The sequence below is a fragment of the Chiloscyllium plagiosum genome, unplaced genomic scaffold (genome assembly GCF_037043375.1).
Source record: "Chiloscyllium plagiosum isolate Xiang-an unplaced genomic scaffold, Cpla_swu_hap1 HiC_scaffold_18, whole genome shotgun sequence".
NCBI lineage: Eukaryota > Metazoa > Chordata > Chondrichthyes > Orectolobiformes > Hemiscylliidae > Chiloscyllium > Chiloscyllium plagiosum.
Window position 1 is genome coordinate 92,476,390 of NW_028270156.1, and position 144,179 is coordinate 92,620,568.

The window sequence follows — 144,179 nt, forward strand, 5'->3', positions numbered from 1 at the left end:
CTTCTCACAGTCTTTATAATGTCCACATCGTGGATCACCAAATGCTAAAATGGCACCTCAAAAACAGGTATAAGTCATATAGTGGTCGCTATCCCCTTTCTGACATTATTTTGAGCACAGCCAGAACATTGCGATAATATGTAATCCACTGAAGCCTGAAAGTACAGTGACCAAAAGCCATCGCTCCTTTATCTTCCTCAGCACTTTACGTCCAGCGCAGTGATCTAACCCATGTGTCTCTGAGAAAAGGACAGTCAACAACGGCGTAGGCGCCAACACAAACCTTCGTCTGTGTACCGCAGGCCTTCCTGATTGCACCTGGCTCACCTTTGTTTCCAGAAGAGCTGCTCAGATAAGGTCGACTAAACTTGCATTGCAATGCTGTCGGCTATGGTAGATTCCGGATCGAAACACACGGCTGAAATGCGGCCAGATGCCAGACTAACCGCTTCATCAGCTGCCTGACGACCCATAACCACCGAATCACTACCTTACTCGTGTTCCTGATATTTTATAATAGCTACCGCTTTAGGCTTATCAATGCTCTCTTCAACTCTACAATCTGCTGACAATGATGCATGGGATACCCATTGATCTCCCAGACGCCCCTTTGCTTCCAGACCATCCCAAATAAATGAAAGACCCCATGAGCATAGGAATAATCAATACAAATATCCGCCTTCTTAAATTCCAACAATTTACTGTCTGCTCTGACGGATTTGAGCTCAACAAGCTGTGTCGAACAAGGCTGAGAACAGGCTTACAATATAACTGCTCGTGCGGCACAGTGGTTCAGTGGTTCGCATTGCTGCCTCACAGCGCCAGTGACCTGGGCTCAATTCCTGCCTCGGGTACCTGTCTGTGTGGAGTTTGCACATTCTCCACGTGCCTGCGTGCCTGCACCGGTTTCCTCCCACAGTTCTAAGATGTGCAGGTTAGGTGAATTGGCTGTGCTAAATTGTTAATAGTGTTAGGTATAGGGGAATGAGACTGGGTGGGTTGCTCTTAGGAGGCTCGCTGAGGACTTGTTGGGTCTAAGGGCCTGTTTTCACACTGTAGGGAAACTAATCTAAACTCAGACTCTTTTTGCAAACTCTGCACGATTCCCATCATAGCCGATGTAATATGCAACATCGACAAAAAGTACTGTTTTAACCTCATCAGGCAGAGGTTCAGACTGTAAATCCGTCCTCTATTTAGTTGATGTAGTCACTTCCCTTACACAATCGTGGGTCTCTCCTTCATGAGTTAATGGAATATAATTGGCTACGTTCCTCATCGTACATCTCTGTACAGTAATATCCGGAGATGTCTTTAACATCCGATGTGCTGTTACCCGGGCAGGGATTCATGCAAATTGCTCTTTATCTAACAATGTCGTCAACTTATGATGCATGTATAAGATCACAGTATAGTCCATCATTTCATAAGATGCCTTCTCATGTGCAAAATGAGCCGCCGACATCTCCTGGTCACAAGGTGGATAGTCCTGACGACTTCATCCAATCTGGTGCCATAATAAGCAGTAGGCTGCTTAGCTCTCTCTCCCCCAATCTTTGTTGCAAGTACTACATGTCTATATCCTGCCTGTCTGTTTGATGTTTAAAGGTCGAAATGTTTCTAATGGTTAGGCAGGGCCAACACCGGGTCCGACTGTAATGCCTGCTTAAGAGTTTTGAAAGCTGCTACATCGTCCTTATTCCACTGCAGGGCACTCTCCATCTCGTATGTCCAGCTCCGATATTATTTTCCTCGAAGGATCCATAATTTGGCATACTCCTCAATCCAATCAGAACTAAACCCTGCCATCCCCAAAAATGTCATCACCAGTCCAACTGTGCCAGGCCTTGGAGCTCGGGAAATTGCCTCAATCTGATCAGATGCTATCAAATTCAATCCCTGAGATATCAGCCAATCCAAATACTCAAAATGCTGCTTCCAGCATTGCAGCGTCTGCCGACACACCTTATGACCACCATATGCCAACCTTTCCAGAAGAGATATGGTGTCACGCTCACATTACCTTTGACTCTCAGAACAAATTAACAAATTATCGACATACTGGATGAGTGTACTCTCCAACGGTACACCCCCTCCAGATCCATCGTCAACACCTGATTAAATACAAATGGGGAATGCTTAAACCCTTGCGACATTTGATTATAAGTATACTGCCTTGCACTGTAAAATCAAACACACATTGACAGTTCTGTGCCAGTGGAACACTAATGTCGGCTGAACATGTCAATCATTGAAAATCAATCTACTTCAGGCGATAGATTAGTCAGCAATGTGTGTGGATTTGGTACGACTGCTGTCCAATCCACCACCACCTCATTAACCGCCCTCAAATCATGTACCGGTCTCCGTTTAGACTTTTCCGCTTTTGGAACAGGCAACAATGGAGTAGTCGAATGGCTGCATGGTTCCCTGTGCACTCCTGCTTCCAGCATTCCCTGCATTGTTGGTGCTATCCCATCCTTTGCATCTGGTTTCAAAGGATGTTGTGATCTTCTAGGTAAATGTGCCCCCGGTTTTAATCTTTTTGCCACTAGGTTCGCTGATTTCATGCTGCACACATCCATATCATGTTGTGGCCATAAGCTAACTGGCAATGCATCCAACCAATAATCAAATTGATAGCCATTTTCTGCAGGTATCAATGGCATACTCAGTTGGGATATCACGTCAATATCTTCCTGTTTCCCATCTATACACACCACAATTTAAACACAGTTACTATCGCCAGGTTAACAAACCCCTTGTGTCATCATCCACCAATCACTAATAATTTCAACATACTTCGTCGTTGGTCCCATATCCTTGGACAGATGCCCCTCATTTAACGACAGTTTCACATGGGGCGCGATCCCTGTCATACTACTCCATTTCTCCAGACAATCATTTTGTCTTATCTACAATGCTGCTCACTGTTTTCCTATCAATATAGCTTCACTATGTAAATGCTGCGGGATGAAAACCTCACAGTGACACCGCTCCTCTAATACTTTACTCTGAATCTCGTCAAAACTCACTGTACAATGTATCTCAGACTTGGGTGGCTCAGCCAAAGGCAGTAAAGCTAAAGCATCTTTCCTCCATTTTCCCCAAGTTTCCCAACCATAAACAAATCTGTCTCCTCTCCAATACATATTTGCCTCACTGGAGTCCTGCAACACCAACTGAGAGTTCGTTCCCTCTACTCTAAATCGCTTGGGAATACATTTCAATTCTCATTCGAACTTCAGTAAAGCGTTCCTACCTAGCAAATTAATTGGTGTCTCCATTGAGGCTGATAAAGGCAAAATGACTATTTTACTACCCGTTTATAAACTTACTGGAGAAGTAAACCTTGTCAACTGCGGTCCACCAAGAACTCTTCAATATTAATCAATTTACTTGACATTGGACGGTGGGACGCATATTACGGTTAAACACAACTATAAGTAGCTCCAGTATCCATCATCCAAGGCGTCAACCATCCTTCTATGCTAAAGTGTAAAATAGGTTATTGTTCAGCGTCCCGTGACATCACAGGGTAAAGCGCCTTTACACTTGGGTTCTCTGGGCAGCCCTATCATATCCTGTTCAGACTTACAGGCCCTAACAGGCCTGTGAGGATTTGTGACATGACAGCTGGAAGCCTCTGAATCATAGGTCCACCTTAGGGCCATTAGGACCAGGGACAGTACGGATAATCTCTCCATAAATGGCCTGGTTGATAACACCCTCACACACTATTCTTTTTACTCTCTGAATGTGACTTCGCACCATACCTATTAGTCCTTATTATTGGAGACCCCAGTTCCGTCTCGGCTGTTAAATGATTTCATATTGCCCTTGGCATGATACTTGTGGAAAAGTATCTCCAAAAACAGTTATTATCAGTATGGCGTTCTGTGGCCCTTGTCAGTTGGCATTGGGGGATCTCCCTGGACCAGCATATTATTCATTTCATTGGTGCCAATCAACCCAGTCGTGAAAGGCGGCATTCTTTTGGTTTTCACTCTTTCCGTCAGTTTATGTTCCTCCAGCAGCATTTGTGTGAACTGTCCTTGCAACTACTCCAGCTGTTCAGCCAGCTTCTTTTTATCTTTCCAGTATCTTTCAAAAACATGGACTACATGACATCTGAATTCCTGGCGGGCCATGGCTGTTAGACCAACTACCTCCTCTACCTTAGATTTGACTTGAGGGGAATTGCCTCGACAGTAGCAATCCAGAACATTGCGGTTAACAGTTGACTATCTTCCACAACTCCTTCTGTTTCAAGCCTTTACCTTTTCAACTGGTTTTCCAAGGATGGTGCTGGGTTTCCAGCATCTCCCAAGATATTTCGTTTCAAAGCGTCTGGATCGACCTTAAATTGGTCACAGCATAAGTGCCTGTCAAACCGTTTGTCTTACTCGTTCAAACCGAGCGTCATCAATCATCGGATTGTTCACAACATTCTTCAGACGGCCTCAGTCCATTGTCTTTCTTAATTTCTTAATTCTCACCACCTGTGCCTTCAACTCCCCCATAGCCAACTGTGCTGTAGTTTCGTCGTCAATGACACTAATCCACTTTCCTACACCATTATGCAAACTGGGCAACACAATTCTCAGCTTTTGCAGACATTCGTTTCCCAAATGACAGCATCTTCCCCTGTGGGAGCTTCTTTCCCTTGTTCAAATTGCAACATTGTGCTTCCTAATCAGATTCCAATTCTAACATTACTTGTATCACTTTCCATCTTCCTGCCTGTGTTATTGTCTCCTCTTCTCCCCTCCACTCATCACTCTCTGCCTGTCTCCGCACAACATTCCTGAAATAACTTAGATGTGCCTCAAGTCTCTTTTTTCTCTTAACGTGCACGATGTCTGAATCAAATCTCGCAATCCGTCTTCTTCCAGTTGTAAAGCGTCCAGTTCAGTTTGCCTTCTCGCCTGTCCCGTCTCTCGTTTTATTTTTAACACATTCTGCTCTGGATTTGCTGCATTCCAATCCAAGTCCCCTCTCTCTCTACTGTCCCCCTTATTACAGGATAGAGTATGATATTCTATTCAGCCCAATTGGTTGGGGTGGGAGGTTTTACCAACATCAAAATCTGTGTTTTCTTTTATTTTAGATTCCCTGCAGTGTGATATCATGCCCTTCGGTCCAACAAGTCCACACCGACCCTCCGAAGAGTAACACATCCAGACCCATTTCCCTCTGACTAATGCACCTAACTCTGTGGGCAATTTACCATGGCGAATTCACCTGACCTGCCATCTTTCGACTATGTGAGGAATCCAGAGAAAAACCATGCAGACGCGGTGAGAATGTGCAAACTCCACACAGGCAGTCATCCAAGGTTGCAATCGAACCTGGGATCTTGTTGCTGGGAGATAGCAGTGCTAACCACTGAGCCACTGTGTTTCATAAGGGCCTTCCCTTGCCGAGCCTTCATATCCAAAGGCGTGGAGATTTTCTCTTCCAAAGTCTTTGTTTCCAAAAACTGCTCGTTAAGTTCTCTGCCACCAATATGTCATCCCTCAATCTTCTTCTCTCCAAACAAAACAACCTCAGTTCCCTCAGCCTTCCTTCATAAGAACTTCCCTCCATACCAGGCAACATCCCAACAAATCTCCAGTGAAACTTTTCCAAAGTTTTCACATCCTACCTATATTGTGGTGACCAGAATTGCATGCAATACTTTAGGCGCGGCCTTCCCTGTGTCTTGTACAGCTGAAGCATGAACTTGTGGCTCCGAAACAAATCCCACTACCAATAAATGATCACACCGTAAGCCTTCTAAACAATCCTATCAAGCTGGTTGGAAACTTGCACGGATTTATGCACCTGGACACCGAGACATCAAAGAACTTTACCATTAGCCTAGTACTCTGCATTCCTATTACTTCTTCCGAAGTGAATTACTGGTGGGCGGCACGGTGGCACAGTGGTTAGCACTGCTGCCTCACAGCGCCAGAGACCCGCGTTCAATTCCCGCCTCAGGCGACTGACAGTGTAGAGTTTGCACATTCTCCCCGTGTCTGTGTGGGTTTCCTGCGGGTGCTCCGGTTTCTTCCCACAGTCCAAAGATGTGAATTGGCCATGCTCAATTGCCCGTAGCGTTAGGTAAGTGGTAAAGGTCGGGTTATGGGTGGGTTCCGCTTCGGCGGGGCGGTGTGGACTTGTGGACTGTTTCCACACTGTAAGTAATCTAATCTAAACCTCACACTTTTCTGCATTGAACACCTTTTGTGACTTGTCAGCCCAGCTCTGCCTCTTGTCTATGCCTCTACGTATCCCACTACATCGTTCGACACTGGTCACAAAACTGCCTACTTTAATGTCATTGACAAATTGACTAACCAATCCCTCTCCGCCCTCATCCAGACCTTTTATAAAAATGGCAATCAGCACTGGCCCCCAAACAGATCCTTGCAGCACACCGCCTGTCACTGAGCTCCAGGATGACCATTTCCAATCAACCACGATACTCTGTCTTCTTTCAGCTAGCCAATTTCTGATCCAATTCATTAGATCACTTTCAATCCTGAAACGCCATATTTTGAGTCACAGTTTACCGCGTGGACACTTATTAAACGCCTTACTGAATTCCATATACAGCTCATCAACCACTTTACATTCGTCCACTGGGTTTTTCACCTTCTAGAAGAAATTGATAAGTTAAGTAAGGCACGATCTACCCTTCACAAAACCTTGAGACTGTCTCTCATCAAATTATTCGTTCTTTATGATGATAAAACCTACCTCTAAAATCTTTTCCAATATTTTACCCACAAATGAAGCAAGGCTTAGTGACCTATAATTACTTGGGAGTTCTGACTCCGCTTCTTAAACAAGGGAATACATTTGCTGGCCTTGCAGAAATATGGCACTACTCATGTCGACAATGCTGACATAAAGATCCAAGCGATAGTCTCTGCAATCTCCTCGTTGGCTTCGTAGTGAAGGCTAACGTAAGTCCCATCAGGCCCAGGGGTCTTGTCGATTTGCAAATATTCCAAAATTGCCAAATATTCGCCTTTGTCAACCTCAATCCCATCTAGTCTAGTAGCCTGTATCTCCCTATTCTCACTGACATTGCCCTTTTCCAATATGAGTACTGACGAGAAGCATTTGTTAAGAGTTTCCTCTATGTCCTGAGATTCCACACACAACTTTCCATTACTATCTCAGATTGGAGTTTGTCGTAACATACACAAACTTTTATTCCTGATATACCTTTTTTGAAAGCCTTTGGATTTTCCTTGAATCTGTCCGCCAACAACTTCTTATGTCTCATCCTGGCTCTTTTTCGCCCGCTCTTTAGATCTTTCCTCGCTAACTTATAACTGTCAAGGTCACTAACCGAGCCTTCATGCCTCATGCTCACATAAGCCTACTTTTCCCTCTGAGCAAGAACTTCAAGTTCTTTAGTAAATCATGTCTCCCTCTCTCGATACCTAATTCCTTACGTGATGTGTGTATTCTTATCAAGAATGCGCACTAGCTGTTCCTTGAATAAATTTCACATTTGCAAAGTGTCTATCCTCTGCAGTTTCTCTCCCCATCCAACGCATACATAATCTTACTTAATCGCATTATAGTTGCCTTTTGACCATTTATATCTCTTTCACTGCGGTATGTAAATATCCTGGTAATTTCTAATGCAAACGTAACCGAATGATCATAACTATGGCCAAGTGCTCGCCTACCGCCAAATCTAACACCGAGTCAGGTTCATTCCCAGGAATCAAATTCAATACAGCATCGCCACTTGTTGGCTTGTCTACATACTGTCTGAAAACCCTCCAGCACACTTCGAACAAAAATGGACCCATCTGAACGACTTGAACTACAGTATTCCTAGTCCCCGATTACAACGACATGGTTACTCTTGCTCCTATTGAGAATTGTCTTTACTATTCTTTCTTCCACATACCTGGAAGAATTCGGAAGCCTGCAGAAATCCTCCAATATGGTGACCTCTGCTTTCCGATTTCTAACCTCGGCACAAACTGCCTCAGTGAATGAGTCCTCATATGTTATCTCAGTTGCTGTAATGCGACATTGATTAATAATGGCACTGCCCACACACCCCATCCCCTTTTACCATCATCTCTGCTCTTGCAGTAAAATATAAATCCTGGAATCGACAACAAACATTCTTATCGCTCCTCTAGCTGTGTCAATGAAATTTCTGCAACATTGATATCCCAGGAAAAACCCATACTAAGTTCACTCGCCCAATTTTGGATGCTCCTGGCATTGAAGCATACACATTCCAAACCAATATCTTGATTGGCGATGCCCTCTCGTGACCTTGTAAATCTATACCTGACTTCACGACCCTCAACCACCAGTACGGTGGAACTACAATTCAGGTTTCCATGCCCCTCCCTGCTGCATCAGTTTAAAAACATCAAAGGGCTTTAGCATTTTTCCAATTATCAAGATATTGGTAAACCTCTGTTTCAGGTGAAGACCATACTGTTTGTAGAGGTTCCTGCTTCCCCAGAAACAGCTCTACTTATCCAAGAATCGAAATCCCTCCATCCTGCAACATCCCTTTAGTGAAGTGTTCAGCTCCTCCCTCATTCTGTTCCTAGATTCATTAACAAGTGGACGCGCAACAAACCAGAGATGACAACTTTGTTTGTTTTAGATCTAAGCTTCCACTCAAGTTCACTGAATTCCTGCCTGAGATTCCTTCCTTTCTTCCAAACTATGTCGTTATTGCCTTTGTGGACCACAAATTGGGACTGCTCGCCCTCCAGCTCCATGATCTAAAACCACGATCAGAGGCATCACGAAGCCTAGCAGCTTGGAGGCAACACACGAATCGTGAGTCTCTCTCGTAGCCAAAAAACTTCCTCCCTATCCAACTAAATATGGAGTTCCTAATGACTGAAGCATCGCTCCTCTTCTCCCTTCCCCTCTGAGCAACAGGCACAGACTCTGCAAAAGAGACCTGTGCACCATTGCTTACCCCTGTAAGTCGTTCCCCCGCCCCCAACTGGATCCAAGACGGTATTCTTGTTGTCGGTGGCACTCACCATAGGACATCCCTGCACTGCCTGTCAGTTCCCTTTCCGACCCCGGACGGTAACCCAACTATTTTCTTCACGTGGATGTGAAGTAACCACCTCACTGTACATCATTTTAATAGCCCTCTCCGCCTCCCGATTGATTCAAATTGCACCCAACACCAGCTCCAGCTTCCTTGTAATGTTTCTGAAGGAGCTGGAGTTGGGTTGACTTCCCACAACTGAAGTCAGCAGGGACATTCCACGTAAACCTTATCTCCCACATACTGCAGCAGCAGCATTCAGCTGCCCTAACCTTCGTTTCCACTATTTTAAATTCCCAAATACACCACTGAAAAAAATGAAACAGGAAAGTAAATAAAAAGCCTCTCATCTTACCAACCAACACACAGATTTTGTTTGTTAGAAGGAGACGATTGTGGAAGACTCCACATGCGTAGTGTTTAGGGTGAAGCAACTGCTAAATTTTGAAGTTTGTGACCTCTCTAACTGCATCCAGAAATTGAAGAACCCTGGACCGAAAAAGTATTTGAAACTGTATACTGACGTATCTCGACAGGAACCACTGCTCCCTGCTGATCTTGTGATCTCTCCGAGTGCCTGCAGGTGAAGAACAGACTGTTTCACTCAGTTTGTGGATTCGCATAAATTGATGAATGAGTGAGAAAGTGATGTGTGTGAGGTCAGGATGCTGACAAAGCGCGTTCGGTCAGGACTTCCAATTATGGTGCATGCTGTTACATTCAACAGTGTCAATACAACTAGTGTGTGGTGATTGATGCCAGACAGAATCCACAAATTTGAGTTTATAAAGTGAGTATTAGCTTTCTATTTGCTGCTGTTTGCTTCAGATGCATTTTGCAGAACAGTTCTCCATCTAAACGCAGTCAAAAGCAAGTCAATTGACCCATGTATTAATCTCTCGCTTCCACGCAGAGGCACAAATTTATTTTGACACTGATGAATGTGAAGGAGACTTATACTGGATACGCTTTTCGAAGTTGCACTGTGATCCACAGAGTGCGAAAACAGACTGTTAAATTGTTCGTTTTCTTTTCGTCCTGGGTCTGGTCCAGGGTGCAGGTAATTGGAATCTGGGGCGTATATCAGCTTACATTACCATAAGTGGTTTGCGAGGTACGTTTCTGACAATCCATGTCTACACATTGGCTGCCTGGGTCAGTTTGTGGCTGAAGGTGAACTTGAAAGCCATTTTGGGCTGATCACGTATTGGTTTCTACTTTGGACACCACCTGCACCTACAATGAGACCAGTGTTAGTTTTCCACCTGGCCAAAACGTAATCTAATTGGTTTGTTGTGAAGGAATGTTTGAATGACTGCCCTGACACAGGTTGCAAACTCTGCGCACTGATGTAGTTGCAGGGTCAGTATCATAGTCAGCTGTGAGGTGCAGTGGCAATGTATCTGAATTCAGGTCTTTTGGAAAGCATGTTTAATGTTGGTCATAATTTTAAGGGTTATGTTTCCCGTTTGAACAATAATGCGATATTTATTTTATAATGTGATTTGGACAACAATAAGATGTGAAATCTGAAACTGTTGCTTCACAATGTTTGCATTATCGGAGATCAACTATGTTGTTACTATATTTATGAAAAGAAAATGTAAACTCATGACAACGCTGTATGATAGAAAAGTAAAGACTATACATGTTATTTTATGCCAAGTAGAGAATATGTTGCTTCACTGTTGCGGTGATCACAATTAGATATTCAACCACAGTTTTCAAATGAATGCATTCTCACTCCAAGGCTTCAAAAGTTGTTGTTCACCGAAACATTACACACTCACAGTTTGCAAACGATTGAAGAATCAACTACAATCCGAGTTCTTATGAATTTAAATATAATTAAGCAATTGGATTTCTCACAGACATATACGAGCTTTAGCCATTTACAAATAATTTAGAAATGATAGTAGTTCGATGTGCACTTTGAATAATACATTAATGAATGATTTGCGTTATTAAATTGTGTTTGTTGTGAAACAAAAATACATATGTTCACTTTAAAAATTGAGATGTTTTTCTGAATATTGAAGTTAACTTAAATTTCAGGCTCAGATTGCCAAATGGAAAGTCGAGGAGATGGAATGTTTCAAATTGGATCCACATAACAATTACTTGTTAAATGAATGCCGAAGTTTTAGTTGCTCTTTTGACAACAATTGAAATTTAACCAATTCGTTTAAGTTATGCAAGGATACGAGAACCCAATCGAGTTTGAATTTATTGTTTTGAGAACATTGGGCCAGTGACAGGAATGATGTTGGGGGTGTGAAGAACAAGTGGCATTATGAAAATTGTTCTAATTAACTACCACTGTACAGCAGAACAACTGCTGTATAGCCGGAGAGCTAACTGGCCATCTAATTTTTTTCTCTCAAAGAAATCAGAAAGCATTCTAACAAAAATATACCTTTTCATGGAAAACATGCACGGAGTAAACAGAAAGAAGACGACGCAGGGAGATGGGCAGAGAGGAGGTTGATGACAGCAGAGAAGACAGAGAATATATGGACTTGAGATTAAGTTAATTTAATGGTTAACAAGTGTGTTATTTGAACAGCATGTCAGTAAGATTTGTTCAGTTAGCGGAATGAGTGTTCAAATTGCATATAGCTTGTTTAATGCTTTGCTAGAAAACGAAATTTCCGCTTTTCTTTAAATAGTGGAAATGAGGAGTTCCCTGTCAGTCCCTCACACGTTTAATAGATTACGAGTTGAGACGAGCTTTTCTGGTGTTTCCTTTTAATTAACAGAGTGGTTTGACCTCAGCATTGTTACAGATTGGGGGCTTGTCGGTAAATTGGGCTGGTCGAGCAAATTTGGTGTACAGAAGATCCCAGCAAATCTAAACACTTGGCTATTATTGTCCAATACCTTTAAATAAAATGTCAGTGTGAACATTTGTCTAATTGCGATTATTTGTGGTCGGTTAAGCTAACCGTGAGGGAAAAAGCTCTGAACATTGCAAAAGAGGTTTTGAGGTTTGGAGACGCTTCACAAATTTACCAAGAGAGTTTCGAAAGACAGAGGAAGGATATACTTTTAGAATTAGCAAAGAGGTTAGATTTGGGTTTAACCAGGATCAAAATGAAAACTGAACTTGTCATTGACTTAATTAAGCACATAGACATATCAGTCATACCAACAAGTGCGGTTGAGTTTGAAAAAAACATAAATTGCGAATGAGCCAGATGGAGTTAGAAGACAAAGAAAGGAAGAGACGGATTTTAGCTGAGCAATAAGATAGAGAGACGAAAGATGAGAGAGAGATGCAGAGAGGGAAAGTGAGAGAGAGAGATTGAGAATAAAGAGCGAAGAGGGAGACAGATGGAGAAATGAGAGGTGTTTCTGAGTTGAGCAAAAAGAGAGAAGAAAAAGGAAGAGAAAGGGATAGAGAATTTGAACTCAATCAGGAAAGTCACTTTAACAGGGTGAGTATGAAGTCGGGAGTGTGGTGCTGGAAAAGCACAGTGGGTCAGGTAACATTCGAGGAGAAAAAGAATCGACGTTTTAGGCTTTCCTGATGAAGGTTTTGCCCTAAATGTCGATTTTACTGCTGCACGGATGCTGCATGACTTGCTGTGCTTTTCCAGCACCTTTTTCACGACTCTGATCTCCAGCTCTCACTTTATCTGAGAATGAAAATGGAGATTTATACAAATGTGTTAATACGTTGACACATTCATGATGAAAAAGACGTCGAAGCCGTTCGTAGTACATTTGAAAAATTGTCTTAGCAGATGGAGTGGTCAGAGAACTTGTCAGTATGTTAGTTCAGAATAATCGGTTATGCAGGACTGGTCAGGTATATGCACCACTGTGAGATGAGGGGGTCAAGAGACTATAAATATGCCATACACGTTATATTGAGTGCTTATGAATTGGTGCCACAAGCGTATAAGACAATGATTCAGAAAAGTTTAGAAGGAAACACATCAGAATTTTGCTGAGTTCAAAGAAGTAAACATAGCAAATTTGATTCTAGACCTTAATAATAGATAAGAACTCTGAGGGTAGCGAGTTTTGAAACATTTTGTGGCTGAGGTTGACGTTCTGGATGTAAGTTTGCTAATTGAGCTGGAAAGTGTATATTCAGACATTTCATCCTCATACTCGGTAACATCAACAGGGAGCCTCCGGTTAACAGGCAGCCTATTACACCTTCTCTATGTGGGACCAAGCTGCACTGAATGGCGGCAAATGTTATAGCTGAATAAAGGGCAACGGGGACATTTCCATGGTCGCATGCCCATTCTGTTTAAGAGTGCAATTACCATGCACTGATCATTTCTGCAACAGTAGCACCGAATTGCTTTCTGTGCGAAGGCGGCCTGTTTCACAGCCAAGGGGAAACGTCATTTGCTGGAGTTGCTGCGAACATCAGATTATTGATGTACGCTCTCTTCCATCTGTACCCCAGAGTAGTCTCTCTGTGGTCTCACTGAGAAGTTGTCTACTATTTGTCAAAGTGTGTGAACCGAAAACAGAGTTTCTCAATCATGTTATGGAACAGTTCATATGTTTGAGTTTCTCAGCGCCAGAAATGTTAGCGGCTCATTCAATCAACAACCTGAATGAATGAATTCACAGTCTCAGATTAACCATTTGACACGCCCTATCATACAGTCATGAATATTACCGTGTGCTCTGACATCATATTGGAGATGAACTTGCAGAAATAAAGAACAGGCTGCCCAATGACATTGCATCAATTTTTTTTCCTTCATATCACAGAGGAGTTGGATGGTCTGAACAGGGAGATATAGGAAAGCAAGGCACCTGCAGCTCTGGTGAAACACCTTCGCTCTGATTCAATCAGCAACAAGAGACATGAAGGTGACTCAGACGGGAAAGCTTTTCATATCGACAATAGCAGTCATGTACGTTAGCACGTCTTTGACATCTCGGATTACATTTTACCTTCTGTCAATATGGTTAGAAAATGACGTTTGTACATTTCTAAGTAGCACCATGGGATTTTGCAAGATTTAGTCAGTCGCTTCTCATCGATTCTCATATAGGTTTCCATTTCAGCTGGCAGCCATGTGACAGTTGCTCATATCCAGCTGTGGAAAGCTCTGCTGGAACATGCCCAGTTCCAGAGAAATACAGGGAAAGCAGCAAATTGTACCAGGACGGAGTATCCAACAATCTCGTTATGTGATCTGTTTTTCTGGGATTCTACTGCTCACTCAACTTTTCATGTGGAGGAGTTCGTTTGAGCTGCTCATTCTGCAGAACAGAGGCTGGAACTGTAAGTGTGCTGCAGGGTATCGTGTGCTACACAATCTGATAGCTTTTCATTTTTATCACATCAGGGAGTGTAGCCCAGCGGTCTAAGTCGCTGCATATAGGTGCCAGTCACTATGGAGGCGTGGGTAGGAATCACATGACGGCCACTTGTTCAGACTGTTTGTTATGGTAATGTTTGGAAGTGATGAACTGTGTTGGCGTTGAACGCAACAAAATATAAACATTTTCTCCAAACCGATCCGGGATATGGGACAGCACTTCATCCGGTCAGTGTCCACGCTTCAGGTGCTGTGGTTATTGCATTCGCCTCCCACTCAAAAGGCCCCCAGCATAATACCGGACCCAAGCAAGCTACGCTAGTGTTTCATATTCCAGGCAAATTGCATTGATAATCGTTTCATTTGAAAGTGAATGGCGATTGTAATTTCACGGCTGGTGTACCAAATCCCGCATTGTATTTACTTGCCATGAGGTGTCGTTGTGTCGCAAAGGAGGGCAATTGTCATTTGTTTAATTTCCTTCATTATTGTATTGGTGAGAGAGTGTGGTGATTTGCCTTGTCGATCCAATGGAGACACCAGCGCATTGTTGATCTAGTCTATTAGAGACTGTAATTGATAATCTTCACTTTTCATGTTTCATTGATATTCTGTTGTTCTTGAAATTGCTTGAACACTTTCTCGAAGTGGCGATGCACTAAGACTCTAAAATATTGGAAACACCTTTTGAAATTGCCTCTCTGCCATTTCTCTGAGCGCTTCATTACCCAAGACATTCAAACTGTCTCGCAGACAACATTCACACTTCAATGTGTCTGCAAATGGCTTCTCTTTGCCACTTTTACTTCTGCTTCACGTTAAGAATTGTCAGTTTTGCGGTTCGCTCAATAGCTGAGGGGCGAACACGGTTTGTGATCTATGTTTCCGCATCAAAAATGTTTCACTGAAAACTTGGGAATGTTGCAAAGAGAATTGTCATTGGCAGCAAAAGTCAGGAAAGTCTTCAGCTTTACCTGATTTCGAAATACCAAACTTCTGGTAAATTAGCTGAAAACTCTGAACTATTGTGCCACAGACGCTGAGCCATGCGATGAAGCAAATAACGTGTTTAGTCTGGTGTCCGCAACTCGAGCATCACTGAGGTGAAGCGCACGGAAACAGACCATCCGGTCCAATGCGGCCGTGCTAACCAGATATCCGAAATTATTCTAGCCATGTTAGTTAGCATTTTCTCCTTATCCTCGAAACCCTTCCTATTCATATACAGATCCAGATGCCTTTGAAACGTTGTGAATGTACGAGACACTGCCACTTTCTCTGGCAGTTCTTTCCACACACGCATAAACTTCTTTGTGAAAAAGTCCCTCATATTGCTTTTAAATTTTATCCCCTAACCTTAATCCAAAGCCCTCTGTTATTGCATTCGCGCACCTTCAGAAAAAGGTCCTTGACTATCCACTCTATCCATCGCCCTCACGATTTCATGAGCATATATAAGGTTATCCCTCAGCCCCGATTCTTCACGGAAAATTGTCCCAGCTTACACAGCTTGTGTTACAGTCAAATCCCTGCAAACCTGGCAATATCCTTCTATATGTAAGGTATAGACAGGTTAGATCGAGTGAATACTTACAAGAGTATAAAGGCAGTCGGAGTATACGTAAGAGGGAAATCGGGAGGGCAAAAAAACGGGACATGAAGTAGCTTTGGCAAATAGAGTTAAGGAGAATTCAAAGGGTTTTTACAAAAATATTAAGTACGAAAGGGTAACTAGGGAGACATGGCAGCCTCACGGGTCAACATGGCGGCCTTTGTGTGGAACCGCAGAATATGGGGGGCGGGGGGCAGGGTTACTAAACGAGTATTTTGCATCAGTATTTACTGTGGAAAAAGGATATGGAAGATATAGAAAGTAGTGAAATGAATGGTGGCAGCTTGCAAAATGTCCATTGTACGGGGGGGGGGGGGGGGGGGGGGGGGAGTGCTGGATATCTTGAAAGGAGATAAAGGTGGATAAATCCCCAGGACATGATCAGGTGTATCCTCCAATTCTGTGGGAAGCTAGGTAATTGATTGCTGGGCCTCTAAATAACATATTTGTATCATCGATAGTCACAGATGAGGTGCTGGAAGACTGGAGGTTGGGTAAGGTGGTGCCATTGTTTAAGAACTGTGGTGAGGACAAACCAGGGAACTATAAACCAATGAGCCTGATTATGACGTTGGACAAGTTGTTGGAGGGATTCCTGAGGGACTGGATTTACATGTACTTGGAAAGGCAAGGACTGATTAGTGATTGTCAACATGGCTTTTTGCGTGAGAAATCTTGTCTCACACATGTGATTGAGATGTTCTTTGAAGAATTGATGAGAACAGAGCGGTAGATATGATTTATATGGACTTCAGTAAGGCGTCGTACGGAAGGGCTCCCCATGGGAGTGTGGTTAGCAAGGTTAGATCTCACGGAATACAGGAAAAACTAGCCATTTGTATACATAACTGGCTCAAGCGTAGAAGACAGAGGGTGGTGGTAGAGGATTTTCTTTCAGACTGGACGTCCATGACCAGTGGAATGCCAAAAGGATCGCTGCTGGATCCTCTACATTTTGTCATTTACACAAGAGATTTGGATGTGAGCAGAAGAGGTACAGTTAGTAAGATTTGGAGGTGTAGTGGACAGCGAAGAGGGTTACCTCAGATTACAACAGGATCTGGACCAGATGGGCCAATGGGCTGAGAAGTGGCAGATGGAGTTTAATTCAGATAAATGCGAGGTGCTGCATTTTGGGAAAGCAAATGTTAACAGGACTTATACACTTAATGATAAATCCATCGAGAATATTGTTGGACAAAAGAGACCTTGGAGTGCAGTCTCATAGCTCCTTGAAAGTGGAGTCGCAGGTAGATCGGATAGTGAAGAATGTTTTTTGTATGGTTTCTTTCACTGGTCATGTATTGAGTTGGGGACTTGGGAGGTCATGTTGCGGCTGTACAGGACACTGGTTAGTCCACTGTTTGACTATTGCGTGCAATTGCGGTCTCCTTCCTATCAGAAAGATGTTGTAAAATGTGAACGTGTTCAGAAAAGATTTACAAGGATATTGCCACGGTTGGAGGTTTTGAGCTATAGGGAGAGGCTGACCAGGCTGGGGCTGTTCTCTCTGGAGCGTCGGAAGCTGGGGGGTGACCTTATAGATGGTTAAATAATTATGAGGGGCATGGATAGAATAAATATACAAAGTCTTTCCCTGGGGTGCGGGACTCCAGAACTAGAGGGCATAGGTTTAGGGTAGGAGGGGAGAGATATCAAATGTACTTAAGGGTCAACGTTATCAAGCAGATCGTGGTACGTGTATGGAATGAGCTGCCAGAGGAAGTGGTGGAGGCTTGTACAATTGCAACATTTAAAAGGCATTTTCATGGGTATATGAATAGGAAGGGATTGGAGGGATATGGGCCAGATGGTGGCAGGTGGGACTAGATTGGGTTGGGATATCTGGTCGGCATGGAACGAAGGGTCTGTTTCCATGCTGCACGTCTCTCCAACTCTATGACTAAATATCTCCCAAGCAAATTCACTGCTTTCTCTTTATTTTTCAATAATGCCAATAACGCTGGATGGAATAAATCAACGTGAATCAGAAGGATGATGTGTTGAATGGCTTAAAATATCAGTGCTGTATTAGTTTGAGTATCCAGAGTTGGCGGGGTTCGTTTCCGTGCTGTAGTGGTCGTCAGATTCGCCATGTTCCAAACGGAAATCTTTTCGATTGAAGTGAACAAATATTTCTTGCATCCTGCTCTCATCAGTAAACCTGGCTTTGAATTTGCTCGTCCTTATCTGCTCTAGTGGTGAAAAGAAATGCAATTCAAATTAATTGTTCTGTGAAACTTTGTTATTTTTCTCTCCTCCCTGGTTTTGAACATGGGCCGATGTCTACAGCACCGATGGCCAGCCTGTTTAACGGTGCAGTTACAGTATCATGATCCCTTGTGTTACAGTGGTACTGCATTTGTTTTCCATTCGAATGTGGCCCGGTTAAAAGCCAAGGAGAAACCAAATTTGCTGGTACACCACACATATCCTCTCAGTGAAAGGTAATCAAAAGTAATCTCTGACAGGACTTATCTGGATGCTGTCTACTGTTTGAACGTGCGAGGATCAACACCAGAGGTCCTGCATCATGTTTTGTAGCAGTTCATATATGAGCAGCTCATTCATTCAGTAACAGGAATGAATCAATTTACAGTCTCCGAAGAACCTCTTGATTTGCCACCTCATAGACCCTTGAACATAAACGAGCGCTCTTAAATATAAGACATGTCCGAACTGAAACGGAGGAAACGACAGACAGGCTGCTGCATGACAATTAATCCACTTTCTTTTCTTAATATCAAAGAAGAGCAGAAGCCTAAACGGGCGTTAGTGGGCTATCCTCAGACAACAAATCGAGGCACTTGCAGTTCTTGAGAAACCCTTTCGTTCTGATTCAGTCATCAAGAATAATGGGTCTGGGTGGGATAATCTTCGGAGGGTCGCTTTGGACATGTTGGGCGCAAGGGCCTCTTCCAACTGTGTAGGGATTCTAATTCAATTAAAAAAACCTAAAAGAGACATGACAGCACCTCAGGCTGGAGAGCTTTACACGTCTCGAACAAAAGGGAATTACGTGCAGTTCCCAGAACTTTGTCAACTCGCAGGGCGGATCGCATTTTACCTTTTGTCAATGTCTTTAGAAACTGCGATTTTGCATCTCTCAATAAGCACCTTGGGATTGAGAAAAAAATAACTGAGTCGCTTCTCATCGATTCTCTCATAGCTTTCCAACTCAGCTGGCAGACATGTGGCGGTTGTTCATATCCAGGTGTAGAAAGCTCTATAAGAAAATGCACAGTTCAGGTGAAATTGAAGGAAAATGATAACCTGCACCAGGGTTATTGCCTAAGCCAGACCACCCAAAACACACTTATTCAGGTAGCCCTCGACCTAACTTTGCAATTTGTTTCTATATATGTACAATGAAAATTACCCGGAGTAAGATAGCATCATAAATAGTTTTTAAAACAGACAAAACATTATTCTTAAAATTAAACAATGAAGCACCAAGAACAGAATAAAAAATCCCTTCAGAACTCAACCTGCCCAGCTAGACTAAGTTATGCTCTTTCAAATAAACACAACAGTCCCAATAAGCACCTCCTTTTAATAACCAGTATAAATGGAACACAGGCTTACAGTTTGAAGTTGAAAGTCAGGAAAGAGAGAGTTTGATAAACACAGTTCCCTGCTGAACATCCCAGAGCTGACCATTCCCCTTTCATTATACAGGTCACTTCTAAAGCATGGTCACTTTGGTTGGAAATCTCATCTGTTTACATCTCAACAAACGGCTTCGCAAAATCTGTACGAAACCAGACTGATCGGAGTCTGGCTCGGTTTATTGCCCCTCTGAAAAAAGAAGTCAAAGTACAGAGTCTCCTTGAGACAAGGAATAGCTCTTAGTAAAAAACGATTAGCTTTGTGACACCTGCGCCCTTAAAAAAAGAATCATCAACACCAAAAAAGGCTTCATTTTTAAACGTTCGAAACCTTCGAAGTCAGTCGAGACACTACACTGACTATAAACATGCAAACATGCGCAAACACATGCAAATTCAGGCCACAGCACATCCACAAATGAACACCTCCGTATTTCATTTGAGTCTCGGCAATCATGTTTTCACGACGTGCCACATGCACGATTCTGAGATTGAATGTCTGCAACAAGCTCTATCTAAACAGTCGGACATTTTTGTCATTTTTTTCCACAAATATCAATGGATTGTGATCAGTATATATGATTGTCTCAGATGAATTGCTGGTACTATAAACACTGAAATGTTGTAATGCCCCAACACCAAGTTGAAAGTCTCTTTCTTCATTGTTGAATATTTTTGTTGATGAATGTTCAACTTCCTGGAAAAATATCTGATGGGTTTTTCTCTTTCCTCGTCATCCTCCTACAGGAGCACCGCCCCGATACCCACATCACTGCATCGATGGCTACCTTGAAAGGTTTCATGCAATCCAGTGTGGCTAATACTGGGGCAGTGGTTAACACAGTATTCAGGTTGTCAAAGTTCTTGACAGTCCTCTGTCTACTGAAAGTTCTTGCCCTTTTATAATAGTTCGATGAGTGGAGCAGTGGCACTGCTACGTTTCGGCACAAATGTTTGGCAAAATCCACTCAACACCAGGAACGGTGTTACTGCTTTTATTGTTGACGGTGTGGGGAAATTCGCCAGTTACATTGATTTTCAGCATCTCCCGGGTGCCATTTGTCGATGTCAAATAACATGATCCAAGAAAGGTGACTTGTGGTTTGGAACACTCACTTTTAGCGAGGTTTACCACCAAGCATGTCTTCTGAAGTCGATCGAATAAGTTTGATAAAGGCTGGACGTGTTTCTTCCATGAGTGGCTAACAATCACCAGATCAGCAATGTACCCCATACATTTGGATAATCTGGTAAACACCTTATTTGTCAATCTCTGAAATATGGCTGGGCTTGACCGTTGTTCATACCAAATGGCATGACTTTGAACTGATCTCGTCAATTTGGCGCTACCAAACCTAAAATCACCTTTGCTCTGTCTGAGTATTGTACTTACCTGTCGCCTCTGAGCAAGTCCAACCTCGAAATGTAAGTTGCTTGTTCCACTTTTTAAACACAGTCCTCCAACCGTGGAATTGGCTCCACATCAGTCTTTGTAACAGCGTTGATTTCACCCAAGTCCATACATAAACGTTGGATAACATCTGGCTTTTGCAATGACTATGGGTGAGCTCCAGTCACTCTCATGCATTTTGATTATATCATCTTAAAGCATGCGCTCTATCTCCTTCTGAGCCTTTACCAACTTTAGAGGGTTATTCCTAAAAGGATGTTACTGAATCAGAACAGCATCCCTGATATCTATGTCTTGCACAATTAGATCAGTACTTCACAGTTTATTTCCACATTTCTTTAAAAGTCATAGTAATAGCTCTTTCAGGTCATTTCGATTTTCCTGTGGAAGGTAACTCAGTAGTCTCTCCCAATGTTTGACAAATTCCTCATTGTCCAATTTGGTTTGAGGAATATCCAACTCAGAATCCTCTGAAGTTGGTTCTTCCTTCTGTGCTGTCATCATTAACACCTTCTCCTCTTGCTTTCCTTCCCAATTAAAATATCTTTTAAGCATATCCACACGACACACTCTGTGAGATTTTTTTCCTGCCTGGAGTCGTTATCAAGTAGTTTACCTCACTCAATTTCCTTTTAGTTTGTTATGGTCCACGAACCCTTGCTTTTAAGTGCTCACCTGTTACTGGAAGTAGCACCAACATTCAGAGGCCAATTGCAAAATTGCGAATTTGTGATTTCGTATCTGCTTCTTATTTCGTTATCTGGCATGATACTTTTAAATTCTTTCTAGCCGACTCTCCACCTCAAATTAATCGTTCCCTAAAATTTGACACATTACCTCTGGAAATCGAGCCAATAAATCCATTATTGTAATAATTACTTGTTCCCACTTTTTGTTTGAGGTAGGGTACCGACGCAATCAATCAAGACTCTTGTGAAAGTTTCCTCAAATGCTCGAATAGATATTAAAGCAGCAGGCTTTATTTATGCCTGTGGTTGTCCGATTAGCTGACATATCTGCCACATCTGGAAAAATTCAATTACATCTCTGGGTCGTCCAAGCCAGTAAAAACTGCCTTTGTATATTAGCCTGTGTTTTCCTTACCCGTAAATGACCTCCAAGTGGTAGCTCATGCGCCACTCGCAGTACCTCCTTTCTCTATCACACTGGCAAAACATTTTGATGAACTTCTGCCCATTTCTCATCTTTTTGAATGTGTGATGGTCTCCATTTCCTTATTAAGACATCATTTGTTAAGTGATAACACACGCTTTCTTTCTCAAGAAATGCCTTTTGATATAACTGTTTTAACATATCATCTTTCTGCTGTAATTCAATCAGATTATTAGAGCTAAAATACTGGCATGTTTACGTATTTGCTCCTTCTGTATTTCACTTATCTGATGAAAGGAAGTTTCAGATAACACTACGCTTGCTTCTTTAGCTGGGCCTTTTGATCTATTCTGCTTCAGCTTGTGCCGCTGTGATCTTGTGATCACACATCCAGGGGAAATTCCTGGATAAACATTTTCCATGTCTTCAGTTGCCGGCATCTCCATTGGCTTTTCAACTCGAGTAGGCAGCACGCCTTCCGGTGAATCAGCCATAGAATGTGCAAGGACAAATTGTATTCCGGGAGCTGAGAACTTGTCAAGTACGCCGACTACAAATTATCCACTCTTCTCTGGACTGCCTAGCCTCTCATCACATAATTGAGCGCATTTTGTCTTACCATGAATCCCTGTTACCAGCACCTTTTCCAGCAATCATCTATCAGGAGTGCATATCTCTTCATTCTTCAGCATGACAGACTGGGAGGAACCTTTGTCCTTACATATTGTAACCTTCTTACCTACCACACCGGCCTATGTGAATAAACGTTACCCTTGCATGTATTTTTTGAGGAGATCCGGTATTTCCTCCTTTCCCAACCTCTTATCATCGTGTATACTCTGACGCAGTTGTCTAACTTCCCCTGTGCTTTCTGTTACAATCCAAAAACACTTCCAAGCTTTCCGAAATCTGGGTTATTCCGAACCGACCAACATTGTTCCTTTCCGTGGCCCACTTTATTACCATGAAAACAGCGGAGCCTTTTGACTTTCTTATCACCTTCAAGGGACACTTTTTTACCCCGTGTTAAATTATCCTTATGATCTTCACTGAGATCCACCTTCCCCTTTCCACGTCATGTTATATTTTTGCCCAATTTCGACCCCTCATGGACTGAAGTAGATTCTGTAAGCCAAGCCGTGTTTTCGGGTCCAGCTCATAATCATCAGCTATTGCTGTTTTAGCTGTCTGCTCTTCAAAATATTTTTTCAGTACTTCCGCAATTACTATATCATCAGCCTTTATCTCAAGCCTTTCAAGTTGACTTTCCTTTTCGGTGTCAGTTTTTGAAGTTCAAAAACTCTCTCCTTTTCTTTCTGTTCTGCTTTTAATAGTAACTCAAGCTGTTTCATTTCTTCTGCCCTTTCCTTATCTCTCGCCTGGAATACAAGCTACTTCATTTGTAATTGATAACTTGCCATCTGTTTCGATGCTGATGGTTTCTCCAGCAGGTTTAAATAGTGAGCTACTGCTGTAGTTACTTGTGCTTCCCTCAAAGATGCACATAGTTCCACTTCCAGTTTCTCTGCAAATTCTCGTTACTAGGCCTTTCTCACTTTTTCCACGCCTTCAAAAGTAACCACAACCATATCCAGAAAACGTTTGCCGACTGAAAGTGCCATTACTACCCGAAGCTTTGTCTACCCAACCAAACACACACCCAAAATAAAAGCACTAGCACCTACCACTCGCTGTCTAAAATAACGTAAAGAGCCCCAAACTGTTCTGAACTAGTCCAGACAGCTTCAAACATTCTTAAGAGGCAGTCCTAATACTAACTTTGTAATTTGTTTCATAAGTGCACACTGAATATTACCTGGGGTAAGGTCGTTACGTTGACTGCTGGATTTAAAAGCAGACATAAAATGTTATTCACGAAATTACACAATGAAAAACAATGAACAGAATAAAGAAACCCGACCGAATGCAACCTATCCAGTTAGACTTAATTATGCTGTTCGGAATACACACAACACTCCCAATAATCAAACTCCCTTTAATACCTAGTTTAAGTGGAAGACGTACTTACAGGTTGATGTTGAAGGACAGAAAAGAGAAGAGTTTCCACACAGCTCCCTGTTGAACATCCATGTTCAAACTTAACAAAAACCCCTCAGCCTATCAAACTAAAGAACTGACCACTCCCATTTCTTTATACAGGTCACTCTAAAGCATGAGCACTTTGTGTTGAAGGCCTCTCAATATCCTTTTCATCACTGTACCAAATAAGTCTGATAGGAGTCCGATTTATTGCCCCCCTGAAAAAAAATCAAGGACAGTTCATCCTTGATCCAAAGAACAGCTGTTAGAAAAAGAGAGAACAGCTTTATGACACAGGCACCGACAATCGAACAGCCTCAAAATGTGATCTGTCCTTCTCACATTCGAATGCTAACTCAGCTTTTCAGATGGAGAACCTTCTTTGGGATGCTTATTTTGCAAACCAACCGTGGTAACTGTAATTATGCTACATGGTATGAGCTGGCATACGGCCTGATCAGCTTGTACATTTTGTCGGTGTCTGGTGATTTCCATGTTACATGTAAACGCGAATGGTATTGTGTTTCGAGTAATGGGTGATATCATTTCCCAAATCAATAATCTAAATTCCAGTAATGGAACGCAGCTCATGGTTTTGTTAACAAAACTTTACCGAATATACTTTCTCATGAAGTTCTGAACCCCGGAGGGGGTGCGAGCGGTCTCTCATTTCTGTGATCGGTCAAGAAACACACGCAATCTGTCTTAATCTTAATACTTCACTCTTTGTTTAGAATATTGCCCGGGATAGAACGTTCAGAAACACAGAAGTTATGTACTTCCGTATCCCTCGGAGGAACTGCACATACTGGTTTAATACAGAGGCATTTTTATACTTTTCATAAAGCAGAACATAAGGCATAGTCGCACAGTTTATTCAGACAATTACCTATCAATACATGGTATCACTTCATGATATTTGTTTGATCTAATGATATTAACTGGTAAACAACTTAAATCATAACGATTAGATCGTTCTTATCTTGTGATACAAAGACCTGCGGCTGTGCAGCGTGTTTAGCACTTCACCATTTTATCAGTCTAGTTCTGCTATCGAGTTGCAAATCATTTATGTACCTTTCGAGACTAGCTGCAGTTAGACGTGTATGCGCAGGGAACCACTTTGTCTCGAGCTGCAAGAGTCACATAGGCATAGGTCTGGAGTCTCCATGTTCTAACTCACCCTGTATTCATTTTTCAGACGCTCACTTACACACGCATTACATTTGCAGCTCGATCGAGTCTCAGAAGGTATGTTCAGCTCTGCATTCATTTTTGTGTGGATTGAAGGGACAGCATTACCTGCTGCAAAATTGATATTGTGCTGGGCACATCCAAGCAGCAGTGCGAGCAGGATAGGGATCGTGGAACTCTTCCCCTGTGACTTTGCGTCTGTTGTTTTGAAGGAGTACCAAAGGAACAATACGAAAATGCTTTACCACTGTGGCTGGTAGCGTGGCCGAGCATTTTACAGTGCTGGATTTAGGTTCCAGTCTCTAAGCAGTTTGGGTGCGAGCACCACGGCTGCCATTTGTGCAGGTCATATATCATGCTGCAGCGTGCTGAACCATTGAAGTTCAACACAACAGGTTGGATTTCCTTCTTGGAAACCGACCTGTGTTTTGGGAGAGTGCAGACTCTCCATTTGGTCAGCGTCTGCGCTTCTCGATCACGTTCGCCTTCCACGTGAAAAGTCCCCTGTTTCAGCAGTCCACTGAGGCTTTATATTCCAGACAAGTTATGTGTTCACTGAAAACGAAAGGAGATTGTTACTTCATCGCTGTTGTGCAACAAAATCCTGCAGTGACTCCACTCGTCGTTATTTGGTGCTCTGTTGAATGTGAAAAGAATTCCAATTAATTGCAATGTCATATGTTCTTAAATTTCTGTCCAGGAGACGGATGCTGCTGATACGCTACACGCACTCCCGCATTGTTAATCGGAAGAGAAAGCTCATCAAATCAAGACTGTGATTGGTAAAATTCACTTTTCATAGCCCATTCTTATTGTTCTTTCTTTTATCTCATTTCAGCACTTTCTGGGAATCTGAGGTGCACTAAGCTTCCAGTGTGTTTGGAAAAGCTGTTTGGAATTGCCCTGCTGCCAGGTGTGCGATTAGATTGTGGGTCATTGCCCTCGGACAGTCTCACAGACAGCATTCATAATTTGATTTGACAGAAAACGCATTTAGTTTGTCATTTTTGATAGTGTTACTCTTTATGTGTTGTCTGTTTTCTGACTCATTCAATATATTATGAGGTAACACGGTTTGTGAGGTAACTCCCGGCAGCAAAAATTCTCAACTGAAGATCTGGGATAATTTCAAGGATTATTTCAGGGGGCAAAAGTACAGAAGTCCTTCGGTTCTGCAGTGCGTCACTGAAGTATACAGCATAGAAACAGACTCTTCAGCGTATCTCGTACATGCTGACCACATTGTCTAAATTAATTATGTCCTATTTACCAGGATTGGTCCATATCCCCATAAACCGTTCCTATCCACAGAGTCATCTAAGTGCCTTTGAAATCTTCAGAGAGTACAAGCCTCCGCCACTTCCTCTGGTAGCTCATTCCATACATGCACAACCTTCTGCATGGGAAATGTGCCTCAGGGCCCTTTTAAATTTTACCCCTCTCACTTGAATCCAATGGTATCTAGTTTTCAATTTGCTCCTCCCTGAGAAAAAAACGCTTACATAATCAGTTTATACACATTCCAGAATGTCACGCCTCCGCCCTACGCTGCAGAGAACGTTGTGCCAACTTATTCAGAATCGCACTACAGTGCAAATCTTGTCACGCTAACAACATCCATGTCTATCGTTTGCGAGCAATTCCACGTGATTTTCTTAACCTTTCAATGCTGCCAACTACGTTGGACAACAACGAGCTACTGGAAACAGAGATTGAAGCGTTCAACAACTGCAAATTTCAGTGCTCTGAGTAACAACTGGTAGCGGGGCTTGTTTCTGTAGTGTATTGGGCATTACATTTGCCTCACCCGCGAACGTTCCCTGTTTGAAACGGGCAGCAACAGCCTTTTTTCCGACGGCAGTTGTTTAGATTGATATGAACGGAGTTTTCTTCCTTGTTTCGCTCATCAGCAACCCTCGCTTTGAATTTGCTCGCCCATACCTGCTGTAGAGTTGAAAAGGAATGCAATTCCAATTAATTACTGTGTGAAACATTGTTATCTCCAAACTGGTTCTGAATATGCGCAGATGTGTATACCACCCACAGCCATTCCGTTAAAGAGAGTAGTTACCGTGCTCTGATCCTTCCATAAAAGCTGTACTGCGTTTGCTTACCTTGCACAGGCGGCTGTTTCAATTCAAGGGAGAGGCTGAATTGCTGGTGTCACAGTGCACTGCAGAATCCTAATGTAGACTCTCCCTCAAATCTATCCCGAAGTAGTCTCTGAAAGGTCTCATCTGGATGCTGTCTGCGGCTTTTCAACGTTCGACAATCATCACTGGAAGTCTTGAGTTATGTTTTGGAGTAGTTAGCATGTTAGCGACTTCAATCAGTCAGCAACAGGAATGAAAGGTAGTCAAAATATCAGATGAACCTTTGGCGTGCGCTGTCATGGAGTGACTAATATTAATGCGTACCCTCATACCTCAGCCAGTTTGGAACAGAAGCTGAGGAAATGACAGACAGGCTATTAATGACATTGTATCCAGTCTCTTTCCATTTAGTCACAAAAGAGCAGGAAAATGTAAAAGGCTTCCGGGAGTTGGGAAGCGGAATAACAAAGCGAGACAGATACAGATCTGGTGATACTCCTTCTTTCTGATTCATTCAGCAACAAGTGACGTGAATGTGACACAGCTGCGAGAGCTTTTCACATTGAGACCAAAGAACATTCACTTTTAGTTCGCAAATCTTTGACATCTTGTGTGGGCGGGCTTGGGAGCTTGCCGTTTGCTTTTTATTAATATGTGCAGAAACTGCCTTTTGTGCATCTCTAATAAGTACCATTGAATTTAGTAAAACATACTGAGTCACACTCGCATATGTGTACAGCACCGATGGCCATTCTGTTTAAGAATGTAGCTATCGTGCTCTGATCCTATAGTAAAAGCGTTTGCTTTCCTTGCACAGGTGGCCCGGTTCAAAATTCTTGTCTCCGGATCTTCCTGTGTCTTCTTTACTCCTTGGAGAAAGTGAGGACTGCAGATGCTGGAGATCAGAGTTTAAAATGTGTTGTTGGAAAAGCGCAGCAGGTCAGGCAGCATCAAAGGAACAGGATAATCGACGTTTCGGGCATAAACCCTTCTTCCTGAAGAAGGACTTATGCCCGAAACGTCCATTCTCGTGTTCCTTTGATGCTGCCTGACCTGCTACGGTTTTCCAGCAACACATTTTAAAGCTCTTCTTTACTCTTTGTTAGGAATGTCTGCATCACAGATTACTTATGGAATAGGTCCTTTTAAGAGAGAGCTATTTTCAAGCAGATCTTACATGCTTGGACATGACCTTTTCTCTCAACTGTTCAATTTTCCCTGTTATAATATTCCAGAGCATCGAATTGTGTCATTGACTTTCAAGATTTCCGATATATTCACTTCAAATATTATTCGAGTTTGACATATATCTGGTATAATTTAAACTGCTTGTCCAAATTCGAATTAGTATTATTCTCCAAGCAGCGAACTAATTAAGTAGTTTGCCTCAGTGTTACATTGTTACTCTTTGGGGCACATTTAGTGCTGGAGCCGGTAGTTTTCCTGCTTATAACTCATTTAAATGCATTCACACATCTTCATAATACATCCAACGTTGAGAAAAAAAAAGAAACATCGGAATGAAATGAGGCTTTTCATTTCTTTTCACTTCTATTTTAAACACATTACCCTATCATACAGATAAATTTAACATAAGTCCACCTTAACTTCTTCCAATATACATGTCTATATACACATAAATCAATAAATAAAGACAAATTTCATCTAAACTGTATCAGTTATATCCGCCGTAATTACATTCTTCTGACCCACAACATGTGTATTGTTTTTAAACTAAATGTCTGTAGCATAAAACTACAACGATATAGACTCATATTCTGATCTTGAAAACGTTCCAGGAATGTAAGTGTATTGTGGTCTTCAACATATTGTTCGTGACATTTTCATTGAAATGCTGTGAGGCGATACCAAACTCAATAGTTCCTTTTCGATTGAGGAGTATTTCCACTTTGGCTGTTGATCTTCTTCAAAAAGTTCAATCCCATCCACAGTTTCCTGAAGTGCAGCTCCGACTCCAATGTCAGTAGCATCAGTAGCGACTTTAAAAGGTGTTGAAACGTTTGTGTCGCTAAATCTGGTTGTTGTTTAATTTCGATTTCAAATCGTCGAATGCCTCCTGGCATAGTTCTGTCCACCGAAACGTCGTGTTATTCTCCAGCAAATTGTTTAATGGTGCCACTACATTACTGAATTATGGAAGGAACTTCTGAAAGAATCCGGTGAGTTCTAAGAATCAAATCACCTCTCTGCTCAAGGTTGGTGGTGGGAATTGCTCGATAAACTTCGTCTTTGCATTCGTGGAGTTAACCTTCCATGACCGATGTAATGTCCCAATAACGTCACTTCTGATTTTGCAAATTCCGTTTTATTTTTGTTTCTCACCAGTTTTGCTTCTCAAACTCGTTCAAAGAGCTCTGTCAACTGCATCATGTAATCTTCCTCGGATTAATAAAAATCACTGCTTCGCCCAGACTGACTATTCCGTTTGTAACCGAGTTCTTGTGTATTTGGAGTGTATCGGGCATGATTTTCATTCCAAAGGCATCACCTTAAGCTGATATGGCCTATTTGTGTTACAAATGCAGAACTTTCTTTCGCCATCAATTATACGGGGTCAGCTCTCCTGCTTAATTTAAAACCAGCAACACAGAAAAGATTAGTCCCGTGCAGTAAACTGTAAAAATTCGAGTGGCCAAGAACTATGAAAAGTAAATCATAACAACTTTATTTATTAAAATATAGCAGAGAATAATTACCTCACCACTATCTGCAATTTCGTTCACTAGTCTGTCTTTTACCTTCCCTTCCAAATACTAGTCCGATAAAACTCCCAATTATGATTTACGAAACAACACTTCTTATGTCAAAACCAGGCAGGCGTATGTTCTTGTCTTCGGAACTTGCTATGTCTTCTTTACCACTTGTTAGGAATTTCTGTATCACATGTTACTGATCGAAAATGTACTTTGAAGAGAGACTTTTTTAAACCAGCTCTTTGGCAGGTCTTCTCTCAAGTGTTCAGTTCCATCCCCGTCTTATATCCTAGATGTGGGAAAATATCTTTCACCCTGCCTACCCATACTTGCCCACACAGAGCAGAAAATCAAGCCTGTTCAAACCAGGCAAGAAATACCCAGAATGCTTCAGCATTGAACAAAGCGTCTGACAAGGATAACCAGATATGATCATAGTTGCTCGCAGAGCAGAGAATACACTCCCTTTAACAAAGTAGCAATAAGCTTCCTGGGCCGGATCAACACAGCTGAGCCAGGGCTTGTGCCAACAAGCTGATCCAGCCAGTGGAAACACGGTCAGCGACGGGAAATCTGGCAAGATAGAAGGCGAGATTGCGAATTAAAATTTTGCTTTAATACTGAGAGATCCTCAGCTTGAATTGAAATTGGCAGGGGACCTATCTGTTCACTGTTTTCTATGCTGTGGTTTCTGAGTGTTTGTTTTGTGTGTGTCTGTTTGCTTTGCTGTTACTAAGTGCTTGACTTATGAATTTCAGGTGTCTTGTCCGAATGTGTTCATCCATCCGTAAACTGTTTGTTTACGTTGTGTTCAGTGAGGACATGCTCGATTACCCTTTATTGCTTTACGTGTCAATCACTCGCTGCTTGTGTGTTCAATGAGCCCTCTCTCTGTTCTTTTTTCTTCGACAGCCAAAGAACAACACTTAGCACTCAACCCAGGACGAACCAGTACCTCATGGGGCACAGATATCCACCCTCTGCCGAAGGGTTCAAGCTACTGGAGCTGGGTAACCCCAAACATCTGATGAGACCGGCCTGGTCCGATGCAAAGATGCAAAGAAGGCATGGTAACTGCGTGAATTTCAAGACGAAGGTTGGACTTGCTCTTGTTACACCTGCTTCACCGGTAGACACCGTGCTAAAAGAGACAGGTGACAGCCATTATGTATCCCCTACACAGGAAACCTTTACACCTGGTCCCGAGGGAATTTTCCATGTGGAGGAAGCTTTAAATTGGATACGATTGATTACTGGGCCATTACCAATACGGATGGCTCGGGGAGCCCTCCAGGACACTCTTTACATGCTGCAGTGTCTTGTAATTTTTTGGGAAAATGCCAAACAGCATCAGCCCCCGAAGGAAAAAGACCGCCGCAATATTGGAGATCCCAATATCATTGGACACGGTCCCACGCCGTTTCTCCAAAACGTCCCCTAACAGCTGCACAGCAAGACCGACTGTCAATGAAGTGGGGAGGGACATTTCTCACCGCACATACCCACTAGAAGCTCGCAGCAATTAACAGCAGACGCCACTCGGTCCGAACCATCATAGCTGCCCAGCACGAATGGTAGCCCCAAACTCAGAAGTAGCGTGGAAGCTGCCCAGAAACTCCAGGGCACCGGCTGTCAGTTTCCACGTATCATGATTGGCTGTACTCCCCTCGATTAGACCTGGGCTCATGCAGTGGGGACCCATGCATGCTGCAAGACCCGTTGAAGCACCCATTCCCAGTCTACAATTGTCTATTCCAAATTTGCACCATTGACAACTGTCTGCCCAAAATGTGCAGATCCTATAGCAGCTCACGTAAGGAACCCACTGGACGACAATTCGCCCTGCTATTGAAATTCCGGCACAACCCTGGGACACCACTGCTGACCGGGCGAAATGGCTGGACAGCCCCGTCAAAAAAGATGTAATGAAGGCCAGGGCAAGACAGCAAGCCGACTTTGGTGCTGTAACGACGAGAGCAGACGAGCACTTGCCCGATTTCATTGCCTGCTTTATGGAGGTGTGGAACTCCTTGGCGGGCATTCCATTCACAGAAAATGAAAAGATGGCTGTGCAGATCCTATTGAACTGCGTGCTGCCTACATATGTTCTGCATAATCTCACTTGGCATACCTTGGGCTCTCTTTGACCATACTAAGTAACCTGGACAGTAATGGGCTGTTGGCAATGCCAAACAGACGCAGGCATTCTCCTAAGTGCACAACTGGACTGCCGTAAAGACACCACAAGGCCAGTACAGAGACCTAAGGGATTTCATGAAGGACCGTGCTGGAAATATGGTAATCGGCACACTAAACAAAACACGTCCGTTCAACACACAGGCAAGGGCGCCCAGTCTCCTCCATCCTCCCCCACCCCCTACAGGACGACAGCAGGCCACCACTCCACAGTAGTAACGTTGGCAGACTGCCGAAACCATGAATGATCCCTTCCCCCATGCCCCAGAAACAAATTTGTGCTGCAGCGCGAGGGAGTTTTGCAATGGGTCACAATACTCTTCACCAACTCCCCGTTCAAAAATCCTATGATGGATGTGGAGGTTTGGGGGCATATCATTTCTTTTCTGGTGGACTCTGGGGCCACCAACTGGCCTGAATCTCCCTCTGCAGAATTTTCCCCGAGTTACAAAACTGTACATAACTTAGTGGTTTCTGGAGTGCCCAGAATGGGTCGACTCTCCCAAATCATTTACTTCAGTATTGGACCTTCCACTGTCCCTGATGCTCCCATTAGTTTCATCTCTCGCCCAGCGGTCCTTCTGTGCCGGCCAGACCTTGTATAAATTGATTGCCAGCATCATTTAGGCCTCATTATAATACTTTTACGACAGCGACTCCTTCACTTCACGTCCCTCAGATAGGCCCCCGTTGCCCAGTTAGGGGTTGTACAACTTGGGCAGATTGTGTTTTGTTTGCGCTAAGCTCCTGCAACACTCCAGCCCGATTTTAACACGCATACCCTGGGAGCTACTCTCCTACGAAGACCACTGTTGCTAGCTGATCCTCCCACGTTACTGTAGGCACAGCACCCCCACCATTCAGGCCAGGTGAGTTCCTCCCACGACACCCTGCCACACTCATCAGGGCGCCATCTTGCCGTTTATACGGCAATACCATCTGATGCCAGCAGCAGTAGACGAGATTAAGCCGGTGAGTGACTCCATATTACAACAGGGTGCCCTAGTTGCTACAACAAGTTCCTGTAATGCACCCATCCAGCACATCCAAACCCCAAGTGGCCAGAAAAGTGGGGTTCTGTCCAGGATCTGAGGGCTGTAAATGCAATTGTTCGTCATTTCTCCCCAGTGGTCTTGGACAGTAACGCCATACTCACCAGCACCCCTGCTTCCGCCAACCATTTTTTCTGTAATCGACCTCTACTCATGTTTTTTCTCCATTAAATTGTCCGCGAGAGCCGGTACCGTTTCGCTTTTATATACAATGGCTGTCCCAGTGTTCCACAGAGAGCACCGCAGTCTATGTCATTAAAGTATATCATACCATCTTCACTCGAAACCTGCCGTGCAGCAGCACCCTCCCCGAATATGTGGGCCATTTATTATTGGCCTCCACCTGCGCTGAAACATGCATGCAGGACACTGTAGCGTTGCGCTGCTGTCGAACAAAAGATGGATACAGGGTTTCAATGGAAAAAAAGATGCAACTCTGCCAGTATAAAATACGGTACTTGGGATACCAACTCTTATCTGGCCTCAGGGCACTAACGAGAGCGAGAATCGTAGCCTCTAGTTAGTTTCCCCCAAGAGCCACAAGAACATGGCTGCAGGATTTCCTGGGGATGGCGAATTACTGCAGGCGCTGGATCACTGAAGTTCTTGCCATTGACGATCCACTACAGCAATCAGCGAAACTGCACTAGATGCCTAAGGAGGAACACGCATTCGTCGAAATTAAACAGCGACTACTCTCTGCTCCTGTCCTGCAGGTCCCAAACTACACTGAGCCGTTCTACCTCCAAGTTAATGAGTCCGACGGGTTTGCAACCAGCTTTGTAACGCTGGTTAAATAGATAGAGATCTCCGGCGCCCTGTTGCCTTTAACTCTGGACACGTGCCGCCTGTTCTAAGAGGAATGTTGGCATATTTGAGAGCTATCCCAACAGCCGCTGTAACAATGGAAAAGGCCACCCCTTTTCGTAGTGTAACACCCATGCACTGTTTTGGTTTCCCATTTGGTATCCCTGCTGTTCAATTTAGCAGCAACGCTGCATTTCACTGGCATTCGGAGAACTGGCTATGAGCTCGCTTGAATCTCCAAAGCTTACCTTTCCATACAGGGTATTCTTGCCTTGAACCCGGCCACGCTACTCCCACTCACTCAGAACGCCACTGCGGACGACCATGACTGTTTCGACCCCGTGCAACAGATCGTCACCCCCGCCCTGACCTCTCTGATACAACTTTGGACAATGCTGACCTTATGCCCTTTGCGATGGGTCCTACTTCAGGCACTCGGTCCACCACATACGGGCAGGGTATGCCGCCTGCACCTCTTCCATTATCCTGGAATATGCTGCATTACCAAATGGCACAGCTGCACAGCCTGCAAAGCTGTTCATGCAAACTCGGGCTTGCATCATAGCAAAAGGTCACACAACCAACATTTACACTGATTCTAATTATGCCTGTGATATCCTTCACGACTTTGGCACACTCTTAAACAGAGATGACTAATTACTTCAGCAGGGAGGCCACTGCAACACGCTGCGCTAATCTCCAACCTCCTCGAAACAGTCATGTTAACCTTAGCCCCATCGATTTCAAAATGTGTTGCTTATATCACTGCCACTGTCCCTGTCACCGTCGGGAATGCCTCAGCAGACACAGCAGCCCGGAAAGCTGCACTGCACCCCACCACTTGCGTCCTACAGGGCCCCAGAATAACGAAGACATCTGTATTCCCTGACCCCAAGAAAGCAGTGTGAACTGACGAACAGGCTGCTCAACCGCAAAACCAGGACAGTTGGATCAGAACTGGGGCAGTCTCATTCCCTACAGCTGTTTGTACACCCCGATGACCATATCATTTGTCGAAGAGCCCACCTGCATATACTCGTCCTAGCAGCCCACAGCGCTAGACACGCAGACAAGAGGGGCACGTTACACGCTGTCACACAATCCTGGTATGCACTGGTAATTGCTGCCCCTGCATAAGTCTTGCTGTCACAGTGCCTCGTATGCCTGCACAACAATGCAGAAAAGCCTGTTGCCAGGTGTGACTGCCTGCCAGTTACTTGGGGACTTTTAGCCACTTGTAGATTGACTTTGCTCACATGCTCCCAAAACAGGGTTACAAATACATCTTTGTCATCATCGACATGTTCTCTAAACGGTAGGAAGCGTTTACCACAAGAACGAATGATGCATACACAGTGGTAAAATGCCTCCTGAGGGATGTCCTCCCCAGATTCGCGATCCCCGGTAACATACAACAGCCCAGCCCGCTGGTGATCTGCGGGGACCACCTGGACAAATTTACAAGGTGGTTTTACACGGCCTACAACGTCTCTGATGAATCCCCAGCCCGAAGCATTGCTGACACCACCGAACAGTGGACACCGACAGGATCCATCTATTTATAAAGCACACATCCATCTGGATGGGAGGCTGGCTGGAGTCGGTGCACTCACTCCCTTCCTCTAACTCACTCAGCATGACGATACGCAGCAGAAGGCAGCATAATAAACCAACAGGTCCACAAAAGGATCACCCAGAATACCACCTTCCTCACCATCTGGACAGGATCCAGACACAGAAACTCTGGACCTACAATGGCACCTGTTTTATCCGTGACCACAATGTCTACCTCTGTCTGTCGCTGTCCTGGGGTGGCAGTTGGTATGTCAGGTGCGTGATACCATTCATCTATCACTCCCAGTCCCCTACTTTCCCAAAGCCCCTACCTGTTGCAAACGAGCCCTTGATGCCCTTTGATGCAGCTCTCTCAGTGAAGGCATCTCTCATGCAACCATGCGGTTGCACATGCAAGTCCACAGACTCACCACCATAATAGAGGAGTTGGTGAATTTCATAGCTGATGTGCACACCCAGATGAATGCGGTGGATATTCCCATTCGCACTGTGGCTAGGATGACCTTAGACTCCCTGCTCTCTGCAAAAGGGGGCACATGCGCCCTCATTGTTGCTGACTGCTGCACTTAAATCCCTGATCCCCGCGAGGATATCACAGACCTGGCGCAGCATATCCAGCAGATGCCTTCTCTCTGGCATGAGCAGGAATACCACTGGGAGTTATAGGACTTGGAAGCCACCTGGCTGGACTCATTGGGTACATCCCTGCTACAGGGACTGATTGCCATCCTTGCTATCATTGCCCGGAGTGTAGCACTGACCATGGCCATCCGACTCCGCTGTTCACCCCTGTGTGCCATACTACTGCTCTCTGCCCCCGTCACCAATCAGCTAGTACAGAACAAATGGGGGAATCATCCCTCCCCCAAGAAATATTCTGCTGATTTGTGCTCAGACACCGAGGGTGATGTCTATAATAACGAACAATCCCCTTCCCCACGCGACAATCCCCTGGAACTGGCTACTTTGCCCCCTTCTCATTCTGTCCCATAGAAAAGGGGCACCGTGGCGAAAACGTCTGGTACCCTGCCTACCCACAGCATGGCCACACAGAACCCAGAAAATCAAGCATGTCCCAACCATGATATAAACTCCCGGAATGCCTCAGCATTGATAAAGCAGGCTGACACGGCAAACAGACATGTCCATAGTCACTCTCAGTCCAACAAATACACTTCTGAAGAGAACCTAACAATAATCTTCTTGGAATCCATCACACAGCTGTCCCAAAGCCTTAGGGCAGGCACATAACCCAGTGATACCAAAGCCACACAAATGATAGGTCAGATAGAGAGGCACCAGATCACCTTGCTCACAGGAGAGAAGCAAATAAACACCTTATTGCTTTAAAAGGGATATTTTCCTCTTCCCTCGAATAGCACTGAGATCTCCTGATCCCGTTAAGAACTGATTAATGCTACCAGGATGCTGCATTATATCTATATTCAAGATATTCTGATAACTGTTTTGCGACTACCACTAATTGGATTCCTTGATTATCAAGACCATTGTATTTTCCCTATTTTAATTAGCATCATTGAACAGCATGATTCTCAGCTCGTGGAAGGGTGTTTCGTCTGCATAAACAGACTGTCTGTGCTGTTTCAGCTCAGTTATTCTCTTTTCCACGATATCACTGTGTTAATGAACGGTTTGTTAATTTTTATTTGCTCTGTGTTTTGTGATCTCTGCTTTATTGGGCTAATTTCACCGACAGTTAAGTTTAACTGCCTTCTAAAGTCGATCGAACATGTCTGATAAATGCCGTCGATGCTCCTTCCATAACTGACTAAAAAAACACCAGGTCATCAATATACACCACACAGTTCGGTAATCTGCCAATGAACTTATTAGCCAGTCTCTCAAATGTGGCTGGAGTGTTTCTCATAATAAATTGCATGACTCAACTGAGAAAGCCCATATGGTGTTCCAATAGTCAAAATTTCCTTTGGTCTCTCTGACAAAGATATTTGCCAGTATCCTCTGAGCAAATCCAACTGAGAAATGTAAGTTGCTTGTCACAAGTTTACGATACTACCCTCCTACCATGGAATTAGATAGGCATCAGTCTTTGCAACGATGTTTACTTTGCGATACCTCACACATAACCCTCAGATACCATCTGGCTTTGCTACCATGACGATGTGAGAGCTCAAGTCACTGTAACTCACTTCCACTATGCATCTTGGAGCATGTGCTGTTTCTCCTTCTGAACATGTACCAACTTTAGAGGGTTATGTCGATAAGGATGTTGCTTAATCGTAAAAGCATCCCATACATGCACAACATGCACAATTCGCTTAATACTTCCCAGTTTATTTCTGCGTGTCTGTTCATGTGATAGTAATTACTCTTTCAGGTCATTTCGATCTTCTGTGAAGTTAACGTAATAATTTATCTTCATTTTTGTCAACCTCCTCAATACACAATTTGATTTGCGGAATGCCGAATTCAGTATCCTCTGAACTTGGTTTTTCCTTCTGTGCTGTTGCAATTAACATATTCTCTTCTTGATTTCCTTCCATATCAAAATACCTTTTGAGCATATTCACATGGCACACTATGTGAGGTTTCGTCCTGTCTGGAGTCCTTATCAAGTAATTCACCTCACTTTAATTTCTTCTCGATTTGATAAGTTCCATTAAACCTTGTTTTTAAAGGGTCACCTGTTACTGGAAGGAGCACCAATACCTTATCCCGATATGCAAAATTGCGATTTGTAATTTCATATTCGTTTCTTGTTTCATTCTATGCTGTTATACTTTTAATTGCTATCTATTCGGATCTAGTTAAAAAGTAATTCTTCTGCAGCTGTTTTTGCTGCGATATTGTGTAATGGAATTGCCTCTAGAAATCTAGTCTAAACATCCAATATTGTTAATACATACTTGTTCTCACTTCTTTTTCGAGGTGCAGAACCTACGCAGTCAAACAGGACACTTGTGAAAGATTCCTCTAATGTGGAATTGGTATTAACGGAGCTGGTTTTATTATTGACTTTAGTTTTCCGATTAGCTGACATGTATGACACTTCGAGCAAAAGTCAACGACATCCTTACGTAGTACAGGCCAGTAAAAATATCTTTGTATTTTAGCCTATGTTTTGCACACCCCTAAATGATCACCAAGTGGTAGGTCATGCGTCACTTGCATTTCCTCCGTCTCCATTTCTTCGGTAAGACATCAGTTGTTAAGTAATAACACACAGGAAGCATTCACTCTCGTTCTCTGCATATGCTTTTTAATATAAATGTTGTAACTTTTAATCTTTCTGCTGTGATTCAATCAACTTAGCAGAGCTAAAGTTACTTGTTTTTTATTTACCTATTTGTTCTTTCACTGTCCCACTTGTCTGGTCAAAAATCTCTCGGTAAAGCTATGTCAGCTTCCTTATTTGTGCCCTTTGAAAGCATCTGCTTCAGATTGTGCGTCTGTGATCTTGTAAACACACAATCAATGAAAATTCATGGATAAACATTTTCCATGTCTTCACTTTCCTGCGCCTGCACTGGTTTTGCAACTAGAGTCGGCAGCACGCCTACTGGTGCATCAGTTATATCATTTTGCAAGGACAAATTGTATTCCACTATCTGACAGTATTTCCAATACTGCAACCATAAATTCTTCACACTTCTCTAGAATCTCTAGCCTCAATTTATATAACTGAGCACTTTTTGTCTCACTATGAATTAATGTTACCAGCACATTTTCTGGAAAGAATTACTCAGGAGAACATATCTCCTCATCTTTCAGTATTACAGACTGTGGTACCCTGTATTCCTTAATATTGTAACCTCCTTACCTATGACTCCGAGCCTATGTGAATAAACTTTAAGCTTGCATGTGCATTTAAATGTGGATCTATCATTTCCTCCTTAAACGACCTCTGGTCGTCTTGTACACTCTGAGGCAGTTGTCTAACTTCCCTTGTGCCTCTTGTTGCCAGTCATACAAAACTTCCAGGCTTGTCTGGTTTTCCTACATCAGACTTTCTCCTAGCCCACTAATACTGAGATTTTGTGTGGTCCACTTTATTACAATGAAAACACCGGAGATTTCTAACTTATTTGTCCCCCTCAAGGCATTATTTCTTACCCTGTGGTAAGTAATCATTATAAGTTTCACTGATACCTACCTTACCCTTTCCACGTGATAATGTCTCTTTGCCCCAATTACTATTTTGCATTGGCTGAAGATGTTTCTGTTTGCCAAACCGAGTTTTATGGACCAGTTCATAATCATCAACCTCTTCAGCTGCTAATCTTGATGTTATAAAGTTGTGCTTTTTCCCATGAGTTCGCACTACTTCAGACAGTAAATAATTTCAATTCCTCCAAAAGAATTACCATTCTCAGGGCATCATGGATCTTTAAAACTCTTATCCATCTATCGAAACTACTCTGTTTAATTCTTTCAAACACAATGTATTGTTTGACCTGGGTCCCTACTGAGATTCCTGAAACGTTGCCTACCGGCTTCTGGTACAAACGTATCTGCACTTAAAATGGCTTTTTTTCATCTCTTTATAATCCCCAGATACTGCTTCTAATAGTTCTGCGATTACATCGCTAACCATACATGCAAGTCTCTTTTGGATCAACAATATCCACATTACCACGGCCACTACATTTGTTTAGCCATCTTTTAAATTGAAGTGAAAATGGCGCCCAAGTCATTCTAATCAAATTTAGACCTCGCTTGAACATACCTGAACACTTACTTACGAGGCTTCTGACAACCAGGGGTTTGCTCATTCTCACTCTTTTCCTCAGTAAGCCTACCATTAACCTTAACCTCCAGCCGTTTAAGCTGACTTTCCTTTTAAGTATCAGTTTTTGATGTTCAAAATCTCCGTCTTCTTCTTTCTCTGTTCTCTCTTCTCGCCTCGTTCAGCTGGTCTCTTTTTCTCTCTGTTCTGCTGCTGCTCTCTCTTATTCCCTTCCTTCTGCTTTTAATTGTAACTGAACTTGTTTTCTTTCTACCCCTTTTTCCTTATCTCTCATCTCTCACTCAAACTGTTACATTTACAATTGAATTCTTTCCAAATCTATAGATTCTGTTGGTTGCTCCAGCAAGTTTAATGCTATGGCGCTGTTGTAATTATCTCTCGTTTCTTCATAAAAGCAGGCAGTTTCAATTGCAGCTTCTCTGTTAATTCTTCCAACTCGTTGTTATCACCGCATCCATATACAGAAAAATTCTGGGGACTAAAAGAGCCATTACTATCCCAAGCTCTATCTACCCAACCGAACCAGAACCTGAAATAATAACTGTAGCATCTACCACGCTCAGGGAGGAGCCCTAGCAAGAGTCATGGACTAGTCCAGACCATTCGAAACATTCTTTAGTCGGCAGCCCCAGGCTATTACTTTGCAATTTGTTTCATCAAGTGGACAGTGAAAATTACATTGAGTAAGTCAGCGAGGTTGAAGTATAGATATTAAAATATACAAAATGTATTCCCAAAATTACACAATCAAACACAAAGAACAGAATAAATGACCACATACAGAACTCACTCTACCCAATCTGGACTTAATTATGCTGTTCTGAATATACACAACGGTCCCAAAAAGAAACCTCGATTGCAGGAATTAAGGACGGTAATGATAAGGATAAACTAAACCACAGAAAGGAGGAAGTGAAGGGGTTAATCAAGGAATGGCAGAAGGAATGTAAGATATTACGAGAGTCAGTGGAAAAAAAACATAAACAGAAAGGGAGTAATTGGAAGTAGAACTCAGGCTCCTTCGGACAGTACACGAACACAAACAGTATGAGGAGTATCTCAACAATAAACAGAGTGTTGAAGGGTGTCAGAGGAAAAGTGACCCATGGAAGTGGCAAAATGAAGTAGAGCAGCGTGTTCAGAGGAGGACCATAAGGCGATCAGCAGGAGACTGGTCGGATGAAATGGAGATGGAATCAGGTTCAGGATTCGAAGGGAACTCCCTGGATGAGGATGATAGCAGGGACAAAGAGCTCCCACATGTAATAAGAATGATGCTTTCGTTCATAAGATAGTTGGGAGTGTGTCAGACAATCGCAATATATTTGCTGGGGTCCCACGATCTGGATTGGCTGAGCAATGCATTGCCCAGGATACATAAGGGTGGAGAAAACAGTATTAAAGCTTGTGAAGAACGGAATAAACGTTGGAAAACGTTCTTGTGTGTATGCGAGAGACAGAGAGACAGAAAGACTGACTCACCATTGATTCCCTGCAGTTTAACCCTTTGCGCTCTAGTTAGAATGCACATTTGTTTGTTGGTGATTGAATGTTTGTGATTTATTTACTGGAACTCGAGATTCAGGAGTGTTTTGAATTTAATTTGCACTTTGGGAATTTAAGACAGTATCTTTTTAACGTTTTTTTTCACTAAGCATGGGTGATTATGAAATACAAAATTGGAAGATAAAGTAATATTAATGAAATATTAACCCACCATTTCTTCTTAAAGACCGTTACCGCTGTACTGTTAATTTCTAACTGATCACAGTTTATGTTTACATGAAAGCCAACCTTATTTAAATTTGAATCAGTTCAATGTAGAGGGCGACGACTTTCCGATTAGACACTGGTATGAACCTGCTCTAAAAACCCAATTTGTGTCAAGCGACTGCCAAATTTGAAGTTCACCCAATTTTGATCTCATTGGATTAATCAAAGATTTGACTACATGCAGTAAACGCAGTAACACTGTAAACCCTGGCCTCAGCAGGTGCCTGCTCTTTTTTCATAGATAATAATCCAGAAGTAACATTGAGAAAAATCACCTTAGACTTTAAGATTTGTTCATTGAGTGGAGGAATTACATGAGCGTTATAGAATTTATTTTACTTAAAAAACATGGAGCTGAAAGTATAACGAAGACCTAAAATATCCCAATTGACCAATATTGTTTTCAGAAAATGAGACTGGCAGAATTTTTTGTTTGTTTGTTTCGGACTCGTATGTCTCCACTCAATCTTAAGACTGTTGCATCTCATTCGTGATTATGGAGTGCCATTTGTAGCCTTGTTCTATATCAATTCCTCTCCGTCACTGAGAATTGACGTTTTGTTTGAACATTGTGTTATGTAAATCACTAACAAAACTGAATACCATATTTTTAATATCTCTGTCTTTGGATTCGACCATTATTTGTGCAAGAGAAGTATTTTGTTGCCACGTGAGTGGACAAGACGTCTTTATGCAGCTGCAGTCATTTCATAGCTTTTTAACATTGTAAATGTGCAATGACTGGTCAAAACCGCTTAAGGTGCCTTATCTGGGTTTGAAATTATGGGAACAGAACCAAGTAATTGTAATAGTTTTTATAAATGATTTTCCACTTTTTATTGATCACTTCAGAAATGTATTATTCACTGGCTCAGTTTCCACCTCCGAGTTACACCTAATTATTATTTTAAATACCCAATTGTATTAGCCCTGAATCACAAAACCAGAAATCATTGGCAGGTTGATTGGTTTTATACGTTTTCACATTAGTATTGACCTGTGTCATTGTCTCGGGGTTACCATGAAGCATGGCTGCATTGATTAATTATTAATTTAAAAAAGTGAAAGATAAAGCGGATAGTGTACAAAAAAAAACTTCCTTGCCAGTTCAAGGAATTCAGCATGTGATAGGGTAATAAAGGTTTGTACACCAGATGGAACTCGCCAAAGCTGGGAGAAGTTAAAATCTGAGTGCAAATGGCCAGATGAAAACGAAAGGGAACTGGAGAAACAGTGGAAGGCCACTACAGCTGAGGAATGTGCATAAGCGTGAAAGAAACAACACTTTTAAAAATGAATTCAGATATTCCTCAAAATCCTGAGCCTTTGTCTGGCACACCTATCCTATTTGAGGATGGGGATGACACTGAAGTGGGTTTTATTCCAGGATACCCACTCAGAACCTTAAATTTTCTGATTCTCACCAGCAAACCATTTCATTAGAAACTTTTCCTTATTTTGAAAATGAAACGTCCAGTCTTCAAAGCCATATATTGCGGATGAGTGGCCTGAACCATCCTAAACTAGGGGCCACTCCGCGAATCAGAGTAATGTGAATGAAGCATGCCCGACCACAAGAACAAACTGGCCCAATTTGCTCAATATGTTCAAAGGATGATACAGATGTGCAGACAGCAAAATTCGTTGGGACCTGAACACGAATGGCTTGCGTTATAAATTTGAAATAAGTGACCATCCCTCTGACAGAAATGGTATACAGCCCACGAGTGAAAAGTAATCGAAAAGCTTACTCACTTTTGTTTTATCCTATGTTTTTGCTATGTATTCCTTCTGATTTCACTGACATAATTCAGAAAAAAAGTATGAGGTACGTTCGGAATTTATATTAGCACATGAGGATAACGGTAGTTTCCCATTGAATGGCCAGAATCAGACTGAAACACAATCCAGCTGGCAGGTGAAATCGTACATATCAACGCCTTCGCGATTGCAAACGCTGTGTGCCAGCCCTGGCAAAGTTGATTCGGACCAAGATGCCCCTGGGGGAGGAACCAACCTGGAATTCCCGCTCCCTCCCTCCCTTCCAATGTCACTCATTAGCTCAGTCTCTCCAACCTAGGCCCTCTTGATACTTCGCGGTCTCGCTCACACTCTCCCTCCATCCTTGTTTCACTCGCTCGTTCGCTCTCGCCCACCCAGATTCGAACCCTGCCTCCTGATGTGACTCGTTCGCTCGCTCTCTTCAAACTAATTTCGCTCTCTCCCTTCTGGTCTCGTTTGTTTAGTCATTCTCTCTCATGCAGGCTCGTTCCCTCCCTTCCTCCACATCACACACGCTCGTTCACTCTCTCCCAAACTGGCTCGCACACTCCCTTCATCCTGGTCTGATTTGTTCAATTGGTGACGCCTACCAAGAATCACTTGCTCCCTCCCACACAGCCTCACTGGTTGTCTCTCACCCAGGCTCGCTCGCTCTCTCTCCCTCTTGGTCTCGCCTATTTGCTCGCATTATCCCACACAGGCTCCCTCCCTCCCTCTCTCCCCGTCTCACCCGTTCATTTGCTCTCTCCCAAGCAGGCTTGCACCATCCTCCCTCCTGGTATGACTCGTTTGCATGCTCACAGTCGCCAAGGCACACTCTCTCCCTCCCAGCTGCTCCCACATGTTCGCTTATTCTCTCCCACAGAGGCTTGCTCACTCTCTTCCGATCAGACTCTCCCTTTCGATCGATCCCTCCCTCCTCGTCTCAGTCATTATCTCCCACCCAGGCTCATTCACTCTCTCCCTCCGGTTTTCTTCCAGTTGCTCGCTGCGTACCTCCCAGTCTCAGTCGATTGTTCACTCTCTCCCACCAAGACATGCTTGCTCCCATCGTCCTGATATCTATTGTTCACTCACAGTCTTCCAGTCAGGCTCACTCGCTCACTTTCTCCCCATCCCATTCATTCGCTCACTCTCTCCTAAACAGGTTCAAATGTTATTAACCTCCTGGTCTGATTTGGGCAGTCACTCACTCCAACCCAGTCTTACTTCACTACTCATTCTCTCTCACCAGGCTTTTTTGTTCTCTCCCTTCCGTCTCTCTCATGCAATCCCTCCCTCCCGGTCACACTCATTTGCTCGCTCTCTCTCACCAAGTGTCACTTACTCCCTCCCTCTCGATCTCACTCGATCACTCGTACCCTCCCACTCAGGCTCACTCGCTTCCTCGCTCCCCATCTCACTGGTTCGATCACTCTCTCCGAACAAGGTTCGTTCGTTCCCTCCCTCCGACTCTCCCTTGTATGCTCGGTCTCTCCCACCCAGGCATGTTCACTCCCTGCCTCCCCATTTGAGTCATTAACTCGCTTTCTCCCATACAGGAAAGCTCCCTCCCTCCCTCAAGATCACACTGCTTCGCTCTCTCTCTTCCACCCAGGTTCGCTTCCTCCATCCCTCCTGGTCTTGATGTTTACTTACTCTACACCCCATCTTCGCTCTCTCACTCGGTCCTAATCTCGTTCGTTCGCTCACTATCTTCTACAAAGCCTCGCTTTCTTCCTCCATCATATTCAAGTCCATTCCTTCGCTCTCTCCCACTCAGGCTCTCTTCCTCCCTTCCTTCCAGTCTCACTTATTTGCTCGCTCTGTTCCACCCAGCTTTGCAAGCTTTCTCCCTCTTTTTCTCGCCTGTTCTCTCACGATCCCCCAGACACTGTTGCTTGTTTCTTCCATCGCGGTCTCACTCTTTTGCTGAATTACCCCACACAGGCTCGCTTCCGCCCTTCCTCTTGATTTCATTTGTACGGCCTTTATACCAGCCCCAGACTCGCTGTCTCTCAACCACCCCACGCTCAGTCCCCCCCTGCCAATCCCGCTTGTTCTCTAACTCACTCCAAGTGACACTTGTTCACTCGCTCTCCCCCACCCATTCTTGCTGTCTTCCTTCCTCCTGGGATCACTCATCCACTCGTCCTTTCCAACCCAGTCTCATTCCCTCTCGTTTTCCTGGTCTCATTTTTCACTCGCTCTCTTCCAGCCAGGCTCACTGCCTCCCACTCTCCTGATCTCACTCGTTTGCTCATTTTCTCCCACCCTGTTTCTATACCTATTTCCTTCCTGGTTTAACTCTTCCACCCAGGCTCTCTTACTTCCCTCCCTCCATGTTCGCTCTCTCCCGCCCTCCGGGTCTCACTCGTTCAATCGCTCTCTTCCACACAAGCTCGCTATCTCCCGCCCGCCCCATCTCGCATGCTCTTTTGCTCTTTTCCAGGCAGATTCGATCTCTCTCTCCCTCCCTCCCGATCTCTTGTCTGTTAGCACTCTACAACGCTTTCTTGCTTGGTCCGTCCTTCCTGCTTTACTTGATTGCTCGCTGTCTCACATCCAGGCAGGCTACGTCCTCATTCTGGTCCCGTTGATTCACTCACTGTTTCTCCCACCAGGCTTGCTCGCGCTCGCCCATCCAAGCTCACTCGTTTCCTCACTCTCCACATTGCTCGTTTGCTCACTCTCTCTCGCCCAGGCTTTTTTTGTTCCTCCCTCACCGCCTCACCCGTTTGCTTTCTCTCTCCGAGATAGGCTTGCCCACTCCGTCCCAACCCGGTCTCACGAGTTTGCTCTCTCTATTCCACACAGAGTCGCTTCCTACCTCACTCACGGGAATGATGTTCGCTTGTTTGTTAGCACTCTCAGGCACTATCTCTTTACCCCCTCCATTCCAGCATCACTTGTTTGCTCGCTGTTTCACATCCAGGCTCACTACCGCCCTTCCTCCTCGCCCCGTTCATTCACTCGCACTCTTCCTTCACCTTGTTCGCTATCTCTTTATTACTCGTTCCCTGTGGATCTCTCTCGTTCGATCCCATCCTCCCAACCTCACTCGTTATCTCACTGTTTCTCCAGGTATGGCTTATTCCCAGTCCTCCGGTCTCACTCATTCACTCGGTCTCGCCCACCAATGCTCACTCGCTCAAACCTACTGTGTCCCCGAACAATGGCTATTGGCCCAAGCCTGATATTGTTAAAATACCTTTCGTCTAAAGCACCGCACCAATCTCTGTTCGTGTAGGATCGGCCTGAATATTCGCACACTTCCTCTGCTCCACTTGCAATGGCAGGTGAGACAGGACTCGAGGAAGAGAGGAGATTTGGAGGGAGGGAGTACATGACGGAAAGAGAGTGAAGGAAAATGGGAAAGGGAGGGAGAATGAAATATAATTAGTAAATAGGAGTAGGAGAGAGAGACAGAGGGACAGTGTGACATTAGGAGAGAGATACATAGGGATGAAGAAAAAGGGAGACAGATGAATCGTACAGTGTCCAGATCGAATTAGGGGACACAGAGTTGAAAGCCAGGACAGAGTGATTTAAAACCAATTCCTGAGCTCAGGCCCGATACCGTCCCCGTACCTGAGGATCAGGACTTGGGGCTGAGTCTGACTCTGCTCACATCAGCTTCCTCAACGCAAAGACAAACAAACATACCATTCACTCTGCTGCTCGGGACTTTTTAATATACAACTTTATTGTTTACAAATTGAAGTGATCGATTCAGTCAATGGGATGGTGCCTTTTCTCATTGACCCCTGAACTGCGAGAAGCAATGAAATGTGTTTCCGAAGTCCCTACTGGGATAAGCTTGGACAAACCAGCACTGCAAGCAGTGTGTTACCATAGCGATAGGCAGCTTTATCGCTGAAACATTATACTGAAATTTAAAAATCTCAGATGGATTGATTAATGTGTGAACTTAATTGACTGATGGATTTTGATAAAGGGATATTTCAGCACATTCTTCACCTGCTGTCTGAACTTAGTCTGGGTCACGGCATAAATCGCCGTGTTTGTGCAGCAACTGAGGAGCTGCAACATGAAGCCCAATTCTCGCACAAAGGGATGGAGATAAACAGACCGATACCCAATATAATCCATCCGATTCCATATAGAAAACACCATTAACATTGACCATAACAAGATGAAATTAGCCGAGATGACAAACAGTAAAACGAGAGATTTTTTTCGATTTCTCATTTCTGTGTCAGACTGAGCTGCCCCATTGGTGTGAGCCCGGAGTCTCGTGCGGGCTCTGCTGGTCACTAAAATGTGTCTGACTGTGAAAACATTGAGCAGCAGAATCAGGAGAAATGGGAGAGCTGGGGTTAGAATGTGGTGGAGGAACTCGATTGTGGCCCAGTCACGGGAGAAATAAACAGCGAGTGTTACATCACAAAACCAGGGGGCGTTGGACAGCCCATACCGTGCTGTAAGCATAAAATACCAAAACATGTTCTTTAAACAGCTCAGCATAGTCACTGCTCCCAGAACCACAGCCGCCTTTTTCTCACTGCAAAATTTACTTTTCAGCTTCTGGCAACAAATGGCCACGAACCGATCAAAGGTGAAAGTGACGGTGAACCAGACAGAGCAGTCAGTGGCTGTATAAAGCAGGACGGCGTGGATATTACACACGGGAATGTTCCTCAGAAAAGAAAACTGTTTCATATAAACAATGGGAATGTGTCTTAGTATCAGGTCGAGGATAATGACCAGAAGATCTGCCACTGCCATCGCCTCCAGGTAACGTGTGACGCATGGAGACAATCCACAATCTTTATGAAGCAGAACGTAGACCGTCACTATATTAACTGTGAGGAAGGAAAACAAACAAATTGTACATTCGACTGGAGCGAAATTGACCAGTTTGACAGAGGACCCAGTGAGATGTTTAGACGTGTCACTGTATTCATGGATTTATTAAAATAATTCGAAAGGAAATAATAAATGGATGGTCTGAATTACTGAAAAAAGTGTCACAAAACACAAGAAACCCCCCCTCCCCAAACACAGAGAGACACATTCATAAGAACAGACGGTTTTTACAACAATTCCAACACATTCGATCAGTTGAGAACAGACACAGTTCACTTCATTCAAGTTCCTAATACCTCGTGTGTAAACGTTGCTCTCCTGAAGGATTCCCTCCCAGTTCCATGAAAACAAACGGAGTTTGGAAATTTCTGACTTTTCGTGTAAATTGTGGTCGATCCTGTGTCGTGAAGACATGTAAATGCAGAGAAAATGTATTCACCCCTTTAACTGCTTGAGGGGACTTCGGAACAGTGTCTCTATGTCCCTGGGATGGGATCTCTTCCCTCAGGATCGTATCTTTCACTCAATTCGCTGACGTCCGGCCGTTGACAAGTAAAATCAGGGAAGTAATATTCTGGGTAATTTCGGGTATAGAATGCTCCAGAAAATGTTGAGTAAATAAATTTGAAGGGAATGTCGGGTACAGATTGTTCCAGGAAATGTAGGCAATGTATTATTCCGGGGATTGGCCGGTATAGAATGTTGCAGGGAATGTCGGGTACAGAATTTGATAGAGTCATAAAGACCTTCATCAGAAAGACCCTTCTACCCACTAACTTTGGTGAGACCCACTCAGGCTCACGGTGGGAATCCTTCCGCCAAACAACTCAACTTGTGCTTTGTTCACAAATTGAATAAGACAAAGATAAAGCTCAAAAAAGCTCAAGATCGTTTTTAATGTCTGTGTAGATGTCAACGCTTATTCAGCTATTCTCCCCCATCTCGTTTTCAGTTCTGTCTAACACTCCCGGATGTAAAATGTTCCGTATTCAGTTCCCAATATTGGTGACCCTATAACCATGTCTTTCTGATGCCATTAAATCGTATCCATTTCCCTCAATGTATTCAGTAATTTCCTCAGTCTGTTTTGAGAATATAGAAGAAATTCAGGTCGAGTGCCTTTCATTCAGCTTTTTAACCCACTATTCCCTGACACATTGTAACCTGTATTCGATGATACCTTCATACACACATGTTCAAACTTGATTGTTAATGTTTCATGAAGCCCCAACCACCATCCGCGGTTATATCCTATCCCACTGGCAGGACAAACTTAACAGTAGTGGTGGCACGGGAGGGTGCAATCAGGAAAGGAGTTATCCTGGAATTCCCCAAGGTTGATTACAGAACACGGGAAATCTCATAGGAACAGGTTAGAGATGGGCATGGAAATCACCTGGTAGTGTGCCATCCACACCACACCGCGGTTATAACTCAGATCCCCTCGATGTTGAAAACAAATGGGAGGAAGCACTGACAGTCACAAGGGCACAGAACGTACTCTGGGTGAGGTACTTCAATGTCCATCACCAAGAGTGGCTCCACAGGCTCACGGCTGACTGAGCAGGGCGAAGCCTCAGTACACAGCAGCCAGACTGTGGGAAATAACAGTGGAACCATGAAGACGGGAACATGCGCATTAACCCACTTGTCACAGATCGCTCTATCCAGAAAAGTATCGGTCAGAGCAATCAGCATAGAGTCCTGGTGGAAGGAAATTCTCAGCCTCATTTTGAAGATAACGCCCTCTGTGTAATGTGGCACTACATCCTTTGACGTAAGACATACATCCAGCCGACCGAACAATTGGAAAATGCGCATCCATGAGCCACTATGGTCTATCAGCAGCTGCAGCATCAGTAGCCTTCCTCCATCATAACGTCAGGAGTGGGTTGTTCATTGATTGTTCGAAAAAGGTTGTACATCAATCAAAACTGCACCTACACTGAAACAGGCTCTTCAACACGTCAAGAGTTTCAAACAGGAGCAGAATGAGTCGTTCCAGTCATTCGACGCTGTTACTCAACAATTGGAGTCGATCTTTTCACCTCTCAAACCTGTTACACGTCAAATGGAAGGGAACATTCAGCCTTTCAGGGCTGCTACACAGGAATACGGTGAGGATTGTTTACAGGGTGAGGAACAGCGATAAATTGTTGTTTTTGTTTGTCAGTTTAACACAAATTAACTGCAGTGACACAGTGACGAGTGCTGCGGCCATAACTATTTACAATCAATCTCAATGATCAGGAGTGGAAAAAATGTACAGCTGTTGAGTTTGCTGATGACTCTTACATAAAAAGGAAATGATATTGTCTAGACAAAGTGGAGGTGCTGCGAATGGATACAGCCAGTAACATCAATGGGTTATTGTTTGGCAGATGGAATGTAACACGATATAGCACCTGCCTTTTGTTTTCAGGAAGATTGGAAGACAGTATGTTCCTGAAATGGAAAGCGATTACTGGAGTTAGTGATACAGTGTGCACTGGAGGGCTCACTGTCACCTATTCAGACATCAGACATGTTGCTCCATCTCCCTGATTGCCTGCTCTCTGAATTTCCCAGTGGCAACATTGCTTTCAGTAAACACGGAATATTTTGTTGTGGTTGTTGGCAGTGAGAAATGGTGATGGGGATGGTGCATTGAGAAGTCTATCAACGTGACCGCCTTGAGCCGAGCTGTCATGCTATCTTTCCACTTGGAAACCTGAAGAAGATGAGAGTGGCTGCCTGCTTCTGAATGAAGAGGCTGTGGCTGCAGTGGGCCAGGACAGTGGGTCTTAATTAATATAATGCACTGGGCGTGTACACACTTCTAGATTAATGGAGTAAGTTTTGCATAAATACCTCTGCCTCTCCCGATTGATATGGGGACTCTGCCGAGCCATGTGCACCATCGCGATACCCGCTGTACTGGGAAAACATCCGGCAATCCCTTGTGAGGGAGAACATATTGTATTCATCTCATCCACCATATGTATCCTCTGTCAACGAATGGTGGCACTGATGGCGACATACGATGAGATGATGGATATGTCACCTACTCATTCCTGGAAAGTGCCTGTTCCTAGAATCTGACTCAAATTATGACCATAACAACCACTGGCAGCGCCGTTCTCCCCCTTGTGTGAAGCTGCAGATCGTGTTGAAGGAGGCGACAACGCTCTGTGAAAAGGTCCTTGTTCCCTAAGGGTCATCTTATGTTTTGATCCTGGGCTAAGTATTGCTTGGGAAGCTGTTCCTGAAAAACACGGGTTGGATATTGCAGATCCCTATCCCCAGACAAACACTTACTCCGTGGTTTCAGAGCTACGCTGTCTGCAGCCTCTGCTCCATTTGTTGTTCGTTTTGCAGACCCAGGTGCTGCAACTGCCGAGGTACGAAAAGCAGAGACGCTACTGAGCCTCCCGGCTCTGCTGCATAGACACAGGAGGCGATCATTTATTCATTCGAGGGTATTTTTGGAAGCAAGAGGAGGCAATTCAGCCCCTGAAACTTGTCATACAGGAAAAGGTGGAAGCCATTCACTCACTTGATGAGGGAAGAGTGGTGTACATGATCTATTTGGAATTCAGTAAGGCGTTCGACAAGGTTTTCCATGGGATACTGTTCAGCAAGCGTGGACCTCTTGGAACACGGGGAGAACGAGCCATTTCAATGCAGAACTGTCCCGAAGGTAGAAAATAGTGTGTGGGGCTGGAGGGTTGCCTTTCAGACTGATATCTGTGACCAGTGGAGTGTCACAAGAATCGGTGTTGGGACCACTATCTTTCGTCATTTATAGAAATAATTTGAATGTGAACATAGGAGGTATATTTACTAAGAATGCAGATGATACCAAAATTGGAGGTGTAGCAGAGTTACCTCAGAGGACAAGGGGATCATTATCAAATCGGCCAAAAGGCTGAGGAGTGGCAGTCGAGTTTAGTTTAGATAAGTGTGAGGTGCTGCATTTTGGAAAAGCACATCTTAGCAGGACTTATACACTTAATGGTAGGGTCCTACGGAGTGCTCGTGAGCAAAGAGACCTTGGAGCGCATGTTTGTATTTCCTTGGAAGTAGAATATCAGTTTGATACGAGAGTGAAGAATGCATTTGGTATGTGTTCCTTATTGATCATAAATTTGAGTGTAGGAATTGGGAGTCAGGTCACGACAGAACATTGGTTAGGCCACTTTTGGAATATTGCGTGTAGTTCTAGTCTCCTTCATATCATGGGATCGTGTGAAACGTGGAAGGCTTCAGAAAAGATTTACAAGTATATTGGCTGGGTTGACGGATTTGAGCGAAATGGAGATGCTGGATATGCTGGGCTGTTTTCCTTGGAGCGTCCGAGGCTGAAGGTTGATGTAATAGAGGTGTGCAAAATCTTCAGCGTCATGGATCGGATAATTAGAGACAGTCTTTTCCCTTGTGTATGGTAGCCCAGAACGAGAGGGCATAGGTTTAGGGTGAGAGGGGAAATATATAAATAGGATTGTTGTGTGTGTGTGTGCAATATGTTGCCAGGGGAAGTCGTGGAGACTGGTGCAATTGCTGCATTTAAAAGGCATCTGTTTCGGTCTTTGAATAGGAAGGGTTTGGAGGGATATCGGCAAAATGCTGGCAAACGTGAACAGATTAGGATAGGTTATCTGGTCAGAATGGACGAGTTCGACCGAAGGGTGTATTTCCGTGCTGTACATCTCGATGACTCTAAGACTCTGAAGCCTATTACACTTTGAGCTTCCCAAACCTGCCACACAAAAATACAGCGAGTCATCTTGTTTGCTCACTTACTTACAGTAAAAAAGAACACAGCTACATTATTCAGATTTAAAGGATGGTTTACAGAAGCAGGAGTACGTTTTGCAGTCAATCCAAGATGTCAGGCATTTGAACAGGCCATTCAGTCCCTCAATTCCGTTCCACAGGAGCAGAAGGAGAGCAAACAGCTATTGTAGCCTGTTACTCAGGAACAGGAGGACGACACTTGTTTCCACAAATCTGATACACAGATACAGGAGGCAGTCATTCAAATGCTCAAGACTGGGACATAGGAACAGGAGGCAGTCGCTGAACTGCTTGAGACTGGGACACAGGAACAGAAGGCAAACATTTCACTGTTCGAGACCGGAATGCAGGAACTGGAGGCAAATATTCAACTGCACGAGAATGGGGCACAGGGAAATCTGGCGTCGAGTGAGCCGTCATGATACTGTTACCCAGGATCAGGAGAAGAGACTCAATCTCTACAAGTAAGTGGCAGTGGGAGAGAAGGTGAATTGGCTTGTTACGATCAGAAATATATGAATATGTTGCAGGAGTGAGTCATTTGAGCGAGTCCCAAAACTCATTTCGACCATGGCTGATCTGATTATGACTCCTCATTCCATTTTACGGTGATTCCCCTCTTGGCAGCCTCTGCTCCAAGTGTTGATCATGTTGTAGGCCCAAATGCAGTAACTACAGTGACCATGACTCATCGAGATTGGTCACCAAAGCGTTTTGTCTTCTTGACTGTTCACAGCAGTTTAAAATACAACCTCCGGGAAACTATCCTCAGTATTTCTACTAACTTTCCAAAAACAGAATTAAGTCAAACGCCACACAACTCCATGTGAAAGCCTGGTATGAGTCAATAACAGTTGAGGGGATCGCTCATGTTACTGCGCACATGATCAGCACAGAGTGAAAATGACAAACGTTCAGTGGATAGGCACAGAACCAGTTGCCAAAAACACGTCTCAAAGCCGTTGAAACACCACTCTCCAAAATGAAACTCAGGGCAGGACATCAGGAAGTGAAAAGACGCAAACTATACCTTTAAAGGATTTTTCTAAGTTTTGTAATGGGAGAAACAGATGCTGTAGGATGAGCAACAGTAAGGTCCAGAGAAAGATACAGGAGAGTTATTCACATCAAAACTCGGCAATTAAATTTGGATGGAGGAGAATCAGTTTAAATAGCAGCAAATTGTTGTTCTAACAGCAAGACGTGTTAAGCATCAAGCAGAAGTCTCTCGGGAATGTGAGTAAAAAGTTAAAACTCACCTGTCGCGTCGGGTCCCACCGTTGGTTTTCCAGCAGCAGAAAGTGCGGCAGCGTCGAGAAGGAGACTGTCGGAGACTTAACGACGTTACAAATTTGAGTGTTTGTATTAACCAAAACATTACTCGGGTAATGTCTCCCACCCGTCCTCCTCCTCTTACCAAACAAAAACTGTGCGTCGTTTGGTAAGATGACAAGTGTTTTCTTTCGTGCTTCATTATTTTCAGTGGTCAATTTGCGAATGCAGAACAGTGATAATCATGGTTAGGGCAGTTGCACGTCCTTCCTGCAGTACGTGGCAGTTACGGTTCGCCTCTCGTGTCCCTGTTCACTTAATTTGTTGAAAGTGCACCCAACGTCAACTCCTCTAGAACCACGTTAGCGAACTGGAAGTGGTGCTGGATGAACTTCCAATCATTCGGGAGGCTGGATGGGTTATTGACAGGAGTTGCAGGGAGGCATTTACTCCTTTGCCACATAATGAAGGCAAATGGTTTGCCATCACGAGTAGGAAAGGAAACTCGTAATTACTACAGGAATCTCTTGTAGTGGTTCCCCTCAGCAACAAATATACTGTTTTGGATATTGTTCGGGGGAACGGCTTAGCAAGGATCAGGAATGGGGCATAGGTCTCTTGCGCAGAGTCTGTTCCGTTTCTCAGAAGGGAAGGGAGAAGAGGAGCAGAGCTTTAGACATTGGAGACTCCACAGTTGGGGAAAAGATAGGAGGCTTTATGGGAACGAGAGACACTCATGAGCGGTGTGATGCCTCCCAGGTGACAGCGGTCATGATGTCTCTCATCACGTTTTCGGGATCCTGGAAGCGGAGGCGGAGCAGCCCCTCGTCGTGATCCACATAGGCACCGACGATATAGGTAAGAAGAAAAATGGGGACCTAAAGTAGAAATTCCGGGAGTTGGGTGGATGCTTAGAGTTATAACAGAATTGTTATCTCTGGATTGTTGCCCATGTCACAAGCCATCAAATCGTGGAACAGAGAGACTGGAGCTGAACATGTGGATGCAGGGATGGTGCAGGAAGGAGGGTTTTGCGTTTTGGGATATTTGGAGTTCTTTCTGTGGAAGGTGGGATTTTTACAAACAGGATAGCCTTCATCTGAATCAGAGGGTCACCAATGTCCTGGGAGGGAAATTTGCTAATTCTCTTTCGGAGGGGGGGGGGGTGGTGGTGAAGGATTGTTAAACAAATGCAGTTGGGGTATGAGAACCTAAATTATATTTCTAGTGTTCAAGTGAGTCAGGGTAGTGAGGTCATGTATAGGTTTACAAGGTCATAAAAGTGCACCAGCAACCAGGATTTTGATTTCAAATGAGTGTACTGCAATGCCTGGAACATCCAGAAGAAGGTGTGTGAAATTGCAGCATGGGTTCGTACCTGGAATTTCGATGTTGTGGACATTTCGGAGACATGACAAGAGGAGCGACAGGAATGGTTGTTGCAGATACCGGAATTTATGCGTTTCAGCATGAACAGAGGTGAAGGTAAAAGAAGAGAATGTGTAGCATTCTTAATCACGGGTACCGTTACAACAAATGGATAACGTTGGAGGACTGATCCACTGATGTAGTTTGGGCTGTGGTTCGAAACAGGAATGGACATGTCTCCCTGTTGGGAGTTTTCTATACACCTCCGAATTGTTCCAGGGATGTAGAAGAAAGGATAGCAACGATGATTCTCGATAAGAGCAAGAGTAACAGGATAGTTGTTACGGGCTCTTTAACCTCCCCAATATGGACTGGGAATATTAGTGTTCAGGTAGTTTGCATGGGTCAGTTTTTGTTCAATGTGTACAGTACGCAGACTGGCTAACAAGGGGAGATGCCATATTGGATTTGACACTGACCAACTGTTAGATTTGGAGGTAGATGAGGACTTGGCGATAGTGACCATGATTCGCTTATGTTTACTTGAGAAATGGGCAGGGATACTTATAAATCACAGGGAAAGAGATATAATTGTGGGAAAGGCACAAGGGCGCGATTTGGCCAGGTTTAGCATCCATCGGAAGGGTGATAGTAATGCAGGGGATGGACAAACTTGAAACGTTGAACTTATTTAAGGAGCAGGTACAGTGGATCCTTGATAAGTATGTACCTATCAGGCAGGGAGATGGTTGTCTAGAGAGGGAGAAATGGTTTTCTAAAGAAGTTGAACCTCTTGGCAAGAGGAAGAAAAATGCTTACGTGAAGATGAGGTGTGAAGGCTCAGTTAAGGGGATTGTGAGTTATATGTTCGCCAGAAAATAACTAAGCATAAGACTAATAATACCCAGGAGGATCATGAATACTTGTTGGCAGATAGAATAAAGGAAATTCGCAGGGCCTTCTATCGGTATATCAGCAAGAAAAGAATGATTAACATTAAGGCCAATCAAAGAAAGAAGTGGAGAGTTGTGTGTGGAATTTCGGGACATCGGAGAAGCGCTTAATGAATAATTTTCATCAGCATTCACATTGGAAAAAGGCAATATTAGTGAGGATACGAAGATGCACACTACAGGATTTGATGAGATTCCTATTGACAAAGAGGACGTTTTAGCAATTTTGGAAAATCTGAAAGTGTGTAAGACCTCTGGGTCAGGCGGGACTTATTCTTGGATTCTCTGGGAAGCCAGGGAGGAGATTACAGAGTCATGGCTTCGAAATTTATGCCATCATTGGCGAAAGGATTAGTGCCAGGGATAGCAAATGCTGTTCCTTTTTTTGAGAAGGGGAGTCGGGACAAACCTGGTAATTATAGCTCAGTGAGCCATACTTCGGTTGTGTGTCAGACGTTAAAGAATAAGAGACAGTAATTATAATCATCTGGAAAGGAACTTTTTTTTAGGGATAGCTAACACGGTTTAGCGAAGGGTAGGTCCTGTCTGACTAACATTATTGAGTTCTTCATGAAGTTTACAAAACAGTCGGATGAAGGTAAAACGGTTGATGTGGTGTACATGGAGTTCAGTAAGGCGTTTGATAGTGTTACACACAGTAGGCTATTGCGCAAATTGCAGTGTTTCGGGATTGAAGGTGATTCGGCCATTTGGATCAGACTTTGGCGAGCTGAATGAACAAAGAGGGTTAAAGTTGACAGAAAGTTATCATCCTGGCGCTAAGTTACCAGTGGTGTGCCGCAAGCATGGGCTAGTACATTTGCGGATGACACTAAGGTAGGCAGAGTTGTACAGCGCCAAAGGATTTTGCGATTGATATGGAGACATAGATAAGATGCAGAGTGGTGGCAAATAGAGATTAACGTGGAAAAATGTGAGGTAGTTCACTTTGGAAGAAGTAACAGGAATGCAGAGTACTCGGTTAATGGTAAAACTCTTGGCAGTGCAGATGCACAGAAAGTCCGATAACAGCATAATGTTGTCTGTTATTGAAGGAATTTCTGCTGAAACCTGATATCTGCTTCTTCACCATCGACACCACGAACTGCCAGCTGAAATTAGAGAGTATCTCCAAGAAGATCGCAGCACAACCACCTGAAAAGGAACAGCACTCCGAAAGCTAGTCCTGCCAAATAAACGTCTTGGGTTATAATCTGGTGTTGTGTGATGTCTTAAATTTGTATTTAACTGAGGGTGACATCAAGGAGTCTGAGCAAAATTGCACTTCATGAGAATCATTTGCAAATCCTCCACTGTGAGCACTCATTCATATCGCAAGCGAAGATGTTTATGGTCTGTGCACATCAATCATCTCAGCCCTGCGGCATCTCTGCAAGAGATCGTCAGGGTTCCTTTCCCGGTCCAGACATCTCCAGCTTGTTTTAGGAAGTGTGGAAGGAGGCCATTCAGCTCATTGAGTCGACACTGAGCCAAAGTGAGATGTTCACTGATGATCACATGATGTTCAGACTATTTGTCAACCCTCCACACTTGAAGCAGTCTATGTCCATTGAAACAATACCTGGACATCATTCAATATCGTGCTGTTAATGCGTGAGTTGCATTCATGTAACAGCACTACCAGACACGGTTCAATTCCACAGTAAACGGAGGAGCTCATTCAGTACGTCAACCTGGTTTTCACAAGAATGTGAGCACCTTATTCAGCACATCAAAATTACTGTGCAAGAAAAGGGAGGGCTCATTCAGTCCCTCTGCTTATTATATGGGAAGGAGAAAGTGAGGTCTGCAGATGCTGGAGATCAGAGCTGAAAATGTGTTGCTGGAAAAGCGCAGCAGGTCAGGCAGCATCCAGGGAACAGGAGAATCGACGTTTCGGGCATAAGCCCTTCTTCAGGAAGACAAGCAGTCTGCTCAGGGCCGCACGTCTAATACACGCATCTGAAAGAGACTATTTCAAACCTGAAATCATTTACAAAGGAACAGGTCATTCCGCTTCTAAAATTACTAACACAGGTGTCAAAATGTTCCAATATCACGAAAAAAATGGAGTAAGGATTGCACAGTTGGACATCCCCACCTTGTTCCTCGTGGCTTCATTACTCAGTTCATACGTATTATTTAGCATGATGTTCTGGCACAAGGCATGAAGCCTTCTTTTAAACTGGTCGCAAATCCATCTTCCATCTCTGAGAGAGCAGACCCATGTTCTCTCTTGAGGTCACAAGCTGGTGGGAAATGTCTGACTATTTCAGAATGAAGGTATCGTGGCTGCTGGCAGGATTTTGAACAATATAACTTTAAGTGCAGAGATACACAATAACTCTGAATTAAAGTGTTCAGAATTCATTTAGAGCCTGTACCTCTCTGCAAATCGACGTGAGATCTCTGCATAGGCATGTAAACTATCTGGACTTGAACATTCGATGGAATGTATGGCATGTCTCCGCTTATCAATGGTTGTCTGCGACATAATGAACGTTTATCCATAACGAAGTTTCAAATTCTTAGACTCTCAAAGCGCTACAGATGAAACTCTTAGTTACTGCATTCTCTACTTATGGTAACATTAGGACAGGTTATGGTCTGGTGCAACTCTTTCATACTGTGTCAATGACATGGTGGTCAATATTTATAAAGTAGACCCAGTTTGTACACAATTCTCCAAATATTGTTTCAAAAAAACACAACCATTGAGTAGTATATATTTACTCTGGTACGTTTCTTTTTTTCGCATTTCACATGTCATTTACAGTTATAATTACTTACTGTCCCCTATGGATTCTGAAGGTGACGTATAACCAAGATCATTTTAGAAACAGCACTTCCCAACATCTCCCTTTTTTAGAAACATAAGTGAGAATTATTATACTTGTTATTCACAACTGAATACTTTATATACATTGCGAACTGTTATTTACCAAACACTGATTTTTGATACCCCACAGCATTCCGTCCATGGAATATCACGACTTTCTTCATTTTTCCTATTATGCAATTTTTAATCCATTCGGACTATTTTCTACCCTTATATATCCATGGATTCGAACACCACTCATCTGCATTCGACCATGTCAAACTTTTGAAGATTCAAATACTCTACTCCCATTGAATCTCAATTGTCGATGTGACCACGGACAATTGGTGGTTTAATCCAGCGGTTTAAACAAAGATCATTTCCTTTTCCTAAATCTAGGCCGACTCGACCAATTCATAACATTATTTTCCACGTGCCTAGGTGTCAAATTCTTCACAAAATGCGCCATTTTTTATCACAGCTGGCAACAACCGATTTAGTTTCTGATTTCCCTATTTGTCCTGTTCGAATATTTCCGTTTGCAATAGCTCCTTTCCCGTCTGTAGGACCATTTCCAGAATCAGTTCTGAAGAATAATCAGTGATTGTTTCACTAGCTCTATTACCAACTGCATCATATTATGGAATGTAGATAATCACATGCAGCAATTTACCAATCTTCAATTCAAATAGATTTTCAAAAACGTACTCTTCATTATTTCTAATTTCCTATAATTCATCATTGTCACCAGCCACCTTGTTTTCTCCCGTTTCTGGAAGGTAGTTTCTACAACTTTTTTGGGGTAGATAGAAGCAATGTATTCCCCTCAGTCGCAGGTGGCTTATCTCAGCGAATGAAAACATCGAAGGACTGCACTCCAGACATGGTGGATATGCTTCCCACACCTCCCTGAAAAGTTCCAAAATCAATGCAGTTCACTTCATGGTGAGTGTCAGCACAGTCCCATCCTTTGTCCGAGAATACAGGTTATACTAAAGCAAGTGCAAGAGCTTCATTTTTGAAAAAAGCTGATTTCACTCATGCCACCTCAATGGGTCCAGTTTACAAAAAATGTTCCCGGAAATCCTAGGGAGGACAGTGCAGTGCTCTGCCCCTCTCTGTTTGCAAAGTTTCCCTTCTAGGTAGTTCAGCTATTTTTGTTTTCCATGGACGCAGGCACAGTGTATATGCAGCGTCCAGAATTGGGTCAGAAGATCCATGAGTACCCAAAATGAAACCAACAGCTGATAATATAAACCTGCGGATAGAATCTACATTGTCCTCCCTGAATTTCCAATGAGAGGAGAACACAGTGCACCCATTCAGTGTCGAAAATTCCTCACTCTCCTCAATTTAGTTTCCTCGTGAAAAAAGCATTTACGTCTCCACACAATCCCTCAGTAACAGTTCCTCTCTCCAAAGAAGCAGTTGACAACGTAGCATTACGTTTCTCTGCTTCTCAGCAACTATAACGGCAGCACCAGTATTGCCGATGGAGTTAATGACCACACTCAGAAGAGGGACTGAGGGAACATAATTCACTTTAAACAGGGACATACCTAAATTTACATGATATTTAGGAATATGGGAAAAGGGAAAATGTTAGAATAACTTTCCATTTTATTTTGATTCGAGTTCGTCAAAAATAATCCCTTTGTTAGCTTTTCCTTTATCTCTCTCTCTCTTTCCAACTGTTTCGCCATCCATTTAATTCAAACATTTTAACCTCCACCCAATCCCTCGAAAATTCCTCACTCTCCTCAATTTAGTTACCTCGTGAAAAAAGCTTTTACGTCTCCACACAATCCCTCAGTAACAGTTCCTCTCTCCAAAGAAGCAGTTGACAACGTAGCATTACGTTTCTCTGCTTCTCAGCAACTATAACGGCAGCACCAGTATTGCCGATGGAGTTAATGACCACACTCAGCGAAGAGGGACTGAGGGAACATACTCCACTTTAAACAGGGACATACCTAAATTTACATGATATTTAGGAATATGGGAAAAGGGAAAATGTTAGAATAACTTTCCATTTTATTTTGATTCGAGTTCGTCAAAAATAATCCCTTTGTTAGCTTTTCCTTTATTTCTCTCTCTCTTTCCAGCTGTTTCGCCATCCATTTAATTCAAACATTTTAACCTCCACCCAACCTGCCAACCCAAACATCCCTAAAACCAGCATAAATAATATTACTTTCCAGTTGCTGTCAGTTCTGATATAGGGTCACTGGACCGAATCGTTGTCTGTTTTTCTCCTGACAGAGGCTACGATAACTACGGAGATTCTCCAACAATTTCAGATGCTGAATAATAATAAAAAACAGATCTTCAATATCCACAGTTACTTGGTTTATTTCACAGTTAATATTGTGGTTTCACGGGATGTTAGCATCGCTGAAAACGGGGGCATTTGTTCTCCATCCTATTTGCACTTCACTGTCAGGACATTTGTCAAGACAGTAAGGAGCCAAACATTGTTCTGTGTCTGTAGTCAGACTATGTCCAACACTGGACAATCACGATAATTCATTTATCGAAGGATATAAGTGACTAAGAAAAGAAATCTTAGTGGTTTATTGTTGTAATTAGTTAAAATTCTTTTCATTACAATTTTTGTCAATCGAATTGAAGTTCTATCATCGGATATGGTAGAATTTGAAATAATACATTTAGAGACATAACGTGTGCCTCTGAATTGCACGTCCAGTAGCATTATTACTTTGATATGGTGTCCCTACGGTGAAATAACTGTAGAGGTAAGAGCAAGCTTCTGTTCAAAAATTAGTGAAATTGGAAGAGTGGTCAGAAGCGAACGGGAGCCGTAAAATCTGAAGTTAATGAAGGGGTAGATGGTGCTTAATGGAGCAACCAAATGAGGCAATGCAGGAGACTGGGGATATAATAGAGGTGGATGTGGACAGTTCTGATGACAAAGAGAATTCCAGAGACAGACAACAGTTCAGTGGAAAAGGGAGACTCAAGGGTCGAAACAGTTTTGTTCCTCCTTACATGTTTTGTGAGTAAGCAATTTGAAATACATTTAAAGGAAATGGAGTTTGTGACTGATGCTGAAGACAACAGTTTATTTATTTGCGAAATATAAATATTCAAAATATCAATAACGTTTTCGATCGAGTAAAAAATTGACAGAGAAATGCTTGGCAGGAAGACCAACAACAACGATGATGGGATAATATCCATCTGAATAATCATCAGTACAGCTTCGTTCCGCAAGCAAATTATGTCCATTCTAGAGAAAGATAATAAACACCGAAGGAGAAACCCTGTCCATTGTTGTGACTTGTCAGTTCTATTGTTCGCAGATTTTGATCCATTGTTGGTTCCTTCCAGACTAATGTTCTTAGATTCCGATCGACTGTTGGAATATTTCAGTGTAATGCTCTCAGATTCTGGTCCATTGCTGGAACATTCCAGATTACTTTTCTAAGACTAACTTCCAGTCCCTCTCTCTGTCGCTGTTGAACCCAATCGTGTTGACAGTGACGCTGCCACTGATATTATGTGATAACAGGTTGAAGGAGGTTCCTTATTAATAAAAGAGGAAAACCTCCAGTACCACCGTTAGAATGCATGGAGACTGACATCAGTCACAATAACTGAACGAACAGTTCTTATTAACTCCTTTCACGACAACCTTTACACCTCACCATACGACTTTGTCTCGGTGGGATGTTGACATCCCTGACTATTGGGCTAGTGACAAAACTCCAATCGCAAACTTAGAGGTGACAGAGAGAGATAATGCTCTCTCTTCACGAGCCGAATTATTCTACTGTGTTTTGGCAGAGTAGGAAGTGCTGGGCTCCCAAGGCCGTCTGTGGCAGTTCACCAGCCTGCTTCATCTTTTTTTTAAATTGATACGAAACTTGAAAATTGTTCTTGCTATCATTTAAATGCTGGAATTGGCTTCGGCCTTTCTTGAGCGGCTGCTAATGTGGCGTAGGTGTTGTGGGCATAGTCTGTTCCTTGTGGGCATTGTGGCCCCGTCCTGGTCCTGTGGAGAGCTGGTTTGTTTCGGTTGAGCTTTTGTCAAGCTCTAACAGAGCCAGTATTTGTCGTTTTACCTTTGACTACTTATTTCTGCGGTCTCAGCAGTGTTGAAAGGCAGTAACTCTCTCCCAGCTGCTTTACTCTCTCTCTCTCTCTCTCTGTGTGATTTCTCTCTGAATTGTCTTTCGATGTTCTTTCCTCCTGGATTGGAAAACTGCATGTGAGACAATCTATTTTCTGAATTTGCTTTATGACAAAAGTTTTTTTAATGGCATGTTGCCATGTTAGAGCATTAGATGTTCAGTAGTTAAACAACATTTTGTTCTGTTAAGTTTCCCAATGGAATAAAGTTATTCCTGGTTCCTCTTCACTTTGTCTTATTTGATCCACAATGTTAGAATACATTGTTTTGCTTAATATGGAATACTTTGACCGAGCGAATTGTATTTGAAACAAAGCATTTCACATTTGTCTTTAAACTAAGAAAATGTTCGTGCCGAGGTTGCCTCCTCCATGTATTTTGGCGAGGCCCGCCTGGTTCATAACAATACGGATAGGTATTCACGTTTTAATTGGATAATTACCGAACAATATGTTGCAGAAATACGGGGTTTGACAGAGGATGGGCCAAGCTGGAGGAGTGATAGTTATATCAGGAGTTAAATCGGATATACAATCCGCCTCACATATACAGCCAAAACAATCTTATGCTCAGCATGGAGTACTGAGCAGACCAGGCTCAGTATAATCGAACACTCTGTCCAGGATAGACCATTCTGTCGGACTTACCAGTCCACTAGATATCTGTCCAACATGGAGAGCAGAACAGACCACACCATTGCATTGAATTATAGGTCTGGACAAAATGGTCGGTCCAGCAAGTGGGGTATATGCAGACTACACTAGTACTTTGTTCTCTGAACAAGGACAAGATATCTGTCCAGCAAAGAAAGCCAAGCAGAATACAGCAGAATCTTGATCTACAACGCTCCGTGGCAAATCTCTAGACTGCACCGGGCCTAGTGTCCAGACTGGACGGAGCGCTATCTCGAGGCCACACTGGGCCAGTTTCCAGCACGGGGAGTTGTGCAGACCTGGTGCGATCTAGAGACGAGGCACGGTCAGGTCGGGAGACTGGGCCTCGTTCTGCCTGGAGACTGGCCTCAGTCCGGTCTGAAAACTGCAATCAACTCAGTCTAGAAACTGACACTGGTGCAGTCTCAAGTCTGGGTCCGGTATGGTCTGGCAACTGGACCCAGCGCGACCTGGAGACACGGCCCAGTGAGATCTGGAGATGAGGCCCTGTGCTGTGTGGAGACTGGGCCCGACATTGTCTGGATCCCAGGAAAGGCACAGTCTTGAGACTGGGCTTGGTGCGGATTGGAAACTTAGCTGGATGACGCCTTGAGACTAGGCCAGGTGCTGACTGGAAAAGGGGTCCAGTGCGGTCTGGAGAATGAGCCCAGTGAGGTCTGGAGACTTGGTTCAGCACGGTCTGAAAACTGGGCCCAATGTGGTCTGGACACAGGGCTGAATGCGGGCTGGAGACTGTTCCCCGTGCGGTATTGTAACTGGATTAGTGTAGTCTGGTGATTGGGAACAGAGTAATATGGAGACTTGATCAGTGCCGTCTGGAAACTGGGCGCAGTGTGGTCCACAGAATGGGCCACGTGTTCTCTGGAGAGTGGGCCTAGACATGCCTGGCATCTGGGCCTGGCGCTGTCTGGAGACAGCACAATGCAGTCTGGACACTAAACCTGGTGCAGTGTGGAGACAGGGCCCAGCGCAGTCTGGAAACTGGTCCAGTGTGGCCTCGAGACAGTGCCCGGTCCAGTCTGGTGACTAGGCCCGGTGCAGTCTGGAGAATGGGCATGGTGCGTTTTGCATATTGTTGCCAGTATGGTTTGGAGAATGGGGTCGGTGCATGTCTGAAGACTGGGCCTGGTGCTGTCTGGAGACTGCATAGTGCAGTCTGGACACTAAACGTAGTGCAGTGTGGAGACAGGGCCCAGCGCAGTCTGGAAACTGGTCCAGTGTGGCCTCGAGACAGTGCCCGGTCAAGTCTGGTGACTCGGCCTGGTGCAGTCTGGAGACTGGGCATGGTGCATTTTGCATATTGTTGCCAGTATGGTTTGGAGAATGGGGTCGGTGCATGTCTGGAGACTGCGTCTGGTGCGGTCTGGAGACTGCACAGTGCAGTCTGGACACTAAACCTGGTGCAGTGTGGAGACAGGGCCCAGCGCAGTCTGGAGACTGGTCCAGTGTGGCCTCGAGGCAGTGCCCGGTCAGGTCTGGTGACTCGGCCTGGTGCAGTCTGGAGACTGGGCATGGTGCGTTTTGCATATTGTTGCCAGTATGGTTTGGAGAATGGGGTCGGTACATGTCTGGAGACTGGGTCTGGTGCGGTCTGGAGACTGCACAGTGCAGTCTGGACACTAAACCTTGTGCAGTGTGGAGACAGGGCCCAGCGCAGTCTGGTAACTGGTCCAGTGTGGCCTCGTGACAGTGCCCGGTCAAGTCTGGTGACTCGGCCTGGTGCAGTCTTGAGACTGGGCTTGGTGCGTTTTGCATATTGTTGCCAGTATGGTTTGGAGAATGGGGTCGGTGCATGTCTGGAGACTGGGTCTGGTGCGTTCTGGAGACTGCACCGTGTAGTCTGGACACTACACCTGGTGCAGTGTGGAGACAGGGCCCAGCGCAGTCTGGAAACTGGTCCAGTGTGGCCTCGAGACAGTGCCCGGTCAAGTCTGGTGACTCGGCCTGGTGCAGTCTTGAGACTGGGCTTGGTGCGGATTGGAAACTCAGCTGGATGACGCCTTGAGACTAGGCCAGGTGCTGACTGGAAAAGGGGTCCAGTGCGGTCTGGAGATTGAGCCCAGTGAGGTCTGGAGACTTGGTTCAGCACGGTCTGAAAACTGGGCCCAATGTGGTCTGGACTCAGGGCTGAATGCGGGCTGGAGACTGTTCCCCGTGCGGTATTGTAACTGGATTAGTGTAGTCTGGTGTTTGGGAACAGTGTAATATGGAGACTTGATCAGTGCCGTCTGGAAACTGGGCGCAGTGTGGTCCACAGAATGGGCCACGTGTTCTCTGGAGAGTGGGCCTAGACATGCCTGGCATCTGGGTCTGGCGCTGTCTGGAGACAGCACAGTGCAGTCTGGACACTAAACCTGGTGCAGTGTGGAGACAGGGCCCAGCGCAGTCTGGAAACTGGTCCAGTGTGGCCTCGAGACAGTGCCCGGTCCAGTCTGGTGACTAGGCCCGGTGCAGTCTGGAGAATGGGCACGGTGCGTTTTGCATATTGTTGCCAGTATGGTTTGGAGAATGGGGTCGGTGCATGTCTGTAGACTGGGCCTGGTGCTGTCTGGAGACTGCATAGTGCAGTCTGGACACTAAACGTAGTGCAGTGTGGAGACAGGGCCCAGCGCAGTCTGGAAACTGGTCCAGTGTGGCCTCGAGACAGTGCCCGGTCAAGTCTGGTGACTCGGCCTGGTGCAGTCTGGAGACTGGGCATGGTGTGTTTTGCATATTGTTGCCAGTATGGTTTGGAGAATGGGGTCGGTGCTTGTCTGGAGACTGGTCCTGGTGTGATCTGGAGACCCGACCATGTTTGATCTGGAGTCTAGGCCCAGCAAAGTCGAGAGTATTGGTCTGACATGGGCTGGAGGTTGAGCCTGATGTGGTCTGGAGACTAGACCCTTCAATGATCTTTGAAACTCGTTTGTATCAAACTGCCCCTAGGACTAAAAGGATAAAACCGGGCAGAATACGCGGCACCACCATCGGTATCAGAAAACGAAATGGGAAACAGTGTTCTCCTGCAGCGACCTCCTCCAGAACATCTGAGAGTTTGTGACAAGGTTAACAGAGCTTTCCCACAGACAGCACGAAAACATCCGGAAAAGTGGGGGCCATTCAATACTTTGACCCGCCCTAATCCAGCTAATCACCGAACATCTCCTCAACGCTCGTTTCCCACACTGTATATACATCCATTAACGTGATTAACTATCGGGAAATATAAAGTAGGAATTGCAATACTCCGTTCGATCCATCGATTTTGCTCCCCCATTCAATATTCATGCAGTTCTCATAAAAAAAAACACGTTTACTAAATACAGTTTGGTTAAGTTTGGATTAGATTAGATTGCTTACAGGATGGAACGCAATTAGTGAATTGCGAACTTTTTTTTTAATAAAGCTAGCTCCCATTCACTGTTACACAAATCCATGCCGTTCAACAGCTCCAACACAAAACCCAGCCTCATGATCATCCGTCTGCAAAATGTACACAGTGTTCAGTTAAAACAGGAATGCCAGCAGCTCGACCAGCCTTGAGACTGAGCCTGAAACTGCAAAATGTAGTCTACATTTAGAAGGTACATTATTTCAAAACAGGAGGAGTATCTTGGAGAGAACTGGAATTCTGCTTTGGCTTCGCCTGGTCAGTCGGCTCACGCACTTTCCAGTGCAAAGTTTCATGAAATGTACAGTGCTGGTGGCAGTGATTGTCGTGTTAAAGGGTTATATTTATTGTCGCGTTTCATTATTGTATATGGTTTAAATATTTAATTAGAATGTACTATTTTGTGTGTTCGGCTAACTTTAATTTTTGGATTTTACTCATATATTTGGCTGTTCACCCTGTTTTGTTTTTGCCATCAGCCCCATTATTTATGTGTTCGGGTTTCTCCACACAGTGTTCACAGAAAGGCAGCCAACGCATTATTGGAGAACTACGTGTAATGTGGCTGATCCTCTATTCCAACAGAATTCTCTTGCTGTCTTCCCATACCTTTTGTATCTATAAATCCTTAAATTTATTCGGTGCTTGACTTCCACAGCCTTACATTGCAGAGAATTCCCCAGGTTCACCAGTCTCTGAGTGCAGACATTTATTCTCCTCTCAATGCAGAACAGCCTGCATGTATCGAATACTGTGGTACCCTGTTTTAGTGTTCCCATCCAGGGGACGTAACATACCTGCGCCCAATTTGTTTCGCTCTGTCAGAGTTTTATATATTTCACTGAGATCGCCACTCATTTCCCTGGTCCAGTCGATCCACACTCTGCTAACACAACAAGGCTGTGATCCCAGTGATCAATCTGGTTATACCTGCTGCACTCACTCAATATCATTTCTTTCCCTTTATTGGGTAAGGACACCAAAACCACGCTGCACTCTGTTCGAGATGAGGTCTCACCAAGACCGTGTACAGGTGTACTAACACACCCTTACTCCTGTACTCAAGTCTCCCTGATATGAAGGTCAACAAATCATTTAGCTTCCTAACTGTTTTGTGATTCTGCAATATTGCTTCCACTGACTGGTGCACAAGGAGATCCAGACCATTTTTTTCAGAGTTGCAGCTCGGCACTTCATGGATCAATGTATACTGGTCAGGGTGACAATGCCATTCGCAGTGTTGACTTCTGCCTTCAGAACTCACTTCCCTGCATGGATCTCGGGTGTCTGTGCAGAAGTACGGAAATAAAGGAGTGCAAATCCCTTTAAAGGTCAGCATTTTGCAAGAAATCCCTATCAAATGATAGGCACCAAAGTGCATATCGTCACATTGCGCTACATCTGCCGCGTATTTGCCGATTCACTCCACTTGTCTCAATCAGTTGGAGCTTCTTTTCATCCTTCTTTAAACCCACTCACAATCCAACATCATCTCGCTCTTCAGCAGGCTTGGAAATGTTGTGTTTGATTCACTCAACCAAACGTTTACTGTACATTTGGTATAGGTGGACCCCAAGCCCCAATTCCTCTGATAACGCACGAGCATTTATCTCAAAAAAAGGATTCCTTTATTCCGGTACATCCAGTTCAAAGTCTCCTGTGCTGGAGCTTGTCCGCTCTGAACACTTTCCGTCTTCTGATTCTCGTCTCCCCACTTGTTTGTTTGTTTTTACGAATAGACCTTGTAGTTTGGACAATATCGGCAGTGGCGAGAGCCCAACGTGTGGACTTCGACTGGTCGAAGGGCATGGCCCTCGATGTTGATAGGGTCCGGTGTACAAGGCAATGAAGCTGTTGTAGAAGGATGGTGCGCAGGCGTCATCGATAGTAAGGTGCTGGCTCAGGACACATGGACCCTCTTCAAACTGTTTATTCTGTTTATTCCATTTTCTTTAATTTTTCAAAATATTGCCTTTTTGTGGCGACAAGTGAAAACTCTTCAGTACATTGTGTTGGATGCATCCTGTAAAATACGTCTGACACTAAAGAAAACATCAACATCAAAAAATTCCACTCACTTCCTTTTCCAGCTTTCCCATTCGAGAAACTTGCCCCTTTCTCAGGCACACTTCCATATTATCTGATTTTGAATACTCGGGTTTGGACTTTATCAAAAGTCTTGGCGAAAATCCAAATAAAATGGATACAATTCATCTACCAATCAGTTTCTCAGACATGATAGCCATTTCATCAAGTTATGTTGACCTTGTCTCTGCCCATTGCTTTCAGTTGCAATATATTTTTCCAATCTCATGCATTTGCCAGTTTTATTCTCTTCCATTTTTCTCACCAGGCTTGGGTTTCCTAGTCTTTTTGGAAGATTTTTTTAAAATGATGTTTTTTTCTGAGAAGACAGAGCTGAAATGTTTGGTCCATAGTTCTGCCATGTCTATGCTTAAAATTCTCCATTGTCTGGTTTCAGATTGTAAGGAAGCTGCACTTATTTCCTCTTACCTTTCTCATTGACATACGTTTAGAAGTTTGTCAGTTCACTTTGAAACCTTGCTAACAAGTTTTCTTTTCAGACACCGAACAATTGAACTCGGTCAAACGTAAAATCACAGAAGGAAAGACGCTGCACATTCAGAAATACGGCACGTTCTACATTGGTCTCACTTACCAGCACCAGGCCCATAGTCGTGAATGTTATTACACTTCAAATGATCGTCCAAATTCCTTTTAAAAGTTGTGAGGTTAGTTTCGACAACTCCACTCTCAGGAAGAACTTTCCAGACCCAAACACACTCTGGCTGAAAGGCTGTCCTCAAATATTCCCAAAACCTCAAACCCTTCACTTTAAATAAGTGCTTCTTTGTTCATGGCCCTTTGACTAAAATAAACAGCTGTTGTCTCTCCACCCTGTCCATGTATCTCGTAATCATATCCTTCTAAATCAAGACTGCCTCAGCCTTCTCTGGTCCAAATTAAAGAAACCAACTTTATCCAACCTCTCTTCATCGTTGATATGCTCCATCCCAGAGAATATCCTGGCAAATCTACACCTCACCCCTGACAATTAAACTCCTGTATAACTCTTGTCATCTCTGTCTCGACAGAGATTATGCTTACGGTCCCTTTGACTTCTTAATTCGGTCACGTTACATTCTGATAGCCGCGCTAAAGCACCCTCTAAGCTTCTCACTGTTCTGCCATTCATTGGGTAAGCGCCTGTCTGATTCTTTCTTTCAAAATGCATCGACTCATATTTATCAGGGTTAAGTTGCATCTGCCATTAATCTGCCCATCAGACCAGGACATCTGTATATTTATCTCATACAAAACCTTCCTCATCACTGCCAACCACATGGCCAATCTTTATGTCAAACACAAAATTACTTATCCGCTCCCACTCTCGGCCCCTCCACATTCACACCAACATCATGTATGAATACAACAAATAGAAACGATCACAGCACAGATGCCTGTGGTACATTAGGTAACACTGGCCTCCAATCACACAAACTCCCTTCGAGAACCACGCTCTGTCTCCTGCCATTAAGACAATGCTGTATGTAATTTGTCAAGATACAATTGATGCCACGAGAGTTTACTTTCTTCATCAATTCCCCATGTGGCGCTTTGTCAAAATACCTTGCTGAAAAACTTTATGATATACACCATGAAAAACAATCAAACTCGTTAACCATGAATTCCATCTGATAAAGTCATGCTGACTAACCCTGATCCAATCTTGCCTCTCTCAATGGCGATCAAGTTTCTCGCTTCTTATTTGTTTCCCTAACACTGATCAGTTACTCACGTGTCTATAGTTCCCTGGCCCATCTCCAATTCCCTTTCTGTAAATTTGGACCACATTAGCTGTTCTCAAGTCCTTTGACACCTACTCTCTGAACATAATCTACCTAATAATTTGGGTGCGGGCCTTTCCTCCATTTTCCAGAACAGCAGCCTGTAATACAACTCATCCAGACTTGGGGATATGTTCATTTTTTAAACCAACCAAACCTCCAATTGCTGCTCACATCTTACAAGAATATGCTCAAGAGTTAATCATCTTCAAGTCCATCTTCTCCAGTTCCAGACCTGAATCCACCTTCTCCCAAGTAAAACACCTCTGAAGCTCTCATGTAATAATCTATCAATGTTCACTAGCTGCATCAGCAGATGCCCCCCTTAGTTTCGCATGGGCCCTCATTATTCGCTGGATATTCTGTTTCGCTCGATGTACGTGCAGAATGTCTTGGGATTCTCTCTAATCTTGCATGCGAGCACTTCTCCATTTTAAGTGTGTGAATTTTGTAAGTTTTACTGCAATCAAAACTCATGCTTTGAAACACTGGATAACACAGACTGAATTTCTCCATCAAATAATCTAGACTCTATAAAGACAGACATGCAAATAACTGCCACATTCCTCTGTAATTTCCCTGTTCTTTTCAAGAAATTATCGTGAAGAATTATGCACCATTCCACATGTGACCTTGACTTCACTTTCGTTTCAAGTATGGGTAGAAGCGCTTTGCAATCCTTATGTTTCCTGGAAGTTTGCCTTCTTGTTCTTTTTGTTTTCCTTATCAGTTCATTGGTCCTCCTTTACCTGTCTTACGTTTCTCTGTCTCCCTGACTTGTCATAATTTCTGGCACTTTTCTGAACGGCTTCCTGTGATCTAGTGCAATATTTGAGTTCATTACTTTCCATCAATCCCTTTCCCTTTTGCTCTTTGCACTACAAATATATATATAAACAATGTTATAATTTTTATTTAAGTTACAACCATTACTTGTCTATTATTAATGGTTTTCATGTTTTTTCTTCCAATTCACTGAAGCCAAGTTGCCCCTCACACCATCAATCTTTGCATGACTCACGGCCATACCGTAATTTTAAAAAATAGGTTTTGTGTTCATATGTCATATAAAAGTCAATACATTAAGATCAGTGTACCCAAAAAGTTCGTTTATATCCAGGCTTTTGGTTAGTTCTTGCTTATGTTGTGCAGGATCTTTGTGAGATGACTTTTGGAGTAGTGCGTATAGATTTAGTCTCCTGACTGAAGAAATTATATTATTACATTGGAAGCAAATCAGAGATGGTACCCTCAACCGATCACTGCAATGAATCCGTTAACTTATAAGGAAAGGATGATCAGGTTGATCCAATACCCATTGGAGCTTACAAGAATTTTTTAAAACAGATATTATTTTAACATTGAGCAACGGAAGGATTCACCAACAGAATCAAATTTCACAACAATTGGAGGAATGCATTCCACTTCAGCATGTTAAACAGGAAGACAGAAGGATATTCAGGGCTTCGACCCAGTTACACCACAACAGGATGAGCTGAGTCAGCACCAGGAACCTGATACACAGTTACATGAGGAGACCAATCAGCCCGCCAAACCAATAACACTGGACCCAGAGTAGCCAATGCAGCCCCTTTATCCTGTTGCAAAGCAACGGGATGAATCCATTCAGCCTCCTCAAGTCTGCACACAGGAACTCGATGAGATTTGTATATTAGAAGAAGAGAAGTTCATTCAGCTCATTGCGTCTGCTGTTGAGGAATTGGAGAAGTAGACAAAATATTTGAGTTTTTTTTATGGAAACGGAGGAGGGAATTAAGCCACGTGTCTGTTATATGGCAACAGTAGAATATAAATCACTTCCTCGATCCCATTCCAGGAATGCAGGCGGTGACTGTTCAGCGTCCCTAGCCTACTAAGGGGGACTTTCAGGAGATCCTGCAGCCCTTTAAAACTGTTATATAGCAATAGAAAGATTCAATAAGCACTCAGTCGGAGGTGCAAGAAGCAGAACTTGTTTCTCGTGCTCAGGACATGCTGGCCATCGAGGCTGTAATGCTGGAACATCGTGGACATTTAGCACATTGCGTGTGTAAAGCAGGAACAGAATGAGTCAATTCAGCCACTCACGCCTCTTACGCAGCAATCGGAGCAGATAATTTATGCTCTGTGTCTGTTACACAGGAAGACAGAAAAGGGGAAATGGAGTTTATAGACAGACAAGGATCTTAGCGAATAAAATGTAGTGAGCAACCTGTTAGCATTTAAGGCAAGTAGTTACAATCCGTTATTAATTGCATAATAAGAGGAGATTCGGAAACTGAACCATAATCCATCAGAGTTAGCATAGTTTATGAGGAATCTATTGACTTGAATTATTTAATGATGTGACAAGCAAATTAGATAAAGGGGATCCTGATGATGTACAGTACCCAAACGTCTTGAAAGCATTGCATACAGTGATGTACTAAAGAGTAAGTTGCAAAATAAGACCGCATGGATTTCGGAGGAATCTCATAGCTTGGATAGAGTTTTGATGAAGCAGCAAAATGCAGGCAGATGGCACAATGGCTTGCGTTATGATTGGCAACTTTTGAAGTAACAACATTCAGACCAAATGTCCTGACTATTTGTCATCTATTGTATAAATTTAATGACGGGATAGAAAACACTAATCCACTTTTCACGTGGTACGACAACAGATAGAAACGAAGCCTGATGCAATGGAGAAGTCAGAAACTAACAAATGAACACGAATAGTTTAAACTAATGGGCCCAAATTTGGCAGATAAAATTCACCACGAATAAATGTGGGGTTATCCATTTTGATCAGAAGAATAGAAAGGTAATTTGTGAAGTAAATAGGGAGAAGCTTCTTGGTGTTTATGTGCAGACGGATCTTGTATTCTCGTGCATAACAAAGAAAACTCGCATGCAAGTGCAGTAGGTAATGAGAAAGTCAAGTGGCACATCAGCATCAATTTGTAAAAAGGATAAAGAATGAAACCAGGGAAGAATTGTTGCAAATCTGCAAGGCATCAGTGAGACTGTGACTGATTTACTACGTAGAGATTTGTAGCCTTGACTGGCGATGGATTATATTTCATTGGAGACTGTTCAGAAGAAGTTCACGAAATTAATTCCGGAGATGAGGAGTTTATCTTCTGAAGACAGATTGAGCAGTTCAGGCCTATTTTCTCTGGAGCCGCGAAGAATGAGAGATCTCATTGAGATCTTTAACATGCTAAAGGTGATTGACAATGAAGATGTGGAGTGGATATTTCCTCTTGTGATGTTTTAGAATAAGGCAGAAAAGAGTTAAAACAGAGGTGAGGAGAGCATTCTTCTCTCAAAGGATTGTGAATCTCAGTAACTGACAGTCCCAAAGTGCAGTGCATGCCGGGGAATTGAGTAAATGAAGGGTGATGGAGAGCGAGCAGGAAAGTGGAACCAAGGCTGAGATGACATCAGCTATAATTGTTTTACATGGCGGCTGAGGCTTGAGGGGCTGAATTCACAACTGATGTTCCTCGTTCTTATTCAGCCCTCCAAATGTGTTACACAGGAATGGGGGAGGGCTGTTTATTTCACAGGAAACAGGCAATGTGGATAAATCAGTTTCAAACAGTTTGACAGAATGTAATCAGCGGAGACACATAGTGAAAAGTGTTGGCTCCTCCGCTGTTTACAAACTATATCAGCGATTGGATGGAGTGGAATAAAAGTGTACTGGAAGCGTTTAAGGTGGTGACATTAAGATGAGCAAGAAATTAAATTGACAAAAGGTGGTGTTTATAAACAAGTAAAGTAAATGGACAATTGTTCAGCAGATGGAACATCACCTGATTGATACTCTGTCTGCTCTTTCCAGAAGAATGGAAGGCAGGATTCCACTGAAATGGAGATCAATTATTGGACTTAATGAGACAGTGTGTACTGGAAAATTCACTCTGACCTATTCAGATGGGAAGAGTTGTTCCATCTCCCTGCTGGTCTGCTCCCTGATATTCCCAGTGGTCCCATTGCTCTCAGCACACACAGCATACATTGATGTGGTTGGTTGGCATTGGGGAATGGTCAGGGGGAGGGTAATTTGAATCCTGTATTAAGGCAATACTCTTTACCCGAGAGACCGTCCTTTTTATTTTACGTTGACACCGGAAGATGGTGGAAAATGGCTGAGTGTTTCTGAATGAAAAGGCTGTGACTTCTGCCAGGATTGTGGTTATTCACCAACATGGTGTACTCTGCACGTTCATACTGCGAAACAAATCGAATACGAGTTCCTTCTGTCCCTCTATCTCTTCCCATTGACACAGAGACCTCGCACATTTTTATGATCTGGAATCGCGCTATACTGGGAAACCAAGGATACACCCAGCAGCTCCCTGCTGAGAGAGAATACATTATATTCATTTCATTCACCATAAATATCCTCAGTCACAGAATGGTGACATGGATGTCAGCATACTGGGGGTTGATGGATATGCCAACCACTCCAGCCTGGAAATATCCGGACCATAGAAACTGAATGGAACAGTGACTTTAACAGCCACTGGCAGCACCATCGCAGCTTGGCGTGAAGCTGCATGTCGCGTTGAAGGAGGTGAAACCGCTCTGTGATCAGCGCCCTGTTCAGTCATGGTCCCTTCACTCTCTGATCCAGGATGAGGTGTAGCCTGGGAAGCTGTTTTTGGAAAACCCATGCAGGATACGACAGATCCTTTTCCCCTCCCACACTCATTCCATGGTTGCAGAGCTTTCACTTTCTGCAGCCTCTGCTCCACATATTGTTCATGTTGCAGACCCAGATGTTGAAATTATAGTCCCTATACTCCGTCCAGATTTGGATTATTAAATCCCAAGGTCTCCCTGAATATCTGAGGCAGCCCACAGCACAATCCTCAGCGAATCATCCTCTGCACCTCCACGAACGTTTCAATAACAGCAGTCAGTCAGATGCTCCTCAGCTACAGGGCCTAAGGACATAGCCAGACACGCTCAAAATATTTTAAGAAAATAGCTTAGACCCTAATTTTCGCATATTTTAGTGGGATTTCAATATTTGTTGCGACCCGTCAAACCACTCGTTCTTAAACAAAATATACTGTTTCGACACTCTCGTGAAGAGGAATGAATAATTTGGGTTAGCTAATGCACTGGAACTCTTAGCCAAACAATCGATACAATATTTCTATAATGAACAGATCCATTACAGGACCGTTCCATAAACTCTCCCCTTGGCAACACGTGTTTTCAAATAAAATAAAATATTTGGGCAGCTCTCCAATCGAGGAGGAAGTATCACAAGGAGAGACTTCAGAGGGAATGGGAGTTAGCAATCATGTGTTGAAGCTCCAAACCTTCCAGGACGGCAAGCAGCTTCTGAACGGTGCAGCCATAGTCTTCAGTAGAAGACGTGGTCTGTGAGAGCTGGCCACTGCCGTTCCATTGTTCCCACTGGTTTAATAAATGCTATAAGCCTCCGAAGTTATTTACTTACCCGTTTTCCGGTGACAGTTCGACCCCTCTGCTTTCAAGACATCTCTTCAAAAGCAAAACAGGATTAAAAAAAAACCCTTTTCAAAGTGATAGTGTCAATCCCCCTTGAAAGTGATGAACAATCAATATACAAAGATGTCTTCATTTTAAACCTCTTGTTCTAACTATGTTAGTGGACTACAATGCATATTTGCATATTATATAGACTCTAAGCATGCGAACATTCAAAACTCCATTCTATTGCAGTCAGTTTACTCCAGCCACCGAACGCCTCCATATTTCCCCATCCACGTCTGGACAACATGGCAGCAATTACGCTTTCTCCTTCTGACACCTGTTCAACCTTCAAATTGAATGGTGGCAAAAATAAGCTAAGTCAAAACATACTGAAATTGGTATCCCTAAATCTCTCCAAAAAAAACATTAAGAGGTTATAATCATCGATAGATTTGTCTCAGACATGTTATTGGCAATTAAAACACTGAAACTGAGCAACGTCAACACAAAGATCAAGGTGTTCATCTCAATTGTGAAATATTTGTGTTAATGACTTTCCCGAACACACCGACCACACTTTATGTGATGGAGCTCTTCTCATCTATCCAGTAGGCCTTCTGAATGACGTATCTCCTCATGTTTCAGCATCAAAGATTTATATGCTTCATATATTTTAACGCTGTAACTTATTTCCCTGCTCCTCCATGTCTATGCCAGTAAACCATATACTCACAGGTAGATGTTTAAAAAGGTGTTGTATATTCTTCTCACTTCCCAACAGAAACCATAGTTCGATTTATGGATCAACGCATAATCATCAGCCACTTCAGCAACTAATCGTTGCAGTTTAACCGTCTGCTGTTCCCCCTGGGTTGACATGACCCCAGGACGAGAATTTTCACTTCAAAATAAGAATTGCTTTCCGAGAGTCATAGATTTGCTTTATTTTTAATACCATCATCCACCAATCAAGCTCACTTTGTTTGTTCCGTTCAATCTCAACATACATTTAATCCGGGTCGCTCCTTAGATTCCAGAAATGTTGTCTGTTGACTTCTGGAACAATGTCATAAGCACTTCAGATGGCAGTCTTCACCTCCTCAAATGGCCCAGATATCTCCTCTGATAGTGATGCCAACACCTCACCCGTTCTACCTCCCAACTCTGTTTGGATTACCAAAATCAACATAGTCACTGGCCACTGCATTTGTCCAGCCACTCTCTGAAATGAAATTAAAAAGAATTGCTACATCCTTCTCGCCATTTCTAGACTATGCTTGTATGGTTGTAAAGATGTGGTGTATCTTTAAGAGAGGTGAAAGCAGCAGAACTACCGGTCTCAGCACGGAATGTTATCATAAGGCAACAATGTATGTAACACTGGGTTGAACAAGACGAATAGTTCGTTGCCTCGAGATAGAAACAAATTAGAACTTAGCCAATCAGTTTAAATTGGACCCTGGAAAAATACCAATGCCCAGTCAAGTTTGGATAGAGTATATTGATACTCTTAAAAGCCACTGACGCAATCCGATTGTCTGGGTATAAGACCAGAGGAAAATTGTGCAGTTGATCGGAGAAACGCCAAGCCTAACATGCTCCAGATTGCTCGAAAAAAATCTCTCTTAAAAGCATTTTTTTTTCTGTCTGTTACCTGTTTTGTCTTTCTTCCACCTCTCATTTTCTTTTGAGTCCACATGTAATCATTATTCAAACTGTTTCATTCCTTTTCACTTACAAGCTGCTGCGTGTGCAATTGAATTCTCGCAATTTCAAAATATTTCGGTGGCATTTCCACCAGAATTGAAATGCCTGTCTATTGCTGCAATTACCTGTCCTTTTCTCAAAGATAAAGGCAAACCCAGCTCCAGCTTGTCTGCCATTTGCAGCCGCATTGCTTTGCTCACCTTGTCTCATATTCCGAAAGCCATTTCTTCCATACCCAGAAAACGTTTCGTGACTGAAAGAGGCATTGCAACACTAAACACTATTTAACGCAACCGAACATAACACCCGGAAGAAAAGGCAATAACAACTACCGCAGCCACATTTGAGCACAACAATCTTACCATCTTCATACTCCCCATGTTTGCGTGGGTTTCCTCCAGGTGCTCCGGTTTGCTAAAACAGCCCAAATATATGCAGGATGGGTGAGTTGGCTTTACGAGATTGCACACATTATTCAGGGATATGTCGGGCAGATGAATTAGTCAGTGGTAAGTTTAGAGTAAGAGGGCAGTAGAATCAGTCTCGGTGGGTTACTTTCAGAGGGTCGGTTTGGACTTGTGGGGACAAATGGCGAACTTTTACACTGTCGGGCCGCTAATCCTAAAGCCAATTTGGAATTACCAATTTAGGATAGGAAAAAGTCCCCGGTTTTCTTTGGATCAGAACATAACGCCTCAAAATATTTTAATAATGTAACCTGGACGCCCACTATTTCTTCTTTTAAACTTAAATGTGAAATCGATTTTTGAGGCAAAACAGAATCTATTTAACAGCTCTAATTAAAATGCAAACAAAATAGGGGACTTTTGAATAACCTAATTATTCGATAACTTAATTGAATAATCGATAGAGCAACATCTAGTAATGGACTCTTGCAATTTGCCACCATCCCACAAACACATCCCTTTTGCAATTAGGCACATTCAGCTGTACATTCTTGCATGCAGTTCTCCAGTCCAGAAGGAAAGCGCATCAGTAGAAACGTAAGGGAGAATCATAGATGTGGACGATTTACGGAAGTTTCCAATCTATCTGAGACCCCAAGCACTCAGTGAATGTTCAGGCTAAAAAAGTAGAAAACCCTTTCTTTAAGAGCTGGCCATTTGTTCCACTATTCAAAACTGAAATGCTTCCTAAATTATTTATTGGAGCCGTTTTCAGTCAGCAGTTCGGCGTTTCAGACCGCACATTAAAAGAAAACCCGAGGAGAAAATTTCTTTTTCAAAGTAATATCATTGTCTCACAATTTGGACCCCTGTTCATTATAACCCTACCCAGCGGGCCTCGTGTGTTACTGACCACATCAGCAGCTTGTTGTGTGGACAGGCACATGTCAAGTTTCAAAGACGTGCCTCACAGCTACTGAAACAACCTGTCTAACATGAAGCAACACATGGGACTCACCGCAAAGTAAACAACAGCCCCCCACACACCATTTCATTGTTTCCAAGCTTCATAATACTAACAGTCTCTATACTCGGGAGCCAAAAAGAAAACAAGGCCTGGGAAAGATACAGAGTGACAGAGAGATTCACATTAAGATAGAAAATAACAGTTAATTTACTCAGGACATGCTGTGAAAATATAGAGAAAAAGACAGGGTAGTGGGACTAACTGGAGAAGTGAGAAATTCGACAGTAAAATTGCAAGAATTACAACATTGGATAAAGTCATTGTCAGACCAATTGAAATGTTTTGATACATCAAATTCTGAATCTGCTTCACAGAACACCTCAAAAGACATAAACTTGGGCAAGATCACCACCCAGAATGGACAGCTGTGCAGACAATGCTCATATGATTCCCAGTAACCTGAATTGTCTGACCAGCATGGGAAGTATTGCAAACTTGTACGATCATATGGGGACTGTACTAGCATTATATTACTCGCACTAGCACGGGAAGATGTGGCGCCTTTGTTGTAAGTGACAGTAAATGCGGCTCCAACAAATTTATGTCACTATGTTTCCATTGGACCAGTATAAAAGGAGATGTGCATGTATGCGTGCCTTTGTGTGTGTGTGTGTGTGTGTGTGCGTGTGTGTGTGTGTGTGTGTGTGCGCGCACGCGTGTGTCTGCGTGTGTGTCTGTGTGTGTTTGTGTGTCTGTGTGTGTGAGTTTGTTGTGTGTGCAGTTGATTGCGAAGATTATTGCTTGATGAAAAATACACACGGAGGAAAGCAATTTAAATATGAACAGATTTTTCGGTTATTGATAGAGAGAGACTAAGAGACGTTTCATGGACAGATGAGATATAGTACTTAAGAATATTAAAATGATGTCACTGTCAACCCCAAGAGCAATACGGATCAGAGTACACAAAAATGAGACATGGCTGTGATTTTGATGTGTATTTGAATCAGATTTGCTTCTGCAGATTTGAAGTCACGAGTTGCAGTAACAGTTTATTCCCATCGTTAAGTCTGTACTTCATAGCTCAAGGTTCAAGTTGCAGATGTATTCTGGGGTGGAAAGCAGTTGACGTTATTGATACTCATGGTATGGTGTCAGGAATCAGTCGTGGGTAAAGGGAACACCACAGTTACGACTCGTCTATATCAACCTCAGGTAATCTCCAGGGATGGGATGGAATCAGAGGAAGGAAATGGAGTCTGTAATTAGAACTGAAGAACGTGGCCTCCAAGTTCGCAATATTTAAATAACATCGCAGTGAGACAATGGTTCGCAGCAGAAACTGAGAAGGTCAACTCAGAAAGCCGTGCATAACACGACCAGAAGTAACGAGGGAGACAGCTGTTGAACAAGTTCACTAATCCAGTTAGTAGTAGTCTGCAGAGTGAATGTCTGGATTCAGAGTCTCAACAAGAACAACATTGGTGGCAGAAGTGTGGACTAAATGAAAGAAAAGAAATGTCATAAGTTGTTTACAGAAACAACATCTGGACAGTGAGACGTATCAGGGACACCAACAAAGGCCAGGATAGGATATTAAAAGTATTAAATAACGCAACGAGCGACATTGATCCACGAAGGTAATGGTAACCGAAATAATATGCAGAAAAAGTCCAAACAAAATTCGATAAACTCCTGTCTATTGCTATAACATTGAAATTTATTTTCTCAGATAATGACACATTGCTGTAACATTCCAGTCTAATGTAGTCAGATGCTGATCCATTGTCAGAACATTCAACGCTAATGTCCTCAGATTCAGATCTTTCCTCCACTTTCTCTGGAGCTGCTCATCCTTGTCAGTGATGTCGGTGATGCTCCCACTCATGCTGTGGATTAACACATTGAATAGGCCCCATTTCTTATTAAAAGCTAGAAACCTTCCACTGGAATAATTAGAATCGATTGAGTTTGACATTAATCAGAGAGCCTAAACAAACAGGCTCAAATAACTGCTCCCTTACGTCACTCTGCATATCTCAACATAAGGAGACATTGACACAGGTTGGATGGAATGAATGATGCTTACAATGCAATGGACCATAAATATTTCAATCTTTATAAAACGTTTTTAAAAATTGCATGTGAGAGTATTGCTGGAAAACCGCAGTGATGTATATGTCCCCCGCTGTTTATAAAAGGAAACGGGGTATTTAAAAATGACAGACCAGCTGCATAAAATGTCGAGTGGGGATATTTATAAATCCTTTAACCCAAAGCACGATAATATTTGCCCATTGACTTTGTGTGGGGGTAATTCTGGGTTAAGTTCCACTGATACCAAATCCCTTCATAATCTTGAGATAGAGCATTAGTATTGGAGGAACCTGAGGAAATAATTCTGGCCCTATGTGGCTGTTACAGAGGGATAGGCGAAGGTCATTCAGCCTCCATGAGCCTATTATTACTTGAACAGGTGGAAAGCCAGAATTTTGGAACATTTTGTTATGGGAATCATTTAAAACACAGAGACGCGATACTGCACATGTGCCAGGTGTCACTGAGAGCGTAGCAGCAGTACATTGTGCTGTTTGTGCTTCTCTAGCTGAGAAGAGAGGGAACTCCATCAGATATAGTTGACTGGCTGCTCATAATCCACGCTTTGTGGTGTCATTTAATGTCTCAGGCCTGTTACAGAGGAAGGGAAGGAGACTTTTCAGCCTCTCAAACCTATTACAGAGGGACAGGAGGAGGACATTAGGCCTCTCGAGTCTGCTACAGAGGGTCAGAAGGAGCTCATTCAAACTTTTGAGTCTATCATGCAGTATCGATTAGTTTTAAAGTAGTTATGGAAAAGTATACACCTGATGTAAACGTTAAAGTTCTAACTTTGAAAGCGTTAGGCGAACCCCTTGAAAGGCTGATTGAGAGACGCTATTCACAGGTGAAAGGATGTTTGGAAAATGAAAAGACTTCAAAGGCTGGATTAAGAGAATCCAGAGACAATATTTCCCTATTAGAGAGACTAGCAAGGCTGGTAGTTGCAGGGAGTGCTGGATGACGATGGATATTTATACTCTAGTAAAGGAACAGGAGGAGAAATGTATCAGGTAAAGAGTAGTGAGATCGAGTGGATCCCAAGAGGATTATAAGGGCAGGAGGAGTATATTCAATTGTGAAATCTAGCCGTTTAAAAGAGGACATAAGATGAGTTTGGATATAGTGTTAACAAGACATTGAAGAATTTCTACGAACACATTAATGGCAAAAGATTAAGCGAGAGGTAATAGGGGCACATAAAGATGAACAAGGCTGTCTTTGTGTGGAACCTCAAGAGATCGATGAGATATTAAACAAATATTTCCCGGCAGGATTCACTGTGGAGACGGCGACAAGAGCGGGGCAACTTGGGGAAATATATTGTGATGTTTTCAAAAATTTCAATATTACAAGGATAAGTACTGGGCATCTTACATGCAGTGTAACGGCAGGGGGTAAAATCCACTGCAAATGTAAACCAGCAAAGGAGAAAAGTTTCCTCTCGTGCTGTAATCTGTTAAAAGTCCAGAGACAAAGAACTATCTCAGAGATTACTGTGTAAAGTAAAAATTAACAACTTTATTCTTTAAGTCCAAGAGAGAATATTCAAACCAACAGCTATTTACAACTCCTTTCTCTTCAAGCTATCTTTTTGCTCCCACCCCAGATTGTATACCGATTTTTTTAAAAAAGCACCCTATAAAGATTTACGAAATAAATATATAATCACGTTTCTTGGCCAGTTCGCTTTGTTCGATTGCCCTTTGTAAATTTTTCGCCATCGTTTTTTCTCCAGGTGGGTTTCAATGCTCTGCACAGCAAACTCCATATAGAAAAATACCTTTCAAAGACCTCTTCATCTGGCAGTCTCCGTTTCATGGTATTTGGCAACTCTTCCCCAAACTGTTGAAATGACCAGTTCTTTAACCCAAAACATGAGATCGTTTAATTGGTTTGAATATTATCAAATACTAAATTCAAATTCGATTAGATGTTGGTATCTTGGGCACAATGTCAACTTTTTTTTTGCTTCATGGCAATCGATCTGCTGCGATTCCTTTCGAACAAATGTTACATTGATACCTTATTCAGGACTCTGAGCTTTGTCAATCCTTCCTAGAATTTCAAATATTTTATAGATACAGTGCACCGCTACACTCTCATGATACATTCCCTCTTCAGAAATTAAATGAAACATCATAACCAAAGGATGGATTAATTTTCATGTGTATATTCCTTAACCATAATTTCATGACAAACATATGACTTTAATCACAGTTCAAATTAACTTCTTCCCACATAAATGTAACATTGAATAGTCAATATTCATATGTACAGTTAATCCATGATGATACATCACCGATTGCATTCTTCCGACTCACACAATGCATGATATGTAAATTAAAGTCTGTAATATAAGACTTCAACGCAGTAGTCTTATATACTTGTCCTCAAAGCGTTCCCAGAATGCAAGAGGATTGTGATCCGTGCACACAACCGTCTCCGACACAGTTCGTTCGTGTGCAACCCGTGACATTTCGTGGCTGTATGCTACCAGCAACACAGCGTGGTGCACTTTGATCATTTCGCCACTTCACTGACCTGCCGTGGTCTCCATTTCCGACTTAGGATTCTATCTTTCAGATAATAAAACTCAGGAATAGACCCCATCCTCCTTTTCAGAATGCACATCCAGATATATATATATATATATTTTATCATCTTGTCTTTTTGTTGCAGGTCCCTTAGCCTTTCAGGCTCAAACACTGCTGTCTGACCCGCTGCCTATTCAGTGTTTTTTTCCTGCACCATGACGTCAATCAGGGTGTCCACTAACTGAACCTTAACTCATTCATCTTTCTCTTTAGTTTCTGCTTCGGCCTGTGACTTATGATGGTGGGATCTGGTTACTACATATTCTGGTAAAATACCAAGATGTTTTTGTTTTAACTCGTTAGTTTGTTTTTCTGCCTTGGGCTTCTCCACAACAACGGGTGGCAGTCCGTCCTTCGAACCTGAAAAATAATTCCCAAGTACGAACTGGATTCCTGGAACTGACACTCTGTCAATCACTATCATTGTGACTTCTCCAGTCTTGAGTTCATACTCCAACCTGTTCTCACATAGGGGAAAGCTAAATTTTAGATACATAAGTTGCCACACTCTTGGGGAACAGATCGGAAAGAATGCAAATTCACTCATCTCTTACCATCAGCGACTGGTGAGATCGTGTTTTCCTCATAATTATAACTTGTTGCAGTCCTCCCGATACTCTTTCTAAGCAAGCTTTACCCACAGTGGCAAATTCTTTATAGACACCAGGTTCGGACTAGACACTCAACCCTTGCCTGGGCTGTGCACTCTCCTGCAGGTCCTTGGCTTTTCTTGGGGTTTCCAATACCATGTTCACTAGTGCCACTGGCTTAGCTTCTTTTACTGTTTTTTCTTCTCTAAAATGCTTTTCTTTACGTGTCCCATTTTGTGGCTTTGAAAACACATTTTTTCCAGTTCCCTTCTGAAACCACTGCCACTGTAACTTTTTATTTCCCTCTCCACTAGAGTGAAAACACTGGAGTCCATTCACCTCCTTTCCACCCTCTTAGACCTATTGAATCTTTGGTAAATTCCGAACAGAGTTTCTACTCTTTGTTTCGTTGTGTGGGATCTCTCCTTCTCCTGACGTGTATCCCTCACAGGACGAAATTCTGAGCAGAAGCTTGCCTTACGCATCAACATGTATTCATGTGCCAGTTGTGCTGCTCTTCTGACTTCCTGAAATGTCTGTTCGTTCACGTGAATTCTTGTGATCTTTGGAAGTTTTTTTAATCTCCTCCAGCAGAAAAATCTCTCTTCGAGCCGCATGGGTCCTATCTCCCATTAAAGCTTGCACCCGTGAACCAAAATGACTATGTTTTATTCCTTTGAACTCAACATAAGTCTGATATGGTTCTTTCTTTATGTTTCTGAACAGCTGTGTATTTGCTTCTGGCACCAATTTATAAGTAAAAAATTGCCCGTTTACCTCTTCACTATCTCTTGACCCCTCATCTGACAGACCTGGATATACCTAACTCCATCTGCCTATGGGTTTAGACTGAACTACTCTTACCCACGAATCCTCGGATGACTACATTGCCTTGCCATTTTTTTCCAAATTAAATAAAGAAGCTTCAACGTCTTTCTCATAAAAAATGTGGTAGTACCTTCTCTTTAATCTTCATCATGTTAACTTCACTTTGATGACTAATTCGCAAGTTCTCACTTACGAAATGCCTCTCTTTTTGCTCTGCAAATAAATTTCTCTGTCTTTCTTTTCTCTCGCTCTCTTCACTTTCTCATTTTCTGTCCCTTCCCCCTCTCTCTTTCTCTCTTCTTTTCTTTTCTCTCTCTTTGCTTAGCTAAGACCCTTCTGTCTCTTTCCTGTTTCGCTCTCTATCTTTCACTTTGCCTCTCCCTTTTTTAATCTTCTAACTCAATTTTCCTGCATACTAATTTAAGTTTTCTACTTCCACTGCACTACTTAACTGACATGTTTGAATATTTGAGTAATTTCCTTATAATTACAGCTTTACTTCTCTTCTTTGTTAATTCTAATTTTGTGTCATTTTTTCTTCCTTGTACATTGACTTGGCAAATTTGAGAATCATCCTCAAAGCCCACAACCACTTTAGCAATTTTAAGAATAATTTCTTTCACTTATCGTTTAACCAACCACAATGCACCAAAAAATGAAACAAATCGTCTCACCTACATTTTATTGAAAAATCGAGGATGCTAACCTGCAAGAGTTGATATCTACTGAGCTTTTTTCGACACCATTTTTTTTCAAATCTGTCCAAATCCCATACTAAATCCGTGGAAACCTTTTCAAATCGCTATCAAAATCCCCAAAAATGTCGTGACACGGGTTAACCCTTCTGCTAATTTGAACCTGCATCCCGCAAAAGGTTCATCTCGTGCATTAATCTGCTAACATTCGCGAGGAAATGAAAGACCACAGAGGTCACTATTTAAAGTAAATTTTAACAACGTTATTCTTTACGTCCAAAATATAATATTAAAACCAACAATTGTTAATACACACTTTCTCTTCAAACTCCGTTCAAACTAAGAGATAAAAAATTCCATATTAAGACTTACAAAACAAAATTACGTTTGAAAGCCAGTCAGATTTTCCGATTCTCGTTTGCAGATTTCTTTGAAGACTCTCTCCAGGTGTCTTTAGATGTTTTGGTATGCAAACTCCTTATACATAGATAACTTTCCGAGATCTCTTCAGCTATCAGTCTACATGTATTGGTCTTTGGCAGTTCTCCCATATCTGTTCAAAATTTCCGGTTTTTTATCCCAACATATCGGATTTGGTTTTTGGTTTAAATATTATCAAAATGATAATTTCAAATTTGATTAGATTTTGATATTTTGGAGCATAATTTAAACAGAATGGCCGAATTGGAATTTATTGTTTTTCATGACCAGCTATTACTATTTGATTATACCAAGTTTTACGTTGTTACCATGCTCAGAGCTCTCTGCGCTTCGTCTCGCCTCGCTACCTTTTCAATGGTAGAGTAGACCGCTATACTTTCATAACACCTCCTGTCTTTGGGAAAAAAAACAATCATAATGAAAAGAATGGCTTCATTCTTTTTCACTTGGCCTCACCCACAATATCATGAAATGCATCTGACTTCAATCTAAGTTCATATTAAGTTCTTCCCAAGTGAGTATAACCGTGAATAGATACCATTGTTACCTAAAAATTATCAGTTAAGCTCACAATAACGGATCTGCGATTACGTTCTTCCGACCTGTAAGAAGTGGGTATGCAAATTTGAAATCTGTAACATAAGCTTCCAATGAAATATCCTTGCCTTTAAATCGTTCCAAGAAGGTAAAATGATTGTGATCCATGTACACAAACATCTCTGATACATTGTTCATGAAACATGCATTGAAGCTTACATTGTTCTGACATGGAACACTGTCTTCTTTCTCATCAAATTGGTTCATGTCGCCCCTACACCGCTGAAGATTGCACTGAACTACCCCAAGTACGGAAGCAAAAATACGTATTAGTTCAAATGGATCACCTAACTGGGTGGTTGGAGGGATTTCCAATGCCCTCAGCTACCTCGAAAGGAGTAGTGAAAAGTCTTTTAGAAGATATAATCCCTCAATATGGAGTGGTGGAAAGTATAGATTCAGACCAAGGTAGCTATTTTACCTCTAAGATCCTACAATAAGGAATGGCGAGATTAGAAATCTCTTGGGAATTCCACACTCCTTGGCACCCGCCTTCCTCTGGACGGGTGGAACAAATGAATCAAACGTTAAAGAAGCGATTGTCTAAGCTAGTCCTAGAGACTCGATTACCATGGACTAAATACTTGCCTATCGCGCTATTACACGTTCAGAGTGGCCCAAGGCACGACATCGGCCTTTATCCTTATGAAATGATGTTTGGGCTACCAATACTAGGAGGGAGAGGAGAAGTGCCTAGCTGAGTTTAATGACAAGTTTTTGAAAAAATACATTGTGGCACTTGGCTCTTCATTATCTATTCTTTGGAATAATGGACTGTTGGTACAGATACCGCCACTCGAAGTTGCAGCACACCGGGTGATTGAGTCGAGATCAAGACATGGAAAGATACCAAACTGCACCCGAGCTTGCATGGACCATTCCTAACCCTCCTCACTACTGAGACAGCTATGAGGACTTCTCAGAAAGGGTGGAGTAATCACACTCGCGTCAAAGATCCTTTGAAAGTCCCATTGGTGGAGTTACATGCTCATCCTACAGACAACCCTCTGAAATTTAAGCTGAGAAAGAAGGAATGAACTGAGATAAATGATTTTTTAACGTTTGATGATCTATATATTGTTATTGATTCTAAGGGTTGCGTGGACTCACTTCTCCCTGGCGCCTAAAAGATTAAGACCGGGCGGTAGGCAGGGTTCAGTGATGGGTGGGTACTGGTATAATATTGTAATATTAGTAGTACTAACTGTTCAAGGAAGCGGGAAAAATCTCTTCACTACACTATGCCAAAATTATGCTAAACAAGAGGGACTTGCCGACTGTTGGGTCGGAGCAGAAATTCCACACCATGGCGAATCTGGAATCCCCACCTCGGTAATACCGATTATTAAAAAAGAAGTGTACGGTGTACAACAATTTGACTTGGGTTCAAATAATACAGAGTGGGAATCTGTAAGGAGCAAGTATAACTTTGCGAGATGTTTCCCAAGGCCAGCCCCGAAAACCCAGGGTGTAATCGATAGCCTGAGAATTTCCCCAGCGAAAGGAGCAGTGAATACCACCTGTTCCTGTAATCAGAATGACGCCGCACCCTTCCAATTAGGAAAATCATCTTGTGTCTACACCAGCCAAACCACTGCCACGACCACTCCCAGAATATTAAACGGAACATATCGGGTATGCGGTCTGAAGGCCTATCCATTTATTCCCGGGGAAAAATACGTTCGCATGACCGAATGTGTAGCAATACATGCATTTTATGAAGTTGATGAAACACTGCCTCAAGACCAGAAAGGCTGGAGTGGCTGCTGTTACCTCGCTCATATAGTCCCTCACCTCCGAATACAAAAACATGCAGAGTGCGGCGCGAGCTGGGCGGAAGTGAGGTTGGAGAGCAGAGCTGGTCGGGAAGGTAAGTGACTGATATATAATGAACTTACCTCGACGCCAACGGTCTTCTCACAGCAGAGAGCGGCGCGAGCTGGGCGGAAGTGAGGTTGGAGCGCAGAGCTGGTCGGGACGGTAAGTGACTGATATATAAGGAACTTACCTCGACGCCAATGGTCTTCTCACAGCAGAGAGCGGCGCGAGCTGGGCAGAAGTGAGGTTGGAGCGCAGAGCTGGTCGGGAACGTAAGTGACTGTTATATAAAAAAACTGACCTCGACGCCAACGGTCTTCTCACAGCAGAGAGCGGCGCGAGCTGGGCGGAAGTGAGGTTTGAGCGCAGAGCTGTTCGGGAAGGTAAGTGATTGATATATGAGTTGGTGTGTTCTAGACCCCAGGCCCTACATAGTAGGGCCTCCCTCCCATACTCCTCCTCTAACCTAATTTTTAAAGTCCACAGGTAAGCTACTCAGTGTTCTTGGTTTCGAAGACGAGGTGTAGAGTAATGGCAGCGCAGGCAGTGGAATGTTCCTCCTGCAGGATGTTCGAGGTACGGGTGACCACCGATACTCCTGCTGACTTCATCTGCAGGAAATGTAGTCAGATCCTGCTCCTCACAGAATGTGTTCGGGAACTGGAACTGGAGTTGGATGAAGTGAGGATTATTCGAGAGGCTGAGAGGGTGATAGATAGAAGCTACAGGGACATAGCTACGCCAGCGAACAGAGGTAGCTGGGTAACAGTTAGAGGTGGGAAGGGAAGGAAGCAGGCAGTGCAGGGATCCCCTGTGGTCGTTCCCCTAAACAATATGTATACCGATTTGGATACTGTTGGGGTAGCAGGGGTAAGCTGCAGTGACCAGGTCTGTGGCGCGAGGTCTGGCTCTGAGACTCAGAAGGGAAAGGGGGAGAGGAGGAGAGCGCTAGTTATAGGAGACTCTCTAGTTAGAGGGACGGACAGGCGGTTCTGTGGACATGGGCGAGACTCTCGGATGGTTTGTTGCCTCCCGGGTGCCAGGAGCCGAGATGTCTCGGACCGTGTCTTCAGAATCCTTAAGGGGGAGGGTGTGCAGCCAGAAGTCGTGGTGCCCGTTGGCACCAACAACATAGGTAGGAAGAGGGGTGGGGATGTCATTCAAGAGCTCAGGGAGTTAGGCTGGAAGCTAAAAGCTAGGACAGACAGAGTCGTCATCTCTGGGTTGTTGCCGGTGCCACGTGACAGTGAGGCAACGAATAGGGAGAGAGTGCAGGAGGAAGGGCTTCAGGTATTTGGACAATTGGACTGCATTCTGGGGAAGGTGGGACCTGTACAAGCAGGACGGGTTGCACCTGAACCAGAAGGGCACCAATATACTGGGGGGTAGGTGTGCTAGCACTCTTCGGGGGGGTTTAAACTAATTTGGCAGGGGGATGGGATCCGGACTTGTAGTCCAGCAGGTAGGCTAGCTGTTTGTCCAAGAATGTAAGGAGGCTGTGAAGAAGGTAGCACAGACAGGGAATACTTGCGGACACAGAGATGGGTTCAAGTGCGTATACTTCAATGCAAGGAGTATCAGAAATAAGGTGGGTGAATTAAGGAGTGGATCGGTACCTGGGACTACGATGTTGTGGCCATCACGGAAACGTGGATAGAAGAGGGACAGGATTGGTTGTTGGAGGTTCCTGGTTACAGATGTTTCAGTAAGATTAAGGAGGGTGGTAAAAAAGGAGGAGGGGTGGCGTTGCTAATTAGAAATGGTATAACGGCTGCAGAAAGGCAATTTCGAGGGGGATCTGCCTTTGGAGGTAGTATGGGCTGAAGTCAGAAATAGGAAAGGTGCAGTCACCTTGTTGGGTGTTTACTATAGACCACTCAATAGCAGCAGAGATGTGGAGAAACAGATTAGGAAACAGATTTTGGAAAGGTGCAGAAGCCACAGGGTAGTAGTCATGGGCGATTTCAATTTCCCAAATATTGATTGGAAGCTCTTCAGATCAAGTAGATTGGATGGGGCGGTGTTTGCGCAGTGTGTCCCGGAAGCTTTTCTAACTCAGTATGTAGATGGTCCGACCAGAGGGGAGGCCATATTGGATTTGGTACTCGGTAATGAACCGGGACAAGTGATGGGCTTGTTAGTGGGTGAACATTTTGGTGATGGTGACCACAATTCTGTGACTTTCACCTTGGTTATGGAGAGAGATAGGTGCGTGCAACAGGGTAGGTTTTACAATTGGGGGAAGGGTAATTACGATGCTGTAAGACCGGATCTGAGGAGCATAAGTTGGGAGCATAGGCTGTCAGGGAAGGATGTCGTGGAAATGTGGAACTTTTTCAAGGAACAGATACGACGTGCCATTGATATGTATGTACCTGTCAGGCAGGAAAGAAATGGTTGTGTGAGGGAACCTTGGTTGATGAGGGAGGTTGAATGTCTTGTAAAGAGGAAGCGGTAGATGTGGTCAGGGGAAAGCGGTAGATGTGGTGTATATGGATTTTAGTAAGGCGTTTGATAAGGTTCCCCATGGTAGACTACTGCAAAAAATATGGAGGTATGGCATTGAGGGTGAGTTGGAGGTTTGGATTAGGAGTGGGCTGGCTGGAAGAAGACAGAGGGTAGTAGTTGATGGCAAAGTTTCATCTTGGAGTGTCGTCACTAGCGGTGTTCCGCAAGGATCTGTTTTGGGAACATTGCTGATTGTCATTTTTATAAATGACCTGGAGGAGGGTTTAGAAGGTTGGGTGAGCAAGTTTACGGATGATACGAAAGTCGGAGGAGTTGTAGACAGTCAGGAAGGATGTGGCAGGTTACAGCGGGATATAGATAAGCTGCAGAACTGGGCAGAAAGGTGGCAAATGGAGTTCAATGTAGCTAAGTGTGAGGTGATTCACTTTGGTAAGAGTAACAAAAAGATGGGGTACTGGGCTCATGGTCGGATACTTGGTAGTGTGGATGAGCAGAGGGATCTTGGTGTCCATGTACACAGATCTTTGAAAGTTGCCACCCAGGGAAATAGTGCGGTGATGAAGGCATATGGCGTACTGGCTTTTATTGGTGGAGGAATTGAGTTCCGGGGTCCTGAGATCATGTTGCAGTTGTATAAGACTCTGGTGCTGCCGCATCTGGAGTATTGTGTGCAGTTTTGGTCGCCATACTATAGGAAGGATGTGGAGGCACTGGAACGGGGGCAGAGGAAGTTTACCAGGATGTTGCCTGGTATGGTAGGAAGATCGTATGAGGAAAGGCTGAGGCACTTGGGGTTGTTTTCATTGGAGAAAAGAAGGTTTAGCGGTGACTTGATAGAGGTGTACAAGATGATTAGGGGTTTAGATAGGGTCGACAGTGAGAATCTTTTTCCACGTATGGAGTCAGCTATTACAAGGGGGCATAGCTTTAAATTAAGGGGGGGGGGGGGGGGGTAGGGTAGGTATAGGACAGATGTTAGGGATAGGTTCTTTACTGAGCGAGTCGTGAGTTCATGGAATGCCCTGCCAGTAGCAGTGGTGGACTTTCCCGCATTATGGGCATTTAAGCGGGCATTGGATAGGCATATGGAGGATAGTGGGCTAGTGTAGGTTAGGTGGGCTTGGATCGGCGCAACATCGAGGGCCGAAGGGCCTGTACTCCGCTGTATTCTTCTATGTTCTATGTTCGAAGGAGGCTGACATAAGGTTGAGGAAACAGGGTTCAGACAGAGCATGAAGGAATACATGATAGCCAGAAGGGACCTGAAGAAAGGGATTAGGAGAGCTAAGAGAGGGCATGAAAAGTCTTTGGCGGTAGGATCAAGGATAGCCCAAATGCATTTTATGCGTATGTGAGAAACATGAGAATGACGAAAACGAGGGTAGTTCCGATCAAGGACAGTAGTGGAAGACTGTGTATTGAGTCGGAAGAGATAGGATAGGTCTTGAATGCGTACTTTTCTTCAGTATTTACGAACGAGAGGGACCGTATTGTTGAAGAGGAGAGTGTGAAACGGACTGGTAAGCTAGAGGAGATACTTATTAGGAAGGAAGATGTGTTGGACATTTTGAACAACTTGAGGATAGACAAGTCCCCCGGGCCTGACGGGATATATCCTAGGATTATGTGGGAAGCAAGAGAGGAAATTGCAGTACCGTTGGCAATGATCTTTTCGTCTTCACTGTCAACGGGGGTGGTACCAGGGGACTGGAGAGTGGCGAATATTGTGCCCCTGTTCAAAAAAGGGAATAGGGATAACCCGAGAATTACAGGCCAGTTAGTCTTACTTCGTTGGTAGGCAAAGTAATGGAAAGGGTACTGAGGGATAGCATTTATGAGTATCTGGAAAGACACTGCTTGATAAGGGACAGCCAGCACGGATTTGTGAAGGGTAGGTCTTGCGTTACAAGTCTTATTGAATTCTTTGAGGAGGTGACCAAGCATGTGGATGAGGGTAGAGCAGTGGATGTAGTATACATGGATTTAGTAAGGCATTTGATAAGGTTCCCCATGGTCGGCTTATGCGGAAAGTCAGGAGGCATGGGATAGAGGGAAATTTGGCCAATTTAATTCAAAACTGGCTAACCGGTCGAAGTCAGAGAGTGGTGGTAACTGGCAAATATTCAGCCTGGAGCCCAGTTACAAGTGGAGTTCCGCAGGGATCAGTTCTGGGTCCTCTGCTGTTTGTAATTTTTAGTAATGACTTGGATGAGGGTGTCGAAGGGTGGGTCAGTAAATTTGCAGATGATACGAAGATTGGTGGAATTGTGGATAGTGAGGAGGGCTGTTGTCGGCTGCAAAGAGACTTAGATATGATGCAGAGCTGGGCTGAGGAGTGGCAGATGGAGTTCAACCCTGCCAAGTGTGAGGTTGTCCATTTTGGAAAGACAAATAAGAATGCGGAATACAGGGTTAACGGTAGGGTTCTTAGTGAGATGGAGAAATAGAGGGATATTGGGGTCTATGTTCATAGATCTTTGAAAGTTGCCACTCAGGTGGATAGAACTTGTAAGAAGGCCTATGGTGTATTAGCGTTCATTAGCAGAGGGATTGAATTCAAGAGTCGTGAAGTGATGTTGCAACTGTACAGAACTTTGGTTAGGCCACATGTGGAGTATTGTGTGCAGTTCTGGTCGCCTCACTTTAGGAAAGATGTGGAAGCTTTGGAGAAGGTGCAGAGAAGATTTACCAGGATGTTGCCTGGAATGGAGAATAGGTCGTACGAGGATAGGTTGAGAGCACTAGGCCTTTTCTCGTTGGAACGGCGAAGGATGAGGGGTGACTTGATAGAGGTTTATACGTTGATCAGAGGAATAGATAGAGTAGACAGTCAGAAACTTTTTCACCGGGTGCAACAGAGTGTTACAAGGGGACATAAATTTAACGTGAAGTGTGGAAGGTATAGGGGAGATGTCAGGGGTGGATTCTTTACCCAGAGAGTGGTGGGGGCATGGAATGCGCTGCCTGTGGGAGTGGTAGAGTCAGAATCTTTGGTGACCTTTAAGTGGCAATTGGATAGGTACATGGATGGGTGCTTCAGCTAGGACAAATGTTCGGCACAACATCGTGGGCCGAAGGGCCTGTTCTGTGCTGTATTGTTCTAGGTTCTATGTTCTATGAGCCCAACTTGAGAAAGTGGGGCGGGGGGGGGACAAGACGTCAGACCCGAGAGGTCTTTGAAGGAGATGGTCTGCTGTGGACACTACTCCCAAACTACGGCAGTACAAGGGCAGGGGTGGAAATACAGAAACTGGCGGCTGCCCTTGAAAATTTAATGAATGATACCGCCGGCGCAATGGGAGAAACTCAATCCTAAATATCGGCAATGATCACTGAAATGATTGCCGCACGACTAACTTCTTTACAGAATCGAATGGGTTGAGACTATCTTTTGGCCGAAAAAGGGGGAACCTGTGCTCTGACTGGTAAGGAATGCTGTACCTTAATCCCAGACACCTCTGCCATAGTGGAAGATAAGGCAGAAATAATAAAGAAAAAGATAAATATAAGAGAAATTGTGTATGAATTCCGAAAAGATGAAGGATGGGGTTGGGGTGACTGGAGACTGACAGGTTGGGGAAAATGGTTAGTTAACTTAGGCACTTATGTATTACTAATAATTGTAGGTCTATTTAATGTGTTAAAGTGGATAATGACTAAGCTGGTAATGTCTTTGTGAGGACAACAATCAATAATGGTCATGACAAGCGCACAAGTGCAAGCAAGAGAGAGTAGCAGATTACTCCTAGAGTTTGAAAAAAGACAGACTTAGAAGGACAAAAATGGCAAGATTGTGAACCTCGGCACCACAGGTTGAAAAGAGGGCAGAAAAAAATGCAAAAACAACAAATGGTTAAAAAAAAGAAATGGGGGAGTTGTAAGAAATGGGGAAGTGTGTTGTTTTTGCAGAAATAGAAAAGCAAGAGTGTGTATATGCAGAAAAAGGGGTACAAGAAAAATATCAGTTAAGCAAGCATTAGGGAAATGTGTCTATATCTTTAATGTTAAATTGTGGATAATTGAGTGCTGACTTTAGTGCAGAATTATTAAAGCAAATAATTAATTTCATCATAATGTTTTAAATAATAGTTTCAGCAAAATAGCTGAAATAGCTGAAAAGCATAAACTAGGCACGAAAAAATACATTGTTAAAACGTATATTCAAGAATGGAATGTACCTATGAGCAATGAAAGATGTTACAAGCAATGTAAAAAGAACATCAAGATACAAGTTTAGCAGAATCTTCCTTATGTCAGTACTTACAGAGGGAATGGTCCCCAACTTGGAGAAGTGGTGGGGTGGGGAAATAATAAGACCAGATCGCAAGTTAATCAGAGAATAAAGTTGATTGGGTAATTTAGGAGTCAGAAGAGGTGACCTCACGCAGCTCAAAAGTATATCTGTGTACGAGTTTGAATGTTCATTTCTCATTTGCTTCTGCAATTGATGCCCTTTCTTATAAGATCGTAGAATAAATTGTCTTGTTTCCGGTTTTGGTTTTCTCGTCTATATTTTATTCATTTTGTTTCGAACAGGTCCAACGCGTCCATGCCCACCAATGTTTCGAAACTCATTTGCCAGTCGTAGGTCATATTCCCTTAAAATCTTTCTATTCATATTCCCTTCCAGATGCCTTTTAAAATTTGCAATTGAAACAGCATCCACAACTTCTTGTGCCAAATCATTCCATGCACGCACCATTCTCTGCGTGAAAACTTTGCCACTTAGCTCATTTCTCTTTTTCCCCTCGCACCCGAAACCTATTCCCTCTAGTTCTGCACTCCCCCACCCGAGGGAAAAGACTTTGTCTATTTACTCTATCGATCACTCATGATTTTATAATCGTCCAGAATGTCACCCTTCATCCTTCCATGTTTCAGGAAAAGCGGCCCCAGCCTATTCAACCTCTCCCTGTATCTCAAATCCTCCAACCCTGGCACCATCCTTATGAATCTCTTTTGAAACCTGTCAACTATCAAAACATTCTTCTCATCGGAAGGGGACCAGAATGGCACACAATATTCCAAAATTGAACGAACCAACGTCATGTACAGCTGGAACATGACCTCCGAATTCCTATATTAAATACTCTGACCAATAACGAAATCACAACAAACGCCTTCTTCGCCACCCTATTTACAAACGACTCTAATTTCAAGGAACAATATACCTGCACTGCAAGGTCTCTTTGTTTGGCAACACTTTCTAAGAACCTAACATGAAGTGGAGATGTCGTGAAATTATTTATTTTTCCAAAATGCAGCAAATGGCATTAATGTAAATCTAAAGCTACATCAGCCACTCATCAGCCCATTGGCCCATCTGATGCAGATCCCCTTGCAATTTGAGGTAACATTCTTCATTGTCCGCTACACCTCCAATTTTAGTGTCATCGGCAAACTTCCTAACTGTACCTCTGATGTACTCATCCAAATCATTTCTATAAATGATGAAAAGTAGAGGACACTTGAGAGAATCCTTGATCCATAGCTGATCCTTGTGGCACGCCACTATTCACAGGCCTCCAGTCTGAAAAGCAACAATCCACCAGCACCCTCTGACTTCTACCAGTTCTTTATCTGAATGGTTAGCTCTCCTTGTATTTCGTGAGATCTAACCTGAATAGCCAATACCCCATGTCGAACCCTGTCGAACGATTTACTGAAGTCCAAAACGATCACGTCCACCACACTGCCCTCATCAATCCACTTTGTTCCTTCTTCAAAAAATCAAGTATTTGAGACATGATTTCAAACGCACAAAGCCATATGGACCATTCTTTATACGTCCTTTCCTTTCCAAATACTTCTAAACCTTGTCCCTCAGTATTCCCTCCAACAACTTACCCACCAACGACGCCAGGTCAATCGTTTCCGGGCTTGTCCTTACCACCTTTCTTAAATATTTGTACTACGCTAGCCAACTCCAATCTTCTGGCATCTCACAAGACATTATCGCTGATAAAAATATCTCAGCGAAAGTCCCAGCAATCACCTCCCCAGTACTTTGATCATTATTGCTCCTATTGAGGGAATTCCAGCAACAGTGATAGAGTGCTGATATATTTCAGAGTCAGGATGATGAGTTGTGTAGAAGTGAAATATTGTGGTCCTCGTTTTCGAAGGTGACATATGAGGATTTTTGGTGAATTTCTGGAATGAATCTTGAAGATGTTGGAGACTGTTGCTAATAATGTTGGTTGTGGAGAGGGCGCATACATGTGTATGTAATACTCGTCGATCCGCTTACTTATTCCTGGATGGTGTTGAGCTTCAAGAGTGTTGTTGAATTTGAACATGTTATGGACCATGTCAGGAAACATCGCAATATTACACAAAGTTAGCCCATACCACAGCTTTTTGAGTTATTTTCACAATATCTCTAGTGAATATTTCAGAAGTGGCACATCTGGTAAAATCCCTCAGATTTATACAAAACAAAATTCTTTACAGAGTACTAAATGAAACACAAACAAACGAGAACGCAATGCAGAATGACTTAACCTATCCGAAAACCCAACAGACTACTTCAACTTAATACTTCTTTTTCCCTCAAATCGGTGCAGTATTTCGAATAAACAGCCCTTAAGGTAAAATCAAACACAGAATATTGCAGGAGAGAGATGGCAGAGAGGTTCAGCATGGAACACATTATTTCATTGCTGTGGTTCTGTTCGCCGAGCTGAAAGTTTTTGTTGCAATCGTTTCGTCCCCAGTCGAGGTGACATCCTCAGTGATTGGGAGCCTCCTGTGAAGCGCTTCTGTGGTGTTTCCTCCGGAATTTATAGTGGCCTGTCCCTGCCGCTTCCGGTTGTCAGTTTCAGCTGTCCGCTGTAGTGGCCGGTATATTGGGTCCAGGTCGATGTGTTTGTTGATGGAGTTTGTGGATGAGTGCCATGCTTCTAGGAATTCCCTGGCTGTTCTTTGATTGCCTTGCCCTATAATGGTACTGTTGTCACAGTCAAATTCATGTTGCTTGTCGTCTGCGTGTGTGGCTACGAGGGATAGCTGGTCGTGTCGTTTCGTGGCTTGTTGATGTTCTTGGATGCGGATCGTTAGTTGGCTTACTGTTTGTCCTGTACAGTGTTTTGTGCAGTCCTTGCATGGGATTTTGTACACTACATTAGTTTTGCTCATGCTGGGTATCGGGTCCTTCGTTCTGGTGAGTTGTTGTCTGAGTGTGGCTGTTGGTTTGTGAGCTGTTATAAGTCCTTTTGGTCGCAGTAGTCTGGCTGTCAGTTCTGATATGCTCCTGATGTATGGTAGTGTGGCTAGTCATTTGGGTTGCGGCATGTTCTCGTTCCGTTGTCTTTCACTTAGGCATCTGTTGATGAAATTGCGAGGATATCCGTTTTTGACGAATACCTTGTATAGGTGTCAGCTCTGGGTCAGATACGTTGATGACACCTTTGTAATCATTAAAAACACGGAAATAGAGAAAACACACCGGATCATCAACTCCACACTCACAGGAATCCGATTCAAGAGAGATGAAGAAAAGGACAACCAACTCCCATTCCTAGACGTGAGGGTACAGAGAACACCAAACGGAGAATTCACCACTAATGTACACAGGAAAGCCACATACACAGACCAAGTCCTGAACTATGAAAGCAACCACCCCAATACACACAAACGAAGTAACATCAAGACACTATTCAAAAGGGCTACAACACACTGCAGCGCACCAGAACTGCAAAAAGAGGAAGAGGAACACCGAAACAAGTTATTCGCCAAAAACGAATATCCTCGCAATTTCATCAACAGATGCCTAAGGGAAAGACAACGGAACGAGGACATGCCGCAACCCAAAAGACTAGCCACACTACCATACATCAGGAGCATTTCAGAACTGACAGCCAGATTACTGCGACCACTAGGACTTATTACAGCTCACAAACCATCAGCCACACTCAGACAACAACTCACCAGAACGAAGGACCCGATACCCAGCATGAGCAAAACTAATGTAGTGTACAAAATCCCATGCAAGGACTGCACAAAACACTATATAGGACAAACAGGAAGACAGCTAACGATCCGCATCCACGAACATCAACTAGCCACGAAACGACACGACCAGCTATCCCTAGTAGCCACACACGCAGACGACAAGCAACATGCATTTGACTGTGACAACACTACCTTCATAGGGCAAGCCAAACAAAGAACAGCCAAGGAATTCCTAGAAGCATGGCACTCATCCACAAACTCCATCAACAAACACATCGATCTGGATCCAATATACCGGCCACTACAGCGGACAGCAGAAACAGACAACCGGAAGCGGAAGGGACAGGCCACTATAAATGCCGGAGGAAACACCACAGAAGCGCTTCACAGGAGGCTCCCAAGCACTGAGGATGTCACCGAGACAGGGGACGAAACGTTTGCAACAAAAACTTACAGCTCGGCGAACAGAACCACAGCAACGAGCACCCGAGCTACAAACCTTCTCACAAACATTGAACTTATTTCATGTCACTGTTCCTTTAATCAGCAGCCACACAAAACTGACTGCTTGCGAAAAGCAAACAAGATCGAAGAAAACTTAAGCTGAGAGGACTGGCTGCTCACCTTTCTTTACACTTGAAAGCCTTTTTTTCTTAGGTAGCATCTATTAGCTATAATCAAACTGGCCCTAAAACCTATCCAGACTTGAAATCCTGGACCTCTTCCAATACGACCTCTCTGAAACAAAACCCAATGACATCATAAACTTGTTAAAGGAGTAGCATCATCACAGCTCCTCCCTGATAAAACGAAACAACAATATCTAAATATATCTTCATTTTAAAACACTTTAATCTTAAATTCTCATTGCACTGCAACATTCATAGAGATGATATTGCCTTCAAACATGCAAGCATGCACACTAAATCCGATTACAATCTGCTGTACTCCTGTCATCGAAGTCTCATTCTCATCCAAGTCTGGAAAACACGTCGCCACTCACGTTTTCTAGTCCTCCACATGCATAATCTTCGAATTGAATGACTGTAACGACAAGTTCCAAATAACCATTCTGGAATGTTTGTCCTTCCGTTTCTCCACAAAATTCAACGAGTTATGATTCGTGTATATGATTGTCTCAGATGCATTACACGTTGCATAAACATTTAAAAATTTATGATGCCATCACCAAACTCAAAGTCTCCTTCTCAACTGTCGAATATTTCTGCTGATGAATGTTCAACTTAGAACATAGAACATAGAAAAATACAGCGCAGTACAGGCCCACATAACCTACACTAGCCCACTATCCACCAAATGACTATCCAATGCCCGTTTAAATGCCCATAAAGAGGGAGGGTCCACCACTGCTACTGGCAGGGCATTCCATGAACTCACGACTCGCTGAGTAAAGAATCTACCCCTAACATCTGTCCTATACCTCCGACATCTTAATTTAAAGCTATGCCCCCTCGTAATAGCTGACTCCATATGCGGAAAAAGGTTCTCATGGTCAACCCTATCTAAACCCATAATCATCTTGTACACCTCTATCAAGTCACCGCTAAACCTTATTTTCTCAATGAAAACATCCCCAAGTGCCTCAGCGTTTCCTCATGCGATCTTCCTACCATACCAGGCAACATCCTGATAAACCTCCTCCGCACCCGTTCCAGTGCCTCCACATCCTTGCTATAGTATGGCGACCAAAACTGCACACAATACTCCAGATGCGGCCGCACAAGAGTCGTATATAACTGCAACATGACCTCAGGACTCCGGAACTCAATTCCTCTACCAATAAAAGCCAATACGCCATATGCCTTCTTCACAGCACTATTTACCTGGTGGCAACTTTCAGAGATCTGTGTACATGGACACCAAGATCCCTCTGCTCATCCACACTACCAAGTATCCGACCATTAGCCCAGTACCCCATCTTCTTGTTACTCTTACCAAAGTGAATCACTTCACACTTACCTACATTGAACTCCATTTGCCACCTTTCTGCCCAGCTCTGCAGCTTATCTGTATCCCGCTGTAAGCTGCCACATCCTTCCTCACTGTCAACAACTCCTCCGACTTTCGTATCATCCGCAAACTTGCTCACCCAACCTTCTAGCCCCTCCTCCAGGTCATTTATTAAAATGACAAACAGTAATGGTCCCAAAACAGATCCTCGCGGAACATCGTTAGTAACTACACTCCAAGATGAATCTTTACCATCAACTACTACCCTCTGTCTTCTTCCAGCCAGCAATTCCTAATCCAAACCTCCAACTCACCCTCAATGCCATACCTCCCTACTTTTTGCAATAGCCTACCATGGGGAACCTTGTCAAACGCCTTACTAAAATCCATATACACCACATCTACCACTTTACCCTCGTCCACCTCCTAAGTGACCTTCTCAAAGAATTCAATAAGGTTTGTGAGGCACGACCTTCCCTTCACAAAACCATGATGACTATCCTTGATCACATTATTCCTATCCAGATGTTCATAAATCCTATCCCTTACAATTCTCTCTAAGACTTTGCCCACAACAGAAGTGAGACTCACCGGCCTATAGTTACTAGGGTTATCCCTACTCCCCTTCTTGAACAATGGAACCATATTTGCTATCCTCCAGTCTACTGGCACTATTCCTGTAGAAAACAAGGACATAAAAATCAAGGCCAATGGCTCTGCAATCTCCTCCCTTGCTTCCCCGAGAATCCTAGGATAAATGCTATCAGGCCCAGGGGACTTATCTATTTTCATCCTTTCCAGAATTTCCAACACCTCTTCCCTACATTCCTCAAAGTCATCCATTCTAATTATTTGTGATTCCGTATTCACATCACCAACAATGTCCTGTTCCTGAGTGTATACTGACAAAAAGTATTCATTCAGTGTCTCCCCAATCTCTTCAGCCTCCACACGCAACTTCCCACTACTATCCTTGATTGGACCTATTCCTACCCTAGTCATTCATTTATTCCTGAGAAATATCTGATATGCCTTTTCTTTCTTTTCGTTGTCTTCTGGCGTGAACACAGCACTGAAACCCACAATACTCGCATCAATAGCTACCTTGAACGGCTTTGCATTAATTTGTCTGGCTCAGACTGAGGCAGAGGTTCACACACCTTTTAGACTGTCAAATGCCTTCTAACAGTCCGCTTTTCGCTGAAACCCATTGCCATTCTTTTGTAATTCAGTGAGTGGAGCAGCCACATGGCTAAAATTTGGTATAAATTTTCAATGAAATCCAATCAGTTTCATTGCTCAATGGGATGGAAAACTCCCGACTTACCTTTATTTTTCATCCTGTGGGTCCATTTGTCCATGAACAATAATATGGCCGAAGAAGATGCTTTGCGCTTTGTAAAAAATTAATTTTTACCAAGTTGAAAACCAAAGAAGCAGCAGAATGCTACTCCTTCCTGAAGAAGGGCTTATGCCCAAAACGTCGATTCTCCTTCTCCTTTGATGCTGCCTGACCTGCTGCGCTTTTTCAGCAACGCATTTTTAACCTCTGATCCCCAGCATCTGCAGTCCTCACTTTCTCCAAGGTGAATAGCAAGCATACCTAACGAAGTCAATCGAACAATTTTGGTAAATGTTACAAATGATTCTTCCATGTCTGATGAAAATCTACCACATTATCTATATGTATGCGGCACAATTTGGTCATCCAGAAACGACATTATTGGTTAATCCATGAAATCCGTCAGGCACATTGTTTGGTACCAAATAGCATAACCTTGAATTCATATAGTCTATTCAACATTACAAAACCTGAAACTTTCTTCAGTTTTTTTGGAAAAGGTACTTGTCAATATCCTTTGACAAAGTCCATCTGAGAAATATGATTGTCGAACCTTTTCAACCCCGTCTTCCAAACACAGAGTCGGACATTCAACAGTCTTCGTAACTGCATTGACTTTGCGATCGTTCACTTATTACAGTTAGATACCATCTGATTTCGACACTATTAATGTGGATGAGTTCCAATCACTTTAACTCAATTGGATTATTCCGTCTTGGAGGATGAGTTCGATTTCTTTATGAAACTGTGCCATATTTAGTGGATTTTGCTGAATCGGAACAGTATCTCCTACATCCACACCATGCACAATCAGGTTCGTACATCCAAGCTTATTTCCACATCTTCCTATGCGACATTATGTATTCTTGCGGGGCATATCAAATTTTTGCTCTGGAAAGTAACTCAATATTTTATTCTAATTTTTGACATCTTCCTTATTGCCCAATTTAATTTGACGTATAGAACACAGAACATAGAGCAGTACAGCACAATACAGGGCTTTCGGTCATCGAAGTTATGATGACATTTTCTCCTACTAGAAGATCAAATTAGCTTACATACGCTTCATTGTACTTTCGTCCATGTGCATATCCAAGAGTCGATAAATGTCCCTAATGTATCTGACACTAAGAATACAACTAGTAGTGGATTCAATGCACCCACCACTCCTTGTGTAAAGAACCTACATCTGACATCTCCTGTAAACATCTCTGTAATCACATTAAGTTATGTCCTCCAGTGATAGATATTTCCATCCGGAGAAGAAAATCTCTGACTGTCAGTTTTATCTATGATTCTCATCATCTTACACACTTCCATCAGGCCAACGCTCATCCTTCTTCAATCGAGTGACAAAAGATCCAGTTTCCTGAACCTTTCTTCATAAGACATGCACTACAGTTCGGACAGCTTCGCGGCAAAACTCCTCTGCACTAACTTTAAAGCTTCCACATCCTTACTATAATGCAGCGACCAGAACTTAACCCAGTATTGTTAGTGTGTTCTAGAGCTTTACAGAGCTGGGGAATAACCTCATGTCACTTAAACCCTGTCCCTCTCGCTAGTGAAAGCCAACACACCATATGCCTTATTTGCAACTCGATCAACTTGACTGGCAACTTTGACATAGATACCAACGTCTCACTGTTACACCACACAGTCAAGTATCCTGCCCTTAACCGTAAATTCAGCATTCAAATTCGTCCTTCCAACATTAATCACTTCATACTTATCCAGGTTGAACTCCAAATGCCACTTATCAAACCAACTCTGGATCCTGTCAATGTCCCGTTGCAACTTACAAGAGGTTTTCAGACTATCAAAATTCCAACAACCATCGTTTCTACGGCATCCTGGCTAACTCAACTTTTCAATTACTTATCCAAGTAATTTATAAATGTCACAATCAGCAGAGGTCCCAGAAACGACTCCTGAAGAACATCACTGGTTACCAACTCCAAGGCGGAATTCTTTCAATTTCCTACCACACTCTGTCTGCAATGAACCAGCCAATGCTGATTTCCCTACATCGCATGCCTCCTTACTTTCTGAATGAGCCAACGAATGGGAACCTTTTCACACGCCTTCTTAAAATCAGCGGACGCCATATCCACTGCCCTACGTTCGTCAATGTGTTTTGTCACATCCTCAAAGAATTCAATGTTTGTGAGGCATGACCTGCCCCTCATAAGTCCATGGCGACTATATCTGATCAAGTTATGGCTTTCTAAATAATCTAAATTCTTTCTCTAGAAATCGTCTCTATTAAGGGTGCATAAGGGTGATTGGTCTGTCATTCTCAGAATAATCTATTCCCTTTCTTAAACAAGGGATGTAATTTCCCACCCTCCAATCATCTGGAAATCCTCTAGTGAACAGAGAGTATGCAAATATCATTGCCAAAGGTGTAGCAATCTCTTCCCTCGTATCCTGCAATAACTTCAGCTATATCCCAGATGGCCCAGGGGACTTATGCATATCAAATTCACTATCCTCTGAACTTGGCTGTTCACTCTTTATTGTCATCAAAAGTTGAGAAAGTGTTGCTGGTAACCAATAATACATTCTCGTTTTGCCTTCATTCCCTATCAAAATGCCTTTAGGCCATATTCGTATGACTAACCCCGTAAGATTTATTGATGTTTGGAGTTCTTATGAAATGATTCACCTCACTGAATTTCCTTTCGAATTGATAAGATTCACAAACCCTTGCTTTTAAAGGCTCACCTATCACTGTAAGTAGCACCAATACTTTATCGCCAATAGCAAATTTGCAAATTTTTGATTTCTTGTCTGCTCCCTGTTTCATTGTGCGTTGTGATACGTTTAAATACTGTGAAGTCAACTCCTCGCCACTATTTGATCACTTCCAAAAATATGACATATGTCCAAGTATGTGGTTTCTGAATTATGACTTACCAATGTCTCCTCAATCGATTTTCGCAGTTCTCTCACTTCATGCCCCGAAACGAATTCAAATGGACTCAACTTGTTCGCTTCATTTGCTGTACCCAATCATTTGGATATTCTTGACTGTAAGCTCTCGACACATTCTTTAGTGTCTGATGCCACATTTTTATCGTTCCCTGCGATTCATGCCAGTATCCATAACTTCCTTGAATAATCGTGTTGTGAAGTTTGATCGTTGTTCTGATTAAATCTACTGCGTATACCGTAAAATAAAACAATAACTCGTCTACAATCGTTTTAGTGGTGATATTGAAAAAAGGAATGGCCCATGAAATTCTCGTGAGCACATCCATTATTGTTAACAATAACTGATGCCCATATTTTTGTTTAAGGTCGCGGTTCGACGCAACGAATTCGGAGTCTCGAAAAAGACCCTCAAATGCAACAATTCGTATTATATCTACTGGTTTATTGTTGCCTGTGGTTTTCAAATGACCTGACAGGTTTCACATGCTTGGGAAAAAAAATCATTTGCATCCCTGTGCAGTCGATGTTAGAAAAATGCTTTGGCATATTAGCGTGACTTTTTCTCATCACAAAATGAGCATCTACTAGTAGTCTGTTCACTACTCGCAACACGTCCTATCTATAAATCACCAACAGTACGACATGATGAACGTTTATCTATTTTAAATCTGCCTGAATATGTGAAGGTATCCACTACTTCATTAAGATATCATTTTAAGATAGTAGCTTTCGAGGATTCATATAGATTCTGTGTTTTGTTTCGGGACAACTGGTTTCGTTTCTCATTTTCTGCTGTAACACAGGTATTTTCTCTGAAATAAAGATGTCTGGTTTGTCATGAATCTGCTCCTTGTTTGACTCAAATGTTTGAGTATCAGGGTCTCTGCTAATTTTACTTTGAGATGATGCTACCCCTTTATCACAGTATTGTTACCCTTGGTGTTTTTTTCAGAGTGTTTGTAAACTTAAAGACTCCAAAAGATCTAGGTTTGATGGGTTTCGGGCCAGTTTGATGATAGACAACAGATAGATCCTCAGACAAAAGGCTTTCAAATTTGACAAACTAAGTACACTGTCCAATAAAATGGTAGTGGCCAGTTTTCTGGTTTGGTTCGGCATTAGCAAACATTGTGCTGCAGTTGCTGGGCCACAAATAATCAGGTCCATGCTGATTCTATCTCTGCATCTCTGATGTAAGACATTTTTTTGATTTTCCCTTTTGCACCAAGGCGTGTTTCTGGGGATTGTTGCATGCATTTAGAACAGCATCATTTGGCCGGGATAACCTGTTGCCTTTTCGGTTTGGTTAAGTTGTTCTGCATTGTGTACTCTTTTGCTTATGCTTCATTCGGCAATCGTGCAATCAAGTTCTGTTTTGTTTAAAACAATGTGATTGTGCCAGTTTCATTACTCCTGGAACATCAAATGTACTTTGGCTTAAAATAATTATCAAAGTTAGGGTCCGAGCTACTTTCTTGGATTTGTTCTGAGGGTTCTGTGATAGTCCATGACAACTTCAACTTTGTTATCTATACTCTTTGACCTTTCGTGTTTCAACTGTTGAGATTTAGACCTTGTTACCCCAGAGTCCGCAAAAAAAACATATGTGTCCCTCAATATTTAGATTGCCTGAGTTTCCAATGGCTTTTCAACCACATTCGGTAGCACTCCTATCTGTGAAACCCCTATATCAGTAAGGACAAATTTTATTCGTGGAACTGAGAGTTTTCCCAGTACTCCTACCATGACATCTCCACTCTTTGCTGGAGACTCTGAAATCATTCGACGTAATTTCAAGATTTTTTCTCTCACCGTAAATTCCCATTACGACTACCTTTTCTTGACAATAGTCCGTCAGAGGTACCTATCTACTCATTTTTCAACATCAAAGAATAAACATCATAGGATCTTGTGTCTCTAGGTATTGTAAAGTACTTACGTTGCTGGCCTATGCAAGCAAATTTCATCTTTGCGTGAGGTTTAAGCTGATTTCGCAGTCGCTCTTTAACTAATCTCCGTGTAGCATTTTAGCCACCACTGTGTTTCGTCCCACCAAATTCACTGACATATCTTGTTTTCCTACATCAGGCGTCTCAGTTATTTTCTTAACACGACAACATTGTGATTATACGTGACCTAGTTTATTGTAGTGAAAGCACCCGAGCTTACTAACATCTACAACTGCTTCAAAGACCTCCTTTTTTCCCTTTGGTAAGTTGTCCTATGTTTTTCACCAATATCGCTCTTTCCCTTTCAACGTGAGGATTTATCTTTTCTCCAATTGCTATCCCTTACAGATTGAAAGTGATGTTTGAAGTGAAAATTTGATTTATGAGCTAGCTGCTAATCATCAGCTCTTTCAGCTGCTAATCTTGTCATTTTCACTCTGTATCCTCTCACATGAGTTCTTATTACTTCATGAAGTGTATTCTTGAACTCTTTCAAATTAATATTCTCTGTAAGAACGTTATAAGTGTGCTTTATTTTTAATGTGCTTGTCAACCTGTCAAAATCACTTCGCTTGAGCCTCTCAAACCCAATGTGTGTTTGGCATGGGTGCCTCCTTAGATTTCTGAAACATTGTCTGTTGGCTTCTGGCACAGGCTCATATGCACTTTAAGTGGTTTCCTACATCTCCTTATACGCCTCAGATTCCTCCTCCGCAATGATGCTAATACCTCACGAGTTCTACCGACAGGTTTTGTGTGGATCAACAGAACCTGCGTGGTCTTGAGCCAGTGCATCAGTTTAACCACCTTCTCAAAAAAAAAGGTTTTCTCCGTTCCTCTTGACAAATTTATGCAATGCGTAAATACATTCAAATAGATTCTCATTCGGTCTTTCGCTACTGTAGGTTTGCTCATTCTCACGTTTTTCCTCACTAAGTTTACATTCAGCCTTCGTCTACCATTCCTTTAGATTAGATTAGATTAGATTACAGTGTGGAAACAGGCCCTTCGGCCCAACAAGTCCACACCGACCCACCAAAGCGTAACCCACCCATACCCCTACATTTACCCCTTACCTAACACTACGGGCAATTTAGCAAGGCCAATTCACCTGACCTGCACATCTTTGGACTGTGGGAGGAAACCGGAGCACCCGGAGGAAACCCACGCAGACACGGGGAGAATGTGCAAACTCCACACAGTGAGTCGCCTGAGGCGGGAAATGAACCCGGGGCTCTGGCGCCTCACAGTGCTAACCACTGTGCCACCGTGCCGCCCACTTTTAAAATGGATTTCCTATCTGGCAATTCTTGACACTCAAACTCCCTTGCTTTCTTCCTTTTCTCGGTCTGCTTTTCTCCTTCTTCTCTCTTTCTTTCTGTCTCGCTCTCTCTCTTCCTTTTTCTTTTGAATATGCAAAAGCGATTCATTCTTGTTCTCTTTCCTCTGCTTTTAATCAGAATTCAAACAGTTCCATTTCTTTCCCACTTCCCTTCTATTGTCCTCGAACGCAATTCATTTTCAATTGAATTATCGTCCTCTCTAAACATTCTGATCACGTTTCCAGCAATTTTATATGCTGAGATTTGGTGAAAATATCTCTCACTTTCTCACGGAAGGAGACAACTCAAACTCCAAATTGTCCGCTATTTCCAGAAGCTTGACCTTATTCACCTTGTGTAGAGTACCCGGAATCATTTCTTCCACAACCAGAAAAGTCTTAGTATCTGAAACAGCCATTGCTATCCGAGCAATGTTGAAACCAAACGAATTCAACACACAACAAATGACATTAACACCCGACACTCGTTGCCTTTGAGATCAGCAACGCTAATCCCAAATTGGAATTATGGAAAAATCTTCGAAACAGCCTCCAATCTGTTATGGATCATGTGAGGTACCCTCAATGCATTTCAACAAAACAACACAGATGCTGAATGTTCTAGTTGTTTTCATCAGGTGTACAGTGGAAATTTCAGGAGTGATACAGCTGTTCAAAATCTCTCAGCTTCAAACAAAACATAATTTATTTACAGACGACAGAATGAAGCACAAACAAAAGCGAAAATAATGCAGAATAACTTAACGTTTCCTAAAATAAACAAGACTATCCCAACTTAACGATATTGATCCAAATGCCTGCAACAAGCCCCATAAACACCCCTTAAACAAAAAGTAAAATCAAAGTCATGGTCGTAGAGGGGAGCGAGAGATGCAGAGATTTAGCATGAAACATCTTCTTCCATCCATTTGTCTCTTTGATCAGCAGCCTCAGAAACTGACTGCTTGCTCAAACCAAATTTAAGCTGAGGTCGGAGAAATCGCCATTCCTCTTTCATAATAAGAGATGTTTGTGTAATCGTGAAAGCTTTTTGCCTGAGTTAGTTTCTGATAGCTATAATCAAATTGACCCCCAAAACCCATCCTGACGAGACACTGTGAAAACTCTGCATTTACGACAAGTCTGAAAAAGGTGTGAATGTGAAAATATCTTTGTTAAAGGATCACCATCATTACATAACCATCTAGTTAATGGGTCATACTCCGTCACGCTCCTGACATTTGACTTGTGGATAGTGAATAGGCTTTGTTGTGTCAGGAGGTGTATTACTAAATGCAATATTCCGAAGCACAGCAGCACTGTGCAACGCAGACACACACACACACACACACACACGATCAAGGGCAATCAGTTCATTTTAAGCAATACTTCTGAACCTCGCACCATTTAATAAATACCAAATGAGATGTGTACTATTTGGTCCAACCTCCAATTCATTAATATGTATTGCACGTTTCTATCGTCCAAATACTGACACAAATGATACTTCATGAGTAACTGCATTCAGTCTAGAAAAGGGTGCCACTTCCAGTATTGTTTCCACGAACCAATTTCTAATCCATGGAGTATTTTCGCCCCTCACCCTTGGATTCTGAATTCCTTCTCTCATTGTTGAACAACATGTCAAAAGTCTTATGCACACTCAAATACACCACTCCAATTGGCACTTACTTGCAGATGCGTTAATAACCATAACTTGTGGCACGGTTATCAAAGATGACTTATCTTCCCTAATTCTAGCTTGACAGTATTTCCCCAAGTATCTAATGATAAAATTTCTTTGTAATGATTCTAATATTTCCGCAAAACTGAAATCAAGTTGTTCTATTTTGTTTTTCTTTCCCGGTGTACTGCTTTCTCGATTTTTCAGATTAGTAACAACTTTGAAGGATAATGAGCAATTCTTTCTTATTGTTACAACTCTCTGTATACATTTGGATAAATATATGAAGGGGGAATGTTTGGAGGGATATGGAGGAAGATCAGGCAGTTGGAACTAGTTTAGACTGGGTGATGTTTGGCATGGACCAAAGGGTATGCTTCCATCCTGCATGACTCTATACCTATTTCACTAGCTCTTTTGCCACCTTCCTGAATACTATGGAAAGAACTAGTCTGGTGCAGAAACGTATCAACCTTCCATTGAATTAGTTTTTTCGAGTAATTTCTCTTTATTAATTCTAATCTTACAAAGTTTCTCACTTTTATCAGTTACTCTGTCCAGTAAATTCTTCTACAAAGATTCCCTTCAGTGGGGATAGAGACAGCCTCCGTCACCGTGTGAATACATCGGGGCACTGCACTTGTCTCCCACTCTAGGAATAATACGTTCGAGCATAAAAAAGTTCCACAGAACCGTCATTTCATGGGCAACGATAGCACAGTCCTGTACCCAAGCGTGATTTTCCCGGTTATGCTGAAAGAGGTGACAGAAATCTGTAATATCTCATTTTAGAGTCAAAGCGGCTTCACATTTTGCACCAGCACAATCGCAGGTAAAGAGAATAATAAGTTTATTATCAAATTATTTGGAGCTAGAGGAGTGATTGGAAGAGCACTGTAAACTCAAAGGTCAAGACGATGGTTTATTCAGAAAAACCACTGAAACAGAACTGAAGACTGAGTGCATTATGGAGGTGGTAGTGGACAGATTTAGTAAGAGAAGGAATATTGAAATAAAAATCAGCGTCGGGTAAAATGGGGCTTCCGTTGTTATAAAATGTTTTGTTCCTCCTCATATATTTGCTAGTGAAAGGTATGAAATCAAAGGAATAAAAATGAAGTTTGTGAATGTAAGTGAATACAATGGTTCACATCTTCCCCAACTATAGATAACAGAAAACGCGATTTTGTTCACATTGGTTTAGGGAATTAACTAATGGACAGAGACAAACTTACCAGGAACGCCAACAATAGCGAGGATTGGATAGTAACCTGCCTGAATAATCATGAGTACACCTTCTATCCGCGACACGATCCATTTCCAAAAATGAGAAACCAAAAATAAACCATAGGATAAGCTTCTGTCGATTGTTTGAACATTGAGATTCTGATCCATATTTGGAACATTCCAGTCCATGGTTCTCAGATTCTGATCCATTGTTGTAATATTCCAATCTATTATTGTCAGATTCTTATAGATTATTTGAACATCCCAATTGTTGTTCTGAGATTCTGATCTTTCCCTCTCGGCTAATCCTGATCATGATGATGATGACGCAACCACTGAGACAATGATACAACACATTGAAAGAAGTTGTTTATCCACGCAACAAAAGAAACCCTCTGTTGACTCAGTTCGGATCCATGGAGACTGACATCATTCAGTCTCTGAACAAACATGTCCTGTTAACTCCTTTCACGACAGCCTTTATATGTTACAATAGCACTTCTTCTGGCTGGAATGTTGACATCGCCTGCTATTGGCCTTATCGCCCATCGGCAATTAATCTATCAATGTTAGGGGTGAAGGAGAAAGTGAATGCTCCACTTCACAGGCTTAATGATTGTGCTGTGTTATTCACATGCAATGCTATCTGTAACCACGTTCCATTGAGATAATCGAGAGCGTCTTACGCCACTGAAGTCTCTGGAACCAACTGCCAAACTAAAAATTGAAAATCTGACAGCATGGAAGAAATGTGGATTTCTTCAGAATTTCCTCTCCCTGCTCTAATAAGACAACATTTATCTGCAACACAAAGCAGTTCAATTTTTATAAACCAAAACTGAAAACAACGTTTTGCAGTTTTCGTGATTTGAATTTATAATTTGTCTGCCTTTTTCTTTGGCCTTAGTCCATTCGTATATGATCCATTTACAATTACCTTCTTTATTGAAATCATAGATTAAAGGATCAGAGACAGGGCACATTTGTATTTGGTTAAGAAACGAAAAAAAAACTGCATAGTGACGCCAGCCACGAATATTGTTTATTTCACAGACAGAGTAAAAGTAAGTGCAACCGAATGCATTTGGAAGAAGAAACTACGAGTGACAATGTCAATAAAACAGGATAATGTAAATGTTTGGTAGAAAAATGATTTCATACACATTGTTTAATCAGTGTGTTCCTGAAGGCGGAAAATATTATTCATGTGTGCACAAGAAACAAGAATTATCAACAGAGACACAGTTCACAAAGTAATGCATGTACTGTACAGGAACATGAAATATTATTTGATCCTCAGTATATCCTCGTTTTTCAACAACGATCCTCCTCCAGCGCCATTTTGGGATTCCTTGCTCCAGCCTCTCATTCGTATCTGGAAGTGTGTTATAAATTCCTGTATTTGTTATTCCGCCTTATTTCAATGAATCCACTTTTTACCAGTAAATAAATAATTTGACCTGCTAGGTTCTGCCAATAGCTAGTGCCTGTCATTTTATTAGAGTTATAAGTTTTTCATAACACCTTGAATGTGAATATATTACTCTGTTATGCACAGACAGTAGAAAGGACCAAAGCACATGGGAATTGACCCATAAAAGGGAAATATGTCTTCTTCTGTCTTCAATGTATGTTCTTTTCTATTTTATTCTTCTCCTCATCCATATTGTCTCACTCTCTTTCTCTCCAATGGTTTTTCATGTTCCACATCTCAATATCACGATTTTTCAGTTCACCTCTATTGCTTACATTTGGATGTGACACAATTATAATTGAATAACGTAACAACAAAAACATGAGGGAGGACTTGGACAGAGTTGTCGGAATGGGAAGCCGAGCAAGGAAGACTATGGAGCAGTATTGACAGGAGTTTCTCGGATGATTCGGTGGTCCAGCTGAAATTCATCTCAAGGAACAATAACCATACTGAAGTGAGGACGACACAACAAAGCCTTATAACCACAGTAATGGACAGGATTAAAACAAAAGAGGAAGCATACAATGTCGTGAAATTGTTGGGAATCCAAAGGATTGAGAAGCCTTTAAAAGCCACTGAACATCAAACAAAACACCTCAATAGCGAGGAGAAGGCAAAATATGATAGCAAGTTTGTTACTAGCATTAAAAAGACTGCAAGACGTTTCTAAATACTGAACGGGCTAGTGTTATGAAGTTAAAGGCGTGTTCTGTACCTTTAAGAGAGAGCGAAATTTGTTTTGCACCGCGAGTTTGCAAGCACATTTCAAGGGACTGACAAGATGTCTCAGAGTGTACTGGAAAATTTAAAATAAGTAACTTTGGGCTTTTTTCACAATAGTTTGAATTTAACTGATCAACTTAAATTATGCTTATGGCTGTTGTCCCTGACGGAGTGGGAGGGGGAGTTGAAGTGTTCCGCCAATGGAGAGTCCTTGGTGTTTGTTTGTGTCCCATAGATGGTCTCTGAAAATAGTCTGCAAGAAGGTGTCTTGTCTCCTCAATTTAGAGGTGATCACATAGGGTGAGACGGATGCTGTAAATGACATTGGTAGAGGTACAGGTAAATTTCTGACGGATCAAAAGTCTTCTAAAAATTCAAATACACCACTCCCACTGGCACGGACTTGCAGATGTTTTGACGAACCCAACTTGCAGCAGAGTTATCAAAGTTAATTTCTCTCTGAATCTCGCCTGACTCCCCAAGTCTCTACTGATGACATTCTGTTGTGAAGATTCTAATATTTTCCACAAAAATGATATCAAGCTGGCCTATCGTTAGCATTTGTGCTGTTTCCTAAAAGTTACGACCCGACGCCTGGAGGAAGAGCGCCTCATTTTCGCCTTTGTTCCCCTGAAACCACACGGGATAAATGTGGATTTCAACATTTTCCTCATTTCCCCACCCGACACATTATGCCAGTCCCAAGTCCCCAACTCGGCACCGCCCTGCGGACCCGTCCATCACTCTCCCCCCTGACCTTTCACCTTCTCCCATACCTTCTTATAACTATTGCGTTCCCAGATAGCTGCTTCCAAACCAAACCCCTCCAATTATTTATCTCTCATCTACAACACACAAGCCTCGGCCCTGATGAAGGTCTTACGGCCGAAACTTCGATTATTCTGGTTCTCAGATTCTGCCCGACCTGCTGTGTTTTTCCAGCATTACACTCTCGAATTTATATTATGCTCCAGGGTACAACAAATTTGAATTTATTGTTTCTTACAGCATCGAACGAACGAGACAATCCAATGTTTGCTGTCTACCATAGTCGGCATTTTGGGTCAAACATAAAGCGACCAACTGCCATCGTCTGAGTTTGTGCCAAGCTGACACTCTCTATGAAACGTCTTTTTTTCAAAGGAAACATCTATACAGCAAAACACGAAAGATGACCAGGGAGACTTGAAGCTGAAAGAAAACAGACCGATGACATTGGTGGGCGGTTTAGAAGATGTAGTTGATGGAATTTTAATAGGGTTTTTTATTGGTTTATCATATTGTTCCAGAGTGGGAGGGAGATAAGAAAAATTTTGAGAAAGTAGGCTTAGAGTTGAAACAGTTGTTGTCTAATGTTAATTTTTAGAGTTGAAAAATGCATTGATATTTTTCCTTTAAATGGTGGAATTTGTGGAGTGGTCTCTCATTCATACTTAAACAGATGACGAGGCGAGGTGAGTTTTCTTGGGTATTTGCTTCAATTCGCAGAAGATTTCACCACCGTGTCGTAACAGTTGAAGGCAATGAAAACTAAGAGAGAGAAGATTCTTTGATGAGCACATAGAGAGAGACAGAGGAAAGGGACGGGAAGAGAGAGAGTTTGAATTTCATTAGATGCGACTTAATAACGAAATTAAAGGTCACAGGAAGCAGATTTAGCTGACGCTATTACATATTGAAGAGAAGGATGTCGATGCCTTCTGTATTTCATTTGAAAAATTAGCTTGGAGCGGAACAGTTGTTCAGTGGTTAGCACAGCTGCCGCACAGCACCAGTGTCCCAGGTTTGATTCCAGTCCCGGGTGACTGTCTGTGTGGAGTTTTCACTCTTTCCCTGTGTCTGCATGGGTTTCGTCCGTGTGCTCCGGTTTCCTCCCACAGTCCAAAGATGTACAGGTTAGGTGAATTCGGCCACGCGAAATTGCCCATAATGTTAGGTGCATTAGTCAGGGGGAAATGGATCTGGGTGGGTTAGTCTTCGGAAGGTCGATGTGGACCGGTTACCCTGAAGGGCCTGTTCCACAACTTAAGGAATCTAATTTAGATAGAGTGGTCAGATGACCGGGTAAATATACTTCAGGCGAAACTAGTAGGCAGAGCAAGTGAGATATTTGCATTTCTGTGAGATGAGCGTTTAAGAGATAATGTTGAGTTCAAACTCGCTGTTTTGGATTGTACCAGAGTTTATAAATTTCACCAGAAGCGAAATGATAGAGGTACAGAAATATAAAGAAGGAAACAGGTCAGACATATTTTGAGTTCGAAAAAAACTAAACAGTAATTTTGATAGATGGGTGCAGCCTTATAAATATATCATGCCTTTCACGTTCTAAGAGAGTTGATTCTGCTGAAAGAGTTCAAAATCTCACTTTTGGAGATGATAATAATTCACGTGGAACTTTCAGAAGTGAGAAGAGCAGCAAGATCGCAGATGAACATACATGATTGCAAACGGCAATGTTGAGCTTTAGGCAAACATGTAATCCTGAGAAGGATCGAAATTAGGAGAAGTGGGCATGACACACTAAAAATCAAGGAAGATGGGGGAATCGGTGATTACTTACCTGAAAAATAAGGATAATGGGGTTAAAGAGAGGTATAAGGCCTCAGTTGTTTCCATTGAGGTAAAATGGGATATAAAACTCAAGTGCTTTTTGTTTAAGATAGCGACTGTTCAGAAAGATGCGATAGAAGAAATGAAACCAGTGGAATTAGTGAAAGGAGCAAACAAAGCCGAGGAGATGCAGGAGAGTGCACAGCCTGCACGGTGTTCGGTCTGGCGTTACGTCCTGATCTCTATGAAGAACTTACGGACTTCATTACTCGGATGGAAAGGAGCAGAAGGGAAAGTAGGTTTAATTTTCAGAATGGAGAAAGTGAGGTCTGCAGATGCTGGAGATCAAAGTTGAAACTTTATTGCTGGAACAGCACAGCAGGTAAGGCAGCATCCAGGGAACAGGAGATTCGACGTTTCGGGCACAGGCCCTTCTTCAGGAATGAGAGGCAGAGAGCTTCTTCAAGGAAGGCATCCTTGTAAGAGGATTCGCAGTAGGTTGAAATCTTCGAGGAGAAAGTGAGGTCTGCAGATGCTGGAGATCAAAGTTGAAACTTTATTGCTGGAACAGCACAGCAGGTCAGGCAGCATCCAGGGAACAGGAGATTCGACGTTTCGGGCACAGGCCCTTCTTCAGGAATGAGAGGCAGAGAGCTTCTTCAAGGAAGGCATCCTTGTAAGAGGATTCGCAGTAGGTTGAAATCTTCGAGGAGAAAGTGAGGTCTGCAGATGCTGGAGATCAAAGTTGAAACTTTATTGCTGGAACAGCACAGCAGGTCAGGCAGCATCCAGGGAACAGGAGATTCGACGTTTCGGGCACAGGCCCTTCTTCAGGAATGAGAGGCAGAGAGCTTCTTCAAGGAAGGCATCCTTGAAGAAGCAAGGAAGGCATCTCCAGCATCTGCAGACCTCACTTTCTCCCCGAAGATTTCAACCTACTGCGAATCCTCTTACAAGGATGCCTTCCTTGAAGAAGCTCTCTGCCTCTCATTCCTGAAGAAGGGCCTGTGCCCGAAACGTCGAATCTCCTGTTCCCTGGATGCTGCCTGACCTGCTGTGCTGTTCCAGCAATAAAGTTTCAACTTTGATCTCCAACATCTGCAGACCTCACTTTCTCCTCGAAGATTTCAACCTACTGCGAATCCTCTTACAAGGATGCCTTCCTTGAAGAAGCTCTCTGCCTCTCATTCCTGAAGAAGGGCCTGTGCCCGAAACGTCGAATCTCCTGTTCCCTGGATGCTGCCTGACCTGCTGTGCTGTTCCAGCAATAAAGTTTCAACCTTAATTTTCAGAAATACAGGGGATAACCAGGCTCTCATAATAATAGATGACCGTATTTGCGCTCTTTCTGGCTTGTTACCCGAGAGAGTGGGCATTTGTGGAATAGATGGACAGTTATTTAGCTTTCCCCTGTGTCAGATAATGAGTAAGTGCCAACTCAAATGAGGAGAAGTAACAATGGGAATGATGAACAGAATGTCAATTAAAGGAATACAGTTTGTGCTTAGGTGAAATCCAGCAGGATCCAAGGAGGGAGTGAGACCCTCTCCAGTGGAGTACCCAGGGAAGACCAGGGAAATGAGGAGTTAAAAGAAAATTGCTATGGAATTTTCGAAGACTGTGTAGTAACAATGTCGAACCATTATAAGTCACATTTCGACACAAAAACTAAAGATAAAGATTAAGGAGTCAAAATTCAGTTCGGGGTTGAACTGTTCAACGTAGCAGTGCAGGAAAGCCCTGAACAGGCGGACGGTCAGGCAGTGGTCTTTAATCCTGAATGTCAACATGGACGGAAAACAGATAAATGAGAACATAAAACATATTTATGCTGATGGGTAGTCTGAAAAGAAAGCAGTGAATATTCCACAGGGTTGATCGTTTAAAGATAGAATCCAACGACGAAAATGGAGACCAAGGCAGGTTTTGGCAGAGGAGAAATTGGCAGAAATGCACCAATATCCTGGGGGGTAGGTTTGCTAGCACTCTTCGGGTGGGTTTAAACTAATTTGGCAGGGGGATGGGATCCAGACTTGTAGTCCAGCAAGTAAGCTAGCTGTGTGTCAGAATGCCCAAGACTGGAGGGAGGCTGTGGAGAAGGTAGCACTGACAGGGACTACTTGCGGACACAGAGATGGGCTCAAGTGCGTATACTTCAACGCAAGGAGTATCAGAAATAAGGTGGGTGAACTTAAGGCGTGGATCGGTACCTGGGACTACGATGTTGTGGCCATCACGGAAACGTGGATAGATGAGGGACAGGAATGGCTGTTGGAGGTTCCTGGTTACAGGTGTTTCAGTAAGATTAGGGAGGGTAGGAAAAAAGGACGGGGGGTGGCATTGCTAATTAGAAATGGTATAACGGCTGCAGAAAGGAAGTTTGAGGGGGATCTGCCTCTGGAGGTAGTATGGGCTGAAGTCAGAAATAGGAAAGGTGCAGTCACCTTGTTGGGTGTTTACTATAGGCCCCCCAATAGCAGCAGAGATGTGGAGAAACAGATTGGGAAACAGATTTTGGAAAGGTGCAGAAGCCACAGGGTCGTAGTCATGGGCGACTTCAACTTCCCAAATATTGATTGGAAGCTCTTTAGATCAAATAGATTGGATGGGACGGTGTTTGTGCAGTGTGTCCAGGAAGCTTTTCTAACGCAGTATGTAGATTGTCCAACCAGAGGGGAGGCCATATTGGATTTGGCACTCGGTAATGAACCGGGGCAAGTGGTGGGCTTGTTAGTGGGTGAACATTTTGGTGATGGTGACCACAATTCTGTGACTTTCACCTTGGTTATGGAGAGAGATAGGTGCGCACAACAAGGTAGATTTTATAATTGGGGGAAGGGAAATTACGATGCTGTAAGGCAGGATTTGAGGAGCATACGTTGGGAGCATAGGCTGTCAGGGAAGGATGTGGTGGAAAGGTGGAACTTTTTCAAAGAGCAGATACGACGTGTCCATGATATGTATGTACCTATCAGGCAGGAAAGAAATGGTCGTGTGAGGGAGCCTTGGTTGACGAGAGAGGTTGAATGTCTGGTAAAGAGGAAGAAGGAGGCTTACATAAGGTTGAGGAAACAGGATTCAGACAGAGCAGTGGAGGGATACAGGATAGCCAGAAGGAACCTGAAGAAAGGGATTAGGAGAGCTAAGAGAGTGCATGAAAAATCGTTGGCGGATAGGATCAAGGATAGCCCCAAGGCATTTTATGCGTATGTGAGAAACCTGAGAATGACGAGAACGAGGGTAGGTCCGATCAAGGACAGTAGTGGGAGACTGTGTATTGAGTCGGAAGAGATAGGAGAGGTCTTGAACAAGTACTTCTCTTCAGTATTTACGAACGAGAGGGACCGTATTGTAGAAGAGGAGAGTGTGAAATGGACTGGTAAGCTAGAAGAGATACCTGTTAGGAAGGAAGATGTGTTGGACATTGTGACCAACTTGAGGTTAGACAAGTCCCCCGGGCCTGACGGGATATATCCTAGGATTATGTGGGAAGCAAGAGAGGAAATTGCAGTACCGTTGGCAATGATCTTCTCGTCTTCACTGGCAATGGGGGTGGTACCAGGGGACTGGAGAGTAGCGAATGTTGTGCCCCTGTTCAAAAAAGGGAATAGGGATAACCCCGGGAATTACAGGCCTGTTAGTCTTACTTCTCTGGTAGGCAAAGTAATGGAAAGGGTACTGAGGGATAGGATTTATGAGTATCTGGAAAGACACTGCTTGATTAGGGACAGCCAGCACGGATTTGTGAAGGGGAGGTCTTGCCTTACAAGTCTTGTTGAATTCTTCGAGGAGGTGACCAAGCATGTGGATGAGGGTAGAGCAGTGGATGTAGTGTACATGGATTTTAGTAAGGCATTTGATAAGGTTCCCCATGGTAGGCTTATGCGGAAAGTCAGGAGGCATGGGATAGAGGGAAATTTGGCCAATTGGATAGAAAACTGGCTAACCGGTCGAAGACAGAGAGTGGTGGTAGATGGTAAATATTCAGCCTGGAGCCCAGTTACAAGTGGAGTTCCGCAGGGATCAGTTCTGGGTCCTCTGCTGTTTGTAATTTTTATTAATGACTTAGATGAGGGAGTCGAAGGGTGGGTCAGTAAATTTGCAGATAATACGAAGATAGGTGGAGTTGTGGACAGTGAGGAGGGCTGTTGTCGGCTGCAGAGGGACTTAGATATGATGCAGAGCTGGGCTGAGGAGTGGCAGATGGAGTTCAACCCTGCCAAGTGTGAGGTTGTCCATTTTGGAAGAACAAATAAGAATGCGGAATACAGGGTTAATGGTAGGGTTCTTAGTCAGGTGGAGGAACAGAGGGATCTTGGGGTCTATGTACATAGATCTTTGAAGGTTGCCACTCAGGTGGATAGAGTTTGTAAGAAGGCCTATGGAGTATTATCGTTCATTAGCAGAGGGATTGAATTCAAGAGTCGTGAAGTGATGTTGCAGCTGTACAGGACTTTGGTTAGGCCACAGTTGGAGTACTGTGTGCAGTTCTGGTCGCCTCACTTTAGGAAAGATGTGGAAGCTTTGGAGAGGGTGCAGAGAAGATTTACCAGGATGTTGCCTGGAATGGAGAGGAAGTCGTACGAGGATAGGTTGAGAGTTCTCGGCCTTTTCTCGTTGGAACGGCGAAGGATGAGGGGTGACTTGATAGAGGTTTATAAGATGATCAGAGGAATAGATAGAGTAGACAGTCAGAAACTTTTTCCCCGGGTACATCAGAGTGTTACAAGGGGACATAAATTTAAGGTGAAGGGTGGAAGGTATAGGGGAGATGTCAGGGGTGGGTTCTTTACCCAGAGAGTGGTGGGGGCATGGAATGCGCTGCCCGTGGGAGTGGTAGAGTCGGAATCATTGGCGACCTTTAAGCGGCATTTGGATAGGTACATGGATGGGTACTTAATCTAGGTTAGAAGTTCGGCACAACATCGTGGGCCGAAGGGCCTGTTCTGTGCTGTATTGTTCTATGTTCTATGTTCTATGTTTAGACTTTGATGCCAGAATGTTCAGGAATCAATCTAGATTTTGGGGCATTGGATGAGCCTCAATATAAGTTAAACAATGAGGAAATCTTGAGGCTTGGGTTAGGTTTGTGAAATATGTGTCTGAGGAGCAAAGAATCCAATAAAACCTTTTGTTGCAGCAGTATGGGCACATATTCAGGACTAAGGTCGTGAGGACTAATACTATTGCCCTTGAGATCGATGTTGGGAATGCTGGTCTTATAAACAATACCACTACAGATCCAGAAGTAAGCGAATGTGAAGTGTAACAAAGATATGATCAAACCGAGCCAAAGTGAGTGGAGTTCGCAGATCCTGTTAGTTTCTAAAAATGGTGGGAGTCAAAGATTTTGTGAACGATCGACAGGTCAGCGCATCAAAAAAGTCGGACCCAATATCAAGATTGGAGAACTGTAGAGAGAAAGTTGGTTAATCCAGTTACATCAGAAAGTTGGTCTTACTGCGTGTTTATTGGCAAGTATCGTTATCAGAGAAAGCGAGAGTAAATTTTGTAGTTGTAACCAGAAATAGGCTATATCAATTTTAACAGATGCCCTTTGGAATGAAGAATGCACCACCCACATTCCAAAGACTCATGAACACAGTTATGGTTGGGTTAACAAACTCTGCCCTCTGATTGCATGATGTAGTGATATTTCGTGAGCCCTGGAAAGATCTGTTGGTTTCCTTGGCAGAATTCCTTGCACGATTAAGAGAAGCAAAACTGGTCATAAAGTTTAAGAAAACCGAAATAGTGAAGGCAGAAGTGACTCTCTTGGGACATAACATCCGTCAAGGAATGTTGACCACAAAGAACACAAAGAGGAAGGCCATTGAGGAATTTTCATGAATGAACTCAAAGAAGGAGGTGCTTCACTTTTTCGCAGCTGAGCAGATTCTACCAGAGGGTTGTTCCCAACAGCAAACAGATTTACTCAGAACAACACAAAATTTCGGTGGTCAGAACAATGCCAGTAGGAATTTGAGAATTTAAAAACAGCATTAATCACCGCACCAACTTTAGCTACCCCAAACTTTTTAAAATGTCTTCAAACTTGCAATCGAAGCAAGGGACATAGGAGTTGGACCTGTTCTGCTGCAGGAAGATGATGAAAGATTTGATCTGCCAATTGACAATTTTTCAAATAAACTCAAAACTCAGCAGAGAAAATCCTCTGTGATCGGTAGGTAATTACTAATGTTTACGTCGTGAATAATGTTTCAAGAAAGTTCTGTACACGAATCACAATCATTTTACGTCTTGAAACTATTTCAAGGCAAGAGCACGAGATTATGCTACATTAGAATAAAAAAAAGTAAATGAAGCTATTTTCCATTCTGAAGGTTCATTTTATCTTTCGGTGTGAGGTGTCATGAAGTTGTAATCGTGTAAGAGAGAATGAATGCTGTTTGCATTGAGAACTTGCAAGCAAGTATCTTGTTACTGATTCCCTGCCTCTGAGTGAATTGTTGAAATTATGTAACATTTTTCTGTTTTCCACCATTTTGACTTCAAACAGTAACTTCAAGTTATGCCCCAGAATAATAAAACCCAATAGAACTTGAAATTATTGTCGAAAGAAGTTAGTATTTTGACATTTAGTCAGACAGTGACCAACTGCCATCTTGCAGCACAAGACCAAAGACGACCCAGGGAGATATTCATCTGAAGGAAGACAGACCACGGACGACAGCCGTTTTTACTTGATCAGAATATTGTTAGAGAGTGGGAGGTAGATCAAAACAAATACCATAAAGAGAAAGGAGGCTTAGAGGTGCAAGTAGTTGTTGTTTCATTTTCACTTTTGGATTTAAAGAAAAATATGCTTATTTTTCCGTTAAGTAGTTGGAATTTGTGGAGTTCGCTGTCACTCATACTTGAGCAGATTCCGAGGCGAGGTGAGCTTTTCTGGGTGTTGTGTTTTTTAGAAGTATTCACCACCGTGTTGTAACATTAGAGAGAGGCAAGTGCAAACATTTGAATGTTGAAAAATGAAACTGAAGAAGTCATTATGGGAAACAAAGAAAGTGTAGAGGAATTAAATAGCTACTTTGCATCAGTTTTCATGGTGGCAGACAACAGCAGCTCACCAGAACATCAAGAGAGTCAGAGGGCAGAAGTGACAGGAGAATTTGAAAGGACAAAAGATAAATAAACCTCCAAGACCAGATGGTTACCCCTCATAGTTCGATGGAGATAGTGGAGGAGATTGTTCAGGCATTGTTGGCGATTATTCAGAAATCACTACAATCAGAACGTTCAGAAAGGATTGGAAAAGATATCATCCCAGTTTAACGAGCGAGGGACAGAGTAGGTAGGAACTTAAAGGTGACCAGGCAAGGTACACAAGTTGATAAGAAGGTTAAATGGATCCGTGGGTTTATAAATCATGTAAACCAGCGGAAACGATGCTACATATTTACAAATAATTGGTCAAACTATATTTGGCGTATCGTGCACAACTATGGAAACTTTACATGAGGAAGAATTTTAAATCCCGAGAGATATGGAAATGGTTTGACGAGAATGAAAATCGGAATGATGTATTTCAGACACAAGGAAAGATTCGAGTAGTTGGAATTCCTCTTCTCAGAGCAGGAGAGATTAAGAAGTGCACTACACGTTTTAAACTATCAACAAATGTGATAGGCTAATTTGAATATTCTATTTAGACTGGTTCGTTTGTCAGTAATCATGGTCAAAACTTCTGGACTGTCAGCAAGATAGTGCGAGCTAGGAACAAAATGAGGTGCATCGTCTTCAGGCAGAAACTATTTAGGATTTGAAATGTGCTGCCAGGCAGGGTGGTGGAAGTGGAATGCAAAGGAGGTTTCAAAGGATAACTAGATGTTTATTTAGCTTCAGAGGTAGGCCTGGAGAATGGGAGCAGCTGGTTAGAGCTATCTGGAACAGGAAGGACACGTTGTGTTGAATAGCCCATTACCATTACTTTAACATTCTCTAATTCAATGCTTCCGTGATTACAACTGATTGATCTAATCACCACTTTCACACTTGCCGCAAACAACTTAGAGGTGTCAATTTTAGGAACTCGTCACACTAGGGCATGGCTAGTTGGGGCAGCATTTATTGTGTATTCGAAGCTACCCTTGACAAGTGGTAGTGAACTACGTTCTTGGATCGCTGCAGTCTGTGTGCTCCGATCGACCCAGAACAACTTCGGGGAAAGACATTCCAGGACTTTAGCCCAGAGACCGTGATAGAAAGGAGCAATATTTCTAAATCAGAATCGTGAACAGATCGGAGTAGGAATTGATGTTCCCATGAGTCTCCTGCCAATCTCGTTCTCGAGGGAACCTTTTGTGGATTTGGAAGTCACTGTCCAAGGATCTTGGGTGCAATTATGGCGGGCTGATTTCCTTAATAGCCAATTTTGCTTGAAGTTTCAACGTAATCCTCTTCCGGAGTTTCACAATGTCTGTTTAAAATTCATAATCAAGGTTCAGCCAGTAACTAGCCTCCTGTCCTGGTCTCTCAGACAAACAAAGCTTGTTTGGGCTGTTCCTTCCTTTTTAACGCAAACTGGCACCAATCATCCCCACCTCATAATAAAGAAAACTATAAAAATAATGAGCAATCATCAAGCGTTTTCACAGAAGTTGCGATTTCTTGTTCATTAAATTTCCTCCCGGGATATGAACGTTGCTGGCTGGGCCAGTACTTATTGTCTGTCCCTACTTTCTCTTCGAACGATGGTAATGAGCAGCCTTCTTGAATTCCACAGTTTATGTCTCTTTCCTGGGGAATTGATGAGAGAGTGAAGTTTGGTTACAGATAGAACAGGACACTCAGGCTCTGGGTGTGACTATTTTGCTTTTTGTTGTTCTCCCGACAATGAGAAATGATTCAGAGAGAAGGCTGAACAATGTAGGAGCCATGGTAGTTGTGGGGGAAGAGATGGGTGGACTGGCAGTCAATAGAGAGGCACGGACAGAGAGGGACTAGGGAGTGAAGATGGGGTGGTGATCAGATTGAAAGATAGAAACAGACAGGGGCAGAGAGAGACTGAGCAAAGAGAGACACAGATAAAGGGAGAGAGAGACTGTTAGAGACTGACAGGGTCCGAGAGAAAGGGAGACGGGGATATAGAGAGCGAACGAGCGAGAGAAATAGTATTACAACGACACTGCTTCTTTCATTCACAGGGGAAAGATTGACGGGAAAATAACGGAGAGGGTGAGAGAGATTGACACGATGTCATGTGACAGGCTGCAAAGCTTGACATGGAGCACATGGAAAAGACTGAGGCGGGTTTGGAAGAGAGAAATGGAAAGATAAAGGGAATATATCAGGGGAGCAGGAGAACGGGAGAGAGTCTGAGGGGAAGGTACTGTGAATAGGCCAGGATGTTGTTGTTTCTGTCTTCAAGTAAAACAGATTAGGCCATTCAGGAGCATTAGGCAGATATTATTCGCCAGGAGCTGTTTTTCTCTATTGGATTTCTAATTCTCCTTTTCTGTGACGTACATGGGAGACCAGGAAAATCTATACCGCAGACCCCCGGTTGTACACGGATGGAGATAGAGAGGGGCCATTACACACATTGGTTCGCATTGGAGGGGCCAGAGAGTGTGCTATTTCAGTGGGTGGTGAAGACGCACAGAGAGGCCAATTAGATAGTGGCACGTTCCTATTCCTGAGGAAGTGATTATTTGAAAGAGAATTCACAGTAATGTTATGAGAGTGACAGAGACAGAGCGAGAGAGCGATTGTAAGCGAGGAGCGATAGTACAAGAGGCGAAGTAACATGGAATTGGAATCTCACAGGGTAAATGAGCTTTCCCTCTACTTGGAATTTTTGAAAGGAATAGAATTCCAAAGTGTGGAAACAGGCTATTCTGCCCAATAAAGTTCAATTGTCCAAGCTACCCACACTCATGTGTAAACCTGCAGTCCCATGGCTAACACATGTAACCTACGCACCAAGGGAAATATGGCATACACATTCTTCGACTGTGGGATGAAATTAGTGCATCTGGGGAATACCCGCGCAGAAACAGGGAGAATGAGCAAATTCCACACAGACATTCGCCCGAGTCTGGAATTTAAGACGGGTCCGTGGCGCGGTGAGGCAGCAGTGTTAACCACTCCGCCGCCGTGCTGTCCTTCTCTACTTCTCTACCGACATTTCGAACCTTCTGATTCTGTTTAGTTTTCACTCAGTCTTTCTTTCTTTTTCCCTCTATGTTTGCATTTTTATATATGCAGGTATTTTCTAAGCGTCCGTTATGTCTTTTGCCGCGAATCTGTCTGCTCTGTCCCATTAACTGTTGTAAATATGGACTGATTGTCACAGGATGTCTGGACTGTTAACAGTGGGATCTTCCTGTTCACAAATACTCTTGAATTTGATACCTAAGCTTTCCAAACTGAACAACGATGGGTCGTACAGATAAACTCTTTCTTAATGAAGGATATGCAGGCGTTTTCTAAGGAGTGGGACATTAGATGAGATGATATTCGCTACAGTGTGGAAACAGGCCCTTTGGCCCACCCAATCCGCAACGACCCTCCGAAGCGTAACCCACCCAGACACATTTCCCTCCGATTAATGCAACTAACATTATGGGCAATTTAGCATGGCCAATTCACCTGACCTGCATATCCTAGGACTGTGGGAAGAAATCGAAGAACCTGGAGGAAACCCACGCAGACACGGGAGGACGTGTAAACTCCACCAGACAGTCGCCCAAAATTGTCACTGAGTACGTTCAATGTGTGCTCCGAAACAGGGTCTGGAACTGAGCGAGGTATGAAGGTCATTGTAAACGGATGAGATTCCAAGGGGCTTCATACACATGAGTGCGCAATGCTGCAGCAATGGGGTGGGGGTACAGTTTTGTACAGAATTGAGACAGGGCAGTGACGGGAGGAGGAGATGCGAGACTGGGATTCTTCAACATTTCATGGGTGTAAAACGCTGAGCTGTCCCTGGCCTTGGGGTGTATGATCAGGACAGTGCAGAGTGAGAATCATTCTGTATCTAAATCTGTGTTGTATCTGTCCTGGGATTGTTGGAAGGGGACACAGGCATTGATGATTTAATCAATATCAAACCCATGGCCAGTGTGGCAGGATCATTACTCTGCATTTAAACCTGCCTGGCAACTATCCAAAATGAGTTGTCGGTGCAGACTAAATTAATCCTGTGTCTAACACCGGGCTGTCCCTGCCCTCACAAGGTTTGACTGAGACTGTGTGCAGACGATTTAATCAATATGATCTGTGTATTTGACAAGGGTAATTTTAGGAGGATTTTTGCTTCCTATATAATCCTGTGCGATGTTTTTACTCGTGCAGTGAGCTATACTGTGTATTCAACGCTGTGCTTTATCTTTTCTGGCAATGTCTGATGAATGGCAATGTGGGGAAGATTTTGCTTTGTGACCCTGTGACCATGCTGCCCTTCAAGGCTTGATGAGGACAGTGCAGAATGAGTTGGAATCTGTACGTTGTGATGTAATTAAATTGATGGCGACAATATGGGTGGTTCTTTAATGAATATCGAAACCCACAGCCTGGGAATTTGAACGGGCAAGCATCGAGAAGCTATATAATGTGTTACATCCCATGATGTATCTGCCCTTCATTGTTTGATGAGTCAGTGCAGCATGAGGATTTTTCAGCGATGGACTTTAACTGATGCGTTGCAAGTGATCTTGAGAATAACTGGAATATGTCTGGTCAACTTCAGGAGAAGGCCAATATTTGAGGGGCAATGGTGAGGTGCACGAGCGTTGCGTCTGAATTCAGACTTTTTTGAAAGTCATTTTCAACGGCTGTGCTGACTGCAAGATGAACAGCTGTTTACTACAGTGTGTACGTTGTGTAATAAGCCCATTTGTACTCTGGTGACTTAATTACTGTTTAATAATTCTCAACTGAAAAACGAGAACGCCTGTTTTATTTTAAAATATGTAAGAACTAAGGTTATGTTACATCTTCCTTGTTAAAGAAAGATCATAAAGGTGACCTACACTATATTTCTTGAGTCTAATCGATCAGCAGTTAGATAAAATCCTGCTGACAGAATTCTGTTTTACAGAAAATGTTCCAGGCGACATCACCATCCTCTCTGGTAGGTCTTATCCCACTGACAGGACTGTGCGAGGCAGAAGCTATTGCTGCTTGGTAAATAGTCAATTTCGTGCTGGGTCTTGATGCTGGATCCTGTGGCTGCGATATTACTGTGTGGTAGATTATGGGAGAATCAATAGCAGGAAAACACACTTGACCACATCGTTACCAATCTGCCTGCTGCTGATGCTGATCTTCATTTAAGACATCATGTGCGAACCGCATAGTCCTTATGGGTAGTAAGGGCCATCCTCCCGTGATCTAGTAGTCAAGTAGCCCCCGTGTGCTGTGTGAGACAGAATTAAAACGGATCGATCAATTGACGACGAGGCACCTGTGAGGCGCAGTGGTGCATCAGTATCTGGAGATTCATGTTCTTTACAACTCACACAGTCTGCAACTTTACAGCCTCGCATATCTCCCACTTTCCATTTACCATCGAATCGGGAATCCACACTGGTTCAATGAAGAGTGCAGGAGGCCATGCCAGGAGCAGAACAAGTCAGAACCAATTAGGAGGTGATTGCCCAGAGAAACTGTCGTCAGAAACAAAACAGGCCGTCTTGCCTGTCAAACTGCAAGATTAGCAAGTGATCGGTAGAGATGAGTGATCTTGCAATCAACGCAGCAGACAGAAGCTCTGTGGTCCTCCCATATTTATTCGTAAAAGAGGGTGGACCATGAAACAGACTTACTGGAGGAGGAGGCGTCTCCAAAAACGACATCCTCAGTTATGGAGGAAAACAAAATTTCAGAGCAAGATTAATGTTGAAGCATTTGGAACAGGGACTCATTTCAATATCTTATTGTGGTCTCACTGTCAACATAGTGGTTCCCTTCCAAGGTTACTATGCCCTTGATTTTTTTTCAAGAAGTGTCTTGAAACAGCCAAAGCTCCGAAACGGCTGCATTGGTGCAGCGATGAATGATTGATTGGGGCCCTCGTTGTTTGCCCCTAAGCAGATGACACCGCAGGCAAAAAACATTCACGTTATGGAAATAGCTTGAATACTCAAAGAGGACTGGCCAATCGTGGCAGCTGAGAGTTTTTTGGGAAGTTCAGCAGCTGTGAGTGTGAACAAAGACTGCGGGAGTGATTCACAATTGAGCCTGGAACTTCTCTGTTTCCTTCTGCCCTTCTAAATCCGACCTGTAAGTTCGAAGTTCGAACCTGTATTTTCCATTTTTGTTTAAGTGGATTGTTTATTGGGTCTGCTGCACGTATTTGTGGAACAGCATAATTAACCCTGGTTTGGATAGACAATACAGACAATAGACAATAGATGCAGGAGTAGGCCATTCTGCCCTTCGACCCTGCACCACCATTCATTATGATCATGGCTGATCATCGGATAAGTTAGGTCGTATTTTATTTTCTGTTGTTTGTCACTCATTCCATAATTTTATAAATGCATCTTGTTTGTTTCAAACCCGGCAGAAGACCCAGCTACTTTTCACTGGGAATATCCACGGTACACCTAGCTAAATAAATCTATCTGCTATCTATGGGCTATCTGCTTAAAATATTTTGAGTCGTCTGGTCTCGTCCATAACACGAGCATCACAGATGCCAATTTTTGACAATAAGGTTTACTCCACGCGGTATAAAGAAATGGCTGGAAACATTGGAAACTGTGATGGCTGTCGGCCTTCGTAGCATCCAACTCTAGAAATTGGTACATGCCTCGCCAGGCTGGTCCAGTACATCAAGAGCACAGACATTTACCAACATTATTAATTACCAAAATATATCTTGTACACAGTAAGAAGTATCACTTTACTGTCCGTCACCGACTGGTTGGTGTACAGCCTGCCACATAAATGAGAAGCAAGTTGTCAACAATAATGTGATCATTCAGCAATAACTTGCTGAGTGACGCTCAATTAGTGTTCAGTCAGGTTCACGCATCTCCTGGTCATATTACGAGCTCAATTCAAACGAGTGCAATTCACAAAGCGAAGTGACAGTAATTATTCTGAATATTAAGGCACCAATTGATAGACTCAGACAATGGGAAGTTGAGTAAAATTATAGTTAATCGGAATCTGGGAAAAGAAGTCTGCTGTTTGGAGAAATCATTGCGATAAAAAGGTTGTTGTTAGTGTCAGTAATTCATAATCCATTGCATCTCTGCAGCCATTCCTCAGGAGACAGAGTGTCCGAGCCTCAACTATCCTCAACGGCTTTAGTGATCTCCCTTCCATCATCAGGTCAGACATGGGAATGTTCACTGATAATATGATTCAACAGATCCTGAAACAGTCCCGGTTCGAATGCAACAAAACCTGGAACATATTCAGGCTAATACAACAAGTGATAAATAACAGGTCAGACAAAAGCCAAGCAAATTAAGAATCAAACTACCTCTCCCTTAATATTCAATGCGATTATCATTACTGCATCCCCAACAGGTTTCTTACAGTATACTGGAGAAATTACCATTAACCAGAAACTGTATTAACGAGTCATATACATAAATGTAGCTTCAGGGGTAAGTAAGAGTTTTGCAATCCAACAGTGATAAACCCATCTCCTGACTCTTCAAAGCCTGTCCACCATCTGTAACATGGGTATCAAAAGTATGTTGGAATATCCTGCAGAAAATACCCACACAAAAACAGGCCATTTGATTGACATTACATTCACGGAAATCAAACCGTTCCACCAATTATGCTTCTTTTTTGCAGTGACTACCATCTCAAAGAAACACTTCAGAAGATTACCACGGCATATTCGACAGCAGCTTCCAAACCCATCCAGATAGGCAAAGGCAGCAGGTAAACGAAAGAAAAACACAATTTGTAAGCTCCCTCCCTCTCACGGTCAGTTGTGATATGCAAGTATGTGTGAATTACAATTCTCAATTCCTCAATCACAAGTCAGTCCAGGTCCAAATGCATCAAGTCTTGACAGCCAGCCAGGCTTGGCCTGACAAGGGTCAAGTAACATTTGCATCACAAATGGTGCGAGCAATAGCCATCTCTGTTGAAAGCGACGCTGACGCCTTGACATTCAAAAACAATGCAATCAGTAAATTGCTCGCAAACAACATATCGGGCGTTGCCATTGACCAGAAGGTGAGCTTAACTCACAACATAAATACGATGGTTTCACGAGCATTTCAAAGACTAAGTATCCTGGAGTACATGAATAATCTCCCGATTGATTCGTGCAGATGCGACAGAGTTGGAGGAATTGGAAGAACGGGATGGAGATCTTGCAGGGTATTGTCAGAAAGGAACTGTACTCCAGGTAGTTGTAAAAATCTGTGTGTTTGTAGTAAACTTCTGCATGGAGACTGTTGGCAAAGATGGAAAGGGAGGGGACAAGAAATGGGAGGGTCGTGTCCAAGAAGGAGCATATTTATTTGAAGGGAGGGTGGAATTTGTGGGCGATGTGGATGAACTGCTCCATATCACCCTGCGTGTAGGGTGCGGCACCGATGCAGTCATCAATGTAACGGCGGAAGAATGGGGTACACTGTTGGTATCGGAACAGAAGAGGGACTGTTCGATATACCTGACAATGAGTTAGACAAAGCTAGGCATATCCGGGAGTCCATGATCACCCCCTTCGATTTGGAGAAAATGGGAGGAGATAATGAAAAGGTTATTAAGGGTGAGGACTATTTCAACGGAATGGCGGATGATGCTAGTGGAGTGGGGCTGGAGGCGTCTGTTGGAGAAGAAGAAGCTGAAGGCCATCCTCGTGTCATATCGATTTTATAAGGAGTGCACGTCCATTATGACGATAAAACGCCAGCGACTGGGGAACTGAAAGTTACTGAAGAGATGGAGGGCGACTTTGGTGTCTCAGATGTAGGAGCGATTTGCCTGACTTAGTGAGCTATGATGGAGTCGAGATAGGGCGAGATGTCCACCTATTTGGAAAACCGAGATCACTCTGCGATATCATCCAGACAGCGATCCATCACACCACATCAATTCCTGTCCCGATGCTCTAATCCCCCACTCTGAATGTAATAATGGCAGAAACCACTTGTCCTCTCCAATCATCCCAACAATATCTGCGACCAGTACGGTATCCTGCTAACAGGTCTGCCAACTCTTACTACACCCTTCCACTAAGTACATCTCCCCCCACCACTCCTGTGTGCCTTCCACAATGTTCATTCCTTGCTTTGCACCACTTTCCCCAACAACCACTGTTCCATTCCCCCACCGAACTCCCAAGTACCATCACCTGTTACCGCAAAAGATGTAATACCTGACGGCACACCAAGAACCAGGGCGACAGCGAGGGCCCCAGACAACCCTTGCAGATGACACAGAGGTTCAGATGTCTCTCTTTAAATCTCAGTAATTCATCAACTGCTTGCAATGTGGTCTTGTCTCCATCGGGGAGACCAAACATGTTAAAAGCGAATGTTTTCCTGAACGTTTCAGCTGGGCACACGGGAGTCGGCTGGACCTCCGAGTTGCCGTCCATTTTAATTCCTCGTCCCACTCTGTTTCCGATACTACCATTCTTTGCCTGCTCTATTGTCACAACGAACCAAACCACAGGAACATCTCTTCTGCCTGGGCAGCCTACAGCCGGAAAACTCAACATTGTGTTCTCCAATGTTGAATTTTTATTGATGCGCCAAGCATCCCACTGGCTCATTGGTAAGAGTTTGGCAAAAATAATATATTCAAAATCGATTGTGTTTTAGTATTCTGTGGGATAATTGAAACTGATTCGTTAAATTTGAATTGATGTCAAAACTGCAAAAAAATGCATGCATCTATTTCAGCCAGACGATGCATACCTTCAGTTTTCTATTGCACTCTGAAAATGCTAGTCATATTACATTTGCTTGCAAACAGTCCCTTAAATGTACAGTGCACGCCTTCAAATTAAAGCACCCCCATCTTCAGAAAATAACGAACCATTTTAAGTAAAAAAAAGCTTTAATTTTTGTTTTAATTCTTAATCCCACTACCATGACTTACATTGAACATTAATCAAAGTTCATATTAATTTTTGCATACATACATAAAATATTGGGATCTGTTCATTATTATCGATATTTTATCCGTTAAATCCACGATAATGCCTCGGCCATCACAATTTTATGTCGCGCAACATGTACAATTTGGAAATTAAAATTCTGTAATATTTGACTCCATTGGAATAGTCTCATGTTCTTGTCTTTAAATCGCTCCAAGAATGTAAGAGTATTCTGGTCATTGTTTACAACTGTCTCTGACACATTTATTATCTCATAATTATAAAAATGTAAGGCCAGTACCAATTCAGCAATTCCTTTTCGATGATGGAGTATTTTCTCTAAATAGTAGCCAATTGACCGTTCGATTGCATTATCATCTTCGAGTAGCAGGACACCTCTGTTTCCTATATCGCTAGCAGCAATTGCAAAATTTAAGGATTTCAAAATAATTGGTTTAATTCAAACTGGTGCGGTGTTTCATACTGCTTTTAAATTCTCAAGTAGTTCCTCGCATTGTTCTGTCCACCAAGTTTTTTGTGGTTTTTCTCAGTAAATCTGCTTATTGTGCCACGACGCCTCTGAAGATTTTACATTCTTCAAGTAGAATCCGCTTAGTCCCAAAATTTTAAACAGCTCTTTGTTTAAGGATGGTTGCGGAAATTATTCGATGATCTTTACCTTGGCATTTCCCGGGGTCACAATTCCATAACCGATGTTATGTACCAAGAACGTCATCTCTGCTTTTGCGACTTTTGTTTATTTTCAGTTTATTACCAATTTTGTTTCTCACATCGATCATAGATCTCTGCTAACTTTACCATGTATTATTTCCATGTTTCGCTAAAGATCACTACTTCACCCAGATAAAGTGTGCATTTTCTTAACGCAGCCACAACTCTGTTCATGAGTCAGTGGAATACTGCTGATGTGGTCTTCATTCCAAAGTGCATCACGTTGTAGCCCATTTTGTGTTCCAACATCAGAAACTCCTTTTGCTTTCTCTGAAGAAGATACATGCCAATAACCACACAGTAAGTCAAACGTTTTGAAGTAATTGGCTTATCCTACTTTCTCTGTATAGTCCTCAAATCATAGTATCCGGTATGAGTCCGATTCTGATATGGTGTCGATCTTCCAATAGTCCACAAAATATCAGTGAGTCCGTCAGGTTTAGGGACTATCGCGATGGGGTAACTCCACTCACTCTGAATCGGTTCGGTGATATCTTCATTGAGAATCACATTCACTTCCTTCTCGACCTGTCTGGCTTTGAGAGAATTAAGCCCGTGGTGGTGTTGTTTCATCACAACAGCATTCCTTACCTCGACTCATGCGCAATAGAGTTTGTCCTCCCCACCTTATTACTGCGTATATCCTGAAACAAAATTTTCACATCTGCTCTTTGCTCCTGAGACAGATAGTCCATCAGCCTATCCCATTCCTTAATGAATGAATTCCGAGTTGGATTCATGCAGTCAGTTGATTTGCACGCCTTCAGGCGGAGAGGTTCGTGAACTGTACACTGCTGGAGGCAGTCATTGTCGTGTAAAAGTGTTATAATTATTGTACTATTTCAGTAAAATATATGATGAAAATGTTTACGTATAATCTGCTATCATTTGTGTTCGCCAAAGTGCTGTTTTTAGTTCGATTGTTAGTGATGCTTTTGATGGTTTGCCATAACCTATTTTTTTTCCCCTGCTTAGGCCACATTTATTATATTGCGTGATTTTTGATAACATGATGTCCCACGGGAACACAACTACCGCGTGAAAACTATCTGAAGACAGCTGGTTCCAAAGACATTTCTTGAACAGTACAGAGGTTTTACAGGTTTTCTTAACAGAGAGATAAGGAAGTAAAGTGGTTTTTTCAGACAACACAGAATAAAAACATAGAACATTACAGTGCATTACAGGCCCTTCGGCCATTGATGTTGTGCCCAACTGTCAAACCAATCTGAAGCTCACCCTAATTAAACTACTCCAGTTTCATCCATATGTTTATCTAATGGCCATTTAAATGACCTTAAAGTTGGTGAGTCAACGACTGTTGCAGAAAGGGCATTCCACGTACCTACTACTCACTGAGTAAAGAAGCGACCTCTGAAATATGTCCTCTATAATTCCGTAGTTTAAAACTATGTGCCCTCGTGATGGCCACCACCATCCGAGGATAAAGGCTCTCACTCAACCTCTGATGTTCTCATATGTCTCAACTTAGTCACATATAAACCTTCTTCTCTATCATGATAACAGCCTCAAGTCCCTCAACCTTCCCTCATTAGACCTTCCCTCCATACCAGGCAACTGTTTAGTAAATTTCCTCTGAACTTTTACAAAAGCCTTAAAAACCTTACTGTAATGTGGTGACCGGACATGCACGCAATACTCACAAGTGTGGCTGCAGCAGAGTTTTGTAGAGCTGTAACATGACTGCGTGACTCCAAAACTCAATTCCTCTACCAATAGAAGCCAACATACGCATGCCTTCTCAACAACCCTGTCAACCTGGGGCACAATTCGGGGATCATTGCACATGGACACCATGATATCTCTGCTCATCTGCACTAACAAGAATCTTACTTTGGAGATGCCGGTATTGGACTGGGGTGTACAAATTTAAAAATAACACAACACCAGGTTATCGTCCAACAGGTTTAATTGGAAGCACACTAGCTTTCGGAGTGACAATCCTTCATCAGGTGATAGTGGAGGGCTCGATTGTAACACAGAATTTATAGCAAAAATTGACAGTGTGATGTTAAGCCCTCCACTATCACCTGATGAAGGAGCGTCGCTCCGAAAGCGAGTGTGCTTCCAATTAAACCTGTTGGACTATAACCTGGTGTTGTGTGATTTTTAAGAATCTTACTATTAGCCTCGTCCATGATCCTCCTTTTGCTCCTTTCAAATTAAATCAGCGCAGATATTTGCACATTAAACTCCATTTGCTGTCTACTAGCCCACCTCCACAGTGTACCTATGTCGCTCTGTAACCTGCAATATCCTTCCGCACTACCCACACATCCACCGAGCTTCATGTCAACCGCAACGTCTCTCACCCATCCTTCCATACCCTGATCCAGAACATTTATTAAAACGACAAACAGCAGTAGCCCCAAAGCATATCCTTGCGGTACACCACTGTAACTGATCTACAGGATGAATATGTCCCTTAAATCACCATCCTCTGTCTTCGTTCAGCCAGACAACTTTCGATCCAAAATTCCAAATAACCCTAACTCAAATCCTTCTGAATTTAGTGCTTAAGCCGACCACGAGGGACATTGTCATACACTTTATTGAAATCCATATTCAACAGATCAACCGCTTTTTCGTCTTGTACTTTTTTGGTCACCTTCTGAAAAAACTCAATAAGGTTTGTGAGGTACGACCTCCCCTTCAAAAAACCGTTTTGAATAGCCCTAAACAACCTATTCATTTCTGGATGATTGTAAATCGTAATTCTGGTAACACTTTCAAAAACTTTACCAACAAAGTCAGGCTCACTTGTCTATAATTAGCATAGTTGTCTCTATTCCTCTTCTTGAACAAGGGGAACATTTGCTATACTCCAGTCATCTGGCCAAATTGCTGGAGACACTGACGACGTACAGATCAAAGCCAAAGGCTCTACAATCTCATCCCTGGCTTCCCAGAGAATCCTAGGATAAATCCAATTCGGCCAATGGGACTAATTTATGTTCACGCTTTCCACAAATGCTAACACCTCCGCTTTGGCAGCCTCAACCCAATATAATCTAGGAACCTGTATCACATTATACCCCTCGATGGAAATGTGCCTTTCCCGTGTGAATACTGACATAAATGTTCATTTAGCGCCTTTCATATCTCCTCTGACTCCACACACACCTTCCACGACTGTCCTTGATTGGTCCGAATCTTACTCCAGTCATTCTTTTATACCTGATTTACCCTTACGTAACTTTAGGTTTTTCCTTGATCGGATCCGCCAAAGACATCGGATGTCCCTTCCTCGTTCTTCTTCGCGCTCTCTTTACGTCCTTTCTGGTGAACTTATCACCCTCAAGCGCCCTAACCGAGCGTTCACATCTCCTCCCTCCATAAGCCATCTTCTTCTTCTTGACATGAGATTCAACTTTTTTTCGTAAACCACAAAACCATGGCTCGAGCACTTCCTGTGTGTCTGACAAGCACATACTTGTCAATGATATGCAGTAAATGTTCCTTGAATAAACTTCACATTTCAATCGTGCCTATCCCCTGCAGTTCGCTTCCCCATTCCATCCTAAACTTTTCCTAATAGCATTGCAATTGTCTTTGCCACATTTCAGTTCACACAGCAGGAAGAGCGGGAGCTTGGACAAGGAGTGTGTCGGGAAAGATAAGTCCCTGTTTCGAAACTTTAAAGCTCACCAGGAGCTTCAGAGGCCTTAAATTCAGTTGACAGCAGCAGGAGCAGTGGGAAGTTCAACCGGGGGTCTGTCGGGAAAAGCGCTTCACTGATTTAAAACTTTAAAAGCTTATCTCGAGCGTCGGAGCCCTGTATGTCAGTTGCCAGCAGCAGAAATCGCGGGAGCTTGAAACAGGTGACTGTCGGGAATTTGAGTCACTAATTTATTCTTTAAAAGCTTACCTCGAGCGTCAGCAGTGGAATCACATCGGAGAGAAGAGATTTATGGGAAATGAGGGACGTTTTTTGCCCCTCAGCTATAAAAGTAAGTGTTTTCTAAACCCGATATCCCACCCACGTCGGGCCTCCCACCCATCCACGTTCTTTCACCTTTACACCAGGGACAGATCTCCTAAGCTTTCTGGTAAGGTAACGAGCAGGACTGACAGTGCAGGGAGAGGAATGTACCTCCTGCATAATGTTCGAGGCTAGGTATGCCATTAGTGTCCCATTCAAGTACATCTGGAGAAAGTGCACACAACTCTTGCTCGTCCAAGACCACGTTAGGGAACTGTAGCGGAAGCTGCATGAACTTCAGATCATTCTGGAGGCAGGGTGTGTGACAGATAAGAGTTACAGGCTCCTAGGCATGAAGAAAGCTGTGTAAATTTTAGAAGAGGGTATAACAGTCAGTACAGGGATCTCCTGTGGTCTTTTCCCTGGAAATCAAGTATAACGTTTTGGATAAATTTGGGTAGGCAACTACATACCGATGACATGCACTGGGGTGCAGGTTTTTGGCACACAGTCTTTTCCTGTTGCACTGAAGGGAAGTGGGGAAAGAAGGAGCGTGTAAATCAATTGGGACTCAGTATTGGAAAGGTCAGATAGAAGGTATGTTGGGAATGAAATAGACTCACGGTTGGTGTGTTGCCTCGCAGTTGCTAGGTTCCGTGATACCTAGTATCTTCTCTTTGGGGTCCTGAAGGGAGTGGGTGACCATCTCCAAGTAGTGGTCCACATAGATACCAAATACACAGATAGAAAGAGGGACGGGGTGGAAAGGCAGGATTTCAGGGAGCTAGTGTGGAAACTTAGAAGAGTATTGTTATCTCTGTATTTTATCTGTGCCATATAATAGTGAAGTGAAAAGCAGGGAGAGATACCAGCTTAATACATGGCGGCAAATGGTGGTGCAGGGTGTGTGGATTTCAGAATTATGGATGATTGGGGCTCATTCTGGGGAAGGTGCGACGTCTACAAACGGGACGGTCTTCACTTGAACCAGAATGGTATGAAAATCATGGGTGTGAAATTTGCTTTTGCTATTTGCATGGGTTTCAACTCGCTCAGCAGGTTTGTGGGAACCTATGTTCAAGTTCCTGTACACAAGCGGATGAGAGTAGGCAGGACATGTACTGGATGTCAGGGTCACAGGAGTGTGCTGGCAGACAACAAGCTGGCTTGAAGTGTGTCAACGTCAACGCCAGGAGTATCCGGAAAAACAAAGGTGAACTTCCATCATGTGGCCATTACTGAGACATGGATTGAGCAAAGTCAGGAATTGAAGGTGCAGGTTCCAGGTTTTGGGTTTTCATCAATATCAGGGATGGTGGTAAATGCGGGGTGGGGGGAGGTGTGGCTTTGTTCGTCAAGGACGGTATAACGGTGACTGAAAGAACACTTGACAAGGACTCATCTGCTGACGTGGTATCGGTTGAGTTCACAAACAGGAGATGAGTGGTCACACTGCTGGGAGTTTTCACAAGCATCCAACAAGCTCCAGGGATGTGAAGGAGAGGATAGGCAAATGGATTCTGGGCCGAAGCGAATGGAACAGGCTGGTCATTATGGGGGAAATTAGCTTCCCCAACATTGACTGGAAATGCTATATCTCTTGTACGTCGGATGGATCACTTTTTGTCCAATGTGTGTAGGAGGGTTTCCTGACTCAGTATATCGACGGTCTGACAAGAGGGGAGGCCACAACGTATGTGGTATTTGGAAATGAACCAGGCCAGGAGTCTAATTTAGTTTCAGGTGAGCACTTTGGAGAGAGTGACCACAATTCGATTACGTTTAGTTTCGTGATAGAGAAGGATATGAACATGCCACATGGGAAGAGTAATGGATGGAGGAAGGGTTATTATAATGCCATAAGAAAGACTGAGGAGGCATAGAATGCGGCAGCAAAATGCAGGGGATAGGGACAATCGAAATGTGGAGCCGGTTTAAAGAACAGATACTACATGTTTTGATAAGTATGTCCCCGTCAGGCAAGGCACAAGGGAACCATGGTTTACTAAAGAAATTTTATCTCTTGTTCAGCGGCAGAGGGAGGCTTATGTGACATTCAGGCGAGATGGTTCGGATAAGGCGATGACGAGTTACAGAGTATCTAGAAATTATTTAAAGAGAGAGTTAAGAAGAGCAAGGAATGGACATGAGGAGTCTTCAGCAGGTCGAATAAAGGAGATCCCGAAAGCTTTCCATAGATATGTAAAGAATAAAAGCATGACGAAGAGAGGAATAGAGCCTGTCAAAGACAGAAGTAGGAAGTTGCGTGTGGACACTGTGAAGATCAGAATGGTGCTAAACGAATATTTCTCATCTGCTTTCAGTCAGGAAAAGGAGAGTATTGTAGAGGAGAAACCTTAGTTATGGGCTATTAGACTTGAAAAGATTGAGGTTAATAAGGAGGAGGCGTTGTCATTTTAGAAGGTGTGAAAGTAGATAAGTCATCTGGGCTGAATGGATTTTTTCAGGGAATTCTATGGGTAGCTAGAAAGAATTTGGCCGAGACTTTGGCCTTTATCTTTGAGCTATCATTGTCTACAGGTTTAGTATCAGAGGACTGGAGGATTGCAAATTATGTGCCCTTATTCAAGAAGGGCAGTGGAAATAACCCAGGTAATTATAGACCAGTGAGCCTTATGTTTGTTGTAGGAAATGTTTTGGAAAGGATTATAAGGGATAGGATATATAATCATCCAGCAAGCAACAACTTGATTAGAAATAGTCAACATGGATTCGTCAAGGGCAGGTCGTGTCTCACAAACCTCATTGGGATTTTTGAGAAGGTGATTGAGCATGTGGATGAGTGTAGGGCAGTTGACATGGTGTGCATGGACTTCAACAAAGCCTTTGAAAATATTCTGCATGCAAGGCTTCTGGACAAAATGTGGAGGCATGGGATTGAATGTGATCTAGCAGTTTGAATTAGAAACTGGCTTTCTGTACGAAGGCAACGAGAGTTGGTTGAGGGAAAATATTCAGCCTGACGCATGGTTCCCAGTGCTGTGCAACAAGGATCTCTTTTGGCAGCTTTTCTGTTTGTAACTTTTCTAAACGACTTGGACGCTAGCATAAGTGGATGTTTTAGCAAGTTTGTAGATGATATTCAAGTCGGTGGAATGGTGGAGACTGTGGAAGATTGTTGCAGGTTGCAGGAAGACTTGGATAAACTGCAGAACTGAGGTTCAAATTGGCAAATGGAATTCAAATCGGATAAATCTGAGGTGATTCACTTGGAGAAGAATAACAGAAAAGCAGAATATTGGGTCAATGGAAAGATTTTTTGGAGTGTGGATCTGCAGAGTGATCTTGGTGTCCACTTTCATAGATTCCTGAAAGTTGACACTAAAGTTGACAGTGCACTTCAGAAGACTGTTCTGCGATGTATTGTTCTATGTTTTATACATACTGTCCTACAGTATATACCTATCCCTTTCCAACGGTAAAATAAACAGAAGCGAATTGTGGTCACTATCACCGAAGCGCTCACCTACCTCCGATTCTCACACCTGGCCTGGTTCATGACTCAGTACCAAATCCAAAGTGGCCTCGTTCCTTGTATCCCTTTCCACATACTGTGTTAGGAAACCTTCCTGCACGCATTGGACAAAAAAAAAAACTGACCAATTTAAAGTACTTGAACTATCGTATTTCCAGTCGATATTTTGAAAGTTAAAGTCCCTCATAACAACTATCGTGCTACTATCGCGCCTACCCATAATGCTTTTTGCTATCCTTCCCTTTACATCTCTGGAATTATTCGGAGGCTGAGAGAAAACTACCAATAGTGTGTCTTCTCCTTTCCTGTTACCATTCTCAGCCTATATTACCTCAGTAGATGTGTTATCAAATTCCATTTCTGCCACTCTGATACAGTCATTGAGTAACAATACCACACCTCCCACTTTTTTTTACCACCTTCCCTGTTCTTTCTGAAACATCTATATCCTGGAAGCTGTAACAACCATTGGTGGCCAAGGTCTATCCATGTCACGGAAATGGCAACAACATTGAAATCTAAGATACCAACCATGCTTCAAGTTCACTCACCTTATTTTAAATATTCATAGCATTGAAGATGGCACACTTCAAACCACCCTTCAGCTTTCATTGCACTCTTGCGAACTAAAAACCTTATTTATGACCGCACTATTCTCACCCTCCTCGACACTGGTGTTAAATTTCAGTTCACAATCCCCTGTTTACCTCGTTTGAACATGAGGAAGACCATTTGAACATTTTCAACGAGGACATTTTTACCCTTCCGGTTGAGGTATTGGCCATCATGTTTGTTTTGTTCCTGCCTATCCCAGAATGAGCCCAACTGTGCTGGTATCTGAATCCCTTCCTCCTTCACCATCCCTGCAGACATTCGTTCACTCCACTCTCCCTATTCCTCCCCTCGTTAGCACGGGGCACGGGAAACAAACCAGACATAATAATTATTTTGTTCTGTCCCTGAGCTTCCACCATACCTCCCTGAATGTCGGTATTATATCCCCATCACATTTCCTACCTATTTTGTTGGTGGCTATGTAATCAT

At 43.0% G+C, this 144,179-nt stretch overlaps 1 protein-coding gene across 1 annotated transcript; it reads right to left on the reverse strand.

The window, feature by feature from the left end:
• Window positions 1-47,939: 47,939 nt before the first annotated feature.
• LOC148147062 (putative G protein-coupled receptor 139) lies at window positions 47,940-113,368 on the reverse strand. The gene is made up of 2 exons (XM_087996216.1): window positions 113,167-113,368; window positions 47,940-48,847 (listed from the first exon to the last, which is right to left on the reverse strand). The coding sequence occupies exons 1-2, from the start codon at window positions 113,366-113,368 to the stop codon at window positions 47,940-47,942; spliced, it is 1,110 nt and encodes a 369-aa protein (XP_087852342.1).
• Between the last annotated feature and the right edge of the window lie 30,811 nt (window positions 113,369-144,179).

Coding starts and splice junctions, on each gene's coding strand:
- LOC148147062 (XM_087996216.1), bottom strand. CDS start 113,368: ATGGATCAGAATCTGAGAACCATGGACTGGAATGTTCCAAATATGGAT. Junction 48,848..113,166: donor CGCTATTGTTGGCGTTCCTG/GTAAGTTTGTCT, acceptor CCTTCCTCACAG/TTAATATAGTGACGGTCTAC.